This window comes from Phascolarctos cinereus, unplaced genomic scaffold, assembly GCF_003287225.1.
Source record: "Phascolarctos cinereus isolate Bilbo 61053 unplaced genomic scaffold, phaCin_HiC Scaffold_1;HRSCAF=81, whole genome shotgun sequence".
Taxonomy (NCBI): Eukaryota; Metazoa; Chordata; class Mammalia; order Diprotodontia; family Phascolarctidae; genus Phascolarctos; species Phascolarctos cinereus.
The window spans coordinates 15085799-15229977 of record NW_027555514.1 but is presented as its reverse complement, the minus strand read 5'-3'; the positions used below and the strand labels follow the sequence as shown (position 1 = coordinate 15229977).

The 144179-nt window shown below is 40.9% G+C and overlaps 2 protein-coding genes across 7 annotated transcripts in view; both read right to left on the bottom strand.

The window, feature by feature from the left end:
• Positions 1-58632: 58632 nt before the first annotated feature.
• STK31 (serine/threonine kinase 31) lies at positions 58633-131971 on the bottom strand. 6 transcript variants are annotated; one of them, XM_020993315.2, is made up of 24 exons: positions 131737-131970; positions 129390-129436; positions 129255-129307; positions 127456-127554; positions 125130-125204; positions 121688-121846; positions 116336-116682; positions 115201-115375; positions 112135-112250; positions 110787-110946; positions 105635-105757; positions 98896-99075; positions 93233-93349; positions 92429-92548; positions 91574-91705; positions 87788-87889; positions 86844-86924; positions 85309-85434; positions 83533-83658; positions 83237-83323; positions 81251-81400; positions 72882-73007; positions 67838-67906; positions 58633-59129 (listed from the first exon to the last, which is right to left on the bottom strand). In XM_020993315.2, the coding sequence occupies exons 1-24, from the start codon at positions 131784-131786 to the stop codon at positions 58908-58910; spliced, it is 3042 nt and encodes a 1013-aa protein (XP_020848974.1). In that variant the 5' UTR covers positions 131787-131970; the 3' UTR covers positions 58633-58907. The 6 variants fall into 6 exon arrangements, with proteins under 6 accessions (XP_020848974.1, XP_020848975.1, XP_020848979.1 ...); XM_020993316.2 differs by having other exon boundaries at positions 92429-92545; XM_020993321.2 differs by lacking the exon at positions 58633-59129 and adding an exon at positions 66397-66556 and having other exon boundaries at positions 131737-131971.
• Positions 131972-136778: 4807 nt separating this feature from the next.
• The window catches only part of FAM221A (family with sequence similarity 221 member A), a 21972-nt gene continuing 14571 nt past the window's right edge, over positions 136779-144179 (bottom strand). The window contains exons 6-7 of the mRNA XM_020993326.2: positions 143480-143559; positions 136779-138456 (exon numbers count right to left, since the gene is read on the bottom strand). Coding sequence (XP_020848985.1) covers positions 138397-138456; positions 143480-143559 — 140 coding nt within the window. The 3' untranslated portion in view covers positions 136779-138396. The remainder of the gene's footprint in view (positions 138457-143479; positions 143560-144179) is intronic.

Below are 144179 nucleotides of genomic sequence, written 5' to 3'. Positions count from 1 at the left end.
GTATCCTTCTCCTCCTCATTCTTTCTGCTCTTCTCCCCTTGTTCTCCCCGACCTTGGCATGGACTTCTCAGCTCTGAGCAGGGGCCCTTACAGCCCACACTGGGCATAGGAACTATAATCCCATGGGCCTTCAGCAGAGATCCCAGGTCCTTTTCCCCCACTCCTCCTCACATCTCCATTCAAGCTAAAGCTAAAGGAATGTCACATGTTTGATTAGAAGGAAAGGGACCCTGCAGACTGAGACAGATCATGCCAGGGGCTCCAGCCCCTAATGCAATCAGGCTGGCTCTGGGAGCCATGGAAAATGGCTAAGTCTCCTAAATCAGAAGATAAACCAGTAAACAGACAGCTGGCACAGAGCCAAGTTAGCACTAGAAGGTTTTCTGGGACCCTGTTGGAACCGATGGAAGACAGAGGAAGGAAGGAAGACAGGACTTCAAAGACATCAGCCCATTACAGACTTGACCAGGAAGAATCCTTTGGCAGGAACGACTAATGAGGCCCAGGTCTGGCCAGGGTCTGCCCAGGCCTCTTCCTCTCAGGGATGGTCAGCCTGTTCAACCACAGCTGTTCAGCCATACATCCCAGCCAGGGAAGAACTGCTTCCAGGATCCTGTGACCCAAATTAGCTACATCTTTTTTTTTCCTCCTCAAACTACAGATTTACAGTTCACCGGCTGTCAATTTCCCATCCCCTGCCTTTGCATTTCACAATTAAAAAGAGGCACACATTGGAATCACCTACGCATGTGCTATGCCCTCAAGACCAACCTATTGAAGTTTTAGAGTTGGAAGGGGCCCCAGGGATCAGCTAGGGCAAACCCTTGGTTACACAGACAAGGAAATTGAGGCCCAGAGACTGAAGTAACCCACCCAAGGGTGTGTTATAGATTCTAGAGAGTAGCAGGGCCAGGATTCTGACTGCAGATCCAAACACTTCCACTGCACCTGGACCACCATTCAATTCCCTGGGGCCACATCTGGGGTCAGAGAATATGGGCTTAAACCCTTATTATGACTCCTGTTACTTAGGTGAGCTTGGGTAAGTCTCAGTGTTTTGTCCATAAAATAAGGGCATTTGACTAGCTGACCCTGGAAGTCCCTTCTGGTTCAAAATCCCATATGCACTGGGTCCCAAGTAAACCATGTGGCTCATTCATGGAATGGGAGAAGCTTTCCAGACACCACCCTCCTCCTCCTTTCCCCATATATTCCAGGGCGGAGTTCCACTGCCTACTCTTTATTGAGTCCCCATTAGGCTGAACACAGAGCGTGCCAGAGACCTCATCTTCCTGCAGTATCTAGATTGAGGCGAGGAGAAACGTGAGGTATTGGGAAGCTACTTTTCACACGGTCGAGCTTCCTGGGCAGGTTTGTCACAGCACGCTTTTCATAAAAGCAGCTGCAGAAATGATTTGGTTGTTGTTTACGCCGTTTGTACTAAAGCACAAAGGTAAAAAAGCAAATTACAAACCATGAAAGACCCTCGATTTCACCTGACACGTAACTAATGGCAACACATCCTGCTGAAAGAGATGTAAATGGGGACCTAGATTTTAGTTGCCAGGGGGAACCAGAGAGGGCCAACTGATTAGGAGTCAGTCTGGTAAAATGGATAGAAACCTGGACTTAAAGTCTGGATGACCTTGGGTTCAAATCCTGATTCAGACACTTCCCAGCTTTACAAAGTTGGACAAGCATCAGTTTCAGAGCATTAGTTTTTCATCTTTAAAATTGGGGGAAATCAATTAGACAGCCTCTAAGGACCTTTCCAACTCCAAGTCTGTGATAAGGTAAGTGGTGGAGGATCAGAAATAATGAGGGGCCTGTTTGGAGGGGAGGGAATAAGGAAGGGTTGTGAGCCAATCTTCCAACTTGTGTATGCCAGGACACCTTGGAGCAGATCAAGAGCCTACCATTCACATTTGCTTTTCTTCATGGCTACTCATTAACCAACGATCCCCAAAACAATTTGATTCAATTCAACAGATATTTACTTGGCACGTACTATGTGCCAAGTGCTGGAGACACAAAGACAAGAATAAGCAGTCCCTGACCTCAAAGAACCTACATTCTCTTAAACTCGGAGAGATGTTCAGTAGACATGAGTCTAGTGACAGCTTCCCCACCAGCATGAAACCCCAACCATAGCCAAAGACTCATTCAGACAGTGCTCCAAAATGAATATGATGGAGCTGTCTGAGCCCCAGGCAACTGAAAGGAGCCAGATGAGAGTCTTATTATCAGAGAAATATATGTTTATTGAAAAGATAAAATACCTTGAAGAGAAAACTAGCTTCTGGAAATGCATTGGGAAATCCTGATTAGAACCAGGATGCGCAAAAGAGAGAAATGAGTTTTATTTAGATTCAAACAATCTTTCACATAAAAGGCTAAAGTCCCCAGTTTGACCTCAGGATGGGGCTGCTTTCCTCTCTTGCCTGCTTATGCCCTGTGTGTGCCAGTGAGAGAACCCCAAGAAGTAACACAGAGATGTAGAAACCAGATGATATCCTCAATCTGCCACTGTGACCATGGGCAAGTCCTTTCACTTGTCCAGGTCTCAGTTTACTCATTTATAAACGGAGAGGGTTAAACTAAATTACATCTGATGTCCCTAAGAGTTCTGGATCTGTGATCCTATAATCTGCTACGTTTTTCTATAGGATGTTATCCTTTACATACATGATCTCATTTGAGCCCTACAACAAGCCTGTGAGACAAAGTACTATTACAAAGTACTATAGTATTATTCCTCTACCCATTGGACAGATGAGAAAACTAAGAAACAGATGCTCATTCCAACTGATTATAACCTCCAGGAGGACAGTGATGATTTCACTTTTCTCTTTGTAACCTCAAAGTCCACCACAGGGTTTTGCATCAGTAGATGTTTTCAAAATATTTATTGAATTAAATTGCTCATGACCTGATAGACCAGATAACCAGAGGCCAGAATCAAATCCAGATTTATACTGACTCCAAATGCCTCACTCTTTCCAATGCCCCCCCCCAAACTGAAGGTACACTCACAAATATAAATAACATCAGTGGGAAGAATAGGCACAAATAGGGATCACACATAATGGGGCATATATGTAGGTGAAGCACATACTTCCAGTGATACAATCATGCTGTTTGCTCCAGGCTTGCTCTCTGCTGAACCTACTCTTGGACACTGCGTCATGCCTAGGATACTTCTTGTTACACAACAGGTCTCTGCTGCTGTCCACCTCTCTCTCCTAAGCTTCAAATGGAATCTTCAGCTAACATACTGCTTCTTCCTCATAGGAGGAGGGATAGGCTCTGCCATTTTTCTTTTAGTACAGTCACAGATCCTAAGTTTCAGTTATTTTGGAAAGGCAGGGGCCCTCCAAATACAGTCATCAGACTAAGAACAAGTAACCCCAGATACTCTTTTTTTTTCCAGAAGAGGAGGGTTTGGTTAGATCCCAGAGTTTGCCACCAAGGATATAGCTCTTTCTGGAAAACAGAATAGCTGACCCGTTAATTGGATTCCATAAGCCCACATTTAAACTTTTTAAACTCACTCCATTTTTGAGGGAGGAGAGTTAGATGGAGGCATGGGAGAAAGGTAGCAATAACAATACAGAAAAGGAAGAAAAGAAGAGAAGCATCAACAAATTATTAACAAAATAAAAAGGAGAGCAGAAGGAAGTTCAGAAGGGAACGAAGATAGGCAAGATAGTGTTGGAACTACTATCCTAAGTTTGCAATATACAACAACAAAAACTCATGCTGTACAAAATGGAAGAAAATAAACTGCACATAACAGAAGCTGACAGTTGCACATACAATCTTCTTTTTCTCATTTTGTACATATTAAAGCATATTATGTTCATGCATGTTGATGTTTATCAAGTTATCATTTAAAATATTTTTAATTTAAAAATGTATTTTAAAACCTCATTTACTCCTGCTACTAGATCAGTCTCCATCCCAAATTTCCATCTGACTTAGAGTTAAAAAGTCTCTTTAATTCTCATCAATTCTTTATTGCCAACCTGAAGCACTCTGAAATCATTTTAGGAGTTTCCTTCTAACAAACCAGAAAGGGCTGCCTGAGCTTAGACAATCACCATGTCCTTCACCCTTACTCTCACCCCCCTTCACCAGCCCTTTGGGTCTTACTATGCAAACGAATCTGGGCTAGCACAAAAGCTAAGCTTCTCCTAGCTGGCAATCTTCCCAAGTCCTAAGCCACACCCAGTAAAACCAGCCCTGCTTTGAAGCAGAAAATACAAGGTCTACCTTGAACACAGCACTTAACTTTTCCTGGTGTTATTTTCCTCATCTATAAAGTGGAGGTGGTAAGATAATAACGTTTAGAGCTGGAAGCAATCTTAGGGATCATTAGTCCTACACTGCTATTTTGTAGAGGAAGAAAACAAGGCTCAGAGTGGCTAAGTAATTTTCCCAAGGTCACACAGCTAATAAGTAGGAAAGCCAGGGTTTGAACTCAGATCCCCAAATTCCAGACCCAGGGTTCATCATATCATTTTGGTGGGTCTTAAAGTCCTTCTGAGCTCTAACATTTTGTAAGTATGCACAAAAAATAACACCGATGGAACTGGAATCCGCAAACAACTCCTCAGCCTAGAAAACCAGCGTGATACAGTATATAATGGGCAGTCATGCTGACCTCGGTTTGAGTCCCAGTTCTTATAGTCATGTGATCTCATCTCTGAGCCTCAGTTTCCTCTCCTGTGAAATGAGGAAATGACGGGGTTGGGCTAGAACACCTAGGGTCCTTTCAACTGACAAGATCTAGTATCTGGATGACATTCCAAAAATGATAAATCCTCCTGGCAAAACTAACTGGTATTCCACAGAGAAACCCAGAAACCCAAGAATTAGTGGTAGATAGCAAAGAAAATTTCCTTTTCCTTCTCCCCACATTTCAAACTCAAGGATTTACACTCCCTAGCTCTCAAATTCATTACACCTTACAAATCTCTTTGCAGCCCTTGAAATTGGAAATTCCTGAGGAATGATTTTCCTTCATGGAGTTCAACTGAAAAATTCCCAACCATTTTGCCAACCTCTAATCAGGAATCAGCATGATCTGTACTTAATATCAAAACGAGCCATCCTACACCCCTGCCCTCATCTTCATTCAGTTATGTTCTTTTATTGCATTCAGCAAGAAGGGCTATAATTTTTTTTCCAATAATCTCTTCCAAGTAATTTCATCAATCTTGTTTTAACATTAGCTCTTCCTTTAATGAACCTGAGGAGCTTTCTAAGCTCTGACATCCCATTTTTCCAAACATGTTCTCAAGGGTGTTGCCTTCTCCTGGGCTAGATTCACTCATCCAAAGCCAAGATTCTGCCAGATAGACACCCGTAAACCTCTAAGAAGGTACCCCCTCGATGGCACATCAAGATACAGAGGTGAGCATAGGTTCTCAAAGGTTATACTAGCAAAAATAAATTCTGCCAAGGTATGCCAAGCTGGGAAGGCTCCACATATGGGCCTAGAAATAGATTATGAGTCTGTCATTCAAGGGCTAGCCTAGAGGCTAGTCACCAGCTGAGTTGACCACCAAGGGAAGAAATTTTTTCAGCCAGGGCTCCTCAGGAAGCTTGACCATCAGGGCACAGGAGGAGAAAGTGTCCATGAGGATGAAATCACCCATCTCTCTCTTCTTCTGCTCACACAACCACTACCTTAATGCAGGTCTCCATTCCCCTCTCTCCTAAAGCACTGCAGTAGCCTCCTGCTCCTTGCCATCCTGGAGATGTCTTGGCCCAGAGGCTCCACTGTCCCACCACCTGCCTGGACCTCTGTTTCAGGAGTGACCCCAGTCTTGTTCCACTTCACTCACAACCCAAGTCCGTGGACTCCTCTCTCATCATCTCACTGCCTCGTATCCTATCCCCTGATTTTCAGTTCCCCTTTATGTACTGTCTCTCCCCTTCAGAATGTATGATCACTGAGGATGGAGACTGGCTTGCTCACATGTATTTGTATCTCTAGCATTTAGCACACACACCAAGCACTGAATAAATGCTCTTTCTCATCAGTTTCCTTGCTTTTGTTCTCTCACCTCTTTAGTTCATAATCCACACTGCTGCTAAATGAATATTCCCAAAGCACACGTCTAACCATATTACCCACTTGCTGAAGAAGCTAACACAGCTCTCTCTTACCACTTCTGACCAGGTCATCCCCTTCCCTGAAACTCCACTGGCTGCCTATTACTTCCAGGATCATATACAAAATCCTTTGTTGGGCATTCAAAGCCCTTCCTAAATCGCCACTACCACTCCCAATTTTCTCACACCTTACACCACAACCCCCATCAGCTCTTTGGTCCAATGACACTGGCTTCCTGGCTCTTCCTGAAACAAGACGCTCCCTCTCTCAGCTCCAAACATTTTCTCTGGCTGCTCCCCCTCCTTACCTCTGCCTACTGCTTTCTCTGGCTTCCTTTAAGTCCCAATTAAAATCCTACCTTCCACAGGAAGCCTTTCCCAGCCTGTCTTAATTCTAGTGTTTTCTCTCTAGTATTTACTTCCCGTTTATCCTGTATATAGCTTGTTTATAAATATTTCTTTGCTTGTCTCCCCCATTCAGTTGTGAGTTCCTTGGGGACAAAGACTGTCTTTTGCCTTTCTTGATCTCCCTAGTGTTTAGCATAGTGTGTGGCATGCAGTAGGCACTCAATAAATGTTTATTGACTGATTGGTTCTTACGTCTAGGATTAAAGATAAATCCCTCTGTTTGGCTTATCTGTGAGCCTATAATTCACTATGGACTCTAGCCTTCCTTTTAGTCTTACTGTACATCACTCTCCTTCACCAACCCTATATTCCAATCAAACTCACCTCCTTGCTAGTCCGCATGCATGACAATTCATCTCCCATCTTGCAAAGCCTGTCTTCCATTCCAGGAACGACCTCTATTCTCCTTCACCTCTGTCCTTTACTTGATTCAATAATCTCCATCAGGTGCTGCCCACAAGAGGCATTTCCTGATTCCTTCCAGCTGCTAAATGTCCTCATATCCTGGAAATTATATATATATACATACATATATGCATATATACACACATACATATATGTACATATACACATATACATTTGTATACATACATACATGTGTGTGTATGTATATACCTTGTATTTATTTATCTTTATCGACATTATTCTCCCCAGTAGAATGCAAGCTCATTGTGGGGAGGAACTGATTCATTTTGGTCTGTCTCCCTAGTGCCTACCACTATGCCTGACATAAATGCTTGTGGAATAAAATTGAATTGAAGGTATTTTAAGCATCAATAGTGACCTGCACAAACACAAGAGCCTGAAAAAGGTCAGCACAAGATCAATGGATGAGAGAGCCATTTAAGAAGCCTGCACCCCAGAGTTCCCAAAGGGGAAGGATGGGAAATGAGGCTCTTCAGCTCAACTTCCATTTCTGGGAAGAAACAGGAACAAATTATTTATCAATCAGCTGGCTAAACCCTAGCTGGGCCCTTCCCCGGCAGGAGGGGTGCTGAACTGAGTATCCCCCAGAACCTTATTATTAATGATCACAAGACAGAAAGAATGAACACAACGCTGACTCCATGAACTCCATTCATTTTTGCAAGATGGGAGTCAGGCTGCAGGATGCCACCATCAAAGGTTACAAGACAAAGCAGTAAGACAGGTATGGTCCTCTGGCCTCAATCTAGAATGACAGGCAAGAGGGAGGGTGAAGAACAATGCACCCTAACTATTCCCCTAGCCTTCAGTCCTGCCATCTTTACAAGTTCTGGTGGAACTGGGTCCCGATCCAGCTGTGCTGCTTGTGAGTTTTAGGGTCTTGGGTAAGTCACCTCCCTTCTCTTAGTATAAACAGAGTAGGTTGGACTCAGTGACCTCCATGATCCCTTCTAGCTCTGACATTCAGCTCCCACCCTAGCTCCAAAGCTGACCCCTGACAAACACCCCAGTGCCTATCACCTATTAAATGGGAACAATAACACCCAACATAACCGACCGATGACCCTTGGAAAATTAATATCAAATGACTCATTAAACAGAGACGTGTGCTCACCAAAGGGGTTAGCCATTCTCACGAAGGAGATGGGGGTAGAGACCATATCAAAGGGGAAGTCTCCAAAGACTGTGGGATCCCCCAGATGTTCCTGTTTGAGGGTGACATTATAACCAACCGCATCAAATCCCAGAATGCTACAGAACCACCTAAATGATTCATAGCCTCGGAGATGGAATGTGCCCCACTTCAGCCCCCTTGCTTTACATGAAGCTGAGACCCAAGGAACTTGGTTAAGTAACTTGTCCAGGGTCACACAGAAAATAAGCATCAGAGGTGAGATCTGAGCCCAAGCCCTCTTCCCACTGCAGCATGGAATCCATAATCATGGCAAAGCACCTCGCCTGACAATCCGAGTGGGAAAAAAGAAGTAGACGAAAAATGGCTATTTTCCAGACTATTTTCCAGAGTTGGATAGATGGCCTGCAGGACTCATCAATGAGTAGGTACATATATGCCTCCCCAGACTTGGCTAGGCTGGTTCTCAGACAATGGATGTACAATCACTAGGCTCATACTCAAAGTTTTTCCAACTTGGTTGAACCTGCCAGAGCTTGAGTCTGTTGAAATAGCCCAGAAGAATCCCAGGTCACGTCCAGAGCTATAACTATCCATTTTGTACCCAGAGGAAAGTAGTAAGAAGCATGCTTTTCAATCAGCTTTTTTAGGCAAGGGTAGAGGTACAGTGGAACTGGGCTGGGCAGGGGCTCATGTGATCAGGGGACAAAGCCAACCATCTGGTAGCTCCTGTTTAATTACTCTTGCTAACCAAGTGCTAAACTCAGTTGCTTCTAAGCTACTGAGGGTCAGTGGTGCTGTCAGAAACCATTAAATGTTGGTGCCCTGGGGGAAAGCCCTAGTCTTCCCACCCTAGTTAATGGCTCTGGTCCCTTCCACACCAGGATGACATCAGCAGAGGTGTCTAAGTGGCTGTTTCTTCCTAAGTGTTTGAAGTGTTTGCTCAGAAGCAAGAAGGGAAAAAAAAGGAAATAGGATGGTTTAGGGAAGAATCATTCCATGCTCTTCCCTGTTACTCTTGCTGCCTCATGGCCTCTATTTCTTCTCCCCTGCTCAGTACTCCTGGACAGGAGAGGAGACTGCTAGCAAAGAAATGAAATTGGGTAAAACTCTGTTTCTAAATGCATCAGAGCCAAAAACAAGGAGCAGGTGGAAGTCAGGCTACTTCCTAAAGGTGTCCTTAGAAATCTGGACAATCACAGAGTTCTTTCTGAACCAGGATTGCCATTTCTAAGCCACCTCCATTTGCAACTGGGCAACAGAATGGTTCATTTTAAAGAGTACTGCCTCTGGAGTCAGAATCCTGAGTTCAAATTCTGCCCCTGATGCTTCTTACCTGGGTGATCTTGGGTAAGCGTTTTGCACACTGCTGGGCACACAGTAGGCACTTAATGTTTATTGTATTGTCATATTACAAGTTCATTCATCTCTCTGGGCTTCAGTTTCCTTGACTTCAAAATGAGGGGCTTGGACTAGATGACTCTGAAGAACCCTTCCAGTTTAAATCTATGCTAGAGCTCCTCTGCTCCACACCGATTGAGTTCTGAACTCCAACCTCTATGTCCTGCCCAGTTCCTCTCCAGGACTAAGGCTGCAGCAGGGCTCTCCTCTCCTCCCGGTGTGATGATGGCGTACTTTTCTGGAAATCTATTCATTTGTCTGCATGTCAGGCAGGAACACACGCTCAGGGCATCTTCTCAGCATGTTCAGGATAATTAAATCCAAAGAAACCATCCTCAGGGGAACTTCTGTCTTTTGGTGATTGGTTAAAACACCTTAATTGTAATGAAAAGCTGCATGTGAGCCATTTGAGGACAAAAAAAAAAAGGCCATCCTCACATTTCCTATTCTGAAAGAATAGTATGTTGTCATCTCAAATAGTAATTTATTTCCAAATAATTGGCTCTGAAAAGGATTTTTTCAATGCTTTACTTCCTAAATAAGTCCAGGCCTATCATTTCTGCCACTGACCCCAAGGTATAATGAGAATTATAATTAATTGACTCATTTATGAGCAATGCATTCCAACTTTACTTTCCTAGCATTCTTCTGAAAGGAGACAATTGTCTAGCCCAGTGACTCCATTTCCAAAGATCTGATTAATTAAGAATAAATAAATAAACATAGCCTGGGTAACAAGTGACAGGCGAGTAACAGGCCAGCTCTTTGGGCCTCACCTTAATGTCAGCTCTGACTGCAGCAGCAGACTAGTTGCCAGTTGTTTTCAGCTCTGAGAGATAAGGCCATTTATATGTAGGACTCTTCAATTTCGCCTTTTTCTTTGTTTGTTTTTAATTATCAAGATAGAGACTTCCATCTAAGGTTTTCTTTGATGCTTCATGTAAGGGAAGTGACCCTGGGTTCTTGAAGCCTGTGTCCACAGACCACAAGCTCTAGAAGGCTCTGACAAGATGGAAAGTCTTTAAGTAGAGGCCCACTGGTCCAACTATGGACTGAACATCTGTTGTCCAAGGACTAGCCCAGTTAAACGGGGGGAGAGACTCACCACCAGTAGGATGGCTACCAAATCCTAAATGTTTTTGGCCAAGACATCCCAGGAATTTTCCTTATTCCTACTTATCCCTGTTCTATTATTGCAGGAAAGAAGCAGACAGTTCGAAGAAATAATCACCCAAACTATCTGGTGCATTTTTTTAATAGAAAAGATCAATGGAATCCTATAGTAAGCAAGCCTTAGAAGCAAATGTGTCTGGTTAATGTCATATAGACCCAAGAACATAAGCTACTAGAAGAGGCCCCCCTTACTCTGGTAAAATCAGAAAGCAATGGGACGAGTAGGTTTAGAGTAGCATTTTATACCACGTATCACAACAAATTCCAGACATAAAAATCTACACATTTAAAAATTATACCAAGAAATAGATAAAGAGTATAAGGTTATGTCTTCCACAACTGGGAACAAGGAAAGAATTCATAACTAGGCACATGGCGGAGGAGATTATAAATGACGAAACAGGCAATTTTGTGTATGTCAAATTCAAAAACTTTTACATGAATTCAATGCAGTTTGAATTTAAAGAAAAGGCACAGATGGATAAAAATTTCAGCATCAAACATTTCTGATAAAAGTTTGACATCCAAAATATGTAAACAACTAACACAAATCTAGATGGCAGGAAGCAAGCAAGCAAGCAAATATCCATTTAAAACATTTTTTTTAACTATTCAGAAGAGGAGGGGAAAAAAGAAGTCCAGAATGGGACATAACCAAACAAAACAATTTTGTCACTAGCCCAATAAACTTGATCTACATTCTTTATATAACAGCAGTGCATGTTTTCATATAAAATCCTCTTTCTTGTTCTTTGCACATTGAGATGTTAATGCTTAATGTCTGTTAAACTCAGATTTGATAATATATGTGAAGTGTTTTGTAAACCTTAATGTGCTATATAAATGTTATATATCATTCATAATAAAATAAGAAACTTCAAGGGAAGTGAATGATGTGTTAAAAAGCAAAGTATCAATAAACAGCTAAAAATGGAGAGGGGAAAAAATAAATCAATGTTTAAGACAACAAAATTTTAAAGGCATCTAGATACTAATTCTTATAATATTTGAAAGAAAGGAAAATTCCAAGAGAAATGAAAATATCACAGATAGAGCTTTGATCAACAGGAAAGGTCACTGAAAAGACAGCATAAAACTACTACATCATTACATGCCTGCTTTCTCATCCCTATGAAATATTTATGAGAATGGGCTATGCATGTCATGAGAACATCATCAATGAACACTTGGAAGGAAACACACAGAGCTTCACAGGTGACTTTCTACAGCAGACCATATTCTTTATAGTCACATAACTGAATGGTGGTATAGAGAATATAAGGTCTCACTGAGTTTGTCGCTCGTTGATTTCAGGAATCATTGGTCTCAGCAGGACAGAATGCAACCTCAGAAGGTCTCGTCTAACAAGGTACTCCTCATGTGTATCCCATCAAAGACCCCAAGGTCGTGTGGCAGATGAGGTTACAGAGGTAACTGTTCAGTGATCCCTGATACTGACATCAATCAAGACAATGAATAGGAAGCTGTACATTCAACAAAGAATTTGTCATCATCATGAACCCACATGAGATCCTATCAAAGGAAGGATCATCTATGGATAGTGAAGTTCTCCAAGCACACAGATGACGTGATCCTAATTGCATTTAGTCCTGGGAAATTTCAAAGACCCGTCAGAGAAAACCATAGCAATATGAAGACAGACCTAACCACTGGAAAAAACCAACATGGATGAAAATGCATATTGTCTGGGTTATGGCACGTAGCTACCGAGGCAACCTATTGAATGGGTCCGTCAACATGTGAATCTTGGACAAGTGTTGCGGAGCTATTTTTGAGTAGAATGAGTAGAATGGGCTCTATTATGTTTCAGAAATTGCTTAGTGATCTCAGTGATCGCAAACTGCTTGCTGCTACCTAAACCCTACTTTTTAATACTACTTTTCTTCCGAGGATGATCCATTACCACAGTCTCTGGAGCACCACAATATCAGAAGAATAAATAATATCTGATGTTTATATAATACATCAAGGTTGGCAAAGCACTTTATATACATTATACATGATACATTTGAGTCTCACAAAAATTCTGTGGGTTAGGAAGATCAAATCCTCCATTTGATGAGGAAACTGAATGTGGCTTACCCACAGTCAAGCTGGCCTACTAGCTGTTCCCTGTACATAACATCCCATCTCCCACCTCTGTGTCTTTGCCCAAGTGGTACTCCATGCCTTGAATGCCCTCTCTCCTTACCTTTACCTCATAGAATCCCTAGGTTCCTTGAAAGCACAGTTCAGATGTCACCTCTACACAAGATGTTTTCTGACTCTGCCCCCCCCCAAATTACTAGCATTGTTTCCCTCTTGAAAACACTTTTCATATACTTTTCTAAAAAGAGAGGAGTTAGCCAATGCTACAGCAAGTGCAATCTGCTCTTCATGGATTTTTGGTGAGTCTTCTTCTAGAAGGTCATGATGATGTAACAGAGGAACCTTACTTCAGCTCAGAGCATGTACAAGTCATCTATGACTGTTTCTTGTCTCACTATAGTATACAGAAGAGAAGCTTTTTAATTGGTTGCTGAGCCAGAACTCAGTTTAAAGCATTATCTGGACAAATAGAGTTCTTGCTCTCTCTCTCTCATACACACACACACACACACACTCACTCACTCACTCACTCACTCACTCTCTCTCTTGCATAAACTGTTGTGGGCCTCTGAGTGGAGGAAGGGTACCAGGCCCTCTCTGACCCAGTCACCAGAAAGTCGTCTCTATCTGTTGTGTTTCCTTGTTTCCTGCTCTTAGGTGAATGAGTGTGAATGAGGGGAACAGACTAGGCTATGACTTATGCAAGCTTGGAAAGGTCAGCAGATGCACCAGAGGTCTAGGAACCAGAAACGACACTGAAGTTTTCTAGTAGCTGTCGTCCAAGTCCAATGAGCCAGTGCAGCCCTCAGGGGCAGCCTATTTAAACTAGGCCAACATTGGATCAACTGTACAGCTGAAAGCAAGGAAGGGACTCTGTCCATCAACTATGCCACATTTGGAAGTGACCTTAGCAAGGCAACCACTTGAAAGTTGGGCAAACACTCTCCAGGAGCTGAGATGGTAGAAGGAAAAGTATGCCCAGATTGGAGGGCATGTTTTTGTACCTTGGTTCTTGGTATATCTTCTGAGTAAATATCACTTTGTTAAAGCTAATTTATGTTCATTTCTTCCTGATCCAGAACACTGGGGCAGTAATCACTGGCAACTGATATTTGGGCAGTACATGGGAATGGAGGCTTAAGCCTAGAGCATTAGAAAAATACCCTTATCTCCATAGGATTAACCCTAGAACCCTGAGGAGCAGATGCAGCCAAGCTTTGGAATTGAAGTTGGGAGAACAAGCCCCAGAGCCTTGATGTTCATTATACCTTGCATGTATTTTGTATCCTCTGTCCCTAGTAGAAAATAAGCATATTCATGACAGGAACTATTTCATTTTTGATTTTGTATCCCCATTGACTAGCACAGCCTGTGGCATGTGGGAGGTGCTTAATAAACGTTTGTTGCTGAATCAAAGCTCTACTGAATGGAAGGGGAAGGATGTCAAAACAAAAGGTTTGTTCTCTCTGGGCCTACTCACCTTTCCTAACTCTGCACTGTGTTCTTGGCCTACATACAGCTGGTCTCTAACACAATCACTATTACAAGAAAATAATATGGTACAACATGAGTCTTTTATCTCAGTTCCTAAGGCACCAAATTTATTTTGGTTTATTTGTGTCTTTTTAAAAATATTCCGTTAGACATTATTGGTTTCTCTTGATCAAGCTGAACATTCATGAAAAAAAAATCAATTACCAATGCTGAGATCATTATGTTCTGGGATTTGCCACAACATAGCCTCCCAGAGAGGATGATGGCCCTAAAGGAAAAGAATTCGTGAGAGAGCATTTTGCAAGACACCTAACAACCCCAATAACCACGGAAATCAAACACACCCACCACCACCCACAGAGCAGTGTCTGATGCTCACAACTACCCTCTGAAGTATGACAGTCACTTCAATATAACCGACGCAAATTAATTCCAGGGGAAAACACGCTGGGGCCTTTAGAGAATAGCAGGAGTGCCTTGGTAGCCCTTCTCCTGCCACTATCGTATCTCCCCACTGCCTGTGCCATCCTAAGGACTCTCTAGACTTATTTAGTCCTCCAGCTTTTATTCAAAAACACGATAGCTGCCCTCCTTGCACACCCAAATGCCTTCCGGACCAGACCCTCCTTGTAGGGAGATACCAGGATTCCAGAAGCTTACCAGCATGAACGTTACTTAAGGCCCGTGAGCCAACATCCCAGACTCCCTTATTTATATTTGATTACGCGATAAGCATATGAGGCATGAGCCCACAGAGTCCTCAAGTTTGGCACATACCTACAGCTCCAATCACCAAGGTTAGCAGAAGTGAAACTGTTACCAAGTATAAGCCCAACTGGCTTCCCCATGGAAGCTGTGGGACACAGTGAGGTTTTGGTAGCTTCTTCCTCAGGACCTACCAGAAGTCAAGTCAACGAGTGTCAAGTGCCTACTGCGTGTTGAGGGTTGTGACACTCTGCAACTGTAGACAAAAGACATCTTTGGAAAGTAAGGACCATCGCCAAGCATGGCTTCTGTTGTCTTCTCGTCCACACCAAACCTGAACTTGACTCCATTTTCATAGGCTTTGAACCCTGGGCACTGCTCACTGAGCTTGCTTTGTCTATTCTCCAAACCATGTTATCTAGTGGGGGACCCTGTGTTACGGCAGTCAATATAATGGACAGTTAGTTTCACATTGTTTAGAGAGAAAGGGAAAGCCCGTGATTTTGTCAAGTTATTTTTTCATTTAAAGGTTGTTCAACCTTTCTCATTGGTATTTCCTGCATTTCAAACTACACCACCCACCTGACAATCTCCTCCCCAAAAGTCCTCCTCTCCCACATCACTGGAGCCCAGAGGTGACCCCTGGACTCTGCAGGTGAAGGCTGCCCACTGGAAAGTCCTACCAAGTAACTTCAAATAAGGTCCCAGAGAAAAACTGCCTTTGCTGTCTGGGATCGAGCCTACATCAGAAGCCAACATGCTTTGGATCTCCCAGGCACTGGCAAAAGGAATGCCACCAACTGGCGTGCTAAACCACAATCCCCTGTTCCGATAGAAGGCAAGAGGTATGGAATGAAGACTAGAACATACATGGGCTACAAAGGAAGTCATTAGCTATGTTACAAACATAAAAACCCAATGTCAGTATTCAGCAAGCATATGAATTGCTAAAGGAAATAACGCCATCAAAAATTTCTCCTATATAATGAGAGCTATGCAGGCTATGTGGCAGAGTGGTTAGAGAACTGACCTCATAGTCAGGAAGTCCTGGGTTCAAGTCCCACTTCTGACACATGCTGATAAAGTAAAGCTGGGCAAGTCACATAATGTCTCTGTGCCCCAGGCACTCTAAGAACTTTGATAGAGGGGGTTTTCTCACAGGGAGTTCTCTAAGCCAATGAAATTGAAGTTCCAGGAAAAAAAAAAGCACAAAATAAAGGAGATTGACTTCACAATAATAATTGTAAAAAATAAAACATGTGTTTGTCCTTAGGAAAAAGGACTGCAGTGGGCTAACAAGAAAATAACAGCAAACTGGAAGAGATTAGTCAGAGCTCATGTTGTGATTCATTCTTCTTATCAATGAGAGCGGAAGCACAACATTTGAACCCTAACATCTCAATAACTGGCATGCTGTATGTGGCATGAAAGAGAAACAGCTCATAAAAAGATCAAGTTGGGAAGAGCAAGCAAAGCAGACAGAATTGACGCTATAAGCAACACGTCTTTGAGGTGCACGGGGATTGGTTTTGGAGATTTCTCAAAAAAGGGAAGAAACCAAAAGAACAGGAGAAAGGGGAAAGCATTTGGAAAGACATCAGCAATTTCTGGTCATCGTCATCATTACTGTCATCATAACATTCCTATAACATTCCTATAGCACTTACTATGTGCCAGGGACTGTACCAAGGGCCTGACAATTATTCTCTAGCTTGATCTGAGGATCAGATCGGGAAGGTAGGTGCTATTGTTATGCCATTTTACAAATAAGCAAGCTGAGGCAAACAGATTAAGTGACTTGCCCAGGGTCACACTGCTAGGAAGTATGTGAGGCTAGATTTGAAGTCAACTCTTCCTGACTCCAGTCCCACTGCTCTATCCACTGTACCACCCATGAAAACGTTTAAAAGATGAGTCAACACACAATTCAATGACTATCTCTCCACCACCAAAGCAGTGTGTCTAATAATTCCTTGGCTTGCATCAATACTAGCTTAATCCTTCAAATAATGAATTTCCAAAAGGGGAAAACAGAGAGTTGAAACTCAAGATAAGTTTGGAGATAATAAGAGAGAACCTGGCTGACTCCAACGAGTTCAAGTTACCAAACCTAGTCAAACAACAACCTAGTTTACTGGGGAAAAAAACTGTGAAATGTGATTGTAAAGTCAGTATGGATGATCTTTGAAAGTGAGTGAGTGAGTGAATGAATGAATGATTTAAAAAGCATTTCTATACTGGGGCAGTTAGGTGGCATAGTAGATAGAGCACTAGGCCTAGAATAAGGAAGATTCCTTTTCTTTAGTTCAAATCTGGCCTTAGACACTTGCTAGCTTTGTGACCCTGGGCAAGTCACTTAACCATATTTGCCTCAGTCTCCTCATCAGTAAAATGAGCTGGAGACTGAAATGGCAAACCACTCCAGACTGCAAATGGGGTCACAGACAATCAGACATGACCGAAACAACTGAACAACCAAACTGTTTACTATATCCCAAACACCATGATAAATGCTGAGGATATAAATAGGAAAAGTGGGACAATCCCTGTTCTCAGGGGGTACTCACTATCAATGGAAAGAGACAACACATAAAAGAAAGTTCAGCTGCAGGGCTGCTGATGGAAAGAGACAGAAGTCCTGCGATGGCACTGTGGGGCAGATGGCAAGGCGTACAAGTTCTTAAATTACACAACGTATGCCAACCTTAAAAGCTCATAGATATGTAAGCCATCCTAAGAGAATCAGAAAATGTTCAAGCTGGGAGGGATCTTGGGGATTACCTAGTCAAAACCTCCTAATTCTACCAAGGAGGAAAATGATGCCCAGAGAAGGAAGATAATTTGCCCAGGACCATGTAGCTAGTAAACAGGAGAACTGTGATTCAAAGCCAAGTCTTCCAGTCCCTAGTTCTCATACCTTTTTATATCAGGCTTTGGCTCACTCCCCTAAAACTCATGTCCCTAGTAAATGTTTCAGGGGTGGCTTGTCTACCTCAATAACCCTCCTGCTCACCTATCTGTAGTGACTCCTGGTCCCACCACTGCTGGTGATGAGAAGAGAGAGGATAAGGAGCTTCTCCTTTCTCACCACTGACCTTCCTAGACACCCCCAGCATCTCTCATTGTCAGATACACCCTGCAGGGCTTCAACCCTTCTCTGAAGCTTCATAAAATCTGATTCTCAAGATTATTTCAAATGAAGGCCTATGAGCCCATCCTGGGGGTGACTAGAGGCAGAACTCTGAACAAAGGGTAATTTTTGCATTATTATTTATTACCACAAATGTATTTAGCAGCTTAAAATGCGCTAAAATAAAGGACTTCCAAATAGCTTTTTCTGGTTTTCAGCTGCTGTGAGCACAGTAAGCCCTGTGCTTTATTCTCTTCTATTTAACCGCCTGTGAAGTTAATAGGGAGATCCAGGGCTGCAGCGACTCTGAACTTGATCTAGGGCTTCTAAGGGGAAGCACAATCCTCCTTCCCCAGCCTGCAGAAATCCAATTAAGCCTCACTTTCCCCTGCTGGTAGGCAGATTTGGTTCCTGGACAGAATATTAATGGCACCCCACAAGCAGCCTGGACAATCTCCATGCCTCTTATGCTAGAATCAGAACCGCAATTAAACAGGAAGTACCCATGTGCAAATGTATCTCCCCCTCCCCAGCCGCAGCTTTTGCTGTCAAGTACAATTCTCTGGGGAGAAGGGATGATAAACCAGAAAGAAAAATGAAATTTATTCTGTTTTCCTTTTCAAAGAGGAAAGATTCAAGGAAGGCAAGATGGAGAACTCCAGACATTTGTCCCTAAAGATCCCCTCAGTCAGCTTGCTTCTTCAGACATCTGTCTTCATCCAGATGTAAGCCCCTCTGCAAGCTTTCAGCAGGTGCTGATGGACAGCTCCCAAGGCACCCTGAGGGTATACTGCCTAAGGCAAGGCACTCTTTAGCCCTTTCCTTTCCAAGCAACCCTTTACAGATCCCCTCCATCCCCCATGTACACACTGCACCCTACATTGTAGGAGGGGATGGCAGGAGAGGTAGTTAGTGGACGGCAGCAATATTCAAGGTAAAAAGAGAAGAAAGGAGAAGAGGAGAGTACTGTGGAGTAGACATTACAAAACTTGCCCAGCGGTTGTATGGGAGGCAGGAGGAAGAAGAAGGCATCAAAGATGACTTCTAGCTCAGGGACCTGGAGGACAAGGTGCCAACAATAGAAGTCAAGAAGTTGGGGCAGGGCAGCAATAAACCAGGTTCAGGACAGGTTCAATCCGAGGCACCAGCAGAACGTCCAGAGGGAAACATTCAGCAAGAAATGGAAACTTAAAGCCTGGAATTCAGGAGGGAACATGAAGATGGAGGGAGAGGATTGAGAACCTTTTAAACGGAAATGATTGTTGAAGTGGCAGGAAGAGAATGAAATTGATAAAGGAGAGAGTATAGGTGGCAAAGAAGAAAAATCTAAGGTTAGAACCTTGGAAGACAACTACATACAGAGAGGGGGAAGAAGCAGTGAAGGAGACCAAGGAAAAATGGTCAGAGAAATAACAGGAAAGATAGGCCACAGGAACCAAGGTAGGGAGACTTTCTGGAAATAGAAAGTCCAGGAGAATGAAAACTCCAAGAGGGAAGGGAGTGATCTCTTTTTTTATTTTGTCTAACTAAACATAGCACCACGTTTGATATCTATTAGGCCCTGAATAAATGCTTATTGAATTGAATTGAATGAGTCCACAGTACCAAATGCTTTCAAGAAGTCAAAGAGGCTGGGAAGAGGGAAGAGGGAGTATAGGCACAGCAACAGGGTAGATGGAGAGAATGATGGAATGTAGAGTGAAGCATGGCTGCAGCCAACCAGAGAGTACCTGCCATGAGAGCCTCACAAATGAGGGCAGCAGAGTCACCAGAGTGGGAGGCACAGAAGGCTGAGAATCTAGCAAAAAAAAAAAAAAAACAGAGAGGAGGTACAGCCAGGAGACTAAAGAAGTTAAAAAAGACAAAAGGCATTTATCAACTAGTTACTATGTACCAGGTGGTGGGCTAAGCACCAGGTCTACAAAGAAGGACAAAGAACAGTCCCTACCCTCAAGGAATTCAGATTCTTATAGAAAGGCATGTAAAAAAATATATCAATCAGTAAGTACCTACTATGTGCCAGGCCCTATGTATACAAAGTAGATAGAAGATAAACTTGCATTCAAATCCTCCCTCTGATACTTAGCAGCTCTGTGACTTCACACAAAGTCAGTTTATTTCTCTGAGCCTTCTCTCTCTGTGGAAGAAGAGGGTAATAACACCTCTACAGCCCTCTCACCAAATTGTTACCAAGCCCAAATGAGATATCTGTAAATGCTTTGCAAAATTGAAAGCACTATGTGAATATCTATTATTATTGTTGTTGTTTTTATTGTTTGTTATCTGGGAGATGCACAGTGAGGCTCCCTCACTGAGGCCAAGAAAGCTACAGGCAGTTAAAAGTTGAACTTTTAACAAGGAAGTAAGGTTAGACTTAACACAAGTATCTCTGCGCCTAGGCTAGAGGGACTTACAAAGTAAGTGTCGCACTGATGGTTACGCCATGCAATAAGTACTCAATGCCACCCGGGAGTTTGATTTGGCCTTTGGCCTTATTTTTAAAAACAGGAAGTCATATATCAGTAGTATCTCCCACTATGAGCTAGGCTGTAGTAGTCACATGATATTTGTAAATCACTTAATACAGAGCCTGGGACATAGTAGGCACTCTTCATACCCTTCCTGTATTCCCACACGGATCACTGGCCCCATAGGCCCCCTATAACAAGGTAGGAATTGTCTATGGTCAAATAGAGCCAAGCAGTCAAGAAGAATGAGGAGAAGATGACTTGATTCATCTGTAAGAAATCCTGGGGCAGCTAGGTGGCACAGTGGAAAAAGCTCCGGCCTTGGAGTCAGGAGGACCTGAGTTCAAATCCATCCTCAGACACTTGCCGCTTACTAGCTGTGTGGCCCTGGGCAAGCCACTTAACCCTGACTGCCTCACCAAAAGAAAAAAGAAATCCGTAAGAGGAAGCCATTTCAGGAAGCTGAAAAACAACAGAGATTGGAGGGACTGAGGAGGGGACTGAGCAAGGGGAAGCAGCAAGCGTAAACTACTCTTTCCAGGGCACTGACAGTGAATCTTTAGATCAAAGATCTAGAAGTGGAAAGGAATCTGAGGATCACAGATTTCAAACTACAAGGAGTCTTCGAGGTCATCCAATCTAACCCTCTCCTTTTAGAGATGGAGACTGAGGTATAAACAGCAGCTACAACTTCTCCAGCTCTTCCAGCCCCAAACCCCATGTTCCTGCCATTGTACCAGGAGGCAAGAAATAAGAAAATGGCTAAAGAGGGCAGCACTGACCAGTGTGTTGGTGAGAAGCTCCAAAATACCATGCTTCATGGGTTCTCTTCTCAGGAAGTCAGGAAGCAATGGCATCTAAGAAAAGTGGGTCCATAAACATTTATTAGGCACTTAGTATGAGCTAGGCACCACGTTAAGCACTGGGAATACAAAGGGAAGCAAAAAACCCTCCCTGGCTCTCAAGGAGCTCACATTCTAATGGGGATGACGACTGCGAACAGCTCCATACACACTATAGACAGGATGAATCAGAGATTATCAGGAAAGAGAAGGGACTGGATTGAAAAAGGCTGTCTGCAGAAGATGGAATTTTAGGTGGGACTTAAAGGAAGTCAGGGAAGCCAGGAGAGAAAGATGAGGAAAGTATTCCAGGCACCAAGAGCAACCAGTGAAAATGTCCACAAGTGGGGCAGCTAGGTGACACAGCGGAGAGAGCACCAGCCCTGGGATTCAGGAGTAACTGAGTCCAAATCCGGCCTCAGACATATAACACTTACTAGCTGTGTGACCATGGGCAAGTCACTTAACCCCACTGCCTAACCAAAAAAAAAGAAAAAAAGAAAATGTCCATAATCAAGAGATAGAGTGTCTTGTTTAAGGAACAGCTAAGAGGGCAGTGTCACTGGCTTGAAAACTAAGTAGGGGGAGGGGTGTAAAGTGTAAGAAACTAGAAAAATTAAGTAGGATAGGTTGTAAAAAGCTTCAAATTCCAAGCATGATTTTATATTTTCTCCTAGAGATTATTGAGTAGGGGTGGGGGAGTGACATGATCAGACTTGTGCTTTAGGAAGATCACCTTAACAGCTGAGTGGACATGGACCAGAGTGAGGACAGGCTTGACACTATTTCAATAGTCCAGCAACCAAGGTAGTGTGAGAAGAAAGAAGGGGACATATAAAAAAGATGTTACAAAAGTAAAACTAATAGAACTTGGCAAGAGCTTAGGTATGTGAAGGGAGGGGTGTGTGTGTGGGGGGGTAAGGATGGTTTTAATCCTGGTGGACTGGAAGAATGGCAGTGCCCACAACAGCAACAAAGAATTTAGAAAGACAGGAGAGTTTGAAAGATGGTAGAGGGGGAGATGAATTCAGTTTTCGGCATGTTGAGTTTAGACATCTACTAGACATCCAGTAACCTTTAAGAAGTACAATAGATAGTTGGAGATGTGAGATTGGCAGTCAGGAGAGAGGTCAAGGTAGGATAAGTAGATATGAGTCTTCATCCTAGAGATTATAATTGAGAGTAAATAAGATCATCAAATGAAATCATATAGAGGGAGAAGAGAAAAAGGGCCCAGGATAAAGCCCTGTGGGACATCCATGGTTCACAAGCATGACATGGATGAATGTCCACATTTATAACAGAAGGAGTCAAAAAAGACTGAGAAGAAGTGGTCAGATAGGCAGGGGATAATCAAGAGAGAAGCGACCCAAAAAGCTAGACAGAAAAGACTATCAAGAAACTGGTGACCAACAGTGTCAAAGGCTGCTGAGAGGCCATGAAAGATAAGAATTGAGAAAAGGTCATTAGATTTGGCAATAATAGAACATTAGTAACTTTGGAGAAAGCCGTTTTAGTTGAATGATGAGTCTGGAAGCCAGATTAGAAAGAGTTAAAAAGAGAGTGAGAGGAAAGGAAGTAGGGGCACATATTGTAGATGGGAAGAGATAGAGTAACCCTTTGCTGTCCAGTTTTGTTTTGTCGTTACAAAAAGAGCTACTATAAATATTTTGTACAAATAGGATTTTTTTGCCTATTCCTACAATCACTTTTTGATATATGCTTAAGCAGTAATATAACTGGATCAAAGGGTATACAATATTTAGTAACTCTTTGTGAACAATCCTGACTTGCTTTGCAAAGTGATTGTATCCATTCATAGATCCATTGACAATGCATCTTGTGTCTGTTTTCTCACATCTCCTCCAACATTTATTATTTTCCCTTTTTGACATCTTTGCTAATTTGATGAGTCTGGAGTAGAATCTCAGAACTACTTTAACTTGCATTTATCCAATTAGTAGTGATTTCGAGTAATTTTTTAATGTGGCTATCGATAACCTGGGTTTCTTAGCTTGAGAACTGTCAATTGAGACAGAAGACATAAAAATAGTTTTATATCATGAAGATACAGTAAGAAAAAATGAAAAGCAGGGAGGATACATTAGGGGAAATGGGAAGAAAGAAGAGGGAATTTCTTTATATACATAATTATTTTGCACAAGTAAAACTATACTTAAACATGTAAAGAATGGGGGTAATAGGCATTGCTTAAACTTCACTTTCATCTAAACTGGTTAAAAGAAAAGAATACACACATACAAACAAAAATGGTGTAAGAATATACTCATATCTATGGGGATTCTGATAGGAATAGGAAGAGGAAGGGGTAGATTCAGGGCAGGATTAGTCATGAGCAGAACAAACCCTAAGCATGGACAGAAGAAAGTGAAGATTAAAAGTAAATTAAGAAAGGGTGATAATTTGAAATAAATATAGAGAAAGAAGCATAGAGAAGAAAAAGTATAAGAGAACAGAATGAAGGGAGACAAACAATTAACCATCATAACTGTGAATGTGAATGGGATGAATCCACCCATGAAATGGAAGGTTAGCAGAAAGGATTAGAAGGCAAAATCTAACAATACAATGTTTATAAGAAACGTACTTGAAATATAATGACACCCAGAGCTAAAATAAAGGGTTAGAGCAAAATCTATTATGCTGCAATGAATGCAAAAAAAGCAAGGATAGCAATTATGAGCTCAGACAAAGTCACAGGAGAGAGAGAGAGAGATAGAGAGAGAGACAGAGAGAGGTTTACTTGAAAAAGACAAAGAGGGGAACTACATTTTTCCTAAAAAGAAACATTTGTGGTTACTGTTGTTGGACACTCATGTCCAACCCTTCATGAACCCATTTGGGGTTTTCTTGGCAAAGATACTGGAGTGGTTTGCCATTTCCTTCTCCAGCTCATTTTACAGATGAGGAAACAGGCAAGTAGGGTTAAGTGACTTGCCCAGGGTCACATAGCTGGTAAGTATCTGAAGTCAGATTTTAATTCAGGAAGATAAGTCTCCCTCTCCTGGCCCAGCACTCTATCCACCGTACCACCTAGTTGCCCCTAACAGTAACACAGACAATGAATTGATTAGATAGAGATAGATAGTATAGATATATTAATATGTATAGTATATGCATATATGCAATGAATGACATGGCCTCTAAATACTTAAAGGAGAAACTAAATTAATTATAATAGACTGGTAAACTATAATAGTGGGGGACCTCAAGGTACTCTTATCAGCTTCAGATAAATCTAACCAAAAATAAGCAAGAGAGAAGTTAAGGACCTGAACAGAATTTTAGAAAAGTAGATGTGATAGACCTCTGATCATTATGGAATGGAAACAGAAAGAAAAATACATATTTCTCAGCTATGCATGGCACCTTTCCAAAAATTAATCATGTCTTAGAATATAAAAACAACACAGACAAATGCAGAAAAGTGGAAATATTATACACATCATTTATTGCCCACTTCCAATCAAAATTACATTAAAGGGTTGTTTTTAAAAGTATTAAAAATCAACTGGAGTCTAAATAACTTTAATATTAAAAAACTGGTGGGTCAAAGGACACAACATAGACATAACACATAATTTCATTAAAGATAATGATAACAATGAGACAGGCACATTACCAAAATTTTTAGGATGCAGCTAACACAATCCTGGGGATGGGGGGGAATTTGTATTTCTAAGTATTTTTATTAACAAAAAAAAAAAGAAAGAACAGATCTATGAATTGAGAATTCAACTAAAAATATTAGAAAAACCAACAAATTTTTAAACCCCAATTAAAGACAAAAATAAAGATCCTGAAAATCAAAGAAGACATGGACAAAAGTGAAAACAGACCCCTCATTTAATTAATAATAAAGGTAGGATCTGGTTTATGAAATTAATAAAATAAATAAACCATTAGCTAATTTGATTAAAAAAGAAAAAGAAAACCAAATTAGTAGGATCAAAAAATGAAAAGGGAGAATTCACAACCAATTAAGAAGAAAAAAAGGATATTATTAGGAGCTTTTTTGCCCAACTATACACCAATAAAGCTGACAGATCAAATGAAATAAATGAATATTTACCAAGATCTGAAACAGCTAAATTAAAAGAACCAGATATAAAAACACAAATAACCCACAAAGAAAGAAACTGGACAAGCCATAAACAAACTCCCAAAGGAAAAAAAAAAAGACTCCAGGATTCACTAGTGGATTATATCAAACATTCAAAGAGCAATGAATTCAAATACTATATAAACTGTTTGCAAAAATAGCATAATAAGTGATCCTATCAAAATCCTTATCTGGCCAGAGATGGTCTTAATATATAAACCAGAAAGAGTCAAAACAAAGAAAACTATAGACTAACATCTCTAATGAACATCAATGCAAAATCTTAAATATGTTATTAGCAAATTAAAACAACATGTCACAAAGGTTATATACATTATGACCAGAATGGATTTACAGCAGGAATGAAAGGTTGATTTAATGCTAGGGAAACTATAAACTTAATTAACCATTTTAACCACAAAATAAAAAACTGTTATATAAATAGAAACAGAAAAAAAAACTTTTGATAAACACAACACCTGTTACTGTTAGAAACACTGTAACATTAGGAATAAATAGAACTTTCTTTAAAATGATAAATAGTATGTAGCAGAGATAAACTAGAATACTTTCCAATAAGATCAGGGGTGAAACGAGCATGTCCATAATTACCACTTCTATTTGACATGGTATTTATCTGACTACAGCAATAAGACAAGAAAGAGAATTGAGGGGAGAAGCATAGGTGAAAAAGAAAACAATTCTCATTTTTTGCAGATGATGTAATGTACTTAAAGAACCTAGTCAACTAAAAGTTAACTGAATAATTAACAAATTCAGTAAACTTGTAGAATATAAAATAAATCCACACAAGTCATCAGCATTTCTAGCTAACAACAAAAATATCCAATAGAAAGAGATAGAGAAATTCCATTTAAAATTACTACAGAATGTATAAAATGCTTGGGAATCTCCCTACCAACACACACACACACACACACACACACACACACACACACACACACACACACAGAGACAAGAATTATATAAACACAACTGCAAACCACTGTTTACAGAAATACAGACCTAAATAATTGGGAAAATATTAATTGTTCATGAATAGGACCAGACAACACAATAAAAATGACAATACTACCTAAATTTATTTATTCAATACCACACCAAATAACCAAGGAATTTCTTTATAGAAAGAAAAGGTAATAACAAAATTCATATGGAAGCCAAAAAAAAATGTCAAGTGAAAAGAAGTTGGAATGAGGAGGGTCTAACAGTGCCAGATCTCAGATCTTATTACAAAGAAGTAATTGTAAAAACAATTTGGCACTGATTAAAACTAAAGATATCAATCAGTGAAATGGTTAATTACACATTATACAGAAGCAAATTTATCTAGTATCCTAGTATCTGATGAACACAAAGACATCAGCTAGTGGGATAAAGACTTACTATTTGACAAAAACTCCTGGAAAATCGGCCAGCAGTATAGGAGAAATTAGATTTAGGCCAGTATCTCGCCACTTTTGCCAAGATAAGATCCATATGGCTACATGACTTAAATATACAACAATCACATCGTAAATAAATTAGAGAAACATGAAAAAATTACCTCTGTAATATACAGAGAGGAGAAAAATTCTTGACGAAACAAGGGTTAGACAGGCTCATAGAAGATAAAATGGATGATTTTGGTCACAAAAAATCAAAAAGGTTTTGCACAAACAAATCCAATAAAGCAGATATGAAAAATAAAACAATTAACTGGGGGAGGGGGAATCTTTCAACAAGTTTCTCTGACGAAGGTCTCATTTCCAAGATACTTTAAAAAATAAAAGATTCAAATTTACAAGAATAAGAGCCCTGCCCCCGTTGATAAATGGTCCCTCATTAAAATGTGAGCTCCTTGAGGGCAGACTGTCCCTTTGCTTTTAGCACAGTGACTAGCACGTAGCACATGCTTAATAAATGCTTGTTACCTAGACTTGAATTGACCATTGTGTGGGGTCCGTTGAGTTCCAGTGATATTAGTTTGTAGTGGGCTTGGGCAGAGTGAATTCCTCCCAACTAATTCAGCAGTTCAGGATGAACAGGAGCAGGGATCAGGTTTTTGGTGTCTTGAGGTAAGAATGACAAAGCACTGTGCTAAGCGGAATCAGTTTGTATTCGACAGCTTCTACCAGGTTCCCCGGATGATGCCTGCAGAGTTTAATCTAGGGAATAACTGTCAGTTCCACCTTATGAAACAGACCCACCCAAATATCCACATTCTTGCATCCAGGCTGTGAATCCGCCAGCTTCTCCCTGGGCGCTCTACCTTTCCACTGACTGGAAGCTCAGAAATCTGCCAGTTGGGGCTGGTATTCAATCAATCATTAGCACAAGCAGCTGGGAGCCCTTGTCAACTCTGTGCAAAGCCAACTGCCTTTCAAGTCACGTATCCCTAGGGAATAACCTAGGCTTTTTCCACCACACCCATAGAAAGTAAATGCCCCAGTGTTTTTAGATAAGGGGGAAAAAATAAGCTAAGCCTAGTGATATCATTCTTGTGCATCTTACCCACATGTCCAAAACTGAACTCATTATCTTTCCCCCTAAACCTCTCTCTCTCTCCAAACTTCCAGATTACTATAGAGGGCACCACCATCCTCCCAGTCGGATCGCAACCTAGAAGTCATCTTGGATTTCTCAATCTCTCTCACGACCTCCCATATCCAAGCTCCTGCCAAGGCCTGTAGATTTCACCTTTGCCAACACCTCTTGAATAGGCCCCCTTCTCTCCTCTGACACTGTCCCCTTCCTGGTGAAGATATAGGTGTTATCCTTGACTTTTCACCCTCCCTTACCCTCCATATCCAAGCCATCACCAAGGCCTGTTGATTGCCAAATACACTGTACACTTGCCAAAATGTTGGGCCTTATCATGGAGGAGACTCTGCCCAGAGCCCCAGCCAAAGCAGATTCCCTACAGAGGAGGGGGTCCTCCATATGTTCTTGCTTCTACATGACCTTGTGTGGTTTGAACCAAGACCTGAAACATTTGAGAGCCTCCTAAGTAAGATCCATAATCACTTGAAACAATTGTGATCTATCCACACGAGAAGAATCAAGTGGTGGAAGAATGTCTATTGTTCCAACAAGAATTATGGCTGGCAACTTTTCCATCTAATCTATCCGTGTGTGTGTGTGTGTGTGTGTGTGTGTGTGTGTGTGTGTCTATATACAAGGGGTCCCCAAAAATCTTAGTGAGAACTTCTCATCAAGGCAGCTGGCTGGTGCAACATAGAAAGTACTAAGCCTGGGGTCAGGAAGACCGCAATTCAAATCCAGCCTCAGACACTTGCTTGTCGTGTGGCCCCGAGTAAGTCACTAAACCACTTCCTGCCTCAGTTTCCTCAACTATAAAATGGGGATAACAACAGAACTTACCTCCCAGATCAAACGAGATTATATTTGGAAAGCAGTTAGCACTGTGCCTGGCACATAGTAAATGCTAGGTAAATGCTCTTCTTACAATGCATTGATTCATATAGGTGGCAAAAATACTGGATGAGTGGGTTCTGCAAAGCTACCTTAGCTTAAAGCTACCAGTCTTTCCCTGATATACGTCTTCAAAAGCAGTCCAACTCTGCCTCCGACTCTAACCCTGACCCTGCCCATATCCAGCCACTACTAAGTGGGGGGGAGAAATCCTCCTAAGGAAAATCCCTTTCAAGCTCTGGGGTGTACCAAAGGCTTCTTCTTTGTAAGAGCTGCAGAGTATGCCAGAGCCTGCGCATCTTTCTAGGGATGAAGAGAGCATTTCCTAGCCAAGGCCTCCAGCAGAATCCAGAAGCTGCTTAATGATGTGTCCAGTGAAGCCACACCTGGCAGAAACCAGCAGTGACCACAAGACCAGTGGAACAACGCTGTGCGACACTCACAGGAGACCAGCAAGGAACAAAGTCTGGAAGAAAACGAGTGATCAGTGGAGACTCTATGGCCAGCAGACCCAGATGGGGCAGCATAGTGACCTCCCCAGAGGACCTGAGACACCTGACAGAGCGGCAGGCATGAGTTGGCCATGGCACTCAAGTATACATGCCACCCATTCCCTACATGCATGCCTCTCATCATGTGCTCCCACTGTATTATTACTCCTCCCAATGACAGTGCATGTGTGTATGGTCGAGGGTGCCACAGGCTTGAGGAGGGAGGTAGGGGGAAGGCAAGGATGTTTTATTGCTACTTTTCTTATTTATGAACTAAATGCTTTCATTTAGAACTGTGTCCTCAGCCAGCTAGTAAAGGGATATGTCAGTGGGGCTCAGGAGTTAGGCTTTTGAATGGAGGCAGCCCCACTGAGTAGATTAAATTTAAGGCGGCCTTATGAAGGTACTTACCTGCACATAAGGGACAGTATGCCCCCGTTCCTATGAGGACATAAACAAACACACTCAACACACCTCCAGCTTGGGAGGACTGGAGAGAGCATGGGTTCCACCGGCACAGCCTTCAAGCAGGCTCACCTCCATACCATGATAAGGCATCAAAATTGGGACATCAAATCACTGTGGAGTCATAAAATGACCCATTTTTCACTCCTCCCTCAGCTCTGGAGGTAATTTAAAATAAATTATTTCAATGTGGTCAAAAATGCTGGAGAATTGTTTTGTCTTCTTTTCCATTAAAGTACCAGCGAGCTGAATTTTTTTATGGAAGAAAGCTCTGCTTTTAGACAGGCTTATTAAACAAATTAATTTAAAAGTCAATTAATTTGAAGAAGAGGGGATTTTTAGTCCCCCTTCGCTGCCAAACACTTTTAAGCTCACCTAATTTTCCTTTCCACTTTAGCTGATGATCTATAATACTTAATAGCATTAGGAAATCTATTTAATGGAATTTGGGGGTCAGCCCTCTTGTCCAGTGAGGGGCCTCTTGTATTATGAAGTCACTTCCTAATTTAACTGCTTTTGAATTTGGATTTCCATATCATGAGTTTTCCTAAAATGAGGCACCCGTATTCAATATCATTCCCTTTAGCTATCTAGGAGACTGGTTCTTTCCCCTTGGTTATTTAAAGTACTTTAAGAGATAATTACACTATAAGGGATTACTCCCTTATCAACTTCTTTACATCTGACTTGGCCTTGGGATACAAGTGTATGTGTGAGTGCTGAATGAACTAAAAACCTCTGACCAGACACAGTTTCCCAGTCCAGTTCTGGATCATTCCAAATATCTTTGAGATCTACCATTAAAACTTTCTTAATTTCTTCCTTGTATCAGATGTGTCATTACCTCATTTACCACAGATTCTGACGAATTCTTCTCAAAAGTCTGTGGTCTTTTCCAAAGCACTTTCCAACGCTTTCCTGATAGTGGGCCCCAGCTCTTGCATAATCTCTATAGTTAAAGAGCCAGGTGTGGAATAGTATAAGGGGCAGCTAGGTTGCACAGTGGATAGAGCACCAGCCCTGGAGTCAGGAAGACCTGAGTTCAAATCTGACCGCAGATACTTGACACTCACTAGTTGTATGACCCTGGGCAAGTCACTTAACCCCATTGCCTAACCAAAAAAGAAAAGAAAAAAGAAAAAGAAAAGAAAGAAAAGAAAAGAGAAAAGAAAGAAAAGAAGAAAAGAAAAGAAAAGAAAAGAAAAGAAAAGAAAAGAAAAGAAAAGAAAAGAAAAGAAAAGAAAAGAAAAGAAAAAAAGAAAAGAAAAGAAAAGAAAAGAAAAGAAAAGGAATAGTGGAAAGACTGCTGGCTAAGGGTCCCACTTCTAACACTTACTAGCTGTGTGAGGCTGGGCAAAGCAGAAGACCTCTCGGAGATTCTGCTTAGACATCTGTAATAGAGAGATGTTAATCCTTTTACTACCTGGTTCACAGGACCATTATAAGGAAAAGGGTTTGTAATAATTCATAAAATTCGATACACAAATGTACATTGTGCTGATTCTTCAATCATCCACCATTCCCCTTCAGCTAAAGCAATGTGTGACCTTGAGTAACACCCCATCTCTGGCCTCAAGCTCCTCCTATATATGTACAAGGAAGAGGTGAGATTAGATGATTTAATCCAAAGGTTTCTTCTAGCTCGAGATCTGAGGTCCTGTGTCTCAGATTTCTTTTTTCTTTTTTTTTTGCGGGGGTGGGGGTATAGGGGCAAGGTTCTACTCTATTTAAACAAGGACATATTCCAATTTCTTGGCCATTTCAGAAAACCAGCTCAGTTTCTATGTTCACATCAAGGACTTCTAGGTCCCTGAACCTAATTTGTTCTGTTAACATAAAATAATAATACTAACATACTAATAGAATTACGTTCTATTAACATAAATATGTTCTATTAGGATAGGAAATAAAGTGAGATTTAGGAAAAAAGGAGGGCCAATGCTTGTGAGCATCGTGGCGGCAGGAAGAAGAATTCACAGCTTTAGCAAGCATGGAGTCTTTCATTCCTACGAGAAACCTGAAGCCCAGAGATGTCCTAAGTTATTGGGTCTTCTTGGGGACTATCAATTCTTATTATTATTAGCAAGAGGTTAATCTAGTTTCCTTTAAATCACAAGTAAGTTCCCCTAGTATAAATATAATATAAAGTTTAAATAAAAATATAAAAGAGCATTAGCACCAGGATCTAAAGGGCTTGGGTTCCAATTTTGACTCTGCTGATTTCTGCTGTCATGGCAATTCCCTTCCCCTTCTTGATCTCAATTTCTCAATTTCCCCATTTAAAAAAAAAAAAAGGAAGAAGGAAGGAAGGAAAGGTTGGACCAGACAGCTTTTTAAGCCCCTTTAGTCCTAGGTTCTATAATCCTATGAATTTCACACTCCTCTGAGGAGCTGGGCCAATTATGTAAAGTGAGGTGTGCCATATGGAAATAGCCACCCACTTCAACAGCATGCCCCTCCCCGTGGGTACATCCATGTCTCATGTGCACCCATGTATGTAGGAATCAATGTGAAATATGCGTATCCACACAGACACAATGACAGGCTCTTGCCATAAGTGGTGATGTGGCTTCTGCCTCTCACATCACATTAAGAAAGATTAAGCTGAAATACCAGGTTTCTGAAGAGATGCTTCTGCGGTTCTTTGACAACCCCCCTGGACATCTGGAGATGTCCAGAACCAAGAAACTTTGCCCACCTCTACCCCCCTCCAGCCCCGTTTACTTGCTCTGGAGGAGAAGGCCAATGTTGAGTCGGAGGCTAAAAGATTAAAACAAACACACACACACACACACACACACACACACACACACACACACACTTTGGGTCCTCAAACTTTAGTTAGTCATTTGCTGCACAGCCAGGTTCGTCTTTGACAGCCTTAATTGACAAATATCAACAGTACGGAAAGTCTTTAACTCACCACTTGGCACTTTTCATGCTTAGGACTCAGGAGCATTCTCTACTCCTTGGACCTTCCTACCTACAGCTCAGATATGGAGGAACTGAGGAAGAGCCGTTGACTCATGAGAATTTAAGGGCTGGGGTGAGAGCAGAGCAGGGCAATTTCCATAACAGGAAATGAGCACCCTTTGTCCCCAAAGACAACTTATAGGTTCCCACCATGACAGCCATATAGGAACAAACATCTGTCTGGGCTGAAAGGGAGGCAGGGAGGAGAAGGCATCTGGGGACATTGAGCCCCAACACATCAGGGTCCCTGGTACAGGTCACATATCATCCTTCTCACATTAACATCAGCCTCTATCCTGAGACCCCACTACATTCCACTCTGCTCCCTGGGGCTCTAATACCCTTAGGCAAAATAACTGGGGAAGGAGGCAGCAATTGCTTCCTCTTAGAGGGGAAAAGAAAGGGACATTGGTAGTGACTATTGTGATAGTCAACATCCTCTCTGTCTGAAAAGGAGTAAACAGACAGCTCGTGGACCAGGGGGAGCAACCACTCCACCCATCGAAAGATGAAGGGCAGAAGTCCATGCTCTTTCATGACCAGGTTTCCCATGCATCTTTCAGCTAATGCCTAAGATGGCAGGGATTGCTACATTCTACATCTGATAAAATGATCTCAGAGAACAGGGTAATCAGCATGTCAGAAAATATCTGAAGCCCTTAATGTGATCATTTCTCCCAGGAACTTGAGAGAGAAAGAGAGTAAACTAGAGTAGGAGAGAAGGCAAGCCCAGGGGTCCTGTCGCTTGGCAAGCAGGTCCCCCGGGGTGGACGTGCAGTTGTCAGCCCTCTTGGAAATCCCACCCAGCCTCCCTCCCCTTCACCCAATCTGCCTCCTACCCTCTTCCCATGGAGGCCTCTAGCTGTGCTTGGTGGATTGGTTTTTAACACTCAAGACAAAGATTTGATTAAAATAATAGAACAGCTCAAAGTAAACCAAAATTCCCGGTTAGAAAACATCACCCTAGATTCCTAGCAAGTTTAACTGGAAGAGGAAGCAGGCAGCTGTCTCTTCTTACTCTCATCCCACACAGTAAGCTCTTAATTAGTGCCTGTTGACTTACTGACAGCACTTCCCCCAAACTTACCCTGGCCTCAAGGTCACAATCAAGGCATAAAGCTTCTTCCTGGGTGCAATGATATTCTTTTTCTTTAAACAGACAACACCAAAACACAAACTCCTCAGCTCAGCACCTACAGTCTCTCTCAGACTCTCGAGAATTTTAAGGCGTCTCCACCACAATCTAGTCCTCTGAGTAACTGAACACAAGTCTCCAGTATACCAGAACCACTAAGTGCTCACCAGCCTTTGCTGGGAAAACTCCACTAAGACAGAATCCCAGACTCCCAATGGCTCCACATAGGGATGCCCCACCTTGTAGAAGTTTCTCCTTACAGTAAGCCTAAATTTCCTTCTTTGCATCAACTAGTTGCCCTTATTTCTGTCCCTGCAGTCAAACCAATTTAAGTACTTCCCAATAGCACAGCTTTTGAAATCCTTTCAATTACAAAGATTATTACCATGCCCCACCCCCACCAAAGACAACTACTTCCAAGTCTCCTTTTCCCCAGTTGAACATCCCACTTTTTTCCACAAACCTCATACAAGATAATCTCAAGATGCTTCACTATCCTATATGATCTCCTCTGGGGGTTTCTAGCTTATCAACGTCCTTCCTAATATACGATGCCCAGAAATGTAAGCAGTACACCATGAACACAACGTGGCCGGCCAGTGCTGAGAAAGGTGGTGATGAGACGTCCACCTCCCTAGAGCTAGACACCATGCTTTTCAGTGGATCAATCTAGTGTTTCTGGCTACTGCACAACACTGCTGTCTTGATTCCATGAGTATTTATCAAGCTCCTGCTATATGCCAAGTATTGTGCTAACAATGGGGATACAAAAATAAAACAGCCCCTGCCTTCAAGGAGCCTACAGTCTCTGCAAAGAGGAAACAATGTGAACATAGATAAGTAACTACATGATATGTGCAAAATAAACTCAGACATATTGAGCTTCCAGTCCCTTCAAGTCCTAGATCTTTTCAGATGAACTGTCTAGCCACAATCACTCTATCTTGTACTTGTGAAGTGAAGGACTCTATATTTGTCACTCTTAACTGAAATGTACTGGATTCAGCCCTCCTTTCTGGCCTGTCAAGAACCTTCTGGATGCTCTCCTCCAGTGTACTGGCTCTCCCACCCAGCTTTACATTATGGTAAATTTGGTCTTCTTTTCTCCAGGGAGGAGGAGAAGGAAAGATTCAGGAAGAAAGACTACAAGGGAAAGGGCACAGCTCACAGTACCAACAATAATAGCCTTTGAAACTTCAGAAGCCCTCAGAAAGTATACAAAGAAAACACTCAAACTCTGCCCGGGAAAAACTGGTCCAAAAAGGCAAGAGGCAAAGACAGATCAGGAATTCAAAGCACCAAGACCCTGCATCCAAAAAGTTCACTATCTTAGATTCCCTGAAGTCTTAAAGCCCATGTATGACGTATAAGTGCCTCCACAAAGAACAGGTCATTGGGCTCTCTCAACAGCCCTGGGACCTGGGAGTCAGACAAAGCCAGGCACATGACCTCAGGTTACACGTCTCATAGGCTCATGTTGCACCTTTTGGGGCTGCCATGTCAAAGGCGACCTGGGCACTCATCTCTCATTTTGTAGATGAGGAAATTGAGCTTCAGAGAAGTTGTGAACTGCCAATGGTCACACAGCTGCGGAGGGACAGAGCTGGGACTCTAACTCCAAAGTCAAGTGTCGGGTGTTTTCAGCCGCCTCCCCCAACCCTGCCTCATTTCACAGCACTTTGGTCCCATGATCCTTAGGCACCTCTCAAAGCAGACGCCAGCTTCCTACCAGGCCCTTCCTCTATTACACAGGAAACAAAACTTGCCATTTCCATGAGGCCTTTTTCATAACTGTTTGAGTTCTTTGCATCTACCCCAGATCTATTACAATCAAAAGGGGAAAAAAGCTGCAATCCAAATGGGGACTGCCTCACTCCTTATTTCAGAAGAAGCAACATCCTAGGGCTTGTGGATGGGGACCTTTCATAGTGAGTGATACTCACATGGAAAAGGACCTTCTTAAGGAGAAGAGCCTGGGTGAATGTAGCTGAAGCAGAGAATGCCTATGGTGGAACACAGATAAGGAAGGGAGTCATCTCACCCTTCTTCCCATCTCCTGTTATTTTTCATCCAAGCAAAACTTCAGCCCCTGGCCCATTTGGAGGAGAGACAAAATTAGCCCAGATAAAGAACTCCAAAGTGAGGACAGAGTCAGAAGACTAATTTCGGTACCTAAAGATGAATTAACTTAATATCCTTCTTTTTTTGGTGGTGTGTGAGTGGAGGGACATCTCTTGACTTGGGGGATTTCTTTCATGCAAGGAACTCCCAGCATGGAGATTCTCTCTACCAATCTTAAGTTCAGCAACTCATTTGTAGCTTACAGTCTTGGGTGGTTCCCAATTGAATGTAAGCTCCTGGAGGGTAAAGACCACATCATTCTTTATATTTATATCCTCAATACTTAGCCAAGTGACTGTCATATAGTAAGTGCTTAACAAATGTTTGCTGATTGGCTGCTAGGGCAGGGAGGAGAGGGGGGAACTAAGAAGTTAAGAGGCTTGCCCTAACTACCAAACCCAAGTGTGTTAGAGGCAGGACTTGATTATGTCTTTTAACTTCTTGATTTCTCATAAAGTCATTAGCTTCCATTTGCTCCATTCTAATTTTTAAGGAAGTATTTTCTTCAGTAAGCTTTTGGAGCTCTTTTTGCATTTGGCCTTTTCTATTCTGCTTTTGAAGTCATTCTTCTCCTCATTGGCTTTGTGGACCTCTTCTGCCATTTGCATTAGGCTATTTTTTAAGGTGTTATTTTCTTCAGGTTTTTTTGGGTCTCCTTTAGCAAGCCGTTGACTTGTTTTTCATGATTTTCTTGCATCACTCTCATTTCTCTTCCCAATTTTTCCTCTACTTCTCATACTTGCTTTTCAAAATCCTTTTTGAGCTCTTCCATGGCCTGAGACCAACTCATAATTTCTTGGAGGCTCTGGCTGTAGAAGCTTTGACTTTGTTGTCTTCTTCTGGTTGTATGTTTTGATCTTCTTTGCCACCAAAGTAAGATTCTGTAATCTGAGGTTTTTTTCCTCCATTTGCTCATGTTCCCAGCCAATTATTTGACTTTTAACTCTTTGTTAAGGTAGAGCTCTGCTTCCATTGTGGAGGGTGTACTGTCCCAAGCTTCAGAGGTTTTGTGCAGCTGTTTTTAGAGCTGCTTCTAGGGACTTGTAAATTTTCAGTTCTTCTGAGGTGGTATGACCAAAGGAGAGGTGTTTACTCCTTTCCTGGCTTGTACTATGAGCGACCACAAGCACTCTTTTCTGCCTTGGAATTGTGAGGTGGATTCCCTCTCACCATAGCCACAAGCCAGCACTAAACCTAACCCCTGGACCACCACCCAGGACTACAACCCAGATCTAAGCACGGCAAAGCAAGAGAATTCTGCCTCAGCACCAACAAATAGATCCCTGCAGTCCCCTTCCGATCAGCCACTTGATTTCCCCCCACCGCCTGCTCTGGAAGCAACCACTATTACTGTGGCCACCACCCCAGGACTACCCCAGGGCCAGGACTGGACTTCACTCCTCTCTCACCCAGGTCTAACAGACTTTTCCCACTGACTTTCTAGGTTGTCTTTGGTGTTTGTGGGTTGAGAAGTCTGGAAATCACCAAAGCTGCCTGTGATTCAGTCTCCTGAAGCCTGCTCCAAGTTTGCTCTAGCCCCATCTTTGCCTCTGTGGCCCACGCTGAACTGCACTCTTCTCCCAGCCCAGAGCAAAAAACCTTTCCCATCAACCATCCAAGTTGTCTTGGGCTGGAAATTTGTTTTACGGATTCTGATGTTCCAGAATTTGTTTAGAGCCATTTTTTACAGTTATTTGGAGGGGATTGGGGGAGAGCTCAAGCAAGTCACTGCAAATCATCTTGGCTCCCCAGAGGCAGGACTTGAACCCAGCTCTTCCTGGCTTCAAGATTGGCTCACACTTTTGCTACCTGCTGTATGGAAAAAGATTTTATCCTCAAACACACAGAAGACTCCATAAAAATGAAACTGAAGGTGGGGAGGAATTAGGTTAATAAACTGGTCAAAGAGTTAGAACACTCAAGATGTGGACAGAGAGACCTCTGCACATGGAGGTGGCCACTCCTCTATCAAACACCAATGACAAACTCATCCTGTTTCTAGTGTATGCAGGTTTTACGTTACGATGGGGACACAGAGCACCCAGGATAACAAAGGCGCATGGAAACTAGGTCTTAGCTGAAAAAATTTGCTGCCAACTCCATACCTGGGGGTCCCACAAAGAGCCTTCCCCACTAGGTAATCCAGAGTAATGGCACTCCTTAACAAAGACTCATCTGTTTCTCTCTTGCAATGATTAAAGCTCCCCAAATAGAGAGAGAATGATGGTTCTTCCCTAAGGCAGGCTCACAAGCTGCCCACAGACAGAACTGGCATGAGGCAAGTGGATAGAAAGGTAGCCTTGGAACCAGAAAGTAGGCTTTAACTCCCTCCTTGATTCTTCCTAGCAAGTTGCAGACCAAAGATCTGGAGGTTTTGGTTTTGTTTTGTTTTGTTTTGTTGATAAGGCAATCAGGGTTAAGTGACTTGCGCAGGGTCACACAGCTAGTAAGTGTTATGTGTCTGAGACTGGATTTGAACTCAGGTCCTCCTGACTCCAAGGCCAGACCTCTATGCACTGGGCCACCTAGCTGCCCCAATCTGGAGGTTTTAAGAGGACCTCACTGGCCCTCTAGTCCAATTCACCTGTGCTCCACCCCTTCATCTGCGCCATCTATTCCCAAGCACTCCTCTTTTCATCCTCTTCTTTTTCCAATACAGATTAAGCACCCTTTGGTTGGTCTTAAACGTTCTCCACCAGCTCGGGCTAGTTCTGAGCTTCAGCATTCCTAACACTGTTTGTACAAAAACATGCCAGGCTTTTGTTTTATCCATGACTCTATCTGCTGTATCTATCTTTTTAAAATCTAAGTTGACTGGAGTGATCTCTGTGCCTCCACGTTTGTATAACATCTTTGGATTCATCTTTGGATAACTTTTGACTTTCCTCCTAACTGAAATCATCTCCCTTTGTGTCTTCTATATTTCATTCTCAAGAGCTTCCTAACATGATGTCTGGGGCTGACTTTCCTGTTGAATTTTGGTCCACTTTTATGCTAGGCAGTCCAAATTGGAGGGTCATGATATGACCTCAGGGTCTCAGATTCTTAAAAGCAACAAAAAGTGTCTTGGTTTGGGAAATCAGAATAGCACCCTCTGTATGCTAGGATGAGAGGGAGAGAGATTTTTCAAAGCTCTAGCCTTTATCTCTCTCTCTCTCTCTCTCTTCTCTCTCTCCTCTCTCTCTCTCTCTCTCTTCTCTCTCTCTCTCTCTCTCTCTCTCTCTCTCTCTCTCTCTCTCTCTCTCTCTCTCCTCTCTCTCTCTCTCTCCCCTCTCTCTCTCTCTCTCTCTCCCCTCTCTCTCATTTTCATAGATGTCCCGGTTTTTACCTGCTTCCCTCTACAGGAAGGCCTCACATCATCTTCCTTTTATTGGCTATCCCTCCAAGAGATTGCTCTCATGAAATCACAAAATTAAAAACTAGGGAGATGAAGAATATGGATGTACTGGCAGGGGCCAAGGTGCCCACCTGTTATAGGAATCATAAAACTGGGCATATCTGCCTCCCAGGGACATTGTGAAATAAATATAAAGTGCTTCGTAAACATAAAGCACTATGATAATCTGGAAGGTACATGCAAAAGAAACAAAAACATTTTATATGTTGTCTTTTAGGGAAAAAAAGTAACTCCATTAAGAACAATTAGAGCTCTGGCTTCCAAGTCAGAGGAATTCTGCTACTTAACAACGTGAGACATCAAGAAAGTCCCTTTCCTTCATGGAACCTCAGTTTCCCCAACTGTAAAATGAGAAGGTTGGAGTAGACAGCTTCTAAAGTCCCTTTTTGACTATATCCCAAAGAGATCAAACAAATGGGAAAAGGACCCACATGTACAAAAATATTCATAGCAGCTCTTTTTGTGGTGGCAAAGAATTGGAAATCGAGAGGATGCCCATCAAGTGGGGAATGGCTGAGCAAGTTGTGGTATATGAATGTAATGGAATACTACTGTGCTGTAAGAAATGATGAACAGGCTGACTTCAGAAAAACCTGGAAAGACCTGTATGGTCTGATGCTGAGTGAAGTGAGCAGAACCAAGAGAACTTTGTACACAATAACAGCCACGTTATGCAATGACTAAGATTGTTAAACTGAACCCTTCTCAGCATTACGAGGATCTAAGACATCTCCAGAGGCCTCGGGATGGAAAATGCTGTCCACATCCAAAGAAATAACTATGGAAGTCGAATCGCTATCACTTATTTTTACCTTCTGTTGAGTTTTGTTTCATCTTTCTGATGGTTCCTCCTATTGGTTTTAATTTTTACTTACAACTTCACTAATGTGAAAATATGTTTAATGAGTATGTAAATGTAAAGCCTATATCAGATTGTGCGCCGTCTTGGGGAGGGTGGGGGAAGGGGGAGAAAAGTTTTCAACTCAAAAGCATATGGAAGTGATTGTTGATAAATCAAAATAAATTAATAAAATTTTAAAAAATAAAGTCCCTTTTTGATCTGGCTCTATGTGTCTATGATTCTAGAAACAATTAAACAATTATATTTTATAAGTAAAAATATGAATTTGTTAAGCCTCTTCAAATCTCTATTTTCTCCTTTTTGCACAAGCTATGATACAATTGGGCCAGATGCCAAATCAACCATTCCTATAAAAATGTCCAGGCTGTTTTTATTTAGGGCAGCATCATCCATTCAAGGAATTAGCCTTGTCTGTTTCAATCAATCAATAAACATTTATTAATAGCTTACTATGAACCAGGCATTGTACTAAGTGATGGAGACACAAAAAGAGGCAAAAGACAATCCATGCCCTCAAGGAGCTTAAAATCTAAAGGGGAAGACAAATTGCAAGCAAATGAATTAAAAGCAAACTATAAACAGAATAAACTGAAAATGATTAACAAAAGGAAAGAACTAGAAGTGAGAGGGCTTGGAGAAGTTTGTTTCCATGTTATTGAGAAATTCCCTGATGAGATCAGGGAATGAGATCATTCAGTATTACACCATAGATGTGACAGCTTTAACTGCTAAAAAGGAGAGAGGGAGGGAGAGAGAGAGAGAGGGAGAGAGGGAGAGAGGGAGAGAGGAGAGAGGGGAGAGAGAGAGAGAGAGAGAGAGAGAGAGAGAGAGAGAGAGAGAGAGAGAGAGAGAGAGAGAGAGAGAGGGAGAGAAAGGCTAGAGCTTTGAAAAATCTCTCTCCCTCATCCTAACATACAGAGGGTGCTATTCTGATTTCCCAAACCAAGACACTTTTTGTTGCTTTTTAAGAATGGTAAAAATAAAGAACCATAATCATAAAGCACCCAATTAAAAACAAAAAAGAACTAGGAGTCATGGTTCCAGTGAATAGAATGTGAAACATGTTTTCCTCTGTCTTGGCCGGTGGGGGGGGGGGGTGTCTATAGGTCTAGAACGTTGCTAACATTCTCAAAGTCTGTGTTAGTAGTTTTACCTAACCATTTTTCCTTGTTACAAACGTAGCTCAGTGAAAAGTGAGAGCCTAGGGGCAGCTAGGTGGCCCAGTGGGTAGAGCACCAGCCCTGAGGTCAGGAGGACCTGAGTTCAAATCCGACCTCAGATCTGACACTTGACACTTACTAAGCTGTGTGACCCTGGGCAAGTCACTTAACCCCAACTGCCTGAAAACAAGAAAAAAAGAAAAAGAAAAAGAGCCTACTCTGTTGAGCCAGGTTCTCAAATTCTGGCTACCTTCCCAGTTGGGATTCTGCAGATAACCCTAAGGGATTATGGAGTTTTCCCTAATTCTATTGACTTAAGCCCCTGTTCTGCTCTGCTCTTCCCACTATGAGTTATAACTTGTATCTCCCTCATATCACTGATTGACCCATCGATTAGTGCCTCAATAACATTTAACCAGTAAACATCGACTAGCTTTTACAAAAGGATAGTTACTGAGTAGGCAGGAAGAACAGAAAAAGAGACACATGCCCCCAAATCAGTAGCATACTCTCTTCCTTATACCCCCTCAGTCCCTGGGGACACTGAGCTTAAGCTGAAAGTGGCTGCTAAAAAGCATGTGCCTCAGGAGTTCACTGCCAAATGCACATAGCTGATGGATCAATTACTCCCTTGCTTGAAGGATGTGGTGTCTCATCACCACCTGCATTCACCGTTGGGCCACATCCCAAATACCACCCTTTGGGGCTATATCGGCTCAGCATTGACAAAGTCAGGAACGGACTCCCGTCAGCTTGGTGACACAGTGGAGAATGAACAGAACCTGGAGCTAAGAAGACTTAAGTTCAGTTCCAGCCTCAGACACTTACTGGCTTCCCTGAGGAAGTCACTGTACCACTGTCTGCCTCCGTTTCTTCATCTGTAAAATGGGGATAATAATAGCACCTATTTCCCAGGGTTATTGTGAGGATAAATTGAGGTACAAGGCATTTGGCAAACCTTAAAGTGCTATATAAATGCTAGCTATTATTATAAGGCTGCCTAAGTATAGTAGTGGATATAGCACAGGACCTCAAGTCAGAAAGATATGAGTTCAAATCTAGCCTCAGACACTTACTAATTGTGTGATCCTGGGCAAGTCACCAAACTCCTTTAATCCTCATTTTCCTTATCTGTAACAAGAGTATAATGATAAAATCTATCTCTCAAGATAAAATGAGATATTTGTAAAGCACTTTAGAAACCTTCAAGTGATATCTAAATGCTAGCTATGATGATGAAGATGATGACGATGATGATAACTTATCACTGGACCTCTGGTTCTCTGACCTTCGGAGTCTGACAAGATCACTTCATCTTTAATATTTCTGCAGACAAAATAGGTACAGGCCCAACTTGGGTACTATATGGCTTTGAAGCCACACTGCATCCAGGTTGTGTAGGGGCTCCCTCCCCAGAAGTTACAGCCGTTCATATTCCTTACTGACATGCAGCCAGGAAATGGCAGGGAGGACAATTTGGACAGTTTGTGCCTGTTGGCTTAGCAGCTACTGCAGCAGCAGCCCTTCTTAGCCAACAGGAGCAGCATAGAATCTGAAACTCACAAGGCAGGGGGTGGGGGGAAGAGGGAATCACACCAAGCAGAGCATTTCACTGCCCGGTCCTCTTTACACAAGAGAAGGCTCTTTGTGCATGGGGGCCTGAGGCGATGACTGTGGAGCTTTTATTTTTAAGAGTACCAATAAAATTCTTTAAAAGAAATTTAAAAGATTGAGGTGGGAGGCATTGGTATACACTCTCCTTGCTATGTAGAATGCATTTTCCTAGGGTTGTCTGGGAGGAAGGACGTGCCCAGAATTCTCAGAGAGAGGGCACTCTGCACCATGGGACAGCTAGTCCAGAATGTTCATGATATTCATATACATGTATCCTCTGTAGGGCCCAAGGCACCCTTAACTTCAACTTGGGATCCTTTTAAAGGGGGGTGAGAAATACAACATTTTAAAGGCCTCCCCTTTCCCCCTGCAGTCTTCTATTAGCACAGACTCTCGATATTTACTTCAAGCAGTTCATAAATAATTGGAGGTGATAGGCAAGTCCACAAAAGCGGGAACCGAGAGTCAAAGAACAATGGACCACACAGGATTATCCAGTGGCACAGAAAGACTTCCAAGGACTCACACTGTCCTGTAGCTGGGAAGCTGGGACCACTGGAGAGGTCCAACAGAGAAAGCTGGGCATTTCTCCATCCATCTGAAGAGCGAAAAACCACCCACAACTAGATGGCACTCAGTACTCCTAAGGTAAAGTGATGCTGAGATCTAACAGGTCTTGGAAACAAAATCAGCCATTTGAATGGATGAATGAGAGAATCACACATGACCCAGTTATCTTAGCTCAGGACAAAAAGCTTGCGTTTAAAAAAAAATACACACTTAGAATCACCATAATATGATCTTACTCCCAAACAACTCCACTCCTTTTATTAGAGGCAGAAGGGCCCTCTGAAGCCAGTCAGTCCAAAATCTTCATTTTACAGAGGAGGAAACCGAGACCCAGTGAGGCTGGCAGACTTGATCACAGTCACACTAGTAGGGAATGCCAAAGCCGAGATTTGAGCCTAGGCCTCCTAAATCCAAACCCATGTTCCTTCCATTGCACCACTGGTTGGCTTGAAAAGGGAAATGTCAGGTTTCTTGAGGCCCCAGCAGAGGAGTGTACCCATGAATCACAGGGCCAGCTTGTTTTCTGAATCTCACTCTTTAACTTCAATAGCCTTGTGAATTTGGCAAGAGGACCCTCGGTAAGTATATCTAATTCCCTTTTCGGGACGAGCTTGACACAGCGTGAGCCTGCCTGTCATTTTATCCAGTCTTGTGCTGCTCTCTAATGGAGCCACTAGTGCTTAGCATGTCTTTGCAGAGAGTAGGAACTCAACGAACACAGAGTAAGGCACAAGCCTTGGTTCTGTGCCATCTTCTTTCTGGGTCTCCATTTCTGTACCTCTAAAAGATGGAGATGGGATGTAAACAGGGATTCTGGCTTTTTTTGTATTTTGGAAATACAAAACTTGGTGAAGCCTTCCCAGAATTATGTTTTTCCAGCGTGTAAAACAGAACACGTAGGATTACAAAGAAAACCAATTGTATTGAAATAAAACTACCAAAATATTTTTAGAAAACAAGTTCATGGACTAAAGCCATGTAAGGTCACATCAGCATTCTCTCCACCATTTAGGAGAGTTCCTGCAAAATGCTCCAGGCTTGGATGGTAGCTCAGGCTACATAACAGCTGACACAGAGAGCTTGCAGGTTTGCAGAGAATGTTACACACATTATTTCATTTGAATGTCATAACAAATTAAGAACGTGGTGAGGTGTGTACTCCTGCTATATTCATCAATGCTATCAGCAACCACCACCAGTGGTATCATCTTGAATTATGAAAAACAAGAGGCTTCCGGAGAACCGGAACAGAATGCTAAGGAAAAGATCAAGGAACTGGAAGCATTTTCATTTCTTTGGAGGTAAAAGGTCAGTGTTGCCCCCTGAATTCCCTTTAGCTTTTCTCCTCTAATCCAACTCCATCCTGTCCCACCAGACCAAAATGACAATTTGCAGATCTATTCCAAAGATAAGCGTCAGGTAGAAGGAAAGGATGGCCCACAGAAGACACAGGGAGATGAAGGAAACAAGAGAAAGAAAAAGTGAGGAAAGGGAAATAACTACCCACATACAGCCCCCATATACTTTATACCACTCCACCCAACCCCCACCAGCATACCCTCCCACACACCCTTGCCCCTATTCTAATAATAATGTAATGGGACTCTTCATACACACACAGTATCTGTACAAGCTCTGGAGGGAAGGGGAAGGCCTCTATTATACCACCACCATCACTAATAATAATAATACATTAAAAGGCTTTCAAAGTTATTTACATATATTACCTCAATGGCTCCTCACTACAAGCCTCTGAGGTAAGTACTGTTATTATCTCCATTTTATGGATGAGGACACTGAATCTGAAAACAACTGAGTGACTTACCCAGGGTCACTGGCATTGGCTGAAGCAGAATTAGAATCCATGTCCTCCAGATTCCAAGTTGCGCAAGTTAACCACCATGCCATGTGGCCTCTCAAGAAAGGACAGTGTGAGCCTTCCATCACTACCACTATCTCAAAGGCTGTCCAAGCCTCAACTTGGGTTTCCTCTAGTAGCCCACCTGAAGAATCATATTTTGGTAATTCCTGGCTTAGTAAAAAAAAATCTTTCAAGGAATCGGGAGAACTGATATTTGGGGCCAGCTCAATCAGTGAATAGCAAGTATGACCACACCCCAACATATAATGGATCTCCTTAATGAAGGCACATCCTCCAGTAAGGCAAATGACCACCCATCCATGCCTATCCATTCTATGGGACTTATCCATGTCCTCTTGTCAACTTACCGCCTCACGGAGCAACACCCAACAAGCTTAAAGCCTCCACAGTCTCTTGACATCATGGAAGCACATGGGCTGCCCAATCACTATCCTTCATTCCCATGGCCAGCCCCTCTTCTTCTAAGATGACCAGTTTCTTCAAAGATATCCTTGATGCTGCTTCTCCTACATAAGCCTTACTTTGAAATGTGCTGCAGCCCCTTCACTGCTACCATGCATCTTTCCACTGCCCTGAGGGTGACCCTCAACTCCAACTTTTCAGAGGCGGACCATGGTGTTTCATGAAACTTCTCCATGGGTTAAAGCTAGGGTCGGGTTGGAAGGGTTTAGGGTGCCTGCTCTAGAGAAGGGAAATACTGGCTACCTGCCTCAAAAGGTAGTGTCATAAACAGAGTAAAAACATGTTTCAAAGCTAGAGAATAGCTGTCCTGATTTCACACCTTTTTCATAAATTTAGGTCCTATCCAATTAAAACTCAATACAGAACATACACACAATCTTGCTTTTAATTTGCTAAAAATATAACTGATAGAAGATGCTTGAGAAACTATCCCTCTACACAGAGATCAGCACATTTGAATGGGCACAGCATAATTTACCACCTGGGCAGAGAATCAATGCTTAAAAACAGCCAGAAAGCCAGCACTAGGTGACTTTGGGCTATACCAGTCAATGCCTTTGTCCCATTAACTATCACAATTAGTAGAGTAATTATTCAATATTGATCTTTCCTGTCGGTTCACATTGGGGTAGTTTTGCACAATCACCTTTAATAAGCTTATTCACGTCTCAAAACTTAGCCTGTCATCTGAGCTTACTGCCACCAGATGGCAGTGCTGCCCCTCGTCTAAAATTCAACTCTGCTCATGGTCCCCAGAGCTAACCAAGGATTGTATCTATCTTATTCATTAGAGATTTTTTTCCTTAATTTTCCTTTTTGCTTTTTTATTCATTAGAGGTTTTCTTTTGTCTTAATTCTGTATTAAAATAAAACCGGCATTTGCATATTTAAGGCTTGCAAAGTGTTCTACAAATATCTCAGTTTATCCTCACAACAACCCAGGCAGGGTACGTGCTATTGTTATCCCCATTTCACAAATGAAAAGTTGAGGTAGAGGTTAAGTGACTTACCCAGGGTCATACAGCTAGTAAGAGTCTAAGGTAGGATTTGAACTCGGGTCTTCTTCACTTCCAATACTTCACTGCATCACCTGGCTGCCTCTGAATTGTATCTGGACAACTCAGGTTGTACAGTAGTTAGAGTACCATGCCTCAAGTCAGGAAGACCTGAGTTCAAATCCAGCCTCAGACATTTACTGTGAAACCCTGGGCAAGTCACTTAACCTTTATTTGCCTCAGCTTCCTCATCTGTAAAATACAGATAATAATAACACCTATGTCCTAGGGTTGTTGGGAAGATCAAATAAGATAATAGTTGTAGAACATTGAGCACAGTGCCTGGCATATAATAAGTGCTACATAAATGTTAGCTATTACTATTATTTTTGTGTGATTATCCTATGATCTTGTCCCCTTTTGTTTAATCCTGGATCTCATATAAGAATAATGGTAGCTTCAGTACTCCTAAATAGCCATTTAGGTCCCACGGTGCACAGCCCCACAGATGAAAGGTCACTTGTAATTAGGATAAAAGATAAGAGTGGCCAGACCAATCCCCCTTGTCACTGGATTAGGCTCAGTCCTACACTGTGATCCTCAGGGCTGATACATCACTCTGAGTTCCGAGATTCTTGAAGCTCACATTATCATCACTCAAACCTGGTGGCTCCTTCCCACTTTTGCTTTATCTTCTTGCTCCTGACTCTTCTCTTGAATCTGCCGACCGAGACCTCAGCCTTCTGAGCAATTATAACTTCAAATGGTGATTGCTGAGACTTAGGTTTAATTTGCCAAATTGGGAACTGGATATCTGGTTCAGCCCTTTCCTAATCCCAGCCCCCAATCCACCTTGCCTGATCCTGTTAATTGTCTAACTGTTGTCAGCATGACATTAAATATTAACCATAACTATTAAAATTCTCCTTTATTTCATAGGTTGAAACATATAATTTCATCCAGAAATGACACCAATGCAAATGAGTTGCTACAACAAGAAGACTGAAAGAGCCCAGAAAGTGCCGTAGCCATTGACCATCTGATTTACTTGTTAAACAGAGATGGCCAAAGGCAACACCAAGTTAGAATATAGACACATCTGTACAATTTTATGGATGACGAGGATGGATAATTATGAATGGTGTTTTATCATACAGCAAAGAAAAGTGGTAAAGGGTAAAAACAACATAAAGAAAATGGGGCAAGATATCCAAGCATAGTTATCCCAGGAGCATAAAAATGGAAGGAGACCACAAAGAGCAAAAAACAGAAAAGATCTGTGAAAATCATTTCAACTAGATGTTTTCTGCATCAAGGATGGCAAAAGTGCCATGCTTAGAGTCTAACCTTCCACAGTATCTGATTTGCTTACAAAAGAGGCAGAAATGGAAGTAAAGAGAATAACGATGTGGAAAGAAACTGGTTTGGACCAATTATATAAGGAAGAGATTCATGCTAGATGTAATTGGGAGGGCATTGGTAAACCAATATATAAGATCTCTAAAGGAGAGAAAGCTATCAAAGGTGTGTTGGGGGAGGGGGGGATGTTAGGCCTTATTAATACAAAAAAATGGCTGAGAGAACTTCAACCTATGGGTCTTTTCCATCTACACAATATCTTTAGGAAAGTCATCAATACTTGAACTAAGGGCATCTTCAATAATAATCTTCAATTATTATTAAGCAATAAGCAGGCTTTCATAAGAAATCATAAAAAATGAATCCTATCTTTACCATCTCATAATTGACTGAAAGATGCAGAGAACACAAGCTCCCACTGTGTTTATAATTTGTTGACTATGAAAATGCATTTGATTTGGTAGAACAAAACATCAATGCACAGGCTTTTTTACAACAAGGTCTCTCTCAATGTGTGCATCAAGACGCTGCAGGATTCCTTGAAAGGCGCAACACAACTAACTCTGTTCAGTGACCCTCTGCTCATAAACATCAGACAGAGCATAGAGCACGTACCCTCTCCCCAGATATCCATTCCTCTGATGGACATCCAGCACAGAGTCCAGGGCAGGGAAAGATTCCCTCAGGCAAGCTCCTTCAGATACTCCTGTTTTCAAAGGTGGTGACGGCTTGAAGCTCCTGCTGGCAGGGATCTGTAATCATCCAAGGATGTGTAGCCTGCCCATCCACACAGCAAAGACCAAGTAGGTGAAGAAAGGCTATCGCTCAGGACCCCCCATGCATTCTGAAGGTCAGCCAACAGAGCTTGTCCAACGGTGTGTGCATCTGGGTCAGACACTACAGAGAGACAATTCTAAGCCCAGAATCAAACAGGACAAGGAGGAGAGGATGTGGGATTGCTTTAAGGAGATGGCAAAGCTCTTTTACTGATTTCAATCTTCCTATACAAAGGCCCATCTTTTCAACACTAACATTTTATCAGTGTTGTTTCACAGCAACGAGAAGTAGACACCGCCGGTTCTGAACATGAGCAGAGTAATGGAGAGGTTCATGGAGAAAGACAGTAGGCTACAACATACAACCATCAGGAAATTCTGAAGAACAGGAGTAACGGAAATGTATGCTGGGAAGAGAAGATGGGCTGGCCAGCGGCAGGATGGGTGAACAACCAGGCAGCTAAGTGGCATACTAGATGGGTGCTGGCCTCCAGGACCCACAGTGCTAGGCTTGGAGTCAGAAAAACCCGAGTTCAAATCCAGATTCAAACCCTGACCAAGTCACTGAGCTTCTGTCTGCTTCAATTTCCTCAACTGTAAAATTGAGATAATAATAGCACCTGCCTACTAGGGTTGTTGTGAGGATATTTATGAAGTGCTTATAGCACAGCATCTGGCATATCACAGGCACTTAATAAATGTTTCTTTTTTTCCTTAAGGGCTCTACTGGTACCCTCACAATATCAAAAAAGTAAGGAAGGCTTTCAAGTAGCTTTGAGTGGGCGCCCTGCGGTGCACTTATGGGAGGACACGCACCAGCATGGCACTGGGCGGGCAGGCAGGGATGGGCTGCACCGTGAATCACCACAAGGAAATTCTGGAATGAGATCACAGGCCTACTTGAGTATTAACAATATTTTCTAGAAACCCCCATGAAAAACCTTAAATACAATTTAATATGTTTCTGATTCCCTACTTTTCCTTTACAATCCTTGAATGTGAGCATATTATCAACCTTCCCCTCCCATCCCGAGTCTGTCCTCAACCTTCAGCATATTCATGCCAACTTATTCCTTTCTGAAAAACAATGACCTTTTGTCTCAGCCAGGAGAGATGTATTTACTCTGCCAAAGCCCTCCTTGGCCTTTTTTGCCCTTTCAGAACCTTTAGCCTTCTCCTGAACACTGCAGTACATGAAAAGGAAATGGAGAAACAACTCTCCCTTTGTTCAACAAGCATTTTGGGGGGTCTCTGTACCGGGGCCAGTCCCTAACCATAAAGGCAGAGACCAGGTTCTCAAACCTCTTTGTATTATCAACGCCTTGAAAAGTAAGCTCTCACTATGGCCCTGCCAAACGGGCCTCACCGACACCATCTCCTTTCCCAGTACCTTGGCGGGCTCCCTCCTCATTCAGCCTTTTAAAATCCCTGCTTCCCCTATCACCTTCAACCTGAGGCCCTTCCCCATTATCCCAATTGCCAGCATCTTCATTCCCTTTCCCCTCCAAAAAAAAATCAATAAAATCACCTTTTGTGTGCCTTGCATATAACTACATAGCCAAACTTTGGAATCCCTCTGGCCACATTGTCCCCCAAGCTTCCAGGAGTGTGCTAAAGGGATGGGTGACGTTGTTGTTGTTTGGTATTCTTTACAAAGAGGACCCAGAGGGTCACAGAGGGACATCGGGCCTCCCGGGTGAAGGGGATTTCAGGGAGGCAGACTGCACAGCGTTGTCAGCCTCACTCTCTTCCACAGTCATCCAAGCCCAGCGGCAGGACCAACGTCAGGAAGGCTGAGATGCAGTGGATGAACTTGACCAAGCTCTAAGCACTCCACAGCGCCTGCTTCAGCTGGCGGCAAATTGTTCTCATCTCCTCATTCCACGTGGGGAAGTCTTCACGTGCTTGGAGTAGACACCCACCTCACTCACTGACAGTCTCGAGGCCCATCCTCTGCCCTCAGCCTGGTTCAGCGTCTGCCAACATGGTTTACCAGGTTGGGGTCAGTGTGCATGTGACAGATTCTTGGTATCGGATCAAGAAATTTTGTTGTATTCTTCCCACCATGTTAACCGCTAGGGATTAGTGCCCCAGCTCCATTTAATCAATTAGCACTTATGAAGGGTTATGTGCTGTGAAAATAGAGCAAGAAAAAAGTTACAACCATTTCCCCCAACACTTCGGGGCACATTCTCCCCTACTGCTCCTGGCTCCTGGGGAGAATGGGCTCACAGTTAAAACAATGTCTACAACACATGGACCCCACCAGTTTACTTCCAAATGGAGCATGGCCAATGGATGGATGAATCTCAGCAGTAACTGCTGTGTTTGGGACACCACACTCATCAACAGGCTTCTGCAAATCCTGGCATGGATTCCACCTCCCAGACTCCTACCGACTCACTCTACTGGTGTGTTGAAGCTCACAAGCTTGTAGCCTGTTTCATATATAACAACAAACAAAGCAGAAACAAAGCAACAGAAGAGTCTTGTGCTTGTACCAGCTCCAGATGAGATGGGGCCTGAGGCCACCCCTACCTGGAAGCCCACAGCAACTCATCCTTGCACAACACCAGCTAGTCTGGAAAAGTCAGAGTCAAGAAATTCACCCTGGCTTTATGTCTTCTGGATGCAACCAATTCTGGCTACACAGACATCTACATCCACCTCCTCATCATGGGGTTCTCAATGAAATCAAGGAGTGGTACCCTTCCTTTCCAGTCCAAAAGTCTTTCTAGGGGCAAGCTCATCATCCTCTTCCATGTAGGGGATTAGAGGATTTCATCAGCCCCCTATTAACCTTATATATGGACATGTCATCTCCCCTAAAAGAATATAAGCTCTGATGGCAAAGATGACTTTGTTTTCGTCAAGCAGCAAGAAATATCATTTCACAGGATACGTGATAATCTTGCAACACATAGCTCATAATAAAGTATTTTTTAAACCATATAAAAATAACTATAGCTTATACACCTACATCTGTTGCAGAGGAAGAAAAGATAAAGAAATACTTTTACAAACTCAATGAGACCTTCCAAATTAAATCAAAATACAGTCTGAATGTCTAGAGACTTCTCTGCAAAGGTAGGTCCATGCAACATTGGAGAGAAAATATTAGAAAACATATTTCAAGAATAGGGAATCAATGAGAGGTCAAAGACTTGCAGACCACTCAGAAGCCTCATGTCTATACATCATAAATGCTCAATTTCAGAAAACAATTGGGAAGCATTGAGAACGGTGAGTACAAAATATGGAATAGGAATTAACAGGCAGGAAACAACTTTCCTCTGACATGGGAGTCATTACCAAATCATCTATGGGTATGGACATACCACCCACTTGTTAGAGCATCTGGCACCTATTTGTAGATGACATTGTGCTGATGACATCAACCTCTGTAACACTGCAAAGGCTCCTAAATGAGATCAGAGGAATTCAACATAACAAATCACATGAAAACTAAGTGAAGAAAGAATGTTTACTGTCCAAGGCTATGATAGGCAGGTAGATGGACAAGCTATACAGTAATACAGATAATAACATCAATAGTAGTAATAAATAGCTATTCTACCATTATGTAGTGCTTTAAGATTTATAAAGCAATATATATAAACTCATTTAATCCTTACAACTGCTCTGTAAAATAGGGGCTGTTATTACTACCATTTTACAGATGGAGAAACTGAGGCACAAAAAGTGACTCGACCACAGTCACACAACTAGTATCTGGGGCAGGATTTGAACTCAGGTCTTTCTGACTCCAAGTCATACACACACACACACACACACACACACACACACACACACACGCATACATCATACACGTGCATATGTATGTATATGGCTACTTAGGTCGTACAGTGGATAGGGTGCAGATGATAGACAGATAGACAGACAGATAGACAGACAGACCTTAGATAGACAGCAAAAATGGACAATGAGCTGGACCCAGAATGGAGCGGGCTGATTCTCTTTCAGAAATTATTTTTTTAATAACCATAATCATCTTCTTGAAACAAATGCCCATCTTTTTTTTAAGTATTTTTAATTCTAAACTTGAACACCAGATACAACGGATGTTTCCAGATACAGAGTAGAACAGAAAAAGACGGCACATAAAACTGGTAATTCGCTTTTCTTCTAAAATATATGATAAACATGTAGCTTCAGGGCTGTGCTGCTTGCTTCTTGCTGACCTTCCTTCCGCTCTCTTCTGTGTATTTTTAAAAATGCTTCAATGATCCTCTTTTCTTTTTAGTTTTTTGGCCACTGTATCCTTAGCTTCCTTCTCCATCCTCCACTCCCCACCACCACCACCACCACGGCAGGGAGACCATTATTTTTTTAAAAATACATATTTCAGCAATACAAATTTCCATATTGGTCACATCCAAAAAAGTATTTTCATTCTGCATTTTGAGTCCGTAATCTGCCAGGAGGTGGAAACCATGCTTCAGCAACAGTCCTCTGGAATCACAGCTGGTCACTGCGTTGATCAGAGGTCTCACATCCTCCAGAATTGTTTCTCCATGCTGCTGTTGCTTCTGTATAAACTGTCCTGCTAACTGCACTGTGTATCAGTTCATACAAGTCTTTCCGGGTTCATCTGAAACCATCCCTTTTGTCATTTCTTACAGCACAACAGTAGTCCGTTACAATCATATGCCATAACTTGTCCAGCCATTTCTCAGCTGATGGATACCTCCCTCATTTCCAGTTCTTTGCCTAAACAAATAGGAGCTGCCATCATTGTATTCTGTACAGATGAGTCCTTTTTCTTCTCATTTGATCGCTGGCATATAGGCCTAAGAAGTGGTATCTCTGGGTCAAACAGTATGACTTTAGAAAAGGTCCCTTTTTAACATCACTTGATGATGGATGACTAAGTCACAGGCCTTAACTTTTTGTGTTGTGGACCCCTTTGGCAGTCTGGTGAGGCCTATGGATCCCTTCTCAGAATAACTTTTTTGAATGTGCAAAACAAAATATATAAGACTACAAAAGGAACCAAATAAACTAAAAGTTATCAAAATATTTATTCAAAGTTCACTGACCCCAGATTAAGAATGCACACTCTAAATCATAGAAGCTTATAGTGGATGAAGAATGGAACTTTAAGATTCCCCCAAAGAGCCCTTTCTCATCTCCCTCACTTTGGCTTCCTTTAAATCCCAGATAAAATCTCACACTTTGCAAGAAGCCTTTCCCAATGCCCCTCAAGATTAGTGCCTCCCTTCTCTTGATTATCTCTAATTAACCTTGTCTGTAGATTGTCCACAAGGGGCAGCCAGGTGGCCAGTGGATAGCGCACCAGCCCTGAAGTCAGGAGGACCTGAGTTCAAATGCGGCCTCAGACACTTGACACTTACTAGCTGTGTGACCTTGGGCAAGTCACTTAACCCCAACTGCCTTAAAAAAAAAATCCAGTCTAGTATAGCTTGTCCATAGTTTTTTTGCATGTTGTCTCCACCATTAGACTATGAGCTCCTTGAGGACAGGCACTGTCATTTGGCTTTCTAGGTCTCCTCAGAACTTAGCACAGAGGCTGGCGACGGTAAGCACTTAATAAATGCTTACTGACCTGCCAGGGATTAAAGATGGACAGTGAGTTGGGTCCAGAATTTGCCTAGAAAGGCCAGGAAACAATAAAGTTCAAATTTTGCAAATTTCTATGAATCATCAGTCAGTGAATCACTAAGACAGATGCTGCCCTTGACTCAGACAAGATGATCGTAGCTAAATTATGCTTGCATCCAACACAGCTAGTGCAATTTGCAGTTACTAATTGGCAGCCATAAATAGAGCTATTAACAGATAAAAATGAATCCTAGCATTTAAGGAGAAGCAAATAAACATCAAAGGCGTAATCCACACAATACCTCTGAGCAGTTATGGAGATTCCACGTTTGCTTAGTTGGCTATCTGGTCTGAAGAAGCTTTTCACAAGTAGGAAATATTGTATGCTCCCAGAATAGATTATGCTCAGCAATTAAGCTCTTCTAGCAATAAATCCAACTTCCCTTCCAATGGAATACTGGTAATGGTGGTGGGGACAACATACCTGAAGCAAGGTATTATAGATCAGACACTATTTACACCCCACAAGGAGGAGGTGAGAGACAGAGATGGTGGGGGGAGGGAGAAGGAGAGGGAGAGGAAAAGTAGGGAAAGGAAAGGAATGTCCCTCCCATGTGACAATCCATCCTCTTCCTTTGCAAAGGCTGGCTCTCTCCCATGTTTGGAAGCCTCCCCCTTCTCACCCGAACCTTAGAATTTCTGGTTTTCCTGAAGTTCAAGTTCAAATGACACCTGCTACCTGGTCTTTCCTATTCCCCCAACTGCTAGTGCCTCCTCACCACACAAAGTGACCATGCATATATTTTGTGTGAACTTCCATGTGTGTAGAATTGCTTTCCCATTCAAATGCAAGCTCCCTGAGGGCAGCACATATTTGGCTCATTGTAGTCACTTGATAAATGCTTGTTGAATAATGGACCATCCCTTCTTTCTGAATATTCTCTTCCTTGAAATTCCATGACCCTAATCTGCAGTGGTTCTCTTTCTCCTTAACCGTCCTCAGTCTCCTTTGCAAGATCGTGCATGTCCCACCCACTTTGTATGGGTGTCCCTCAAGGCTCTATCCTGAGCTTTCTTCTTGTCCTTCTTCACACTTTCTCACTGGTAATATCAAGCCCAATGGATTCAGCCCTCATCTCTATGCAGAGGACTCCCAGATCTGTAAATCCAGCCCTCATCCCCTTCTTGACCCCCAGTCCTCCATCTCCATCTGCCTGCTGGACATCTCCACCTGGTCCCACACAGACATCTCAAATTCAATACGTCCAAAACAAAACTTAGACCTTTCTCTGTAAACTTTCTTATCTGCCAAGGACACCACTCAATCACCAAGGATTTCAATCTAGAAGTCATTTTGAATCCTTCATCCACACATATTCTATCAATTACCAGTTTTTGTCAGTTTCATCTCAACTCTCATCCTCCATCATCTTTCACTCAGACACAATCACCCTCATCCAGACCTTTACCACCTCTTCCTTAGACATCTCCAATAGACTCCTAAGTAGTGTCCTTATATCTAGTCTCTCCCCTCTATAATCCATTCTACACAAATCTTTCAAAGGACTGTCTAGAGCACAGATTTAATCATGTTATTCCCCTGCTCAAGAAGCTCCTATGGCTCCCCATTACCTTTAGGTTAAAACTCAAACTCCTCTGACATTTAAAGCCCAGACTTTTACTTTCTTATTTCATATCCAAACTGGCCCATTGACGTTCCCTGTACAAGACATTCTGTGTCCCACTTTGTTGTCTTTACAAAGGTTACTTTGCATGTCTGCTATACTATCCCTCCTCTCCTCCACCTTTGGGAACCTCTATCTTCCCTCAAAGGGGAGCTAGGTGACACCACAGTGAACAGAGCACTCACTGGGCCCGGAGTCAGGAAGACCCAAGTTCAAATTCGGTCTCAGACACTCACTAGCTGTGTGACCCTGGGCAAGTCACTTAACACTGCCTCAGTTCCTCATCTATAAAACGGCCTGGAGAAAGAAATGGCAAACCATCCTAGTATCTCTGCCAAGGAAAACCCCAGCTGGGGTCACAAAGGGTAGTACACAACTGAAATGACTGAAAAGACTGAACATTTCCATTGCACTGGAACTAGTTACCCTATTTTACATAACTTTGAATAATACAAATTTGAATGCATTTGAATATTTCCTGGGAGTCATTATTTGCACCAATTGGGATCTAGCCATATAAGCTCCTAAAGGGCAGTGACTGTCTTACTTCTGTACCTGCATCCCCAGGCCTAGCACAGAATGAGCTCGTTAAATGCCTCTAGCTTATCTTAATGAGTGTCAAGAGGGCTACCAGTGCCACCATGAAGCATGTTCGCCATTCCTGCCTCAAGAAAACTATGTGGAGGTTTGGGCAGGGGGGCACTGCCTCCTGTCATATCTGACTCATCCCTGAAGGGCTTATACTCGAATGAGTGGATGACCAGGCCCTTCCCCTTACTGGCAGCCTAGAGCCAAGAAGAGCTAGTGACTCAGTGCATGACGTGCAAATAAGCATTGTCCCTTTGGCTATTGATGAAGAGGTTTAATTACCCCTTGTAATTTTACTGACTCCTCTTCTCTTAGTGCATACATGTGAGTCTTTTAGGTTAGTATTTCTTGTTATAGGGATAAATTACCTTTATCACACTTCATTCCTACTGTACATTAAGTACCTTTGTATTTCCTGTTTTTGAGGGAGGCATTAGACGTAAGCCATAAATAAAGTCATCCCCCCCCAGACACTCTTAATGAGCAGAAGAGTATAAGAAGCTTCCTTATTGGAGACAAGGGTTCCTGGAATTAAACCACATGCCTGAACACAGGCCAGGGAAGGGGAGACAGTACCTCCCTGTCCTTTGCCTAGCCCCTGCAGTAATGCTTGAAAATTAGATGAGGAAAGCACTATATTATGCGACTTATCATTAGCCTTGACCCAAAGGAAAAGCATACTACTTGGGAGAAATTGAAAAGCAATGACAGCGTAGGTTCACCCTGGAAATTCAACTCCTTTTGGACACCCATCAATTGGGGAACTGACTGAACAAGTTATGGTACGTGATTGTAAATGGAACACTGCTGTGTCACAGGAAACGCCAAGCAGGACGATCTCAAAAAACCTGGAAAGACTTACATGAACTGATGCAGAGTGAAGTGCACAGAACCAGGAGAGCACCGTACACAGTAATACAATAATGACACAGTGTGATGACAACTGTGAACGACTTAGCAACGATCCAAGATGCTTCTGAAGAATTTATGATGAAAAATGCTGTCTACATCCAGAGAAGGAACTGATGGAGTCTGGATGCAGATCAAAGCACACTATTTTTCACTTTTTTTCTTGGTATCTTTTGGAGTGACGTCTGTGTTTTCTTTCAAACCATGACTAACGTGGAAATACGTTTTGCATGATTACATATGCATAATCTATATCAAACTGCTTGCCATCCCAGGAAGGGGAGAGGGAAGAGAGGAAGAGAATTTTGGAACTCAAAAATTATTTTTAAAAAATGTTTAAAAAAAGACATGAGGGGCAGCTAGGTGGCACAGCGGCTAGAGCATGGGCCCTAAAGTCAGGAGGACCCGAGTTCAAATGCGGCCTCAGACCAAACACTTGACACTTACTAGCTATGTGACCCCAACTGCCTAAAAATAAAAAAATAAAATGAAATGAAATAAAAGACATGAATACAAAGAAAGAAACTACTTTAAATCTAAAAAATAAAAAAAACAGTGCTTCTCTTTTGTAACAACTTCGGCAAAATTTTAAATATATTGATAATAAAAAAGAAATTCAATCCCTTTTCAATGGCTTCAAGTTCCTAATTTTATTACTCAATTCCCAAAAGTAGTAATATAATTTAAAATTTCTTTAATAATTCCAAATTCAAGAAAATTTACAAATCCTACCAAACAGTGTTCTGTTTATCCAAACATCTTTTATTTTTATATCTGAATACATGAAAAATAGGACAACTTGTTCTGAACCCTTCCAGAATTACGCAGGTGTAATTATTAACTTTTTAGTTCCTTTAATTCAGACTAAACAAATGAAAAAAAGTAAAATCTGAGAAGCAAAAGGAAAAACTGTTTTACTGGTCAAAACTATCTTCACTATTTTTGGCCTTTTCATCATACATATCCAAGTTCTCCTCCTCAAGCTCTTCCTTCTTTTCACATTCAGGACCTTTTTCTGGGTATGCAATTAATGTTATCTTGGGCAGAAAGAAACACTCAGCATTCAAGACCTCCTCGGCGGTCATTGAATTTCTACAGTAGATTAAACTGGATAGCAGAGTCTTGACATCATCATCCTAAAAACAAAACAGAATAATAAGTAAAGGAGGACCGACTCAAAGCAAAGAGCTCTGAAACCCCTGAATCAGTGACACTGAGTGATAACCTAGTTTCCCCCTAAATATTTTAATGAAACACAGAACTCAAGGTATTATTTACACTAATGCCACAGCCACATCCATCAAGTACATTCATGGTTCAAAATAAGGACAAACATTTTTAAAGGATGAAGATTCACTGCTGAATGACTTGAACAAAATGAAATTTCAGATCAGGTCCTCTTCTCATCTCCCCACCCCCATCCCTCACCCCGCCCACACACACACACACACTTTTTTTTTCCTCCTTTAAACAAACAAACAAACAACCAGTCTTTCAAGGAGCCAGGCAGTCTAGCACTCAAACATTTCCTTATCAATGTCTCTTATTTCAAGTCAGCCATTTCACCACTTTTCCTCTTCCTATTATGGGAATTTCTCAAGATAATCTTGTGTGTTTCACCAAATGTCACCCAGCCTATTCTCTTCTTCCTCTTCAATGTCAGGCCCATCTCGTTATCCATCTTAAATGTCTGTTCAGGATGGAACAGCTGGATCAACACAATGGACTAACTGTCCACCCAATTACAACAGACATTTTCTGACTCTGGCTCTTCCCAGGGTCAACGGTGATGCCAATCTCTCTTGTGTGGTCCTGTGTCTCTCTAAAGAGGCTGAGCTTGATGCTGATTGAATCAGCACATCTTCTACAAAGGAAAGCAGAACCACCTCCAATGCTATGCCTTACTCTGATACTGAAAAAGCATAACTGAATAAACCTACCTAGAGGTATTTGCATCTATCAAGGAGTCACTAAGGCTCAATTTTACAAATGGTTTTTAAAAATAATCTTAGGAGGAGAACAGTTTTAGTAATGGTAAGGTCTACTCTATGCCCAGAATGGGTGGCTGAAGTAGAACAGAGCTTGAGTAAGTGCAAAAAATGAGGTCAGGTATCACAGTCATTAACATAGATAGAGAGGCAGGCATCCATGCATTGGAAGATGGGGTAGAAAAGGGAAATCTCTGGAAAGTTTTTTTTTTTAATTTTAAATACTCAAGCAACAGAATCGTGAGTTCTTTGCATCTTTCAGTCAAGTATGGCTCAATGAAGACTGGTTCTGCAGAACAAAACTCTGCACAATCCTGACCATCCCTTTTTCTCATGTTTTCACCAAGCCTATCAATCCTCCACAATTGTAGAGACAAAGACATAAGCATATTATTCAATAGTTACTGATACTCTCTCAACTGCTTTCTACAGGCAAAAATCTATGGTGTTTCCTTCTTAATCACTGGGTGTCAAAAAGGACAGCAATCTTGAAAATTAATCCCTCAATATCTTCAAAATCATGTCTCCAAAATCATGTCTCCTCCAAGACAGCTTTCACATGTGTGTGCCTGCTCTGTTCAGCTGCTCTTTCCAAGAGTTCAAATTTCGTGGTTCTACTGCTGCAGATGATGACAAAAGTAGGTCCTAGAAATAAATGTTAACAGATTTCTTCCACTTTTCATCTTTGCTCTCTTCCAATCTCAGAATTCCCATCTCTGCAACCCAAAAGCCTGGCACAATCACTTACGCATTTGGTGAAGCAAATGAAATAAAAAAGAATTAGCTCTAACCGCAACTGGACACTAGATTTCATTTAATGTACTCTGATTATTTTAAGCAATATGTACTTAGTATTACCTGCCTTCTTCAAATATTTCCCTTCTCTATCCCATCTCCCAATGCATGGGCTGAAACTGAACCATTACTAAAAAACTTCTCCTAAGATCTCTGGCCCTGAACCCCTCCCTATTCTCCTAAATCCGTCCTTGGGGCTGGTTCCATTCACCTTACTACCAAACTGGAACTTGATGGTGTCAACCCCTGTCAACAATGTAGTCAACGTACTCTCTACAACATGTGGAAACTAAGAAAGGTCCAGACTACTGGAAATGGCCAAACAAATTACAGCATGGGAATGTAATAGTATATTACTGCATCATAAGAAATGATGAAAGGGACAGTTTCAAACAAAATTAGAAAGATCCACATGAAATGACGCTAAGTGAAATGAGCAGAACCACCACAACAATTTATACAAAAACATTATAAATAACAACAATTTAACTACTTTAAGCCCTGGTTGCTGAAATAACAAATAATGATTCCATAAGACTGAAGATGAAGCATCCTGTCTACCTCTTGACAGACATGGGATGGCCTCAAGATAGAGAATCAGACATACATTTTTTCCAGTGGCCAACGGAGGACTTTGCTTTGCCTAACTGTGCATGTTAGGAGGGGGGCTGTTTTTCCTTCAATGGGAAGGAGGGACTGGGAGGAAAAATTAAAGGAAGAGAAAATAAATACTTGTTAATTGAAAAAATAATAAAATTAAATTTGAGAAAAATTTGCCATGAAGAGAAAAAATTCCTTTAATAAAGTGCTCTTCTGCAGACTGATGATGGGAGGTGGAAAAAAAATCAACAGCCTTTTATTTGGGGATTTTAAATCAGAAATTTCTGATCAAATTAGTGACTCCCCCTCCTCACTTCTAAGTGTTCTGAGCACCTGAAGAAAATAAAGTGGCAATAATAATCTTGACAGGAACGTTACACCCAAGGTCCTTTTCCTCTCTAAAATTCTATGACTTTCTGTGTATAATCCTGATTGTGTATAACTGGGCTGATAAGCACATCTATTCTACCTAATGTTAGTAAAACGCGGCTGTTCAGTTGTGTCTGACTCTTCATGACCCCCACATGGCATTTGCCTGACAAAGAAACTAGAGTGATTTGCCATTTCCTTCTCTAGTGGATTAGGTAAACAGGGTTAAGTGACTTCCCCAGGGTCATACAGCTAGTAAATGCCTGAGGCTGAATTTGAACTCAGGACTTCCTGACTACAGGGCCAGAATTCTGTCTAACTGCCTCCTAGTAAAATGTTACCTGGAGCCTAAAAAACCCAACTATGTTCTCTCTACCACCACAGGACGCCTCAACTACTTGGCATTCTGCTGCTCATAATAATCTCTAACAGTAAGAAACTAACTGCCTCCCAATTGCTTTCTTCACTTGTACGTCAAGACTGCGGAGTGTTGCTGAAGTCAAAGAAACTCAAAGATCAAGTACACTGTAAAATTCAGGACACAATCTCCCAGGATGTTCACTGCTAATTCACAATCCTTTTGTTTTTCTCAATACCACTCCTGCCCATGCTAAAACTTCACCAGCGTTCTCATCCTCCTGCAACCCCACAGGGACCTCATCCAATCTGCCAGTCTTTCCTCCAGATTTCAACACCGAGCCTATGCCAGGGGATTCCACGAGCTGTCCATCCATCACCCTTCCTTCCAGACCTGACTGTTCCGTCTCTTCCTGATCACACAGCCCTTTAGGGCTCCACTCTTTGAAAATGTAAAGAACCCCATTAAACCCACATTATCAAACCTGCTCTGGTGGGCCCACCCCATTCTTTGACTATAAGCAGATGGCTGTGACTCCATGCCCCTGCCCTCCAGCCGTCAGATGATGGCCGCCAAACATTTGGACTTTACCCCTGGAACCACCTTAGGTTTGGAACTTGGTCTTCTCTTGTCCAAATCTCCTCTACATTCCCATTACCCTTTCAAATCATGTTCAAGGGTCAGCTCCAACCCAAGGCCTTTTCAAATCTTCCCAGTTAACACTCCCTCTTCTAAATTACTTTGCATTATCTTACATATAATTTGTATTTATCTGTACACATGTTACTTTCCCTCAAAGGAATATAAACTTCTTGGGAGCAAGGCTTGATTCTTTTTTGTCTTTATAACCCAGAGCTTAATGCAGTGACTGACACACAGTAGTTGCTTAATAAATATTTGTTGGATAGAGCTAGCTGAAAAGGAAAGGTGGCGTCAGAATGTAAGGGGACATGAATGCTAGGCAAAGAAATGTAGATCTAAATGGCTCAAGTGACCTCAGAGTCCCACATCTTCATTTCACTTATGAGAAAACAGAGTCTAAAGGAAGTTAAATAACAAAGACACAAGATCTGAACATGGGTCCTCTGACACCAGAGCCTGTTGATAGGCAATAGTCTCTGCCCACCAGAAATAGAAAGTCCAGGCAGGGACGCAACAGTGAACTATATACCCAACAGACAGAAGGAAGATGATGGCAGGAGGTGGAGAGATGATGCAGGCCTCCTGCAGAAGGCACCACTCAGTGAGGAAGGATCCCTGCAGAAGCAGGAGGAAGGACAAGACAGAAAAGAGGAAAGGGGACTTGGGATGAGGATGCTGGTGCAGTGGCTGATGACACGGATCTGTGTTGTGATGAACAATAAGAACAAAAGAGAAAGAGATGTTGCACACGCAGAATCAAGAGGCCTTGTTAAATGTGGTAGCACTCTTCCAATGTCTATCAAAATCTTTTATGTTAAGACCTATTCCAAAACTTCAAAACCTCTGTACCTCCACACATGTAGTGAATGACTCACAAGCCAGGAAGCCTGATGTAAAGCTTAAAAAAAGTTTGAATGATAAAATAAAGTTTTTAAGATATCCCTTAACTAAACATTGATTTTTCTCTACTTTTCCTTATATTAAAAAATTAAATCCAGAGAGGACCCAAACAAAAATAACTACAAAAGGCAAAAAATATCTAGCAATCAGTCTACCAGAGCATATTCAACAACTGTACAGATATAATTATAAAATGATCCATAAGGATTTAAATAACTGGAGAGATATTCAGTATTCATGGATAGGCCAGGCCAATACAGTCAAAATCAAACACACCTGCATGATTTTATAGAATTACTGCCATAGTAAACAACAAACCAAGAATATATTTTATAAAACTAGACAAAATGTTTAAAAAGCATGTTAGAACAACAAAATCTAGAATCTTAGTGGAAATAATTTTAAAAAGTAGGAATGGGGGGCAGCTAGGCAGCGCAGTAGATAGAGCACTGGCCCTGGAGTCAGGAAGACCTGAGTTCAAATCCAGCCTCAGACCAAACACTTGACACTTACTAGCTGTGTGACCCTGGGCAAGTCACTTAACCCCAACTGCCAAAAATTAAATAAATAAATAAATGAAAAGTAGAAAAATAAAAAGTAGGAATGGGGAGGAGGCAGATTAACACTTCCAATCTCAGACAGAAATCATCAGAGCAATTTGGAACTGGTTAAAAAACAGAAAAGTAGGAAAATAGATAAAGAATTGGAAGTAACTAAACTCAGCAACCTAGTGCATGATAAACACCAAAAAATTCCCTTAGAAAAAAAGTTCTTAATTGGTAGGATTTGGCAAGAAAACCAAACATCAGTTGGGCAGAAATTTGTTTTAGACAAATATCTTATACCATATGCCACAATAAACACGGATGACCTAAAATAATAGCAAGGTGACTGAAGCAAGTCTTCATAGATTGAGGACTGGCTAAACAAGCTTGGTACATGAATGTAATAGAATATTCCTATGGTATAAGAGACAATGAATATGATGAGTACAGAGAAGCACTGGAAGATTTTTAAGAACTAATACAAAGTAATCATTCCCCAATTGATAAATGGTTGTCAAAGGCTATGAACAGGCAGTTTTCAGATGAAGAAATTAAAGTCATCTATAGTCACATGAAAAAATGCTCTAAATCACTATTGATTAGAGAAATGCAAATCAAAACAACTCTGAGGTACCACATCACACCTATCACATCGGCCAACACAACAAAACAGGAAAGTGATAAATTTGGAGGAGGTGTAGGAAAATCAGAACACTAATACATTGTTAGAGGAGTTGTGAAACAATCCAACCATTTTGGAGAGCAATTTGAACTTCGTCCAAAGGGTTATAAAAATGTGCACACCCTTTGACCCAGCAACAGCACTTCTAGGGCTACACCCCAAAGAGATCATATAAATGGGAAAAGGACCCACATGTACAAAAATATCTACAGCAGCTTTTTTTGTGGTGGCAAAGAATTGGAAATTTCAAGGATGCCCATCCATTGGGGAATGGCTGAAAAAGTTGTGGTATATGAATGTAATGGAATACTATTGTGCTATAAGAAATGATGAACAGGCTGACTTCAGCAAAACCTGGAAAGACTTGTCTGGACTGATGCTGAGTGAAATGAGCAGAACCAAGAGAATGTTGTACACAATAACAGCCATGTGGCACGATGACTAATATTGATAAACTTAACTCTTCCCAGCAATACAAGGATCTAAGACATCTCCAAAGGCTTCATGATGCAAAATGCTATCCACATCCAAAGAATGAACTATGGAATTTGAATGCAGATCAAAGTATACTATTTGCTATTTTTTTTCTGTTTTGTTTTGTTTTCTCTTTCTTGTGGTTCCTCCTATTGGTTCTAATTCTTCCTTATAACATCACTAATGTAAAAATATCTTTAATAGGAATGTATATGTATAGCCTATATCAGATTGCATGCCATCTTGGAGAGTGCGGCAGGGAGGGAAGGGGAGAAAAATTTAAAACTCAAAAGCTTATGAAAGTGATTGTTGATAAATCACAATAAATTAAATTTTGTCAATACAAAGTAAAGTGAGCAGAAGCAGGAAAATTTTACAGGACTAGAAAAGTGTAAATGGAAAGAACAAAAAAACCTAAAAATAAAAGCTGTGAAATCATAATGACCAACTGAATACAAACCAAAGTACACTATTTTTTCGCTTTCTTTTTTTGGGCTCTAGTTTTCTTCTGCAAAATGACTAATATGGAAATATGTTTTACATTACTGCACATATATAACCAATATTAGATTGCTTACCATTTCAGGGAGGGGGAAAGGGAGGGAGAGAGAAAGACAATTTAAAATTCAAAAAATGTTTTAAATGTTTTTAAAATTTGTTTTTACATGTAATTGGGAAAAAAATAAAATATTTTTAAAAATAAATTTAATGACCAAGCTAGGTCCCAAAGAAAAGACATGAAAAGGTATCTCCCCCTTCCCCTTTTTTGCAAAGGTGGGAGACTAGTGAGATAGAACACTGCAAACATAAGGCTTTTTCCATGTGCCAGTTAGTTTTGCCAAACACCTTTTTCCCTCTCTTTTTTTATCCCTTTTCTGGGAGAGGAAGGAGGGAGGGAAACATTATAAGACATATGTGATGCAAAAAAAAAAACCCAACAGATAACAATACAAATTCATTGCTAAAAAATTCAGAATCAAATAAAGTATTAATAAATTTTTAAACTTCCAAATTTGCATAGCCCAAAAGACGCTAAGTTTGCATTGCCAGGATTCAGTTTTATTAAATTATATCTATTTCGATCACAAATTAAATGTTTCAACTTCAATCTTCCCTTGTTTCAAGTCAAATTAATTCCATTCCTCCCTTGCCAAGAAAACAAACAGCAGTCCTAACATACATAGCGGGCAAGTGTATCATTCCTTGAAACCTGCAAATATAAGATGACAAAGGGCATATTTAATAGCTCTGCATCATCATCACATTAAGGTAACCCCAAATCAGAGTCATCCTCTCTTAACTATTATTTTTCTCCTCCCCAATACAGAAAATGTTTCCTTATTTCTGGTTCTACTATCTAATTTCAACTCACCTATACAAGCAGAATTTAATGCTCCTGTAAACTGAACAAATCCAATGGAATCAAAAGCCAAAGACAGAAGTCAAGAGAGTTTATGCAGAGGAAGCAAGATTTTGCTCCTCTTATTAAGCAGCCAAGAAACTATCATGTCCTGTCTCTAATTCCTCAAATTCAACCTAAATCCCTTAAAGATCATCAAGTGCTTGTTCAACATTCAGCTTGGAATCACATAACTCTCAAAGGGTAAATTACCATCACCAAACTACCAGTGTCATCACTGCCAATTTGCTGGGTATGAGGTAAAACATCAGAGAGATTTTGATTAGCATTTCCCTTATTAGTGATCTGAAGCATTCTTTCTTAGGGTTGTTAATAGTTGCAATTCTTTTGAGAAGTGTCTTGTTCCTATCCCTCAATCATTTATCTACTGGGGAATGGCTTCTTGTCTTATATTTTAAGAAACATACCAAACTACCAAATTCTCGTATGTAACACAATAATTACAAACTGAACAACTATAGTGTCAGGTTGTACACTAGTGAGAAAATGAAAAGTTTACATCATCATATACACAACAATAAAGGTCACTGCTTTGCAAGGGTCTAACACAAAACCTTTCAGAAACTTTACTACCTATAATTCACCAAATGATATTTGATTACAGATTAATATACTGAAAATATAAGTTCTACCTGTGAATGAAAAAGTAAAACGCAGAACAGATGATACCCAATTTCAACTTACATATAAATTTAATTATATTTGAACATATAATATTTTCTTCAGGTATGCATAACTAATGGGAAAAACAAAATATGCAATATGTTTCTTTAAATAGTGGTAAGAGAAAACCTACAGCATTATATTTCACTTCCTCAAAGTCTTATTTATTACCTAAGATTCTTAGAAAAACTTCCCCTTTTGGATGACTAATTCAAGGCACACAGAATTAAAAAGCAGCAAAGAGTCAAAATGACCAGTCATCTCCCTTTCCAAATTTAGAGAAGCATTTAGAAATTTTAAAATGATGAGTCTATTTTTGGTCAAATGGTTAACAGATTTTAAATATGAGCACTGGTATAAAATTAAACTACGTGCTCCCAATCAGTCAAATATAGGAAGTTTACATACCAGATGAAGTCCGTCTACTTCAGGAATTCCATCCTCATTTATTTCAAATTCTTGATTCTGAACACAAAGCTGCAAAATAAATAAATAAATAAAAAGTCATCATAACTTTAGGGAGTAAAAAACCATTATGGGAGAACAAACTTTAATCACCTTCGCTTCCAGATGTCAAAAGAACAAGATCACTTTAGAGGAGTACAGTGACTCTTGGATAACAGCTGCATAACAAGTTCACAATAAAGAAGAAAAATTTTTTAATTTATTCCTTCCTCCCCCCAGTCAGATCTGTGCTCAAAATAATTACCTTATACCAAGTGATTTCACCAAATGTCATAAACATTTAGCCCCATTATTTCTAGAAAACTGTTAATGACAACTCTGGATAATCCCACCTCATTGTCTCAGCATGATTTCCTCCCACCATCTAACACACCTTCATAGACTTTTTATCCAATACATCTATGGACTACAAACATTTTATTATCCCAATAAAAATACAGAGATAAATATATTCTGTCCTCAAAAATCACTCACAATATGCTAAAGCTACAAAAAAAGGACTTTAAAATCTTTCGGTCTTCCCCGAAAAAAAAAAAATCTTTGCAGCAAGTTTCTCTGATGAAAGCCTAAATATCCAACTTAAATAAGAAACTGACAGAAATATTTATGAACAGGAGTCCATTTCCCAAATAATAAACGGTCAAAGGCTATAAAGAGACAATTCTTGATGGAAAAAATCCAAGATGTTGGATCATATAAAATCCTATAAAAAGTGCTCCAAATCATTAATAAGTCGAGAAATACACATTAAAACAACTGAGGTTCCATCTCCCATCCCTCAGATTATCAACGAGGACAATAAAGGAAGATGACGAACAATGAGGGACACAGTCCTTCTGGAAAGCTTTCTGGGCCTCTGCCTCTAAAAGTTACTCAATACCCATGCCTTGTGACCTAGTAATACCACAACTAAGTCTACACCCCAAAGAGATCAAAGAAAGAGCAGAAGCACACTCGAGTTTGCTCACTGTCTTCAGGGAAGGGAAGAGACTCTTTTAGGAACCGTAACTTGATTTAGCCTAGCTGCTGGCATGGTTTCAAGTAACGTTCCTTTTAAAGGACTGACATCTTTATTCACTTAAGAACATCAAAAGGAAAAGTGGTGAGTCTGTGATGTCACATTCCCTAACAAAGTGAATGTCCTTCAGGGGAAGTGTTTTGGTCTAATCTCTTCTTCTGGAACCACCAGTTAAATGAACTCTCCAAACACAGGGAATACCAAGTAAGAACAGCCTCTCTGGAACACCGCTATTACACTTCATCAGATCACAGAAGCCAATTTCTCCTTTGGGGGAAAGCAGAAAGAAAGCCGAGGGGCAGAATCCAAGAGAGAAAGAACTAAATTGATAAACAAGTACAGCCATCTCTCAGACTCAGACACGGATTAGAACACGGACCCAAGGGGAAAATCTGTGATGTACACATTAATCAGACCCAAGGCTCAAAGAAGGAATGCTGAATCAGCTCTCGGCATCCTGTCTCTAATAAGCACTTTTCAAATGAATGGCTGCAACCCCCAGATCAGGATGCTGAAGGATGGCCTCACTTTGGGCAACAGATGTCCTCTGAGGAGGGTACATTTATAGATGATGTGCAGACACGCAACCCAGCACCCCACTCAGTGTGACTGCAGCAAGCCTTGCACACCCTCAGACGACCCAGACCCAAAACCAGAGCATTCCTTTTTCCCCCTCTCTCAAGACAAGTTACCAACAGTGGTGTAATCTCTAGACTCCACAGACCAGATAGCAGAAGAAAAAAACAGAAGACAAAAAGGAGACCGTCATTTCACCAGTGGGCAGGTGCCTACAACCATTTGGAGAAACTGTTCTGTGTTCACATCACTACAGTCCTACAGCAGCCTCTCCTTTTATCAACCCACCATCTACTAGAAAATCAGGCTAGAAAAATCCAAAAATTTTAGGGGGTAGTGACATGGTCACATGTGTACTTTAGGAAGATTAACTTGGCAGATGAGTGGAGATGGACTGGAGCTCAGAGACTTCTGAGGCAGGCAGAGCCCCCAGTCGGGCTATTGCAGGATTCTGGGCTTGAGGTGATGAGGGTCCAGGAGAGTGTCAATGTCAGAACAAAAAAAGGAGCTGGTGCAAGAGAGGCAGCTAGGTGGTATAATGAACAGAATGTCAAGCCTAGAGTCAGGAAGACCTGAATTCAAATGCAGCCTCAGACACTTACTAGCTGTGTGACTCTAGGCAAGTCACTTCACCTGTTTGCCTCAGTTTCCTCATCTGTAAAATGGGAATAATGATAGTATCAACCTCCCAGGATTGTTGTGAGGATCAAATGAGACAATAATTTTAAAGTGCTCAGCTCTGTGCCTGACATAGTAAGTGCTATATAAATGTTAGCTATTATTATTAGTTATTAAGTATAAACAATGGGACTTGCCAACATATTGGATGAGAGATGAAAGTGAAGAGTCAAAGATAACACCTCGGTTAACTGAGAAGATGGTGGACACTCGATGGTAATATGGAAGTTGGAAAGATGAAAGGGTTGGGGGAAGGCATTAATGAGTTAAGATTTGGACATGCTGAATTTAAGATGTCTATATATGGGATAATCCAGTAAGCTCTACTATGAAGATGTTACCCATCTTAAAAAAAAAAAGGAAGGGAATAGTCAGGTGGAAGAAATATTCCAGTAGGTGCTGGCTGGCAGTGTATTAGAGAACATAACATTAATATTTTTTAAATGTCACTCTCCACCTTCTTCTGACCCCAAAGCACTTCACATCCTTCACCAAATCAGACTATTATAATAACAAATACACACATTTCTTCAGAATCAAATGATCTATTACTGAGTTGCAGAGATCTCTAAAGCTAAAAGACAGTCAAGATTTAACAAGAAACACAAATTCCATTCAAAGGAAAGCAAAAGACCAAGACAAAAACAAATAAACAAACGATAATAATTTATATTTTAAGTATACAAATAAATAAATACCAACATTGCATGCTTAAACCATACACAACCCAAGTAAACTGTAAAAGCCAGGTAAAACACAGTCACTTGAGCTGACAGCTGACCAGGATTAATAACTAGGACCAACCACATCTTCACCCTTTCAAAATAAGTTATTAGAGGGGAAGCTAGGTAGCACAGTGAATAGAGCTCTGGCCATGGAGTTGGGAGGACCCAACTTCAAATCCAGCCTCAGACACTTAACACTTACTAGCTGTGTGACCCTGGGCAAGTCACTTAACCCTGATCGCCTAAGCCAAAAAAATAAAATAAAATAATAAGTTATTAGGTATTCTAATGGACAAACAAGTGTTTGAATTTGGGGTTCTCCTTCCCCCAAAACAAAATAGAGACTGCTCTCTAGTGAGTCATTAACCTCACTGCAAGCTGTGTGACCACACTGTTCAAAACATAGACCCACTTCTGTAGCACCTCTAAGAGATGCCAGGTTAAAGTCAACATTTCACATAACACAGGCTTCTTGGCCTTTTTCCATCAACTGAGAAAACGTTAGCTGAATTTACAGAACTCTTAAGGAAGTGGCACAAATAACTAAGAAAGATTAGACTCAAAGGCCATTTCCAATTCTCAGTTTACATTATGTCACACTTCCAGGGTGAAGTATCACACTTTTATACTTCGTAATGAATTACATACAACATTCAGAACACCCATACTTAAATAATGAACATACTGGTCTTCATTTTTTATTTTTCTGGTTCCTCCCTCCTACACGTATGACACTTTCTTTCATGATTGCAATGTGGCATATAACATCATGAGTTTTCCAATGTATTGATCAGTTTTGCTGAATTTTTTCTCTTTTTCTTTCTTAAAAAAAATGTAGGTCTTAAGTGGTGGCTCTCTAGGAGGGAAGATGAGGGAATAGAAGAAAATCTAAGCAAAAAGAAATCAATAAAAGCTATTTTAACTGCAACGCTGTAATGTATGTAATTTTGATTCATTTCTGAAGATTCTACACTTAAACTCAGAATTTCAATAATTCCTTAAAAAAAACCACCAAAATGAAATTCTCTCCTTTATAAAAAAGACTTCATAAACAACAGCATAAGGAGAAATTGTGAAAAAACATCTTATCAACAACCAATTTTTCTAATACTAAATTAACTGTAAAAACAAGCAAACAAAAGCCTTTAGCCCTGTTACTGAAGGGGAGATATTCTCTCCTAGAGCGTTCCTGGTTTGGGGCAATCTTCTGACAGACCACCCTGCCGCTGATCACAGAGCTCTTCTTAGGGTCTCCTGCACAAAACTGATGCTGTCTCACTAGCGCTGCTAGAAGGGATCTCAAGTCATTCCATGACAACTCTCAGGCAACTGGAATGTTTGCCTCCTGCTGATCCAGGCAGCATCATCAGGGACATTATTCCAATAGTTATTACTGCATAAAGTAGACAGGCCACCATTAAGCCTGCTGAAGTTTCTTTTAAAGAAGCACCCAAACCAATCAGCCCCAGTTATGATTGGCTTTGAAAGATGCGAAAACTGAGAATTACTTTTACACGCCTCCTACTAAACAAGGAGACCAGACTTAAGCCAGGGCAGTTGAATCGCAAAGGCGACTCCAGAAAGCCCTGGCAGAAGGGCAACATCATCGGCTCCACGAGGGATGAGGGAATTGACCAGACTATCTTCAATTCTGATCACAGGTTGAATACAACCAGGGCAACTTATGTGTAGTGACTACTCTGTGAGAAGAAAGGTCAAGTGACACCATGTACAATGGTGAGGGAGATAACAGGAAGAGAGGAAGGGATGGGGCAGGGGACAGAGAAATAGAAAACAATAGGGCCACTTATAAAAAAAACTCATTTTCAACAGAAACCCCAGGGTTTTCTACTTATAGGAGAAGGTAGTTTACAGCAAACAAGCTTGGAAGAAAAACTGGCTTTTAAAATAAAGCACCTTCTCAGTCATTGCTAAATCTTCACATATGGAAAACTGGCATCAGTCAAGATTTCAATAAGAAATGACATACCCACAAGAAAAGACAGCCATAAGCATACAAGTCTGAAGACGGAGAAGGTGGCTGTCCTGCTTTCAATTCCGGCGACATTAGGTTCAAGCCACCAATTACCACAGAATTCACAGCGGTACGCTGGCTCTGCACAGAAGACAAGGCACATATTTTTAAAGCAGTATGAAATTTAAAGTTGCTTTTAACTCAACACTTTCCACTCATCTCACATGTATTTTACAAGCTCCTTTCAGCCTTTTTTACATTCCCTCTTCTTGTACTCGAAAATTAACAGATTTTAATTTTATGCCCTTAAAAATCTTTTGATTAATCTTTAAATTAGTCCCATAAAATTAAGAACTCGCTGATGACTCTGCTCCAAGTCTAAAAAAAAATAAGTTTCAGACATATATTCACTGTTAACAATACTTGCTGACTCGCTTACTTAAACATTTAGGTTGAAATTTTATTTTCTAACAAACTTACAAGAGGCATTATGTATTAAGGGTAGAATCGCTGGAGTCAGAAGCCAACCCCTCCCTTGTTCACATACTATATATGCTGACCTTATCAACTGACTCCACATCTCAGGGCCCTAGCCACTCCCTCCCAGGAAAGAGCCCACAGACCAGGTGCTGATCAGCATCACTAGAGGAAAGGAGGGAAGGAAGGAGTTCACATTCCAGCGTTCCTTTACCATGATGAAATGACAAGTACAAACTAAAAACAAGCAAGCCAAGGGACCCTCAGAGGTCAAGGTGGGCTTCTCTATTCTAAAAAAAAGTCACTTCTCATATGAGAAATATGAGATATTTCTCATATTGCAAAATAACATGACTTGTGTCAGGGCTACAGCTTGAAACCAGAGGGCCAAGGTTATACATTCTCCATGATACCATCACAGCTCCTGGAACACATTAGCCACTTAATAATAAATATTGATACCACCCCAAGCTCCACCTCCACTTAAAGGGATCTATTATTTTAAATCCAAATCATAAATCTAATTTTGAAATTTTTGACACTTTGAACACAAACTAGATTGAAGTTTTTTGTGCTGTGATCTAAGGAGTTGGTAAGGAAATCCAAGTAGATACTATATCATGGAAGGAATACTTGACATGATCTAGAAAAGCTATTATTTAACATATTAAGAGTAACCAAGTTTCATACAATTACCACTACTAATAATAGCCTGCATTTATACAGTGCTAAAAAATTTGCAACCATGTGATATATATCTCACTGATTAATGAATTAAGTACAAAACCTATTAGTTTACCATCGTATACTTGGGAAAGGAAGTGTCGTCTTTATAAAATAACAAATGCAACTCAGACTCCTTGTACCACTAACTCACACTGGCCTACCTCAAAGTAGTTTATTCAGTCATTGTTTCATGTGTACTATATGCGACTAGACCCAAGCCGGGGGCTCTTCTTTCAACCTCCCATGAACCGGAGCCCATTTTACTAACAACTGTTAGAAATCATTTCCAGCCTCTGGAGATAAAAGACTCATAGTCTTTAGTAAGAGGCTCGAGTTTTCTTTCAAAAATCTGAGGTTTTGAATGAGAACCAAATTGAAAGTAGAACATCTCCTCCACTCTGTCAAGTTAACTTAAAGCTAAAAAAAATTTGATCATTTAAAGAAGTTATTTCCTGAGTACTTACTGTGTACACAGCACTGAAAATAAAAGAAAAAAATTACTCCATTAGAAAGGCAGATAATGTAGTGAAAACAACTGGATTTGGGGTCAGGAGACAGGATTTAAGAAGGGCATAGCTTCCAGAAGTAGAGAAGTAATAACTCCACTGTATTCTACCCTCATCAGGACTCACTGGGAATACTATACTAAGTTCTAAGAAGCACAATTTATTAGGATATTGGCCAGCTGGAGAGTGTCCAAAGGAGGGCAACCAGCCTGGTGAAGGAAGAGCTGTGAGTTTATGACACATTAGGATCAGTTAAAGAAAATGGGCATGTTTAGCCTTAAGAAAAAAGGACTGGGGGCAGGGAAGAGAGGGGGCAGAGCCAAGATGGCAGAGTAAAAGCAGTGACTTGCTTAAGCTCTCTCCCAAACCCCTCCAAATATCTGTAAAAAATGGCTCTAAAATTCTAAAGCAGCACAACCCACAAAAAGACAGAGGGAAACAAATTTCCAGCCCAAGACAACTTGGGATGGTTGATCAGAAAGGTATATCGCACCAGGCAGAGAGAAACGCAATTCGGCATGGGCATGCAGGCAAAATAGACCTCATTGAATCTGCAGCAGCCCTCAGAGGACTGAATCATGGGCAGCTGTGGAGGTTTCCAGACTTCTCAACCCATGAATGCCAAAGACAACTTAGAAGGTCAGTAGGAGAAGTCTGTGACTGCAGACCCCACACACAGCCCTGGAGCGGTACCTGCTTCCAGAGTTTCTGGCGCACAGACAGAGGGGGGATCAAGTGGCTGATCAGAGGGAGATTGCAGGAATCTTTTTGCTGGTGCTGAGACATGAATCTCTTGCTCTGCCCGTGTGTGGATCTGGGTCACAGTTCTGGGTGGCGGTCCTAGGGTGAAAAGGAGCGCTGGCATGGTGAAGCTTGTGATGGTGGTGGAAAGAGAATCCTCCTCACAGTTCCAAGGCAGAAAACAGTGCTTATGGTCACTCACAGACCAGAGCACAGGCCAGGAAAGGAGTAAACACCTCTCCCCTTACCATACCACCTTGGAAGAACTGAAAATTTACAGGTCCCTACAAGTAGCTCTAAAAGCAGCTGCAAAAAACCTCTGAAGCTTGGGACAGTACATTCTCCACACTGGAAGCAGACCCCTCCCTTAACAAAGAGTTTATAACTCAAGTAAGTGGTGGGATCATGACCAAACTTCACAAAAAAAGTCAGACCATAGAATCTTTCTTTGGCGACAAAAAAGATCAAACCATACAACCAGAAGAAGACAACAAAGTAAAAGCTCCTACATCCAAAGCCTCCAAGAAAAATATGAATTGGTCCCAGGCCATGGAAGAGCTCAAAAGAGATTTTGAGAAGCAAGTAAAAGAAGTAGAGGGAAAACTGGGAAGAGAAATGGGAGTGATGCAAGAAAATTATGAAAAACAAGTTAACAGCTTGCTAAAGGAGATCCAAAAAAAAAACTGAAGAAAATAACACCTTAAAAATAGCCTAACTCAAATGGCAAAAGAGGTCCAAAAAGCCGCTGAGGAGAAGAATGCCTTAAAAAAAAAAATTGGCCAAATGGAAAAGGAAGTCCAAAAGCTTACTGAAGAAAATACTTCCTTAAAAATTAGAATGGAGCAATTGGAAGCTAGTGACTTTATGAAAAATCAAGACACTGTAAAACAAAACCAAAAGAACTGAAAAAATAGAAAACGATGTGAAATATCTCATTGGAAAAACAACTGACCTGGAAAATAGATCCAGGAGAGAGAATTTTTAAATTATTAGACCATATGAAAGCCATGATCAAAAAAAGAGCCTAGACATCATCTTTCAAGAAATTATCAAGGAAAACTGCCCTGATATTTTAGAACCAGAGGGTAAAAGAGAAATGGAAAGAATCCACCAATCACCAAAGAGGTCTCCAAAAGAAAACTCCTAGGAATATTGTAGCCAAATTCCAGAGTTCCCAGGTCAAGGAGAAAATATTGCAAGAAGCCAGAAAGAAACAATTCAGGTACTGTGGAAACACAATCAGGCTAACCCAAGATTTAGCAGCTTCTACATTAAGAGACCCGAGGACTTGGAAGATAATATTCCAAAGATCAAAGGAGATAGGATTACAACCAAGAATCACCTACCCAGCAAAATTGAGTATAATCCTCCAGGGCGGGAAATGGACATTCAGTGAAATAGAGGACTTTCAAGCATTCTTGATGAAAAGACCAGAGCTGAATAGAAAATTTGACTTTCAAATACAAGACTTAAGCGAAACATGAAGACGTAAACAGGAAAGAGAAATCATAAGAGACTTATTAAGGTTGAACTGTTTACATTCCTGCATGGAAAGATGATATTTGTAACTCATGAGACCTTTGTCAGCATTAGGGTAAGTCGGAAGAAAAAATTATACCTATGTGTGTGTATGTGTATGTGTGTGTGTGTGTGTGTGTGTGTGTGTGTGTGAATATATATATATATATATACATACACATACACATACACACACAGATAAACAGAGGGCACAGGGTGAGCTGAAGATGAAGGGGTGCTATCTGGAGAAAATTAAGGGGTGAGAAAAGATTATACTGGGAGGAGAAAGGGAGAGGTAGAATGGGGTAAATTATCTCATAAAACAAACAAGGAAAGGCTTTTACAGTTGAGGGGAAATGGGGGAATGTGAAAGGGGAATGACTGAATTTCATTCTCATTGGATTTGGCTTAAGGAGGGAATAACACAGACACTCAATTGGGTATGGAAATCTATCTTACCCTACAGGAAAATAGAGTGGGAAGGGGACAATAGAGCAGGGGGATAACAGAGCGGAGGGCAGACTGGGAGAGGTTGTAATCAGAAGCAAACACTTCTAAGGAGGGACAGGGTCAAAAGAGAGAATAAAGGGGGGGGAAGACAGGATAGGATTGAGGGAAATATACTTAGTTTTTTACAACATGACTACTATGGAAGTATTTTGCAAGGCTACACATGTATAACCTGTATTGAGTTGCTTGCCTTCTCAATGAGGGTGGGGAGGGAGGAAGAGAGAAAATTTGGAACCCAAAGTTTTAAAAACAAATGTTAAAAAAAAAATTTGTTTTCACATGCAACTGGGAAGTAAGATATACAGGCAATGCGGTATAGAAATCTATCCCTGCCCTGCAGGAAAATTGAAGGGGAAGGGGATAAGAGAAGGGGGTGGGGAAACAGAAGGGAGGGAAGATTAGGGGAAGGGGTATTCAGAATACATGCCATCTTGGGGTGTGGGGAGGGCGAGACAGGGAGAATATTTGGAACAAAATCTGGCGGAAGTGGATGTTGAAAATTAAAAATAAATAAATTAACAATTTTTTTAAAAAAGAAAAGGAAAAAAACAAACTCAGGAAGGAGCACTGATTCCACCCCTGGCACTCTATCCATTGTGCCACCTAGCTGCCTATTAAATATGAGATAGTGGACTGTATATTGATCCTGGTGGTAATAGTGGAGCTCATTGAACAGGCAGATGGCATGGTCAGATCTATGCTTTAGAAAAATCACTTCTGGGGCAGGCAGGTGACACAGAGGATAGACCACCGGCACTGAAGTCAGGAGGACCTGAGTTCAAATTCAGCCCCATATCAAACACTTGACACTTACTAGCTGCGTGACCCTGGGCAAGTCACTTGACCCCAAATGCTTTTTTAAAAAAAAGAAAGAAAGAAAGAAAAATCACGTCTACAGTTGCATGGGAGAGGAACTGGAGAGAAGAGAAGCTTGAGAGAGAGAGAGACCAGTTGGGAAAATGTAGTAGTTGAGGTGAGAAGTAATGAAGGCCTGCACAGGAATACCGGTTGTATGAATGGAGTGTAAGAGATAAGGTGAAGGTACAAAAGATGAGATCTGGCGATGGCTTTGGTTTGAGGGGTGAGAATGAAGAGTTGAGGATGGCATTGAGGTTATGAGCCTCTGTGACTAGCAGGATGGTGGTGGTGCTTCTGAGAGTAACAGGGACCTTTGGAAGGGGGGAGGCTTGGAGAGAAAGAGAATGAGTTGTTTTGGGCATACCAAGTTTCAGATGCCTTTGGGAAATCCAGTTCAAGATGTCTAAGACTCAGGTGGAGATGTGTGACTAGCTCAGCAGAGAGACTAAGGTTGGAAATAGATTAAGGAATGATTTGCATGGAAAAGAAAACTGAACCCCTAGGACAGGGGTGGGGAAACTGCAGCCTTGAGGTCACATGTGGCCCACTAGGTGCTCAAGCGTGGGGCCACACTTGAATTGGCTTTCCTTCAGTCCCACTGTGGAAACACAAAACCACTACAGAAAGATCTTACATCTGCTAGGACTGTTATCCAAAGTTCAGAAAGATCATAATTTATCTGACTTTAAAAAAAAATATGAGAAGATGATTTGTTAATGTTGGAAGTAGTTTAAGCCAATATATTCAGCAGGTGCTATGTGCAGTCATCAGAACTGAAGAGAAAACAAGTTGTTACTTGAGACCCTATGCAACAAACACATAAATAAGCCCGGAAACATTCACTGGGACAACATTTTAAACATTCTCTGCTTCTGCCATGGAAATATATTGGCAATAAAATGAACAAAACCAAAAAAAAAAAAAAGACTTAGGGGGAATGTTCAAGTATAAAACGGATGTGCCGTGCTGAAGAGGCATGAGACGTGTTCCGTTTGGTCCCACAGAGTGGAATGAGAATGGGAAGAAGCTTCAAAGAGGACAACTGAGGTTTGATGTCAGGAGGACTGTGCTAAAAGGCAGAGATGTTCCAAATGGAAGAGGCTGCCCAGAGAAGAGGCGAGCTGCACCTCCTTGGAGGGCTTCATGCCCACTCGTCTGGGGTGCTCTAGTGGGATTCCTTTGCACATGAGGTAGAATAACTGAAGGCTAAGGTCTTTTCCAACTCTATACCCTCTATAATTCTGTGAAATGCTGGCTCAAAATGTTCAGATGTTTGACTGCTCTGGTTTTCTCATTTAAAACGTACACAACAATACCTGTGCTGCCTACCTCATGGGACTGAAAAGAAAAATACTCTGCAAACCCTAAAGCACTCTATAAGTGAGGTATCATAAAGATAAGTGGGAAATATAGCTAACATAGATAATCACAGAAATACACAGATTACCCTTCCCAACCCAAGTCACCCACTCTGGCCATATCCTTTTTACTTTTATCCTTTTCCTGTAGGGCTATATGGCCAAACTAACTTTCACTCCCTGCCCAGTGTGCCCCCCCCTTGGGAAGATGCACTGAAATGCCAGTGAAATGTCTCTAAGCAGACAATGGGAAAAGTGCTCCAGATCATTTTCTGTTGAACCATCCCGGGGAAAGGGTCTGTAGGAAAGAGGTTTGGTGGTATTGTTGTTTTTGAATGGTGGGTCTGTCATTATACTATGCTTTTTTTTTAAACATTTAGCATTTACTGTCACTGGCTAGCTCAAACTAGGGCCCATACATTTTTATTTAAAATTCATAACTCAATTTTGGGATACTCTTGATTTTTATGCAATATTAACTTGCTAAACTGAATATCTGAGCAAATCTGTTTTATGTCATCCTTTTGCATAATCTGGCATTTGATCAGAAAACCAGATATAGATTCTTACTTGTCTGTTTATTTTGTGGAATACGGTATTAAAAAAAAAAACTCTCTGGCTTTATACAGAAAACAGGCATTACTTCATGATTTGAGGGTGATTACGTGAAAACTAGCTGCCATTAATTACAATCCATGATGCACAAGAGGGAAATTTTTTCCTTCTACTTTTGCAAAAGGAACACTTCACAGAAGGTCCACCTTCTCAGCTAACTATTGTCAGCTGGGTTTCTACAGATAGCTTGCTCTGCCAAGCAGATAGCCAAGTGAACCCATCAATTTCTCCAACTAAAAGAATCATCATCATTAGCTCAGTACCTACTATGAATGGGTGACTTCAGGACAACCATCAAGAGCTGTTAAGGAATCTATTCCCAGTCACACAATGTCAATCTTCTACTTCTGTGCATTCCTACAGGCTGTGCCCCAGGCCTGGAGGGTATCCCACCTCTGTGAGGCCTTCCTGGAGACAAGCCAAGTTGCTAATGCTCTACTGCTCTTCCTAAAAGTCAGAGTATCCTTGGCTCCATCTTGCCCTTGCCCTCTTCACTCCCTCCACTGTGTCCTACTGCATCCTCTTATATGGCTATAAGCTTCCAGAAGACAGGAATGGTCTGATCTCTCACTTGGCACTCCTGGCATCCAGCAGAGTGCTTTGCATACAAGTATCATCTGAAAAACTCTCTCTCTTTGTTCATCATGTCCTCGGCTTCCATGGTGCTAGGAAATTTTGTAAAAACTAGCACAACACTATACATGATTAATTTTTCAATGAATATTTCTTAATTATAGTGATACTCAGCTAACACATTCGACTCTACGGTCCTTGTTTCCATCTCTGTATTTGTACCCTTGGACGCACAGCAGGCCTGAACAAATGCTTGATGACTGACGTCGAGACAGCATAAGCATCATTACTGGTTATGTAGTGATCAGTCATTTAAGGCTCTGTCTACAAATACTACTTACCCCTCCAATTTGACCAACGAACAAAGCTTAACACGTACCTTAGCCCAAGGTACACGATCCTGTGTTTTAAATGTACATCTAAGGTCAGGACTACCTACTGGTAACAGAGTACTCACATTTAAAGTAATTCAAAGAACCAACCCCGACACTAGACTTTTTACCACAGATTTGGTGAAGTCAAAATCTCCCACAATTCCTCGTTCTCGGTTCAAGACAAATATGTTGTTGTGATGCAGCGATCCATGGATGATGTCAGCTTTATGCAATGTACGAAGGCCATGCGCAACACCCTTCATGACCTTTAAAGCCTCCTAAAGTTTAACAACACACAAAGAAAAATTTAAAAAAAGGTCAACTCATTCTGCTCCTAGGCCTTCTCTAATCACATCATGGCTCAATTTCCCATAAAGAAGCTCCCCTCAAAAAACCATGATGATTTCTCAGATAGTGACTAGTCAGAGTAAAAGAAAAATAACAATTAAGGCCAGATAAAGCTCTACGTTTAAAAATGTAGAGAGTTTAACATTTTCCTATTTTTTCCAAGACAGCAAACCACTCAAAGCCCCTTTATAGACACTCCACTTAGTTATTATTTTAATGATAATTACTTAAGAAAAGAAGATCAAAATTAAACTGATGTTATAAGAAAGGAGGAAGAGGAAAGACTAAACAGCAAAAAGCCTAGAGTCATACTTTATACTGTATACTAAAATCCAACTGGATCCATTGACTCAATGTTTTGAAGTCCTAAAAAAGTGGAAAGAAAGGAAGATTTGTTCTCTATGATAGAGAAAAAAAATTATAAAATGGAAGAAATTATAGGAGAAAAATGGATAGCTATGACTACCAAAAAGATTTTCTAAGATAAAAAATAATATTTAAAGAAAAAAAACAGGTTATAAAAAAATTTTGGAATAAATACCTGTGATAAATATACCTGATAAATATCTGACATCCAGAATCAAAAGAATAACAACTATTCCCCAATGAAAAAATAGTTGAAATAGACAAAGCAAGTAATTTTCAAAGGAAAATACATAAATTGTTAAGAACTAACTGAAATGCTATTCAAACTCTAAAACAGAAAAATGCAAATTAAAAATCTGAAGGCATCAGCACACAACCAGCAAATTGGCCCCCAAACCCTAAAAGAAATTCTATTCAACACATACAGGGGCTATTCCATTATTGGTAAGACTATAAGATTTAGAAGGGAGGAAGATGACAATACTGTTAGTTACCAAAACTGATAATACCTTTTGACTTGTTTGACTACTAGGACTACCAACTCAAAGACATTATTAAAAATGAATATGTGGACTTAAATGTAGAAGGGAGCAGCTAGGTGGCACAATGGATAGAGCACTGGGCTCGGAGCCAAGAAGATCCGAATTCAAATCTAGCCTCAAACATGTACTAGCTGTGTGACCCTGGGCAAGTCACTTTACCCTGTTTGCCTCAACATCCTCATCTGTAAAATGGGCTAGAGAAGAAAATGGCAAACCACTCCAACATGCTTGCCAAGAAAACCCCAAATGGGGTCATGACGTGTTAGAGATGACTGAAACAACTTAACAATAACAAATATGTAAAAGACTTCTGTTCAGAAATATTCATAATTGTTTTAGAGTGGTGGAAACTACATATGTGCTGAATAGTGAATATAGCTGAATAACTGGTAGCACATTGATGTTATCATATACTATTGCACCACAAAAAATATGAAATATGAAAAGGCATACAAAGTGATACAAAGTACAGATACTAGAATTAGAATATACAAATCACCTACAATTGTAGAAAAAGTAGGCACAACATTTCTAAGTAAATGAACAGGAAAAAAACAGGAAAAAGATACAGTGCAAATAAATCATGTTCTACTACCTGGTATTATTTTATTATATATCTGAGGCATAGTGATACACACACACACACACACACACACACACACACACACACACACATATGCAGGGGAGTAAGCAAATTGGGCACTTAAGAAATGCATATTATTGGAGGTTTTCTCCCATGTTCCTTGTAAAGCCTTTGTTGAAAAGTGGGATTTTTTGAGAAATACAGCATTTGTTGAGAGAGAAAGGTTTTGTAAGCTCCAGGGTTAAGATGCCCGAGCCCACTGTTGCATTACTTACTTCTGCAGACAAAGGTGTGCTGGCCTGGACAGCAGCCAGACTTGCCCTAGGGTAATAGGGGACCATCAGATAAGCCAAAGGGTCAGACTAAGAACAAAGAGAAGGAGAGGTGATGTGACTCAAGTGACAATGAGGCTGACACGATTTTTAAAGTAAATAATTAACTTTCTAGCATGTTAAGAGGAGTAGCTGTTTGCAGTGAAACCTGAAACAGCCCATTTATACCAAAAAACATCTTTCCTAGGCTTCAAAAACTAAAACACTCACGAATCAAACTTGAGAAAGATGCATTTTACCTTACACAGAAAGAGGAACATCAAGGGCAACAGTCCCGACTCTTCCTTGGACTCTCTCCAGGCCTTGTGGTAGCGCGCTGCTCTCTGGATCACTGTGGCCTCCGTGTCCATATCCACAGAATACCCCTGCAGACGAGAGATGAGGCTCCGGTGCCACGGCAGGGAGAGGGCCGGCCTGGGTGCCACAAGGCCACCAGCCTGCCCCTCTGCTTCCTCCTTAGCTACAAAACCTGGATAATGTCATGAGCATCACAAACGGGAGACACCCTGACACGGACTGGTATCCAAGATACAGAAACACTCAACAAAGCTATCTCACACAATCCATTCCCCAACAGATAAGTAGTCAAAGCATACCAACAAACAACTCTCAAAGCCGAAAGAATGCTCCAAATCTCTAATGATAACAGAAATGCAAATCAAAAGGACCCTGAGGCTTCACCTCACACCCTGAAAATAAGCAACGGGAACCATCAACGTTGGAAAAGTTGTGGGAAGATGAGTAAGTATTCCAAGGCAGTTGGTAGAGTGGAAAGTGGTACAACCATTCGGGAAAGCAATCTGGAATTATACAAATAAAGTAATTAAAATGTGCCTACCCTATGGCCCAAATATTCCATTACTAGGCTTATTCCCCAATAAGGCCAATGATAAAAAGTACACACACACACGCCCCAAAATATTTATAGCAGTACTTTTTATGAGAGCAAAGAACTGGAAACCAAGCAGATGCCCATTAACTGGGGATGGTTAAACACACCGTAGCTCATGAACATAATGGAATCTGACTGGGCTCTAAGAAATGATGTGTGCAGTGAAGACACAGAAACATGGAAAGATCTACACGAACAGAGGCAAAGTGAATTCAGGCTGACCCAAGAAAAACACAAACACAAATGACAACAACGCAAGTGGAAAAAAATGACTAAAAATTCAAAAGTGAATGTTGGCAAACTTACACAGAGCAAGCGCAGCTCAAAAGAGACCCGAGAGCATACTCCCACCCACCCCCGCTGCAGAGGGGAGAGGTCTACATTACACATATTTTCAGATTTTTTTGCCTCTTTTTCTTTGGTCTTTAAAAAGTACTATTTGTTACATGAGATGCGGAGGGAGGGAAAGCACATCAATAAATCTTATTTAAAAACCAAAAAAAGAATTAGAATTACCTACTTCAACTGATTGTTGTGAGACTCAAATGGGCTGACATGGCACAAAGCTTACTAAATGCTTGCTGACTGACATGAAAAACATTAAATGACCATTATCACACTAAAGATTGCCACATGAAATGCCCGACTAAAGATTACTGTGCTCCTATCTGAGCAAAGGAAGGGACATTGCAAAATACCTTCTTTTCAAATGTACAAATATTCAATTACAATTTCTTTAAAATGTTTAGTTTTATCTGATTATGAAGTTAACAGCTTCCTATATGATGGACTTCTAGGAACAGAAGGGAAAAATCCAACAGCACAATGTTTTAACTAATAATCTTAGTTAAGAATAACAGTAAGAAAAGCAGGAACTTTGATTCACAGGAATCATAAGGCACGATATACAAAAAAAAAAAAAGACTGGTTGGCTAAAGAAAAAAATTATTTCAATGTTCATCAGTAGCTGTCCCTTAAGAGAAAGTAGGGGGAAAGGATAGATACTTTAATCATAAACATATTCTTCCAAAGAGAACCTCCATTATTTTTAGGTTGCTTAAAAGGAACCCCCACTCGACTTTAATCCTGTAAGTTTCCATTAGCCACCAGAACCAAGACTGACCTTCAGAAGAACCTTCTGCCCATCCACTTCAGAACACACCAGAGGACGCTTGCTGCTAAGCTCTTTCATAGGCTCAGCATCCAAAAGGTCCCGTTCCAGACTAACAGTCAGAATTCCTCCCGAGTTCTGAGTAACACATGTGGGTTTATTACCATTAACCAAAGATACATGTACAAAGCATTACACAAAATAACGCTTTCCTGCACTTTAACATCTGAAGGGTATTTCATTATCCATACTAGTTGGTGTAAAAAGCTAATTTTACAGCACACAAGCCCTGCTTCAGGGCCTGGGAAGACCAGGTCCAGAACCCCCTGTATCAAGGAGGTCTGGCTCAGTTCTCAAGCTTGTCCCTCTACTCCCCTTTCCCCAGAGCTGCCAAAGTGCCTTTCTTAAAGCTGTACAGACTGGCCACACTCCTCTGGTACTCCAGAAATTTCAGGCACAGCCCACTGTTTCTAGGATCAACTACAACCTCCTCTGTTTGGAATTTCAGCCCTCTACAATGTGGCTCCCACTTAGGTTTCCAGGCTGCGTACAGCTCGTGCCCCTTCAGGCATTCTACAGCCCAGCCAACCTAAGCTTGCCATTCCTCCCTCCCATCTTCGTGTCTCTGCACAGGCTGCTCCCCATGCCTGGAATGCTCCGCCTCTGTACTTCCTCCCTGAAGAATGCTAATCTTCCTTCAAAGCTCAGCTCAGATACCACTTCCTACAGGAGGCCTGTCCTGAACTGCCGATGGACTATGTATCCACTTGGTTTGTACATTGTCCCAACCTCTGCAACGACGTTTTACTTTCTTCCCAATAAAATGTTAAGCTCCTTTATCAAAGGGCTGGCTTTCTCTCTCTGGTCCCTATATGTAACACAGCCCTTGTATACAGTAGGTGTTTGGTAAGTGCTTGCTGAATGAACGATTAAAATTAAACATCTATCATGACCATCCTTTTTCAAGACCCAGATACACCAAAAGGATGAGTGAGGCCAAACTGAAAAGCCCCTGGTACACTGGCACCAAATACCGATCCTGGTGCCTGTCACTCCCTCAGTCAGGGCCAAGATTCACCTGCCAACCTCTCACTCCCTCAAAGACACAAACGCTACCTACCTGGCTGGCTACATCGAAGAAGGCAGAGAAGAAACTGCTTTTCCTGGGGATTGGCTCACTGGCATCATCCTTCCTCACTCCCCAGAAGTGAGGTCTGCACTGCTTCCTTGCTCCTCCCTAGGCTAACACCTTGGCTTCCCCAGCACCGTTGGGGGGGTGGGGACATGCTGGGATGGCGGCTCCTTTCGGATGAGCCCAGCAACAGAGCCACCCAAAGAGGCCAACCCTGACAAACACCCCTCAGGTGAGCTAAACAGGGAACAAGGGCAAGGGAACTACAATCACACTGCTACTCTAAGAAGTTTGGAGACAGGGAACCCAACAACTGCTGAGTGAAAGTTCCCTCCTTGGCAGTGAAAATTTAAGATACCAAGAACCTTCATTGTTCTGAACATTCTCCTCAGATTTCCCAGTCACCAAAACTTACCATGTATTTAAGTATTCCTGCTTCTGGGTGAAGAAGAGGCAGCTCAGGGAACCACTTCTGCACCAAACTAGTTAGCTTCTCCTGAAATTAAAATAACTCGTCATTGTCTGAGAAAATACATATTTAATTTATTTAATATTTCTCTTCAGAAATATTCATTATATTGTCTGCCTTCATTTCAGAAGTCTGAAAGTTTTATTTTAATCATATATATAGCCACTAAAAATTTTCAATAACTCATTTCAGGCTTTTATTTAAAGAAATATTAGAATAGCAACTAAAAATATCCCTTTCCTATCCCAGACCCAACCTTTATAAGTGGAAAAAACCTCCTTTGCTTTCTTGGGGAAGCCTTTATGTAGATGTACAGGAAAAGCCCAGTTATTAAAAGCCCCAATCCACACCCAAAACAGAAATAAAAACTTCAACATTTATACCGGATTGATCCAAGTTTCAAAACCGCTTATTGGCACAGCTTGCTCTGTGTAACAAAAACATCACAACCTACATGTAACTATGAGAAAGGTATTAAAGCCAGTGTGTAAACTGAAGGAATTCTGCCCAAATAATTACTCTCAGGGACAAATTTTCTGAATCCTTGTCCAATTCCTGGCTGTCTGCTGGAAGGAGGGCCTACACTGTTAACTAAGTTAAAACCAGATTCCTAGGTGATACAAGTAAATCTGTATTAACAACTATACACAATGTGAAGCCACATGTTCATTTTCTTTCCTTTTGTCTTCCCAGCATCCAAGGAACATGAGAAAAGGCTTGACAACTCCCATTTTAGACAGGAAGGACATTCTAGGCAACAGTGGGAGTGGTTGAGGGCTGGGACCCAGGCCTATGGGGGCCTCTCTGTGACACTGTATCACAGTGCTCAGCAGCCTGGGAGCCAGCTATTAGAAGCCAATTTCCCAATAAAGACCTAGCCCAGAACTTACATATTCCTCCTGCTCGTGGTAAATTTTCTCAAAGACACAATGACGCAACTGAATGATTTCTTCTTTTATTTTTTCAATTTCAGATTCATCACAGTCATCAGTCTGTAATCAGAAGAAAAATCAAAATGATTTTACATGTTTCTTAGGGGAAACTGAGTTGAAATCTGGCCCAGACACACAACACTCACTAGCTGCGTGACTCTGGGCAAGTCACTTAACCCCAATCATCTCACCAAAAAAAAAAAAAAGAGTAGGTGCTCAAGACTGTGGCAATATAAAACATTATCTATTCAGTCACCAAGTTCTCTCAATGATTTGTTCGTCTTCCCCATAATCCCTTGAGAAGCAAGCATACAGCTATCCCTTCTACATCACAACTTTCCTCATCAAGGTTTCGAGATCTCAGGTCAACATAAGAAATTAAATGGGAATTTTGGGAGAGTTTTGAGGAAGCTGCAGACGACACATAAAATCCAGCAGACAACCCAGAAAAAGTTTAGAGACTCAGAAATGCATAAGATACATGTATAGTATTACATAATATCAACATATTTTATCTTTTAATACCAAAAATATACACAATTTCTTTTCTCTGGTAAAAAGGAAGGATCAAAAATTTTATGCAGATTTTCCAGATAGAGGGACACACCATGCCCTAACCCCCATGATATGGAAAGGATATTTGTAGTATAATGGCCAGATCCTGAGTCAGGCCAACCTGGGTCTGAATCTCACATGAGACAGTGATGAAGCCAGGTGACCCTGGGTAAGTCACTGAATTAAACTAGACAGTAGTTTCCTCATCTGTCAAAAGCAAGGGGCTGAGCTAGATGACTAGTTGCCCACAGCCCCCTTCCAGCTCTAAACTGATCATCATATGATCCCTCCTTTCAATTCCCAATGGCACAATTCCAAACAAACCCCTCACTTCAGACGTGGATGATCTCACTGGTCTGTATGACTCCATAACCGCTTACCTGGTTCTCTCTCATTTCCATTTCTCTCCTCTAATGGCTCCATCCTTAATCCCTACTGACAGGCTAATATTCCTTAACCACTACTTCCAAAAGTATAACTGCCCTTCTTCCAAATCTCGAATGACTTCTCTCGCCCTAGCATTCAAGGCCCTCCACAACTAATTTCCAAGCAGCCTTTCATCTTACCTCCCATTGCTCCCCACTTAGGAAGACCCCATGCTCATCCTACCTGTCTCACCACTGACTCCTTTCTGCAAGGTCTCTCCCCTTCTCTGTGACTATCCAAATTCCACCCATCTTCTCATGCTAATCTCAAGTTCCAGTTCTTCCAGGAAACATCTCTACTGTTCATATGACTCACTAGGACTTAAGCTTTCTTGCTGTGTTAGTGAGCGTTTCATAAGTATATGTTTATTTCCCCAACTAGATAGTAAGTTTCATGAAAGCTGAGACAATATCACACCCACTGCTTTGCTAAATAGTTGTTGAAGGAACAGCTCCATCCCAATCCAGGTAGGGAAATATAATTAACACACAGTAAACAATTAAACAACAATAAGTACTTAACTACAATTACTGAGTATAACAAGAATTCAGAGAATAGAAAAATTAGTACAGGTAAGGCTGCTAGGTGGCACCACAGTGCACAGAGACTCCTCTTCCTGAGTTCAAATCTAGCTTCAGTCACTAGCTGTGTGAGGTGGGTAAATCACTTGACCCTGTTTGCATCAGTTTCCTCATCTGTCAAATGAGCTGGAAAAGGCAATGGCAAACCCCTCTAGTACCTTTGCCAAGAAAACCCCAAATGGGGTCATGAGGAGTCAGACACAACTGAAACAACTGAACAGCAACAGCAATAAAAACAAAGAATCATTAACTACAAGAAAAAAATCTCAAATGAAATATAAATGTATTCACCATTTTTTTAAATGTAAAGATAAAATAATTTGCCATAAAAAGTATTTAAAAGTCTATGGTCAATGGTCAAAATCAACAGACAATTTACTGTCTCCTATCACCTATTACATACAGACCACACTACCGGAAACCTCTCCTTGTTCCACGGTAAGAACAAGGTATCATCAGTACTCTTCAAAGAACCTTGAAGTTCGCCTCTGTATTGTCAACTCATTGTTTTGCTTGCTGTTAACAAATAAGAACCATCAAACTATTTTCCCTGCAGGTCATGCAAACTCCAAACACACATTACCCCTGAATTTGTGTAAAAAACTTTTCAGCCTGAGATTTCTGGCATGATACAATTTATAACCAAGCCTTCAAAAGAATACTCTCACAGGCATGTACCCTTAAATTAACATGGAGCTATTAATAACTTAACTTTTTTTGGTTTTGTTTGTTTGTTTTTTGTTTTTTGGTGAGGCAATTGTGGTTAAGTGATTTGTCCAGAGTCATACAGCTAGGAAATATTATGTGTCTGAGGTCAAATTTGAACTCAAGTCTGTTACATACTCACAAAGCCATAGTATCTCTCCCAGAGTTCAACTGACTAAATAAACCCTTTTCCCTATAGGCAGGTTCAGCCTAGGGAAGAACTGGGAAGCCCAAACTGAATGTAGGCAGATGAGCTCTTGAACCTTCCCTAAGGTTCAAAGCAGTCAGAAAAGACAAAGTTCAAGTTCAGCCTCGACCTCTCTGCAACTTCCTAACCCCCAAGCAGTTCCAAAAACCTTCAGGATAGAGGGACAAGAGAGAAACAGATAACTTAAAAGGACAGGTCTTTACCAGGTATACCAATCGGGTTGCTTTAAGCTCTATTATTCCATAAAAATTACTTAGGAAGCAAGAATGGTCCCCCCTCTGCCATAAAAAAAAAAAAGATGGTAATACAGGTTCCATGCCTAAAGGCAGAGAGGGGGTTTCATAGTGCACAAAGCACAGGCACTAGTGTTCAGAAGACCCAAGTTCAAATCCAGCCTTGACATGTATTAGGTGACTGCCACTTAACCTCCATCTGCCTCAAGTTGCCTCAAATGAGGGAGGTTGTAAGGATCAAATGAGATCATGTTTGTAAAGCACCAGTACAGAATGGACACTAGAGAAATGCTTCTCCCCACTCCCCTGCTCACTCCATACTCCCACTCTATTCTAGCAGTCTGATGCAACTCATCTCTGGCAATACCAATTACAATAAGAAAAAATCAAGTTCTGGTTGAAGCCTTTCAGTTTCCACAAACGAGGTAAACTAACCCAAGGGTAGCACAAAAAGGAAAGGAAAAAGAAGTTGTAGAACCAAGACTTGAAAAATGAGCATCAAATGATGAATTAGCAAAGTCTCAAGTAAGGACTTTTCAACATCAAATGACAAGGGAGATACATCATTAATACACAATTACCTTTCTCTTTACTTTAGGCTTGTAGAAGAAACGTGATTTTTTCAGGACTATTTAGCCTTTTGGAAACATGATAGAATATTATTTATAATCAAACCTATTTAAAACGAATAAAAATGTCTTTTAAAGCACAAGCCTTAAGAAAATTTTTTCCAAATTTTCAAACTTATTAAGTCATTCTGGGGAAACTGTAAAAAGGGGTCTGGGATATGAAAACTCAAAAACTAAACTTTTAAGTACCCCAATTTTGACTCCACTTTTTTAAAAACCAAATAAATGAAAAACCTGAAGTAATAACCATTTTCGGTGGTGATTTTTATCTGCATTAGTAAATACTCATCCTCAGATTCCTTTAAAAAACCAAGCCACCCTAATGGAAGCTAATTTGCCTGCAACTGCCATGAAAACACTCTCTGAGTAACAGCAGATCCCAGGCATGAGAGCAAGGGTATCCATACCTCCTCCAAGTTGTTCTTTTCAACCAGTTTCCATCTCAGTTGAGCTTTTAAGCCTTTGAGAGTCTTCTTAATAGAAAGCAAATGGTCCACATTGGGGCTTTTATCTAACCATTCCACAATCTGCTTCTTAAACTATGAATAAAAAAAAACAGTTACAGCACTGTTGATTAATTCAGTATCTCAACAATACTTGAGTGTCTGCTGGTTAAAACAGTTATCAGGCATTGTGCTGCATTTAATTTTTGAAAGGTGCCTAGAAGCTACCTTTATGAAAAACAGCCACTAGATTTTACTGGAACCAAAGACTGAGTAAATAAAATTTTAAAACATTCAGCATTACACATGCGCAAAACACAGTATGCAAATGAGAAATCTCTCAAATCATGGATACCACAAAGATTTATAAATCTGTTTTTCTACAGTATCACATAACCTATTAAAGGACATACTGGTGTGGTGTTGTGTTCTTTTGTTTTTTCAAATAGACCCTAATAGGAGCAAATCTAGTTATTAAAAGGAATCTGCTTTGGTAAACTTTCTTTAAAGTTAACTTAATCCCTAGATTTATGACTTACAATGGTCTCAATTAGTCATTGTTAAATTTAAAATCAATTAAGAAAACCTAAGTGTTTGAGCTTAATGAGTTTAGTATCTTTTTAAATTAATATATGTATAATTTCAACAACAGAGGGTCATTTCTATAGAAATTCACCTCAAAACTCAGTAAAGCACAAATAATATTTGATTTAAAAAAGAGCAATAATAAAACTTTTTTAAAAAAAAAAAGAAAAGGATACTTGAACAAGCTAAACACTGCAAACTACCACCCAAATACTGAAGTATAAGCAAACTAACCTCAATACTGGCCTTGTATTTAGCTTGTACGATAGCGATAAGCCTCTCCTCTGAACGAATCTTCTGTAGGACTCGATTATATGTATTCAGGATGATCTCCTTGTCTACATCACCTTGCTCCTGAATGAAAACACACACAATGGTACACAAAACACCAAAAGTCTTCCTTGCAAACAGAAGAGGTCAGCGGCTGTAGAGCTGGAGGGAGGAGCCTCAGAGGCCAGCAAACCCAGCTCTCCTTTTTACAGACGAGGAGGCTGAGGCCCAGAGAGGGGATGCAACTTCCCAAAGATCACACAACCAGAAAGCATTCAAGACCCGACCTGAATACAGGACTGCTGACTCCATGTTCTATGCCCTATCTACTCTACACCAAACTGTCGCTAAGGAAAGGAAAGATTCTTACTTCACCCCTTCAAAAAAAAAATGTTTTAAGTAAATGCCTTTTTATTTCCAGATAAGATAGTCAGAAGACTTTTTAATTTCAACACTGAATTTGAGGTTTCTTTTAAACAGAAGAACACCACTGTTAATCTTTTAAATGGGTGAGTTTTCTATACTAATTAATGACTCAGTCCTGACAACCTTTTGGTTTGAAAGAACTCCTTATGGATGAAGTGAAAGTTTGACATGAAATGACATCTGGAAGTGAGCTGAAATGGGACTGACAATTTGTAACAAGGCACCTGAAGAAACCTTTCCATGATCAGACTTATCAGGTAAAATCATTTTTAAGATCATAAGTCACTTTGCTTCCTTTCAACTATATATGTGCCTGTACATGTTTTAAGGATAGTAACTCACAACGAGAGAGATCTCCAGCTCTTTGCAAACATCAGACTCAATCTTCTCCAGTATTTCATCAACGTTGCCAATTACTTCTTCAGAATTCAGAGATTCTTCATCATTTAGATCAAAAAACTTGGTTGAAAAAAATTGAAAGGATAATTATGCACAAAATCAAAAATTACTGAGCTGCCTTAGGTTTTAAATCTTTCTAAATTTAGCAGTTAATAGCTGAGAAAGAGTTGACAGGTAAAACCCAAGATAAGTAGGGAGTGGCTAAGAGAACATTCAAGTCACTCAGGCCAGACAAACTATCCTCTAGGGCAGAAAAAACTCTGAGATGTGATGGCTAAGCCACTTTAATCTTTGAAAGGTCATGAAGAATGAGAAAGAAGCTGAAGGACCAGAAAGGAACAAGTATGGCCCAGATTTATAATAAAGGGAAGAGAATTAAGTCGGCAAACTAAAAGCCAATAAGTCTCGCTTCAATCCCTACAAAAATTATAAAACATTATTTGTAAAAGGTTGTGAACGTGTAGAAAATAGAGAAGTAACCACAAAGACATGCTTCCCCTTCTCTTCACTGCAGAAGTGGGAACGTGATTTTGGAACACTGCAAGATTCAGCTGATGTGCTGGTTAGTTTTGCTATTTTTTTTCTCTTTGTTTTTCATTCTTTGTTAAAAGAGATGCTTCTCCAGGTGTGTGAAGGAGGAGAGATATTTGGAAATGAAGGCAAAGGCAAATTTTAAAATATCAATAAAAATACTTAAAGAAAAAAAGAATAAGTCATGAACTACATGAAAGCAGGCTCCAAATCATTAATAAGAAGATAAATACAAATTAAAAACTGAACTTTACCTCCCACAATGCAAAGGAACAAAAAATTGGAAAAGATGAGATTATCGTTCGCTCTAGAACAAGCTGACATACTGTTGTTCCTTCTGAGAAGTGGTTCAACCATTTAGAATTTCAGAACTTGGAACTGTACAAAAAAGTAATTGAAACATTCACATTCTTCAACCTAATAACCACGCTATTGGGGGTGTGCCCTAAGAAGGTCAAAAAGAAAGAAATAAAAGTGCAGTGTTTAGCAAAAATATTCCTACCAGCCCACTATGAGTGTAGCCAAGACCTGGAAACAAAGTGGCTAAAAAACCAAGGTATATGAACGTACCAGCATAACGGTCATCAACTATGACACTCTTGGGAATCTCACCAGGTCCCAAGCATTTTACCTATCATCTCTATAGAGTGATAGATGAAAGGAAGACAGAAAGGAAGAGACACACAGAGAGAGAGAGACACACAGAGAGAGAGAGACACAGAGAGACAGAGAGAGAGAGAGAGACAGAGAGACAGAGAGAGAGAGAGAGAGAGAGAGAGAGAGAGAGAGAGAGAGAGAGAGAGAGAGAGAGAGAGAGAGAGAGAGAATGAGAATATGAATTCCCAGCCCCAGACTTTCCTTTGAGCATCAGGTCCCACCCCACTTCATCAACTCAGTTAATAGACATTTATTAAGCACTTAATATGTGCCAGGCACTGGGGATACAAAGGAAGGCAAAAGACAGCCCCTACTCTCAGGGAGCTCATGGTCTAAGGGGAGAGACAAACATGCAAGCAATGACGTATAAACAAGTGACAGATAGGATAAATTGGAAATACTCAGCAGAGGGAAGCAGTAGCCTTGAGGCATTAGAATTAAGAATTGCCTATTGGACAATTCAAACATGACGTGCTGGAGATACACCACCGTTCCCCACAACCCTCTTCGAAATTTCCTATTTCTGTCCAAGGCATCACTCTCCTGCTCCAGGCTCCCAGGTTCAGAACCCTCAATACGATCCTCGACTCCTCTTTCTCCCTGACCCCACACCAAGCTGCTAAATCTTAGTATCTCTACCTCCAAGATCTCTCTCTCAAATCCAACCCGTCAGTTCACTCGCACAATGTGGTCTCCCTGCCTTCAATCTTCCCTCCAGTCCTACACTAATGCCCGTCATTTTCCTTAAACACAGATCTGACCATGTGACCCTCCCCTCCTACCCAATCAACTCCAAAGATTTCCTATTGCCTCCAGGATAAAACATACATTCCTCTGTTTATCTTTTAAATCTCTTAAAAAACTGGCCTCACTGAACATTACCAGCCCTCCTTCGTGAAGCAACCTAGCCAACCAGGCCACCTCTCTGTTCACTGCTCACAACGCTCCTTTTCCTACCTCTGCCTTTAACTGGCCACCCCTTTTATGTCCAGAATGTGCTACCTCTCCGCTTCTCTGCCTCAGAGAGTCACAGTTCAAGCAGTCTTCTGTCTGAAGCCTTTCCTAATGCTCTATGCTGAGAATTCTCAGATCTAGTCCTGACTTTTCTCCTGAACCAACAGTCAATCTCCCAGTTGCCTACTGAACATCCTGAACAACACGAACTAGAGACACCTCAAAGGTAACATGCCCAAACGCTGGCATTATTTTTCCCCATAAACATCCTCTGTTCCACTTACTATTGCCGTCTGCTGCCCACACCCCCGGTTCTGCACACTTCACCCCCGACCTGAGCCCTGCTCTGGAGGATGCCACCAATTTCCTAGGCATCCAGGCTCACAACCAAGTGTCAGCCTCACTCCTCACTCTCTCCCCACCACCCTCATATCTAATCAGTTGCCAAGCCACATGGATTTTACCTTCATAACATCTCTCAAATTAGCCCCTTTCTCTGACACAGCCACCATCCTGGTGCAAACCTTCATCACCTCACACATGGACTACTGCAACAGCCTTCTGGTTGGTCTTTCCACCTCAAGTATCTCCCAACTCTAGTCTATTCTTCACTGAGTTGTCAAACTGATCTTAAAATCCAGGTCTGATCATATCACACACACACACACACACACACACACACACACACCCGTGTATTCCTATATATTCAATAAATTCCAGTGGCTCATTACTTTGAGATCGAATACAAGATCTTCTGTTTGGGTACATTAATGCACTTGGTGGAGTTGCAAACTGGTCTAACCATTTTGGAAAGCAATCTGGGATTATGAAGTTACTAAACAGGAATACCTTTTGATTCAGCTGATACCACTGTGAGGTCTAAACCCCAAAGAGATCAAAGCAAGAGGGAAAAGACCCATATGTACAAAGATATTTACAGTAGCTCTTTTCATGGTAGCAAAGAATTAGAGACCGGAGGGATGCCCATCAATTAGGGAACGGCTGAACAAGTTATGGTATATGAATGCAATGGAATGCTATTGTGTTGTAAGAAATGAAGAGGATGGTTCCAGAAAAACCTGCTAAAACTTGTATGAATTGAAGCAAAATGAAGTGAGCAGAACCAGGAGAAAATTTTTTACAATAACAATATTATAAAATCAAACAATTCTGAAGGGCTTAGGAATTCTGATCAATACAATGATCAATCATGACTCTGGGGCTCATAATGAAGCAAACTATCCATGCCTATAGAGGAAAGTGATCGACTCAGAGTGCAGACTGAAACAACATACATATATGCTAATATGTGTTGCATACATATGTGTGTATATATGTGTGCACACATACATCTGTGCATGACTAATGTGAAGATCTTTTCCTTGACTATATGTGTGCACATGTATATGTATGTGTGTATATGTGTACATATATATTTATAGCAGGTTTTATTTTTCTCGATTTTTCAATAGATATGGGAGGGGAAGGTTCAAGGATGAGAATTTAGAAACGAGAACAAAATAAATTTGACTTCTTAAAAAATTTAAATTAAAAGAAAATAAAATGCTCTGCTGGACTTTTAAAGCCTTTTAAAATCTGGTCCCTTCCTACCTTTCCATCTTCTTACACATTACCCTTCCAAACTTGGTAATACACAGTGACAACACTGGCTCCTTGCTGTTCCTTGAACAAGAAAGTCCATCTCTCAACTCCAGAGTTTTCTCTGTCTCTAGGATTCTCTCCCTCCTCATTTCTGCTTCCTAGTCTCCCTGGCTTCCTTTAAGTCTTAGCTAAAATCCCACCTTCTGAAACAAGTCTTTCCTGATCCCCTAATGCTAGTGGCTTCCTTCTGAGATCATTTTCAATTTATCATGTACAGATTTTGTTTGCACATCATTGTTTACATGCTGCATCTCCCATCAGACTGAGAGCTCCTTGAGAGAAGGGATTATTTTGGCGTTTAATTTTCCTTTGTATCCCCAGGGCTTAGCACAATGCTTGGCATATAGTAAGTGCTTAATAAATGCTTACTGACTGATTGACTGACTCTCAGTGATGCCATTGCCTCCCGCTTCCCAGGAGGAACAACGTAATGACTACAACCACAGAAAGCAAAAGGTCACTAAAAGCAAGTCAAATGCCAATTAAAGGAAAACCCAAAAAATGATCCCAGACAACAGGCAATGAAAGCTCCTCTCTCAAAGGGGATTCTGTCTCCTCCAAGGATGGGCATAATTTATCTACACTGCCAGAGAGGCTCTCTTTCTAAATCAGATATTTGACTTAAATATTTTCCTTGATCACAGAGGAGGGTTCAATCTGGAAAGAGTGTGAATTGCCCATTATATGAAAACAAAAACCATCAAGAAAACAACTTTAAATGAAGACCAGGTAATGACAATTATTTTTTCTTTCAACTGGGTTACAAAAGACAGATAGTAGATGAGAAAAAAATCTTGTAGACTTAATTTACCTAGATTTCTGGAAGCTTTTGACAACCATAAACGAGAGATGGGAAGATGTGGGCTGAGCAACAGTACCTAGCTAAATTCAGAATTAGCTGAATGTTCATTACGCAAGAATCATCTTTAACAAACTGACGTGAGTTTGCAGCAAAGTCTCCACAAAATACGCCAGAGATCAGTCCTTGGCCCTTTACTGTTCAGCTTTTTTAAAAAAGATGTTTCTTTACATCTTTTAACATAATCTTCATCTTTGAATAAAGAAATGCCTCCCATCTCTTTCTATCCATGGGGCCTACCCTTCTCAAAGATGAAGAAAAAGAATCTGGCAAATCTAGGATAATACTTCAATTTTTCAGTATTTTCATCAATTACCTCTATGAAGGGGACAAAAATCTCATTAATTATTGAAGAAAAAGGCCTTCCAAATAATTAATGATAATGACACTATAATGCTAAATGTTACTTTAAGCAATATCTAATCATTAAAACACATTAATGAGTGCTGAAAAACCCAAGAATTAAAAGAAAAACTAAAGTCCTAAAGTATGTATACATACATTTGTACTAAATGAGGAAAATACCAAATATAAGGCACCTAATTATGCCCAAAGGGTTATTTCCAACTGTGCAGACCTTATGACCCAGCAACACTGCTACTCAGTCCAAAGAGGATCAAAGAAAAAGGAAAATGAGCCATATTACAAAAACTTGCACAGCAGCTCTTTTTGTGGTGGCAAAGAATTGGAAACTGAAGAGGCATCCATCACTTGGGGAACAACTAAGCACCGTACTGGTTCAGGGCCCAACATATGGCAGACACCATATGGATGTTTACTCCCTTCCCCTTTCCCCTCACAAGGTTGTTCCAGAACCCCTCATGAGCCAAAAAAACGATGAGCCTGCACACATGAAGTTACAGTTTTAAAAAAGTTTGAAATCAGGACAGGACAGGAAGGGCAGGAGTTTCCCACAGACCCCAGAGGGCAAGAGCTACTTTACCTTTATAGTGGAATTGAACCACTCAGTAAGAAGTCGTAGGGAAGCATCCGTCTCTGTCCTGACCCGGTTAAATTCCTGTCGCTTACCATGTTTCCACTCATAAAACTTCTGCAGGACTTCTTCAGCATTTGTCACTTCTCTGGTCTGCCCATATACGGCCTCTAAGGAAGCAGACAATTCCTAGGAAGATATTAAATACAATTTTTCAACAAGAATTTTAGTGGGTGCCCAAAATGCTATAAATCAAGAATCTTTAACCTATGGTTCATGAATTTGTTGAGGTTTTTACATATTTTGAAAACTGCATTTACTGTAATCCTATATATTTATATATATATATATATATATATATAATATACAATATATTATATATATTTTAAGATATTTTTAAATGTTAATTTAAAATTTACATTTAAACTAATAAATAATATACTATTTAATATGTTATATATTAAATTAATATTTTAAATATTATTCGGAGCCTCTCCAGAGGCTCACCAGACTGTCAAAGGGGTCCACAACACAGAAAAGGTTAAGAACCTGTGCTATAAATGGACTTTAAAAACAAAGAAAGCTTTTGTCATAATTGTATCACTTATTGTCTCTGAATAACAGAACTCAACTCCAAAATTAGAATACAAAGTCATGTTTTTTAAATTAGAAATTCCCATTCTTCTCAATCTTATCCAAAGGCATGACTTAAAGTTCCAGCAGTACATGACAATGAACATGCACATACATTCAAAGTATGCCAAAGAACATGCATTTCAGGACTTGCAGAAGCTGATTTTGGCCTCTCCCTCCCCATAAACAGCTTACTTTCACATGTGACTCAGCCCAGATTTTACTAGTTCCCTTCCTCCTTTGTATCCTCCCCCCCTCCCATTTCTGGCTGTAGACTGGACTATCAGTAGCTCCTTCCACCCACTTACAGCTAAGCCTTTGTTCTGTTCAATATCATGCTAAAGTTCTTTCATTTTACGTAAATCTTATGTGACTTCTACATATAGGAACAAAACGTCACCCCTTTCCATGAACATTAAGCTACTGTCTTTCTCTTTTGCTTCCCAAGCTTAGCTTCCTCCATGCTATCCAGGGCTTCCAATGCAATTCAAGCAATAGACCCTTTCGCCAGTGCTTGGTACAGTAACCTGTGCCTAGTGAACACCTAACCAACGTTAGAAAAAATGAATTGACCAGCCCAGCTAAGGAAAGAATGGCTTACTCCCCCAGCAGCATTAGCTAACCAACTGGTTTGTCTTGCAAAAGAAAATACAATGCAGTCCTTATTTACTGAATATGGGGAACAGAAAAAGATGGCTCACACATAGAAAGTCATAGCACCTCTAATGATTCCAAGCTGTCTTCCTAAATTCTTAGCTTTGAGTCCTACCAGCACAAGCTGTAAAAAATCAAAACTACTGATTAGATACAATCAATGTGTCTATAAGCATTCTGCTATTCTGCCACTCTGGGAACTCTGGCAAAAAAAAAAAAAAGAAAGAAAGAAAGAGAACTGACATGTTAACCCAGTATACCTGGAGCGCAACCAAAAAAAATGAATGACTTTCATGCTATCATCTGAACAAGATGGAGAGATACCAAGGCAGGGTCAGCAGATTCAAAACTGGTTCAGCAGTCAAAAACCAAGAAATCATCACTAATGGATCACTTGAAGAAAGGTGTCCAATGGTTCACCCAGTGACCGGCATTCTATCAATGACTTGGAATAAAGACCCAGACAGCATGCTCATTAAATATGCAGAAAAGAATAAGCAAGGAGAGGACAGCTGGAAACGATGACCATCCCTAATACAATCCTGACAAGCCAGAACAATGGACTGAATGTCCAAGATGACATTCAAGAGAGGTATGGCCAGATAGCAGGTCATGTCAGAAGACCTAGGGCCACTTCCCTCTCTTCTTGGTAAAGGTGGAGCCCTATGGGTGCTGAATACTGCATACTCTATCAGGCTTGTTTGACAGGCTCAATAGTTTTGCTGAACTGATCTTTATTACTACTTTCTTTTCTATCCTTTGTAAGAAGAGATGGCTCTCTCAGTGAAGGAGAAGCAGCAATATAATGGAAAAGCAAAGTCATGTAAAATAAAAGATAATAATTAAAAGGTACAAATAAAACTTTTTTCAAGAACTGCAAGTTATCCCCCATTACACAAAAGATTGCTCCACAGAAGCAAGGGAACAGTGTCCAAAACGACAACAATATTATTAACAATGAACAACTGTGAAAACACTTGGCTACTCCGATCAACACAACGGTCCGAGACAATTCCAAAGGACTCATGAAGAAAAACACTATCCACCTCCAGGGAAATAACTGATGGACTCAGAGCATACACCGAAGCATACTTTTTTCACTCTTTCTATGTTTCTTCTTTTAACTTATTTTGTGCCATTTGGTTAATATGGAAATATGTTTTGCATGACTTCACATGTATAACTGATATACTGCGTATTCTCAATGAGAAGGAGAGAATTTGGAAGTCAAAATGGTTCTTAAAAAGAATATTAAAATAAATAAATTGAAATTATAACTCCAAAAAAGAAAAGAAAGACTGCTCTCCATCAATAACAAGAGAAATTAAAATTAAAACTGAAATTTCACTTCTTACTCAGCAAACCGACAAAGATGAGAAAACATGGCAACAGTTACTATGTTCGACACACTGCAGGGAGACAGCAACCACAACAGATTCTTGATGGATCCACAGACTGAATTTTGCAAAGCAATTTGTGACTGTGGGAAAAAAGTGACTGGAGTTATTCCTCGCTTTGAACCCCATCATCTCATCACTTCGCATACACCCTGAAAAGGCCAAATAGAGAGAGAAAGGTCCTATGGATACCACTATGTTCATAAGAGCATTTTTTTTTTTTTTGGCAATTGCAGGATCACACAGCTAATAAGTGTCAAGTGCTTGGTCCAAGGCCACATTTGAACTCAGGTCCTCCTGACTTCAGGGCTGGTGCTTAAGAGCACTTTTTATAATAACAGAAGGACTGAAAACAAAATGAGTATATCCATTGATTGGGGAACAGTTGAACAAGCATGGTACATGAAATGTGACAGAATATTATAATTCCACAAGAAATGATAAATACAAAGGATTCAAATAAATATGTGAAGATTTGCATGAACCATCCAGAGTCAAACAAGCAGAAACAAGAATACAATATATGGACTACAAAGTATAAAAGAAAAGACTAGTAAAAACCCAGGCACACAAGGGATTGCAATGAACAATCTTGGCCCAAGAGAAGAGACAAGGAAATGCACCTCCCTCCCTGCTAGAGAAAAGATAATGGGTTCAGAACCCTGTATGTACACAGCTGGATACACCGCTAGTTGGTTTAACTTAATTGTTTTGTCTTGTTTTTGTTACCAAAGAAGGCTCACAAGGTAGAAGGCAAAGGAGTAAGGGAAGAGTTTAGTTTGAGAAAATGACACAAGCTATGTCACATGAAAAAGCACTCTAAATCACTCATAATCAGAGAAATATAAATTGAAACAACTTTGAGCTTCTACTTCACATTTGTGAAAGATGGCAAAAAAAGAAAAATGCCAAATGTTGGAGGGGCTGTGGAAACACAGGCACACCAGGGCACTGTTGTTGGCCCTGTAGATTGGCCCAGCCGTTCTGGAAAGCAATCTGGAACAATGCCTAAAAAACTACTAACCTGTGTACCTCCTCTAACCCAGCTATACACCACTACCAGGCCTATACTCCAAAGAAATCAAAATAGAGGGGAAAAAAGACCAAAATGTACCCAAAAAATTTTATAGCAGCTCCTTTCTTTGTTGTTGTTGTCTTAACAAAAAAAAAAAACAGCTCTTTTTGTGGTAGACAAAAACAGGGAACAAAATAGATGCTCATCAATTGCAGAATAGCTAAACAAACCTATGGTCTATGAAAGGAACAGAATATTCTGTACCATAACAAATGATGAAAAGAACAGTTTCAGAGAAAACTGATGAGACCTCTATCTATATACTGACGGAGAGTGAAAAGAATCAGAGAACAATTTATACAATAAAAACCCAATAGAGTAAAATAAAACTTTGAACAAGTTTAAACTCTGATCAGCACAACGATAAACATTCCCCCAAAAAAACTCCCAAAGAATGAAATGGAATGCCACATTCATCTTCTGACAGTGGTGACAAGCTTAAAACAGAGAGATTTTCAGACATGGCCCAAGTGAGAACTGTTTTGCTGGACTATGCCGCAGTTACACATTAGGGGCTAAATTACAGAGTGACGATGGCGGTAGGGAGGCGGGAGGGGTTCTTTTCTTTGCTCAATGAAAAGGGGGAGTTGGTAGGAGGGACAGGTTAATTTTTTATTATCAAATAAGGATGAATGTGAGAGGATTTCCCATGGCTAAATGTTATGCTATTATGAAATACAATTCTTACCAACAATGGGTTTTTTTTTTATTGGCTGTGACATAAAAATAAGCAGCATCAATAAAACTTTTTCTAATTAAGCGTTTTAGTCAACTCTAAATGCAACATGAGACCAAAGTGTAATACCATACACAACAAATCTAACACAACCTTAGTCTTCAGTAAGGATCACAGATTGTAAAACAAAGGCAGTGATCATCCTACTGTATTCTTCCCTGGTCAGCAAATATTTGGAATAGTATGCTCAATGCTGGGCACTACATATTTCAATCAGTCAAGAAAGTGCCACCTCTTGGCCAGGTATCTGGACACTCACTAGCCTGCTGGTGGGTATTCCTGCCACACGCCACTCTCCACTTTGGCCAGTCCTCCACTCAGCTGTCAAAGTGATCTTCTGAAAGCACAGGGCTGACCCTGTCCCACAGTGGCTCTCTATCACTTCCAGGATCAAATAATCTCTTCAAACCTTGCATCCTCCCCTGCTCCCAGTCTTCTTATACTTAACTCCCAAACACACTCTTCCATCCAGCAACACCAGCTTCCTGGTATTACTGGACACTCTACCTCCCAGCTCTGGGCATTTTCCCTGGCTGTGTCCCATGTCTGGAATGCTCTCCCTACTCGACTCTGCCTCCTGTAATCTCTGGCTTCCTTCAAGCCTCAGCTGAAGTCCTATCTTCAAGAGGAAGCCTTTCCTGATCCTTCTTAATTCTAATGCCTTCCTTCTGTTGATTATTTCTAATCTATCTTGTATATATCTTCTTTGTGATTTGTATGTTGTCTCCTCTATTAGACTGTAAGATCAAGGGCAGGGACTATCTTTTACATTTTTTTGTTTCCTTAGTGTTTAGCAAAGTACCTGGCACACAGTAGGTACTTAATAAATGTTTAAGGACTGCTAGGCATTGAGGTTTTTGGTTTTGTTTTTTAAAGCAAAAATGCCCTTGTGAAGCTTACATGCTACTGGAAGACACAACATGTAAATAACCAAATACATTCAAGATTATGTACAAAGTCAATAGGACATAATTTCAGGCAGGAAAGCACTGCCAGCTAGGGGTACCAGAAAAGGCTAATTATTATTACTAGTATTAGTATTATTATGGCTGACATGTTCTGCTCACTGCTTCAAAGTTTAAAAGTTGCCTTACATCAATCACCTTATTTGAGCCTTACCACAGCCCTGGGAGGCAGATGTTATCATAACCTCTCCATTTTACAGATACGGATATAGAAGCAAAGAACAAAAGGGAACTGCCCAGTATCACACAGATCACCTTAATCCTAGTCCCTATTTAACTTAAAAAGAAAGAAAAACAAAACCCTTGGAATAGAGTCAAGCAAAACAAATTCACTCATGGCCATGTCCAAAAAAGAGGTCCCACTGTGTGACCCTGGAAAAGTCACTTAATCCCGAGTGCCTCGCCAAAAATTTTTTTAAAGCTATATTAATAAACAAAAAAGAGGTCCCAATCTGCACCCAAGACTATCACTTCTCTGTAAGGGGGTAAGTAGCATCATAAACCCTCAGGAATCACAGTCAATCATTGTGTTGATCAGACTCCTTAAATCTTCAAAGATGTTTGTCTTTACAACATTATCATAGAAAATGTTTTCCTGGTTCTGCTGACCTCACTACACATCAGTTCATAAAAATCTTTCCACATTTTGCTGAAACTGTCTGGCTTGCTTAGCCAATGCCTGGCACATAGTAGGCATTTAATAAATGCTTATTGTCTTTCCCCTTCACCACTTCTTACACCAAGATAGGAATCATTTCATTACATTTCTTCTTTCTTGGATCTCTCTGGGTTACAAACCTCATAGCAGTACTGTTGGGTCAAAGGGCATATGCAGTTTAATAATTACTGGGGCTTCAATCCAAATCGTTTTCCACAATGGCTGGACCAGTTCACAACTCCACCAAGAGTGCATTAAATATACTTGTTTTCCCACAGCCCCCCAGCATTTATCATTTTTCCTTTTTAATCAACTTTACCAACCTGAGAGGTATGTAAGTTAGAACCACAGATTTGTTTTAATTTACATTTCTACAACTATTATTAGCCCGGAATGGTTTTCATATAGCAGTTATTTTTTATTTAAATGCATAAGACTGTTATTATAAATTATAAAATAAAATTGTAACAATAACAAAGAGAGTAAAAGTTCTGCTAATTCAAAAAGAAAAAATAACAATAAAATAACAACAATGAAAACAATTCGGGATTTCTATGAAATAATAATAATCTTACCCTCATTGTTCAATTTATATTTTGGTTTGAAGATAACAAATTATTAACTTCTAACCTGCAAAGTTTTCAAGCGCTTATTAAGGGATAATTCATCCACTTCCACAATGAAAACTTCAACAGCTGTATATAGCTTCTGTCGGACCTCATTCCTCTTGGCTATCAAGATATCACCTTCATTCTGTGAGAAAAAAAAGCATCACCAATGGACCATCTGAGCTCTATATATCAAGCTACATAAGAAAAAAAAATTATCCTCTTCAATATTATATATTTCGATATTATGTTTCAGATCTCAGTACTCAGATGATAAGTCTCTTTCCAAACATAAATATCTGCCTAATTATTTTTGTTAATCTAAAATTAAAAAAAACAAGAAGTATTACATCCAATAACCTGTCCCCTGGTATTTTTTTCTGGTTCTTCGTCTAACAAAATACTTTTTCATTTCTTTAAAAAACTGTACAGCAGTAGTTACATTCATTTTACTCATCAATCTGGTACTAAGAAGTTTAGCCTTTAATCCTTACTTCTTACCCACATCCAATCTAATCAATACCTATAGACACCTTCAAAAGCCAAGGCAATGAAAAAAAAAATTTAAATCCAAGACAATGACAGAATTGTTTTTAAAATTTGTTTTCTTCATCAGAAAAACATCCAGGGGAACAATCAAAAGATCAGCATGTAAGACTCAGAAGTCAAGAGATGAGGGCTGATGAGCCAGTTCTGAGGCTCTCTACTTGTATGTCCCTAGGGAAGAGCCTTAATTTTCTTATCTTCCAAATAAAGGAGCTGATCTAGGTGACCTCTAACATCCCTTCTCCAGCTCTCAAACCTATGACCCTATAAATTCACCAATAAAATGCTCACCAAATTGGTGACTGGACTTCACAAAAGAAAAAATGGATGCCCTGAGAACACCTAAGACTTTTACAGTACGTGATGGATTCCAAAGAAACTGATCTAATAAGAGCATCCTAGTCAATCTCATATTGAACAGAAACAACCAACAAACTGATCCGATACTTGTTTGTATAAAAATAAGTAAAAAGGCTTTTATTAAGCACCATTAGAACACAGGGATACCTTTTATTTTCTTTCTTTTCTTCCTTTCAAATAGTATTTTATTTTTCCAATTATATATAGAAACAATTTAACATTCTTTTTTTTTTTATAAAATTTTGAGTTCCAAATTTTCACTCCTCCCTAAGACAGTAAGCAATTTAATATAGGTTATATATGTGCAATCAAGTAAAACACATTTCCCTATTAGTATACTGTATAAGAAGAAACAGAACAAAAGGAAAAAACTATGAAAAAAACAAAGTGAAAATAGTATGCTTCAATCTGCATTTAACATAGTTCTTTCTCTAGATGTAGACAGCACTTTCCATCATAAGTCTTTTGGAACTGTCTTGGATCATCGTATTGCTGAGAAAAGCTAAATCAATCATAGTTGATCATCACACAATACTGCTGTTACTGTGTACAACGTTCTCCTGGTTCTGCTCACTTCACTTTGCATCGGTTCATGTAAGTCTTTCCAGGTTTTTCTGAAATCTTCCAGCTCATCATTTCTTATGAGCACAATAGTATTTCAGTATGTTCACATAACATTGTCCTGCCATTCCCCAAATGATGGGCATCCCCTCAATTTCCAATTCTTTACCACCACAAAAAGAGCTGCTTTAAATATTTCTGTACATGTAAGTCCTTTTTCCCTTTTTTATGATGATTTCTTTGTGAATCAGACCTAGCAATGGTATTGCTGGATCAAAGAGTATGCACAGTTTTCTAGCCCTTTGGGTATAGTTCCAAATTGCTCTCCAGAATGGTTGGACAGTTCACAACTCCACCAATAGTGCATTAGTATCCCAATTTTCCCACATCCCCTCCAACATTACCATTTTCCTTTTCTGTAACATTTCTGATAGGTGGGAGGCGGTACCTCAGAGTCATTTTGATTTGCATTTCTCTAATCAATAGTGATTGACAGAATTTTTTATGTGACTATAGATGGCTTTGATTTCTTCATCTGAAAACTACCTGTTCATATCCTTTAACCATTTATCAATTGGGGAAGGATATCTTTTATTTTCAAAGAGAATTATGATCTTACCCACCATACTTACTCCTGAGGGTCAGTGACTAGGAACAGAATTTTGTTTGAAATAGAATCTATGTTCTCTGCAGGGGCAGCCAATTCGAACAAGGGCAAATTCAGCTAAGTATTATAGCGGCTAGGCTTGGAGTGAGAAAAACCAAGTTCAGATCCTCATTAGCTGTGTGCCCCAAGGCTAGTCACAGCCTCTTGGCCTCAGTTTCATCACTGTAAAAAAGAGATGATAAGAGTGCTTCCCTCCCAGGGTTGTCATGAGGATCAAATAAGCCAACGGGCACAAAGCAGGCTGCTGTAAATCTTAAAACACTCTGTAAAGAGGACCCATTCTTTGACCATTCTCTCTGACCCACAGGATCGAAAATGAGGGTGTTGACTACATAACCTCTAAAGTTCTTCAAGGTGCTGAAGCTCTGACCCTATGACTGCCAAGCCTACACATATGCCAGGATACCAGGGCCCTTGCTGGTGCTGCACCTCTGCCAATCCAACACAGAGAAGACCCAAAACAACCATAAGCAGGTTTTGGGCTGAAACGGCCAGTAAATCTGGGTACACTGCTACTTTAAAGCCTTCCCTGAGATCTCACTCTCCTCCATCAGCTACTCCCTTCTGCTAACAATGTGGCCCTTGAAGGGGCTTCTGCTAGCAGAGAGGAAAGGTGAGAAAAGCCCCCCGAGGAAGAAAAGGAGGAAAAGGAGGAGGAGGAGGAGGGAGGAGGAGGAGGAGGAGGAGGAGGAGGAGGAGGAGGAGGAAGGGAAGGAATAAGCAGGGCTGCCAGAGAAAAGACTGGCAGGAGAGGTCCCTTAGGGTGAAACACCCTATCGTTGTTCCTCTTTCTGCCCTCTTGTTGCTTTCCATCTACTCGATGAAATGAAGTCAACATCGACATGGGCGAACTCATAAAAGTGTGGTGAAAGACTTTATGGTTAACAGCAACAAGAGAGAATTCACAACAAAAGAATTTATAGCAACAAAAACACTTTTTTGTCAAAGATGCATTCTAAGTAAGCAGGAAATGACATTATAAAACTGTCTGAAATACTATTCCCAGATTTGAAAAACCTGTTCCCTAATTTAAAAGGTTGATAAGCTAAAAATACTGAAATACACTGGGCATGTTTTACAAGGTGTTACATACAGTATCATCTACACATATATGTATGCGTGTTTGTGTGTGTGTATAAAAACAAATAAAAGCCTATCTTAAACTAGACCCCATTTAAAGTCAAACTACATATACTAAGTTCTGAATTAAAATAGGTTACCATAAATAAAATATAAAAGGTCATAAAATTTCAAAACTTCTATCCACCTGCTTTCTTTGAACATACCCATTAGATAAAGGAAAGCTTTGTTCCTTTGCCAAGTCCTGTAAAGTCCTATTCCTAAGCAAAACTGGAATTAGGTCGAGATAAATTAAGAGGTTCTCAAATTGTAAATCTTTAGCAATTTCCTTTTCATGGGGAACTAATGTGGAATCAGTGACTTAATAAGCATCTGAGGACAAGAAAACAGAAACATTCCTACCCTTAAGCTAGCCAACCAATCCAACTCCTTTTAAAGTCTTCTCACGCTCCAAGTGGAGCAGAAAATGACCAGCATCCCTACTTAATACCTCCTTCCTCAAACTGGCCTTCTGCCCAGAATGAAGTCAACAACCTCTGAAGCAGAGGGGCAAATCACCTAGATGGCTGCGAAATGCAAAAGACCCAATTCTACAATAATAAAGATTCCTATATTACACAGATCCAAGCAATTCTCCAATTTCCCTACAGGGTAGCTACTTCCTTTCAAGTCTTCCAGAAATTTCAGCTCTCACGTATCTCATTTCACAACTGAGTTTTCCAACAGGTCAAAAAAAGGCAGTTGAGTTTACTCTCTAACGTTCTCCTGAACAGTGGTAACATAACAAAACTTTTCCTTGAGCAGTCTGTGAGAATATCTCCTATTGACAGAGATAACAGCAACACACCATAGGTCCAGACTGATGGGGTATTAGGGAAGAAATGCCTTCTGCACCCCCCCAGAAGAGAAGAAAAACAGCCCCCAAAGCCTGGACTTCTCTGACTCCTCTGTGGTCTTCTATTACAAGAGACCGCTCGCTCCCAAAGTCCAGAAACAGAGGACAGAGAGACTGAGACATGAGGAAACCAACACCCTAGGGGTGGAAGGTTGGACTATGAGCTACAGACAAAATTCCCTGGAATCCAACCCTTCCCATTTTTCTTTCCATTGACAGTCAACAGATGATAATGGGGAAGAAAGAAAGAAGAGAGTCCAAGACAGAGAGCTCAAGCTTGCTTCATGCTCGACCTGCTTCTTTAGTGACCACTGCACACCTGCTCATGAGAAGTCCTCTCTAGTCATTGTCTCCCCTTCCCTTATCAGGGGTGGGGAATCTGTGGCCACCCCCACCTTGGATCCTTCACAGTAGGAGAAAAGGAGCCATGGAAAGTTTTCATGACAAAGGACTCATGTATAAGGAGGAGAAGATTGAAAGGTGGCCTCCCCAGGAGCTCAACTCAAGACACCTTCAAACCACCCACTTTTCAGTGACTGGTATTCTCAATCACTGGCTTCCCATTCTAACAAATTTAATATACAGTCCAATTCTATGCTCCTTCTTAATTAATAGGATGGAAATGCCAAACATGTTCAAACTCTCTGGCACAAAGACCTCCTTACTTAACTTGACTAGTGAAAGACTTCTGAGAGTGTTGTCCATAAGAGTACTAAGAGACTGTCAAAGGCTCTAGTGAAATCTAGTCGCATGGTCTCTTAAGGCATTTCCAAATCTCCCAAACTGAGTCTCTTTACACCCTGACAGGTTTTTAAACAATGCAGTAGCAACGGGTAAAGACATGGAGTAAGACACTGCACTTAGGACTCATGACCTTACATGCTCTTCATATGTAAAATGGCAACAATATCTACCCCTTAGGCTTGGTTGTGGTGACCAAATGAGCCATATGAACACCTGTTCTCTCCTAAGAGGTTTAACACCAATACAAAGTAGGTCCTAAGTGGACCCAGCAACTCCACCATCATATTCCCACACCTGGAAAAGAAAAACTGTCCACTTTACCACATTCTGACAAATCTGAATCTTCTCTTGAGCCAAGTTGTATTCCTCCCAGATCTTCTCCAGCTTATCTAAGGATGACGGAGTGACCAAGTGACCTTCAGCCACCACTTTGACAGCATCAGAGAGGTCATCTCCACAACGAACATTGATGTTTGCTCGCCTATTAATGGGGGATGGAGGGGGCAAAACAAGAAACCAAATTTTTAGGAAACAGAAGTCTCATAATAGAAAAGATGACTACCATTTAATATCAATGAGCTCTAAACAAGTGTTTAGCCTCTCACCAGGTCTAGAGCTTCCCCACTAACCCAACAGAAAAATTAAATTCTTCCTAATAGTATTTCTAGGAGCTAAAACATACTACATAATTCACTTATTATGTTCTCCATGTTCTTCTGACATGTCACCAGAGTTTCCTAGCCTTGGTCTCCATGGCTGGTTACTTACCTGTCTCCATTCTTAAAACAGTTATTTCTTCTTCCCAAAAATAAAAACTCAAACTCTGCTATGAAATCCAAAATCCCATCTTTACCAAATCCACTTTTCTAGGGAAGGTCTGTCCTAATGTCAACCTACTCATAAGCCCAATGTGGCCTAGCTCAGCTTCCAAAGGGCAGAGAGGATGGGAGAGAAGCAACAGCTTAGGGAGGAGTGTTGGTTTTAGATAAGACCTGTAACTTTTTAAAGAACAGAATATAAGGTTTATAAAATTAAAGCACTGATAATCTCTCAAACAAACCTATAAATCCTCTCACTTTTTAATACTGAATCAAAAAAGAAATCTGTGATTTTGTCAGCCAAGATTTCATCTTCATAGGGAATGCTCTGAAGTCTGAACCAATGCAAACCCATCTAGGACTTTGCAGCTGGATAGCTACAGAGTTGCCTAAACCATAAGGAAGTTAAGCTACTTGCCCAGATTACGCAGAGGCAGCTTTAGAACTCACATTTTTCCTGTCTGTAAACCCAATTTCTTACTATCCACAATGCAACACTCCCTCTTTGATTTTTTTTTTACAACTTTTTTTTAAAATCACTTAAAAATCCAATCAAATAAGAACCGAAGTGCCCACTTCATGCAAGGCAACGTGCTAGGGAGACAAGACAAAGACTGCCCCTCCATCCTTGAGTCAACCCTGCCAGCTGTGACCAGAAGTGCTCCTCTAGAACAAGGCCAGTGCTGATTACAACAAATTCTCTTTAAAGCTTCAGGAAAAAGAGCTCGGGTTTTCTGTAATTGTTTTTTGTTTTTAAATGAGCAAGAGAAAGCAAGAGTCACATGAATAAAACCAACCCCAAAATGTAATGAGGGTCCTTCTCTATTTTCTTTAGGAGTGACTTCACCTACCTAACCTCTTTCAATATTTCAACCTTTGCAGCAAGACTCTTCATTCTCGTCCCTACGTGCATGTGCAGAGTGTTTTCCAAATGTTTAGTCAGTTCCACAGAAGTTGTTTTTGCTCGCTGAAAACAGAAAAAATGCATGTTGGTATGGTGACAGGATAACCCAGCTCTAAAACTGAAATGATTGAGGTGTTTTCTTTTAAAAAAAAAAAAAAGGCACGTCTAGAGTTGGGTTAAATGCCACACAGGACCCCAATGGCACAGGGAAAGACAAATAACCTCGCATCCAAAAGACAGTATCATCTTCATTTCATGTTCATGGCAGCTTGAGGGAGGAGTCCGATCATTTTCCTCTTGATATAGAAACCTGCCCTGAGTGAGAACTCTTAAAATTTTGTCTTCTCTATAAGTTCTATGCTAGTTTACACAACCAGAGGAAGTGAAATATTTCCCTGATACAGAGTAGGTACAATTTCCCTGTCTATGTTATTCCAAATTATTGTTCACACTGGATTTTCTAGAATAAAGAAAGCAATGGCATTATTAATATTAAATTACCTATATTTAGCTCTGGAATGTGCTATATGATTTTTTTCCAGAAGCTTTACCTTGATATTAAAATTAAGTTTGTAGCAATATTTACCAGCTAACAGAAGGTGGCCCAGAAGCAAGCCTGAGTAGCTTATATAAGAGCTAACATTTGCCCCAGATAATCAAAAGTTTACTTGTACTACATTTTTTTACAAAGCAGTACATTTTAAAATTTCAGAGCTACCTTATAGATTTATTTCAACCTCAGTATATAGAGATGATAAAAGGCAGTTACATTAAAATATTCATTGAAATCATTTAATATTAATAAACATTTAACATTAATAAAAACTACATCTGAAATTGAAGTCAGATTTAGAAAAACAAAAGGTCAAGAATATTAAAGAAACCAATGAAAAAAATGTAAAAGAAAAAGATTCAGCAGTTCCAGATCTTAAAACTGTATTATAAGGCAATAATTATCAAAACTATCTGGTTCTGGCTAAGAAAAAGAAAAGTAAATCAGTGGAACAGAGTAGATATACAATTTACAGCAGCAAATATAGTAACTTACCTTATGACAAGTGTAAAGACAAGTGTTCAGGACGAGAATGCATTATTTGGTAAAAAAAAAATTGTTGGGAAAGCTGGAAAGCAGTCTGGCAGAAACTGGGCATAGACCAATATCTTATACCATTTACCAAGAAAAGTTCAAAATGGATATAAGACAGCTATAGAAGGAGATATTACAAGAGCAACTGAAGAACATGGAACATATTACCTATTAGATATATGGACAGATGAACAATTTATGAACAAATAAGAGACAGAGTGCACTGTGAGGTCTAAAATGGATAATTTTGATTACATTAGATTTAAAAGGTTTTGTACAAATAAAACCAATGTAGCCAAGATCAGAAGGAAAGCAGAAAACTAGGGGGAAAAGTTTATAGACAGATCCTCAAATAAAGGTCTCATATCTCCAATACATAAAGAACTTTGTCAAATCTATAAGAATATGACTCAATCCCCAATTGACAAATGGTCAAAGGCTATGAATAGGTAGTTTTCTGATGAAGAGATCAAAGCAATTTATAGTTATAGGGAAAAATGCTCTAAAACATTACTGAATAGAGAAATGCAAATTAAAATAACCTTGCGGTACCATTTTACACCTATCAGATAGGCTAAAATGATAGAGGGGAAAAGGACAAATGTTGGAGATGTGGAAAAATTGGGGTACTAATGCACTATTGCTGGAACCATGAGCTGATCCAATCATTTTGGACAGCGATCTGGAATTATGTACAAAGAGTTATTAAAATGCCTATTCCCTTTGACCTAGCAATACCACTATTAGGTCTGCCCCCCAAGATGATTAAGGAAAAGGGAAAAGAACCTATAAGTCCTAAAATATTTATAGCAGTTCTCTTTGTGGAAGCAAAGAATTGGCAATTGCAGGGCTGCCCATCAATTGGGGAATAGCTGAACAAGCTGTGGTATGTGTTCATGATGGAATATTACTACGCTATGAGAAATGATGAGCTCAATGATTTTAGAAAAGCATGGAGAGACCTCCATGAAATAAGAACAAAATGAGCAGAATCAAGAGAACACAGTAACAGAGTAACAAGAGAATACAGTAACAGCAATATCATTTTAAGAACAACTTTGAGCTGACTATTCTATTATAAACTCAAATTAATGACAGAGGATATCTGTGGCCAGAGAAAGAACTGACATGTACATACGTTTTTGTGCCTGATTGTAGCGACTCTGGAGTGGGGGGGAGAGATAAAAAAAGTTACATAATAACTTTGTTGTATATTTGAAAGAACAGCAAGTTGTACATAATAGATCTGTAGTTTCAGGTGCAATCTTTTTTCTATTTCACTTTGGTATGGAAATGCTAAGTTCAGAATAAAAAGAAAAAAAAAATAGAAACTGAAGTCAGCTCTTCCTTTGTTTCCCCAAAGTGGACTGTCCTCAACAAATCCACGGAGTTCTGTGGTTTCTCTAGATTTATTCACTATTGGAGGATTCAAGGTATGTTGCCTTTATCTGAGTTCAACCCCAGAAGCCTAGAAAATTCCCTTACAGAATTTTTACAAAACGATCAGTGTGGCAATCTTCTTTCTACCTAACTTGGCTCCTAAATCACCTGTGCCATCATGGAGTTCCAGTATATACGTTCTTGGGTAGGAATGAGGGGGTCTTTCTTTTTTTGTCCCTCAATATGACTTAACTCTAGACTTCAGTCAGCTGCCTCCTTTTGAGGTTAGAAGGAGCAGAGTGAAAATAGAAAGAAAAGAGTGGGTTGTGCACACACTCCTAAGAAAACTGAACCAACCTCGAGTCAGGCCTTTCCCAGGGTACGTACACACACGTGCGCACGCACGCGCACACACACACACACACACACACACACACACACACACCACACACACACACACACACACACACACACACACACACACACACACACACACACACACACACACACACCCCTCTCCTCTAAGAAGAGATGCCCAGGCTGTACCTGCAGCTCTACGGAAGTCTGCTCGACCTTCAGCTCCAGCTCTCTGTAACTCTCAAGCAGGGCCTCCTTCTCTGATTTAAGTTTTTCATTCTCTTCAATTAGCTTCTGGTCCTGCTTGATTTTCTCCAGGCTCACATGTGATCCCAAATTAAAGTCACCAACAGCTAACCGATCCCTGTTAAAAATGAATAAAAAACACTAAAGTAAAAAGAAATTCACCTCAGTTTTCAAACCCAGCGGCCTGAGATGAACCCAAAACGCCTTCAACATTGCCCACAATAACACTTGTGACTATATCAAAGTAAGCTGCGTGACTAACCCATCCTGAACATTAACTAGTGTATAACATACAGACATCTGGGCAGAAAGAGCTACCTTAATTCTAGGGCTAAAAAGCCTACTTAACAAAAAAAAAAAAACCAAAAGCACATACAAAGAAGCAGCAGCTGCCTCCTCTCACTCCTACCCAAGAAGTGTATACAGAAACCTCACAGTAACACGACAAAGTAGTTCTGTCCTAGACTCCTCCACCAATGGAATTGGGGACCAAAGGCCCTTGCTATCAGGCTGTCTCCATGTAAAGGTGGCAAACTCTGGCCTCAGTCTCCAGAAGAATACCCTACACTGAGACGCCAACCCAAGCCAGGCTTTCTGCTTCAAAGTGAATCACAATTTCATAAATATAAGCACTTTTCAAAACTACTTCATTTCCCCACACTGCACTATTAAATATTCAAGAACTTGTCTCTTTTTCCAAGTAAAAATGGACAAGTGAGTCTAAAATTTGCCTATATTAAAAAACTCCAACAAAACCTTCTTTTCTACCTCTGCCTTTACAATTAAAGACTTAGCGGTCTTCTTAAATAAATTAGAGATCTACAACAGCCACCAGCATGAAGGTGCATTTACTCCTGAGCCTCCCACATCGCTCCTGACTTCTCTGATAAGGCCTTAGAGACACGTCATCACCTGCTTACAGAACAGGAAATGGAAACTCAGTCTAGGGGGAGGCATTACAAGGACCAGAACCCACATGCCCTGGCTCAGGTCAGTGCCATCCCATTAAGGCACAGTGCCTCTGCTCTGGGGGAGGTTACTCTTAGGAAAAGCCACTCCCTTCCCACCGAAGACTTACTTGGGGAATGCAACAAGAGTTTTTGCCTTCAGGTCAGGAACCATCCGTCCATTGAAGCGGCCCTTTGGCCTGGTGAATGCTGATGGGTTGGGCCTATGCCCCCAGAGAGGAATAGGGCTCTTGAGGTTCCCAATGCCAAGCTGCTCAGGGTCCATTTTCTTCTCTTCAGGGGCATTATTGTTGGAAGGTAGTTTGCATTTCTCTGCATACCCTTTCTTGGCCACTTCTTCCCCAATATCCACATGACCATACTCAGCCTGAGCAACAATTGTGCCATCCTGGTATGTCACTTTATGGCGCATTTTTATTTCCTTTTCAAAAATCAAGCTCCCCAAAAATGATCTGCCCTAGGAAACACAGAAAAGAGAAAAGTCATTACATTTTATGTAAGTACATCTCCTTGGGGTCAGAGTCATAGAACCTGGAGCTAGAAGCAAACTGATGAGATCGTCTACTGCAAACTTCATTTCACACATGGCCAAACTAAAGGAAGCTAAGGTGCCTCACCCAAACCCAGACAGCAGAGGGCAGAAGCAGTATTGAACCCAGGTCCTCTTAGGCAAGCAGTTTGGGAGCCCAAGGACGAGAGCACTGGACTTGGAATTAGAAAGCCCCGAGTTCAAATTCTGCCCTACTAGCTTTGTTACTCTAAGCAAATCACTTAATCTTTCTCAGCTTTAGTGTCCATATCTGTAAAATGGGAGTAGTAATAGCATCTAACAGAGTTGTTGGGATATCAAATAATATATGTAAAACACCTTCCTAAACCTGAAAATATTACATAAAACAGTAGCTACTATTATTATTCTAAGAGTTCAGCATTCTTTCCATTATGCTATGTTGTTACTGTTCAGTTTTTTTCAGTCATGTCTAACCCTCAGTTAACAGACAGGTACCTAAACAGTTAGGCAGCTCAGTGGATAGAGCCCTTGGCCTGGAGTCAAGAAGACCTGAATTCAAATCCAGCCTCAGACAGTTACTAGCTGTGTAACCTTAGGCAAGGCACTTAACCTCTGTTTACCTAATGTACTAGAGAGGGAAATGGCAAACCACTCCAGTATCTTTGCCAAGAAAATCCCAAATGGTGTCATGAAGAGTTGGACATGACTGAATATCAACATGGCAAAGATACTGGAGCAGTTTGCATTTCCTTCTCCAGCTCATTTGACAGATGAGGAAACTGAGGCAAACAGGGTTAAGTGACTTGCCCAGGGTCACACAGCTAGTAAGGGTTTAGGGCCACTTTTGAAATCTGCTCTTCCCAACTCTAAGGCCAGCACTCTGTGTACTATTGGCACCACCTAGCTGCCCCTTCACTCTGATATGCTGCAAATCAAAGCTCATGACTTTTTTATTCTGAAGATTTTATTTTTTAAATAATCACTTCCCCTTGCTGAGACAGAGAGACAGACAGTTATCACTAAACCTATAATAATTCTTAACCAAGATGGCTTCAAGCAACAGCACACTGTCAGAAACTCTGCTGCAGGGGAACCACCGACACAGGAGGCCCAGGGGTATGCCCCAGTGAGAACCACTCAGGCCTTGTTAGTGCAGCTGAGCACCCAGCGTGAACAAGAGGGAGGTGCTCTAGCCTCACTCAGCATGGTGTACCACCTACTGAGCTAGCCCACCATCTCTTCAAGCCCAAGACTAGCCACATTACTCCCCCTTCTTAAGAAGGGTCAGTTGTTCTGCGCAAGTTTCGGCTCTCACACCAGCTCCTATGAGCTTTTCTTGCTCTCCCACATTCATACTCTCTCTAACTTTCGTATAAACATACACTTAGACTCTGTACACAAACACCCCTGCCCCCAGTAGAATGTAACCTTTTTGAGGGCAGGGTTGTTGCTGTGTCTTTGCATCTCTAACATGATGCATTTGCACCTAGTAAGTATTTAATAATTCTCATTAACTGGACTAGTGTATGTAACACTTTCCCCAATCCAAAGTGACTGAGGCCTGGAAGTTCAATCCTCTTCAGAGGAACTAAATGCCTAGAATGCCTTCAACATGCCTATACCTGAGACTGCACCATTTTCCTCCTCAGCAGCCACTCTCCTAGCCTGGAGACATCTAGAGCTCTTGCCAACCCTTTCAAAATGGGGAGAGATTCTCTTCCCCCACTCTCCCACCCTGGGACAGGACAGTTGACTTTTTTTTTTAAACAAAGAAGCTTTGATTCCAAGGAATTTTTTAATTCCTTTTAATGTTCTGGGAAGCCTAACTTCCACCCGTGATTGGAGTTTGCAGCTAATAATAGTTGGCACAGGTTATACTGCCCATCCTTAATCACCTGGCTATAGATGGACTAATTTACATCCAGGTTCTCTGACTCTCAGTCTAGTACTCCCTCTCTGCTTTGTCCCCCTACCCCACCCCACCCCACCCCAAGAAAACAAACACTTCTAATTCTCCATCAACCACCAAAAGAACTTCAATGATTCCACCATAGGATGCTACAGTGAGAACACACAAAACATATATTTAAGGACTGAGCTTTTTCTCATGTAAACAACTGTTGAATTAGCTCAATTTCTATAAAATTCAAACAAGAAAATATAATTTTATTAGACTACTCAGTTGTTAAGAGATACATTTTAAATGTCTCATTTCTGTCACGTCTAATAAAAGGTTTTTCCCTTGATTTTACCACACTTCTGGGGCAAAAGTTACATGAGGATCTAGGAAAGAAGAAAAGATGTTAATAATACTTACCAGAACATAAGAAAAAACTTCTAACAATCAGAACTGTCCAAAAATGAAATGGACTGCCTCAGGAAGCAACAGTTTCCTCCCATAGGAGAGGCATTTCAAAACCTAGATGATCACATTCCAGGGTTGTTCCAGATGACAACTGAGGCATGGGTAGTCAGATATACTGTGACTGCAAGTGTATGCTTTCCTAAAAGCCAAACCTAGTGCAGTTCAAAATGGATGCTGGGTATTCAGTCATAGACTCCTACAAAGGCAGTCAGAATGACTGATCCTAGGCAAAGACCTCCAGACATGACAGATATTATCCCCCTCTATTCTTACTTTCTCCCCACATTTTTTCTTTTTTTTTTCCTCTACAAACACTGATTTTGCCTCCATTTTATATTTCCCCACTGGTGGCTCTATTTTAGACAGTTTATTTAGGTCCTCAAAAAGTCTTAACAAGGGCAGCTGGGTGGCGCAGTGGATAGAGCGCCGGCCCTGAAGTCAGGAGGACCTGAGTTCAAACCAGGCCTCAGACCAAACACTTGACACTAGCTATGTGACCCTGGGAAGTCACTTAACCCCAACTGCCTTAAAAAAAACAAACAAAAAAAACCAGGAGAGAATTTACTTCCTTACATTAGGTCTTTAAATGGTATCACTGCTGAAGTTCATGACTCATTTGCTTCCCTGTACTCTCTAATTTAGAATGGGAGCTCTTTTAAGATAAGGGCTTCATGGATGCCTCGTTCTACATAACTGCAACAAGGCTAAGCAGAAGTCAGATATGTACAAAGATGAGTTTGAATCTGGCATTGCTCATTTAAGGGGAAAAACACAGCTAAACAACATTTTCCCATGACACTCAAGTTCAAAGATGTCTCTATCTTACATAGAAAAAAAAAGGTATTGCTTAAACCAGTTTCCTCATTAAAAAAAAAATTAAATGAGGGTAGATCACCTACGAAGTCTCTCCCATATCCAAAACTTAATGATTCTAAATATGTGGATGGTATAAACAAGTCTATACCCAGTAAAGTCAAATTTTTTTAAGTACTTTACAGCTTTGCTCTTAAACCCCTCAATGCCAAAATACTGAAGACTGTATAAGGCCATTTAAGCTTACAATCAATCCCATAAGAACAGATATTTTCATCTAGATTTGACTCAATTCAGTATAGAGATATGCTTCCTCTAATGATCACTGTTGAGAAGCTGTTTTACACAAAACACCTGCAAGATTCTCAGGAAAAAACGGGTAATTACAGGTACCAGAAGGAATTTTAATTTTGTGTGTCATAATCTCAATTAAATTACTTTTCACAAAAAAAAAATGTTTGCTAAGTAAAATGGAATCCTAGAGCAAATAAGCATGTAATTTCCTATCACTGAAAAAAGCACAACAATCATTGCAAAACAGAGAGCTGGGGGGGGAAGTTAGTATGAGAACAAAGCTCTGTAATTATTATCTCCTTCCTTGGGTTATATGTCATTACAACAAAATCCTAAAGAAATCAATAAGCCAGATTGTAGTTAAGACCCACTGCATTTGCAACTGCAGCTTGCCAATGTGAGAGTCTGCCAACCCCTAAATCTCACTAATTCAGGTTCTATTAACTTGGAATTTGAGATATTGAAGAGGAGTGGCAAGTTTGCCTTTGTTCAAAGACAGCAGAAAGGAATAATATAAACAAGGTTATGGAGAAAATGCCTGAAATACAACAGAGGATACATTTTTCATAGCTTTGCAAATCAGAAGAACTGATTTATATGTAGCTATACTAAATTGCAAAATCACTTCTATATTAAATAAGTACACTCAGGACCTTTCTACAAGAAAACAGTTACATTTATTTCAAAACCTTATGATCTATTCATGACATAGTCATGATAGTCAAGGAGACCAATCCCAAGTCTATGATTTATACTACCCACCTCCAAAGAGAGAAGAGATGAACTCCAAGTGCAGACCAAAACATCTCCTCTCCCCACCTTTACTTTGATATAGCTAACCGAGGAATGTGTCTTACTTCACTATACATGTTTCTAATGGGCTTTGTTTTTCTTACATTCTCAAATGCGAGGAGGGAGGAGAGAACGAATGGGAACCTTAAAGTAAAATTAAATTGAATTTTAAAAAATAACTTTGACTCAGCAAATAAACTTTAGGGAGTTGCCAAATGGTCTTGCTCAATGTCACAAAGCTTGAAAGAATCAAGATAAGAAATCAGAACCAAGTCTTCCAACTTCAAACCAGCACCATCAACTACACCACCCCTCATAGTCTGCCTTCCTCTACGTTTTTGTCCAACTTGAATAAGGATATTAAGTTAAGGGTGACCACCACTATGGGATAGAGTTTTGCTTCTAAAGACCTTCTAGACACTGCAAACTATTGCTACCTGATGGTCAAACTGGAACTAGAGTCTCTATACTTCGATATCACATTTCTTTTAAATTCGTTTATAATTCATAATTTTCAAACATTCAGACTAAACTTCCTCCTAGTCTAAATTAGTGAGATTTAATATACTTTTATTTCACTGAGATTTATCCAATATTCCCCATGTCCCTCTTCCAAGGAAAGGGCCTCAATACCTCAAGTTCATTCGCTGAATTACAATTTGATCTTAAAAAGTGAGAATTACTTGCCTGGTCAAACTGAGTAACTTCTTGTCCAGAAGGAATCTGTAGTCCCCAGAGTCTATATTTTTTGGCTACATCAGGAAACTGTAGATTCGAAGGAATCTCAACAATTTCAGAGCGATTTAGAATCTCTGTATTTCCATAGTCAATGTACCTTACCAGACACTGTGAGAGAAACACAAAGGAACAACAGAAACAGCAAAGCCAAAATCCAAGTAGTTTATTTAGCTCCAGTCCCAAGTAAAAAACCAACTTATTACTTAGACTCATATATATGTTTCTACTCCATCAACCTGTGAGCTTCATAATAAATCACATGTGCCATATTCTCTCAAAACTGCCAAATCATTTACTAAGCACTTACTGTAGGCCAGACACCAAATGCTTTTAGAAATGAAGCTAAGAATACTAAGAAGCCCTACTATAACTTCGAAATAAATGAAATCCAAGGCCCAAGAAATAATACTTCAAACAATATTTATTCAACTTTTAGATGCAATTTTTTAAAAATCGGTACCCTTTAAAAAGCGATAATGCAGGATTACATTTCAACAATCTACCTCCTACTTCTAATGTCAAGTTGCCGTAATAATTCTGCATTCTTTACTTCAAGGTGGGAGCAAGTGTGTCACTCTCAAGGTAGAAGGAAAGAGGAAAGGAAAGGCAACCAATATTTATTAAACACCCACCTCATGCAAAACACTGAGCTAGATGCCAGGGATATAAAGACAAAAAGAAAATAACCATCTTGCCCTCAAGCAGCAAACAGTCTACTGGGGGTACACAACAAAACATGAAGCATAGATAAAGCATAATCCCAAGAGTAATCTCAATAGTGAGAGAGCATGGAGGAGGGGAAGAGGAGGATGACATGCCTTCAAAGAAGCTCAAGATTCTAAATGACCAGAGGAGGAGGGAAGGCCACTCTCAATACAAAAGACCACTTATGCCAAAGACAAAGAAACTACATGTAGAGAACCAGAAGGCCAACTTGACTAGAACAGAGAGGAAGAATAATATGAAATATAACTGCTAAGAGGGTTGAAAGCCATATTAGAAACAGAGTAGTCTAAATTTTGTGCTAGGAGTAAAGGTAAGCCAATGAAGATTCCAGAGTAGGGGAATGACACGGTCAGAGTCATGCTTTAGGAATACTTATTGAGCAGCAATTTCTATGGTGTGTCTATAGCAGACTGGACAGAAGAAGAGAAACAAATTAGGAAGCTACTGTGATAGTCCAGACAAGAGAGAAGGGCCTGAAGTAACCATAGACATAAAGAAGAATATGCATAAAAGTTACTGGGGAGGAAGACTGACCAAACTCGTAACTGATGGACTAAAGAGGATATGGGACAGTAAAAAGTTAGGTGGAGACAACATCAAAGTCACAAATCTTTTAGGTGCCCTTGACAAAAACAGGCAACAGGAGGGGAAAAGAGGAAGAAACAAGTATTGATTTAATGTGAAGTGGTTTTTCAGTTATATCCAAATCTCCATGATCCCATTTGGGGTTTTCTTGGCAGAGATAATGGAGCAATTTGCCATTTCCTTTTCCAGCTCATTTTACAGAGGAGGAAACTGAGGCAAACAGGGTTCAGTGACTTGCCCAGGGTAAGGTTGGATTTGAACTCACAGAGATGAGTCTTCCTGACTCCAGGCTCCATGCATTGTGTCACCTGGCATTATTAAGTATCTATTAACTATTCACTCTAAGTGCTTTTACATATATTAACTCATTTGATCACCCTTCAATGTGTAAGAAACTGTGACAGAAATATAAAGAAACAATATAAACAGCAGAGAGCCAAAATCCAAGTAGTTTAGCTCCAGTCACAAGTGGAAAAAAAAGAAAAAAAAAGTAAGGATAGTTATGAGGATGTACAGGAATTCCATTTTGGAATATGCTGCAGGAAGACTTATCCAGCATATAATTATAGATGGGTGATGCAGGAATGGAGGTCTAGAGGTCTCTAGATTTTGGGAGTCATCTGCCTAAAGCTGATATATGAAACTCAAAGGAGCTAACGAGCGCAAGCAAAAGAAAGAATACAAAGAGAAAAGTGGACTCAAGATAGAACCCTGGGGACCACAAATATTCATGGCACAAGACAGAGGTGATTAATTAACAAAGGATACCAAGAAAGAATGGGCATGTGGGTAGGAAGAGAATCAAGAGCCAGCAGCGTCACAGAAGTGAAGGAATGACACAGCAGCTTGAAGGAAGGAGTCAATATTATCAAATGCTACAAAGATGTTACATAGAATAAGGAACAGTGGAGACAGAGGGAACAAAAAAAAAAAAGAGCAGTATTTCCTTGCTAGTACTAATCACGATCAGTTCCACTCTGGGCCCTACACAGGATTCATATGTAATTTTGGACAACTTTCTCCTGTCTCCAGAAACTTGGCTAAACCACTAATATTTCAAAATATAGCTACACTTTATTTAAATTCTGTAAAAGCCAATTCCACAAGTTTATTACATGAACTGATTACTTTCAACGTTTTTCTTCAACACCATCTATAAAGGAAGGTACTAAGCTTTGAGGAACTAGTAATGTGGAAACCACAGGAGAAAACTACTCAAAAAACCAGGAAGCTTTAATCAATAAGGATTTATAAGCTTTAATCAATAATCATGGTAAAGGACCATGCCTGAGGACAGTACCATTATCATTCTACCAATTAAAGCCAGGTATTTAAGGCCCACCACCAGCTGGTTTTATCCCATTTCTAGCCTTGCTTCCCAAATTACAACTCAACCAAAGTGGGCGACTAGCTGTGCCTTGAATGCAGCAAGGAAAGCGCGAGGCTTCGCAGTAGGGACGTCCCCTAAGCTCCAGATGTACCCCCCTCCCTTCTATTCCTCAGGAAGCTTCTCTTCCTTCACTGCTCAGCTTAGGCTTGGGAGTCTTCCCCCCACCTCCAGCTGCTGTTAATGTTCTTTTTGCTCCCCAAATTACCTTGCATTTACTTACCTATGTATGCTATGTCCCTAATAAAATGCAAGCTCTTGGAGGGCAAGGTCTATTTCCCCTCAGCCTTTACGTCCCCTGGAGTTCATTTCATCAATGTTTGCTAAACTGGCTAGTTAGCCAGAGGGCCTCTCTCTACTGGAGGGACAAAGGAGCTCAAAGGGATCTAGTCTTAATTCCCTCATTTTAGAGAAGATGAGAAAACTAAGGCCCAGAGAGCTTCAATGCTTGGCTCAAGGTCACATTCCTTCTGTCTCTCTTCATTAACCATCCACATCTAAGAGACACCAAGTGACCATCTATTTCTACTGGATAACTTTAAAAATTCAAACACAGAAATATTCTCAAAGTGGCAGACCCCCACTGACTGATTCTAATGTTAATAACCACTGACAACACTCAAAACCACTCCCATTTTGCATCCCAGAGTTCATATGTCATCAAAGCAAAAGAGTGAACCATTTGTGTCCTGCCTTTTCATCACTGACGACTTTCTGCACTTTACATCTGTACCAGCATTTATCTTCAGAAAACAACCCAGCATAAATCTGCAAAAGAGAAAAGTGAAGCAAGATCATCAATCTATGAGCATTAAGTGATGTTGGGAAGACAGAGCTTAAAAATGAAAAGAGCCCATTTTCAAGGAGTTCCCCTTCCATCAAGAGTCAGCATGAACACGTACACACACAGAGGCAGCCTCCGAAGTCTCAATGCTGTTTTAAGCTTAAAAGGACACTAAGACTTTTGGGACACCTTGTATAGAATACTGTTTGTCAAGCAGCTTTGGATAAAATTGACTATATCAACTGAGACATGAATGGTTATAGTTTATTTTTTTAACCGAGAAGATGCCATCAAGTCTAACTACAGAACTTGGGTAATATCCAAGAAAGATGTATATACTTCACTGATGTATCAATCTGTGCACAGTAAAAATCTTGTTAAAGGCCACTAAAGTATAGCAGGTTGTATCCTTTAGCTAGCTCTTTCATGCTCTGAACATTTTTCATTAAACACTTTTAAGCTATAAAGGGAAAAAAATCACTGTAGGATAAATTAATCCTTTGGAATATGAGGCAAAGTGATTATCTCTTTTTATTGCACTAATAAAATCAACAATGAACTGCCCAAACCTCTGGGGGACATTAGCTGTTCCCTATGTAGTTTTCTGAGGCACAGAGATATTCTCTCTACTATTGTGGGTAAAAATACCAAGGAGTGGCTCTGTGACCTGAATTTACTAGGATTACCCAAAGTAGCCAGTTATCCAACACAAAGGAGGAAATCACATCTGCAACACAAAACATGGTGAGGCAAACAAAATACTTTGGAATGAATTCAGAAACACACACTCCATGTCCAATTTCACCTTTTTCCTGACTTACCCCCACTACTGGGGATCAGGGGTCCAAAACACAGAGCACTTTGTTCTGTTACTCTATCACATACTTGTAGGGCTATTACTGCCATGTTGTCATTTGACCTCTCTCCACTACGCTTTCAAGGTCTTTATACGAGGTCCTTATCTGAAATCTGCAAGTCCCACTTTACCCTAGAAAGCTGACCTGTACACCATAGGAGTAATGTTTTATTAACTGGACCACTTGGAAGGGAGAGAGTGACAGTGTTATTAATCAAGGATCCACGAAAAAGATGACACGGTCATAAAAAATTCTTAACAGCTAGGTCACAAAAAGATTGAGTCTGCCTTCTTCTAGTGAACCTAATTTGGATGTTCTCAAACAAGAAAAAGAAATCCAATTTAACATTTATTAAGTGCCTACTATTTGTGAGGCAAAAGGGGTCCATTTTGGTTGTACCTTCATATACATGAAGAGGAGTAGGATGAAGTGAGGTATAACGCCTTAAATACCAAACCGAGGTGTTTGCATTTTATCCTGAAGGCAACAAGGAGCCCAGGAAAGGTTTCCAGCAAGAGAGTGACATGGTCAGACCTGTGCCTTAGCAAGATTTTAACTGTGGTCTGAAGACTGAGCTGGAGGCCAGGAAGAAGACCAATCAATTAGGAGGCTATTACAATACTCTGATCTTGTGGTGATGAGGACCTTAGCAGAGGAAAAGAAAAACAAGTCACTATGAGTCTTCCCAGGCTCCTTGGATCCACCTCATACCTCACTTCATCCTACTCTCCTTCATGTATGCGAACGTCCAACCAAAATGGACCACTTTTGCCTCGAAAATAGTAGGCACTTAATACATGTTTAATTGGATTTTTTTTTTCAGTTTTGAGAGCATCCAAAGTAGTTGGTTAAGGGGAACCTAACCCTGGTCGAGACACCAGACTTGGGCCTCTCCTTACATAACTTCAGAGTGGGAGAAGCCCGAGTCAATGAAACTACCCCCAGAGTTTTCTTGTTTGTTTTTGTTGGGCATGGCAATGAAGCTACAAAGTAGTCAACTCAAAACACCCTTCATTTTCACTCACTTAGACATATGGGCTGACCTCTACATTGCTAGGAAGGAGAACACGTTATCACTGAGATTACATCCAACCAAGTATATACATGGTGAGAGTTCCTAGTCAGACCACACCCTCCTTTAGGATATTCTAAATCATATCCTCAAATCATATTTGAGCATTTATAATGTGACTTTTAGAGCTGTGTAAATTTACTAGAATTGCAGTTCATATGGGTCTGAACATAGATTTTTTACCAAATATCAAAAACGTACTATAAACTCTAGAAATTCAGAAAACATGATCTCAAATTCGGACAAAAAGAGGAAAAATAAGAGTATAAAGAATGAATGGAATAATTACACCAAAGAATGGCTCACCTTATTTAGGTCCAGATTCCCAAAAACTGAATTGGACTGGGGACAAACTTCAGCCAGAGCACAACCTATCTTCACAATATCACGATTTCTATTGATACTCTAAGAAAGGATAAATGGCATGGAATCAAAGGGAAGGAGGAAAAGCAAGAGATAAATGTGTTAACTATAATCCAACAGGTTTGTGTTGACATTTTATTTTCTGCCACATTAAAGTACTGTGACAATTTGTAAACAATTTTTCTCTAGAATTCACAATTTCATTGGCATGGGCATTCCCCCACACTGCCAAAGATTGCTTCTACAACTCAGTAAACAGTATTCCTGATTTGCTGTAGTCAAAAATATTCTATCCCTCTCCCACAGGGAACTTAGTGACCAGCCCCTCCAAACTGAGTCAGTCTAGCCCTCAGATCACAGGTGGCTGGCTGCCTGACCCACATTTTTAAGACTTTGCTTTGAGATAAGACCTGCCAGGCCCTATATACCTTGCACCTGAACTCTGAGAAACCATATCATCTCCATGTCACCATGAGGCATGGCAAGGAGACCATAACCAAAAACAAAAAAAAAAAAACAACTTGTTCTTTGAACACTTGGGGGTTTAAATAACAGACCCAATTTCTTTGCAGTGATGAGCAGAAGTTTTCCCACCTCTCAACAGGACATTCCACAGGATGTGGATGAAAAGGCTATTTCTTAGAAATGCCTCAAGTCACATCAAGTCAAAACCATTAATGTCCTATTCATTAAGCTCCTCGAAGACATCAATTTTAAGATAAAATTCTGAGGATTAAGAAAGCCCCTTTCTGGCTCTTAGGGATGCCTGGAATGCAATCTCCTGGTAAAGAAACACTACCAGAATTGTGCATTCCTTGCTGCTCAGCAATTCCAAATTCCAAATCTCATCAGTTCCAAACCAACAGGGAACTCAAGGCTTCTAGTTCAGTTAACATTCTATCACTATCACTGTATCATCTCTATCCAACAAAAATCCCCTGTACAACATCTTCAACACATGGCCATCTAACCTTTGCTTGAAAATAAGGAGATGCTCACTCTATTCCATTACACTTTGAAATATCTCTAACAGAAAATATTCCCTTACTTCAGGAATAAATTGCTTTCTTTACACCATCCATGTATTATTTCTAGTTATCTTTAGAGAACTCTAAAGGTGACCCTGGGTTCTACCAAGTTATAGAAGCAATCTGTGGCAGTATGTAATAATAAACAGAACAAGTCTAATCTAATCTTTTATTCCTGACATCCCATCAGATACTTGAAGACAGCTACCATGTCCTAAGCCTTCCTCCCCCCAAGTCTTCTCTTCTCCAGACTAAACATCTCTAGTTTCTTCAACCAACTATTATATAGCATGAATGCAAGGCCTTTCAAAATAAAATCCAAAACTAAATCAGAATGTTTCTGATGCGGTCTGAATAGATACAATTCAATCAGAACACCTCCTCTGCCGTCCCACACATTGAACCAAAGAATGCATTCACTTGGCAGGCTGCCAAATCACACTGCTAACTCATATGAGTTTAAGGTCCACTAAAACCTCCAAACCTCTGTCAAACTCCTATGTAGCCATGATTCCCCCACTCCTACTCGTGACTGTAAAGCCCATTCTTTTAGCCCAAACACAAGATTTTGTGTGCGCTGTGCTATTCAAATCAGAAGCCAATATATACCATTTGTCTTTAACACTGCTCTAAGTTGGTAGTTGAAGATAATGAGTGACCTCATATTTTTGTTTACACAAAATATGCCTTCAGCATCCATATAGTATTTTTTACCTGTGCCCAAAATGTGACTGCATCTTCCACATGACTTCCAACCACATCCTCAACTAAAACCAAAACGACAGGAAAGAATTAGAAGTGATTCAATATTAACTTGCTCTTAAACACAAGAATTTGTATTATCAGTACCTTTATTATAGGTTACATCTTCATCCATGTCAACAGCCCCTGAAAAACTAAAATTATTCAATACCTTATGAGTATAGTAAGGATCATAGATTGAGACCCTGAAGAGACACCTCATTAGGAATCTAAACCAACCTTTTCATTTTACAGATGAAAAAACTGAGGCCTAGAGAAGGTACATGACTTGCGAAAGATTACACAGGTAATAAATAACAGAGCCAGAATTCAAACCCATGATCTCTAAGGTGACTGAAATTCCTCCATGTTTAACTACCCTCAGCACCGAATATTCTATTTCAACTATAGTCCCACCCACCTTGGTGTCATTTTGGAAAGCTGACAGAACTAGCAAAAAGGTAGGTCTCTGCTCCTGAAATCCAGGCCACAAGACAATAGATGACTTTTCTGCACCAACGATTTTCCCCTCTTTGATCAAAGACTTGTTTGACAAAGTAGGCAATGCAAATGTTTCCTGCTCCTTTACAAGACACAGCCTCTATTACTAAAGTCATCTTTTATTTTGCTAAAGGTTCACACTCAAGTTTACCATAGGAAAGCAGAGATACACTATATTCTGGTCAATTACACTACCAGATGGATACTTGACATCTTTTTCTGCAATAAAGAAACAGTGATGAAATGGAAAAAACCTGGACTTGCTCACCAGAAAGCCTGGATAGGCAGGTCCCCACCTCTGTTACTTATTAGCTAGATACACAGGACCCTGAGAAACCTCTGCAAGCATGAATTTCCTCACCTGGATTGGAGAATAACAATGCTTCCACTACCTAAACTCACTCAGACTGTTGTAAGGAATATTTTGAAAACTACTTCATAAATGTGCAATCTTACTGAAAAAGCAGCTAGCTGGTATCATAGGTGGTGGGGTTCACAAAGAAATCAGAATTTTGAAAGTGCCATAAGTAAAATATTTAAAATAAAGTATGGAACTGCTATGGCTTGGGCCTTTATTATTAAAGACTCTGAAATCACACAACCACTACAAAAAAGGATCAAATACCCTCAATTTTTCCTCAAATATAACTGTTTTCCTCATACTGGAAACAAGGCTAAAAACCGACTACTTCATCAGAAAAAAAAACAGAAATCAGCATTCTTATTAGTTTATCCTCATCAAATTAAAAATAGTATTGACGATTTTCGACAATTCTTAGAAACTAAAAATGAGGCAGCTTAAACTACAACTTCAGAGAAAGCATTCTCTCACCTTAAGCCTCTAAAAAGATGCCCAAAAATATCCCCACAAAGCTTCAAGCACTCAATGCTATATTCCAATAAGTAGAAAGAATTAAACTAACTAAACTTTACTTAATTTTTCTGGAACTGAGAACAAAAGGCTGAAGACTATGAAACACCATTCCATTGACAGGCAGTTTAAAATGGCTGAAAAGGCTTTGAATGCAGTACTGCATTTCAAAGCCTCTCACACACACCAATTATTACACTAGTACCTGTAGGGCCCAGGAAAAGTTTAAATCTTTAAAAACTAAACTGGGCAAACAGGTCATAGTATCTTCTCCAAGACAACCAGTTCAGAAATCAGACTACAACAAGAGTTCTTAACATCAAATCCCTGAACTTTGTTTACAAAATATTTTTATAACAGTATGTAAGTATAAAGGTATTTATATAAGTAGAAAGAGCAGTGGACTCGGAGTCAGGAATAATGCCTAAGGCACTTAATAGTGTGTGCCTCCCTTTCCTCATCTGTATAAAATCCTCTCATAAAACGGGGATCCTCCTCACGTTGGAGGATAAAAATCATATACGTCATAAAGCAAAGTGCTAGATATAAATGCTGGCTATTAACGTAACTGGTTTCCTTTGTAATATTACATATTTTGCTTTATGCTTTTAAAAAAGCCACTCTACTCTAGTCAGGAAAAGTGGAAAAGCTTCCTTCCTTCCACATGAAGCCCCCAAAACGTGATCCCGATGCGGTTGGGACTGCTCCTATCAAGGACCTTCTCATAAAACTACCAGAAGGTGAACTGAAAGCCCACGGCAGCGGAAAGAATCATAAGGCGACAGAGGGCTGGAGGACCTTACCAGTGACGCCCATTCATCCCCTCACCGCACAGATGGGGAAACGGAGGCCCAGGGAGAAGATAACTCAGCACGATGGCCTGAGGACCTTACCAGTGATACCCGTTCATCCCCCTCACTGTACAGATGGGGAAACTGAGACTCGGGGAGGGGAAGCGTGACAGAAGACTGGGGCTGGCAGGGCCCTTGGAGAGTCGCTAGCGCCCCCCCCCACGGCGCAAACAAGGAGACTGAGGCCGGCGGGAGGGAGGGCCGAAGGATCCTGCGCCGCCCGGCCACGAACCTCTGGGCCCTTAGCTGGGCTGGTCCTTGGTCAGCAGACCCAGGGTCCATCACCGACCTCTCCAGGGGGAGCGCCCCGCTCGCAGCGGCCCCGGCCAGTCCAGATGAGGAGTGGGCTCCTCACCCACTCGCGCCCTCCCTCACTCCCACAGACGTGGACACCACACCACAGGCCGCCCCCTCCCCCCGCGTCCAGCCGCCCGCTCGCTCCTAGTCGGCTCGCGCTGGAGCTCGCGCGCCGCCCCCGCTCCTCCCACCTCGCGCGCCGCCACCACAGCCGGTTTTCCAGGCGGCGCGCTCCGCGCCTGCGCACTGCGGACCAGCCGTCGGGGCGCGGGAAGAGCACGTGGCGCGGCAGCGAGGCCCTCCGCCCCGCCCTGCGCGAGGCTGCTTGGGGTGTAGCCATGGGGGCGCGGGCGGGGCGGGGCGGCACGCGGAGGAGGGTTCTTATAATAGCTTTTATAATTGCCAGAGCCCGGAGGGAGGCGAGGGCCGGAGCCGGGGGAGCGCCACGCTGGTCCTGCTGCGCTGCCTCGGTGGGTCTGCCGAGGGGAGCGTGGGATGGACGGACGCGGCCTCGAGCCCCGCCTTTGCGGCCACGCTTTCCCCGTGGCGCACCAGGGGCTTGGACAAACCGCGCTAGGAGGGGAGGAGACGAACGACCCCACCCCTGGCATCTCCCCGTCCGTGCTGGGTGGGAGGAGATTAGCACCCTCACGTCGATCATCGGCGGGTGATGGGATAGGAGGGGCCTCGCACCCCACCCCCACATCGCCACTGTGATGGAGGAGGAGGGGATTAGCACCCAGCGCACCCGGGGGGGGGGGGCGGGGAGACCAGCACCTTACCTCGTCCTCCACAGCCACTCCGAGGCACGTCGTTGGTCGCTGCTTTTCCTTCTGGCGAGCTGCACATCCCACGCTTGCTTCTTCTGACCCTCTACCTAGTAGCCTGCCATCACTAACCCCAACAGCCCACCGCAAAGCCCGGGCTTTTCCAGGGGCTGAGGGCCCTTGGCTGTAGCCCTCCACGACCTAGATGTCATCGCTGGCCCGCGGTTGCCAAGTGTACCAGATGCCCCCACCCGAGCCTGTGGATTGCTGCCGCGATCACTTTGCCCAACGCGATGCCCTTCTTGCACATTTAATCTTTTTTTTTTCCCCCTTGGTTTTTACATAGAGAGCAGACCTGGGAGGCAAGACCTGGCGATCAAGCCCAGCCTCCAGCGCTTGGAAGCCAAGTGACACCGAGCCAGCCATCCCAGTGGACCCAGGCAAGTCTAACGTTTGCCAGACAGTTGCTTTATTATCTGAAGTGGTCGGTGCCCTGGGTATTCCCAACACTAATAGAATCCTGGCCAAAACAAGCATGGTTACTACACTCTTACTCTTTATTGTCACTTCCGAAACCGCAAGAGGCTGGGGTTTGCATTAGACGCCACACCTAGGAATCTTTAGGTCTGTGCAGTCACACAGCTGATAGACCTAAACCTGCTGTAGTGGAAAGAGCACGTATTGAGGACCGAGTGCAAAGCACAGGGGATAAAAAGAGGCCAAAAGACCTCAATTCAAGTCCTGGTTCGCCCAGTTCACAAACTCTTTATGTTGAAGAATCCAAGTTAAAAATAAATAAAAATAAACAAAAACCTCACCTAACTGGGTCGCCAGATTGTGACATTTAAATGGGATGATGTATTTAAAGAGCTTTAAAACGCCCAAAACTGAGAGCTGTCTCCCATTCTCTAGTTACTGATCCACAGCTCTCGAAAAAGGTTTGGTGTTGTGTTTTGTTTTTAATAAAAAGGTAGAATTTTGTTACTGGTTTAAAAAGGAGGGGCCACACATACCCCACGGGAAAGCAATCAGTGATTTGATTAAATTGGATTCAAGCTGGCTAGTTCTTTTAGGAACCTGCAGGTGATCTGACTAATGGTGGCTCTTATAATTAAATATATTTGCTAAAAGATTTGATAAAGGTTAAATGCCTGTAGAATGAGCTCATAACTAAAATGAAGCATGTAGAATATCTGTGGATTTACATGCTTTAGGCCCATTGAAACCTCACCACGTTGAAAATGTGTTGTTCATTGGTGTCTGACTCTTCATGACCCTATTTAGGGTTTTCTTGGCAAAGGTACTGGAATGGTTGGACATTTCCTTCTCCAGCTCATTTTTACTGATGAGGAACTAAGGTTAAACTGGGTTTAATTAATTGACTTGCCCAATGTCACACAGCTAGTAAGTGTCTGAACTCAGGAAGATGAGTCGTCTTGGCTTCAGGCATAACACTTTATCCAACCTGCCACCTTGGCTGCCCCTACATTGAAGATGGTTTATTTTTAATTTAACTTCTTTAATTTAACTGGTTGGTGAGAGGAAGGAAAGAGATGAAGGGTAGGTAAATAGCACCAAAATGAAAAGAAAACCTTCACACTATGTAATTATGATCCAGTGCTGCAAGAAGCCATATATTGGCTCCTTAAACCAGTTGGTGGTCCCCCCTGTGGTTTTGGTCAGAGGTGAAATCTTGAAAAAGCCCAAAAAAATCATTATGGGCCACACAAATATTAAATTATATTTGAGCTTGAAGGGCTCGAAGAAGAAAAATACCCCCTCCTTAAAAAATACCCCCTCCTTAAAAAAAGAAAATTCTCATTTTACTTTTAGTTTCATCTAACACATTGACCTTGAACAGTTGCACTTTTTTTTTTGGAGAAAGACAAGTTCTGTTGTAATGTCAAAATTATTTTGCTATTGGACTTGTGTCTCTGTTACTTCTAACAACAGTTTATTTTTATATATGGCTTATTTTTTTCTCAACTACATGTAAAGAAGTTTAAGATTCTTTTTTTTAATTGAGTTCCGAATTCTCTCCTTCCTTCCCATCCTGCCCCACCTCCTTGAGAAGACAAGCAACTTGATAGGTTATAGATGATTTGTATTCATTTTGAAATGGAAGTTTGTGTAAGAAAAATTCATATTTAAAGTTTTAAAGCTAAAACTTCATGAAATTATGACATCAGATAATCTGCAAGATCTTATCAAATGAAAACCAGTTCTTAAAAAACACTATTAAAATAAAAACATTGGTAAAGGCATCATTTTATTAGTAGACATTTTTTCCTATCTAGGTTTACAGAGCCCTGAAATCTACTCCACCCCACTCCCCATCAGATTAGGGCACTGTTGGAGGTGATCCTCTTTTCCAAAGCAAGTAGATAGTTCTAGGTCCCACTCACACTTTTGAACCTAGTACAGATGCCATGGGCTCCATTCTACCCTTGGCAAAGGAACTGAAGCTTTGAGTGGTTTGTTTGAATAAGAAAAAGCCAGCAGAGCCCATGACAAATCCCACCAAGGACATAGTTTTTTAGGAGCATTTCCCCCCACCCCCACCAACTCCAACAATGAGCAACAAGCATTTATTAAGTATTTCCTACGTGCCAAGCCCCTGGGTGTTTAGCCACGTGTTTGGATGAACCAATGAGATAACCTTAGAGTTTAAAAAATAAACAACTGGGAAACAGTGAAGCCTAGAGCCCCACTTCATACACCCCTCCCCACCAGTGTGATGATGACCACAGGTGATAAAAGCAAATTGCCATTCCCTAGTTAGGGTCTAGCCTGGAGAGAAAGATTTGGCAGGCCTTCTATAGGGTCAACAGCAGTTAGATGAAGAGCTCTCATGGGAGAGGGCCTAGATCTTTCATTTCCTGCTTGAAAAAAAGCCTTGGAGGTGAGATCACGAGGCAACGAGAGAAAGCCTTGTGCCAGTCCTAGGCTAAAGGATTCATCCCCAGCTGAGGACTGCAGTCTGAAGCTGGAGGAGATGGAAACCCTATCTGCCCGTTAAGAATCAGGTCCAGGGAGTCCAAGGGAACAACCCGCCCAGTGATAAATCTCTTACAGACTCCAAGGGCTCTGGACTTGTGCAGTTGTGAGTTGCTTTGGCCACGTGCAGTCCTTCCATTTGAACCACTCACCCCCATGGCCATCATAGTGTATATTTGGAGTTGGGAGGAGGGAATATTCTGTTCTTGCTAGCTAAGAGATAATTGAGTCTGCTGCTGATTGTTAATGCGAATCACAATGGTAGGGGTTCCTGAACTGTAGTTTTAGAAGGAGAGTGCTAGAGGGCCTTTGCCGGCTGATGATCAGAAACTTTTTGTGGTTCCACCCCTCAAATGTTATTGTTAAGTTGGAGGAGTAGCCCAGAGAGAAATGCTACAAAAAAGTTTTTGTTTTGTTTCTTTTTAGGAAGTATGGTCTACTTTTTCCTTGTCAATGAATCCTTAGAAAACAATCTGCTGGGACCCTTCTTAAAGCTTTTCCAGCATGGTAGAACTTGCCACCGCTCTAGTCTTCTGTTACCAAAGATAAATCACCTCCAGACCACCAGGAAGCACCAGAGAACATCAGGGGAGACCGATAAGCTATGTAAAAGCAAATACTAAGTTTCTTTCCATTTATCCCATTCCAGAACTTGCCAAAGGGCTTATTTCTTGTACACTTCCTAGCTGTATGACCCTAGTCACTTAATCTGTTTGCCTCAGTTTCCTCATGTGTAAAATGGGGGTCATAAAATGCAGGGTGGTTATGAGTATCAAATGAGATACTACTTATAAACCGCTGGGCATCATACCTGGCACACAGTGACAGCACTGAATAAGTGCTGGCCATTAGCATTCTTCTTCTTAACAGTCAGGTTCTGTCCCTGTCCCTGTCTCTGTCCCTGTCTCTCTCCCTCTCTCTCTCGCTCGCTCTCGATAAGCTACATGCAGACGGATGGGTATTGAGTACTGACTTCTACTGGACGCTGGCCAGGAGCGTACAAGAAGCAAGCCCTTGCAATCCACGTGTGGCAGTCTGGAAGCAGACGTTGGGGGTAAAATGGATTAAGGAGGCTGGGCGTGCTCAGTGCTGCAGTGAATGATTCCCTTGCTTTCCTTACCGAAAAATTACCCTGTGACAGAAAGATGTTATTATTAACAGGAAAAAATACATCTGGCCCTATTAAAATCAGCAATTTAACATATTAAACAATTCTTTACTATTTAAACTAGTAACCAAATCATTTTTTATTTGAAAAAGTTTTAGTCAAAAGGTAAATACTTCCATTTTTACAGTAATAAGCATGTGATAAAAATCATTGTAGCAAAGCTCGGAATAACATCAGTGTTTAACTATAATTATGTTATACATTATTACTTCTCCCCGGCTACTTTTACTGTTCCAAAGTGCTTTCTTGCCAAGGCAGAGGAAGAAGGAAAGCTTGATTTGAGGTCAGAGTGACCAAGGTGAAGAAGCTTAGCACCTTCAAGCACCTCACTTTCTCCTTGTCTGACCTCAGAGAAATCACCGAACCTCTTGGCCCACCAGGTTGTCAGGAGAAAAGCATTCTCTGAACTTCAAAACTCTAGGTAAGTGTGAGTCATTATTATCATGTCATTTTCTCATAACTAACAGTAAGATGTACTGAAGAAGGTTCAACTCCCCACTAGCTATATAAAGGCCTAAGAGCTGAAAAAACAAAACAAAACTGACTCATCATTCCCAGTGACTGAAGGCCTCCCACATAGAGGGTCCAAAAGGCCACAATCTGACAGGACGAAATAGCACTCAATATGTTACTGGTGATGTATTTTAGAGACAACTTTTTGCTCCACTCAGCAAATCTAACTATCAAAATGTACTTTTAATCTTCTCTTTCTCCAGCTTGGAAGTTTGCTCTTCAGTTTTGCCATCTCCCTCATCTGTGAGCTGTACCTATCTGATGCCAACTTAATGCAGGAGGATTGTGCCTTACCCACCAGGGAAGAGGCAGCAGACTTCCATTGGCTTCCTTGTGATCTTGGAAACCAAGCTGTACCCCTCCAGCCCTATGGGTATCTGAAATGTGTCTGATGTTCTACTAAAAGCTGTCAGCAACCTCAGAGCCTGCCAGCACAAACAGGCCTCAAAATCAGATGGGCACATGAGGGGGACAATCAAAGGGCACATTTAGGCCGCCTCGTGATTCTGCGACCAGAAAGAACACATCTTCATTAAGGATCAGTTATTTATTTCATCTTACTGGTTGCATCTGTCTGCATCCCTCATTTCTCAGCGACAGAGAAATTTGGACTCAAGTGCCTAAAGACCATTACATGTTAGCATATACATTGGCTTTAGAGAAATGGCAAACTCCTACGTAATATAATATGATAATAAATGAATGAAGGACTCTAACTCAACTAACCTAGGAGACATTTTCCATAAGGTTTGGATTTTTTTTACCCTGAACATGAAACCTGCGAAGCTTTACATACTCGTGAAATGCCACGTTGCCACTTCAGCATCTGTTCTCCCGAGAGGGAAAAGGATTAGTCCAAAGATATGACAGAAACTTTCTGTTCTACTTTTAGACAGCCCCCTAACCCTTTCATGTAGGAGTATAACCCAAAGTGAAAAAGAAAGAGGTAGGTGGGAGGGACCAGGATAAGTACACACCACCTCATGTTCATTTTGGCAAAGGGAACCTGACTCCCACAAAGGAGCCCAAAGAAAGGCTAAGGATGTACTTTAATGCAGGCCAAGTATTCCACAGAGCAAGGAAGTGTATCTATCTGCTGTAGTTACACTTATTCATCATGGCGGTCGATCCCTTCCTTCCATCCTTAATGTTATGTTGTGGATGGCAAGGCCCCCACTCCTTTCTTCTTAGCAGCCTTTTCCATTTTAAGCTGTAAATAAAAACATCGACACAGTCATATTGAGAGAGAGAGAGAGAATTCAAAGATCAACTGACATCTAACTTTTATTAGCTTATTTTATGAAAAGTCAGAGTAATTGCTAACACTGACCTGCTAACTGTTGAGAAACTCCAAACTTCCCAAAAGTCAGAAATAACTGGGGAGAACTTCTGTGAGACAACTGCATATTAATAACTACGTGCACAGTAAGACTGAAATGTCTTCAATATCACACTTTTTAATGGATATTCATTTGCCATAGGCGTTTTAAAAATTTGTTGTCTGGCTGCTGACTCTACCACCCCATCCCTGACCTCAGGAGAGAACCTGGAATTCCCACTTTTGCCAAGAAAACTGAGACCTCCATCCATTGGCACCTCCCTCTTCACTCCAGTGTGGTCCCAAACACCATCCTCATCCCCCCTCCTCACCTCAGTGCTACATGCTAGGCCCTTTTAAGACCTCCTATGTGCATAGGATGACAAAATCCAGACCCTCTAAGTCTCTAAGAGCTGTTATAGCTTCTTGTCAAGGCCGCCCCCCTCCACTGTGTGCTTCGTCTAATCCCCTCCTGCTTGTTCCAGGACTCTGTCCCTTTGCTCATCTTCCTTCTGATTCTTCATGCCCCAGCTGCCTTCTCACCCTGGCCTGTCCCTCTGCCATGCTAGGCTCCTCTCATAGGAAGATCCTTCCGGGGGCTGCCATTTTGGGAACAGGTCCAGGCCCAAGCCAGCCAGGCTTCATTCCTGTCCTGGCTGTACTTGTGACTCTGGGTGTGGCCACCACTTTACCTGGGAATGCTGCCCTTCCCACTCCCACCAATTTTCACACATTCCAGTCTCCCAGTTAGGATGGAAACGCCTTGAAGGCAGGGACTTTCCTTTTGGTTTTGTATCCCAGAGCTTGGCACAGTAAACACTTAATAAATGCCCGCTCCCTCTCTTTAACATTCAATCTCTCTTGTCTACTGGATTGCTTCCTTTCGGATGACATTCTTCAATCTCTCCAGTCCATTCTCCACGCAGCTGCCAACTTGGTATTTTTAAAGTACAGAGCAGACTATGTTAGTCCCTGGCTCTAGAAACCTCAGTGGATAAGGTGTAGCCTCCTTGGGCACTTCAAGCTCTTCACCACATCAGAAACCAGCCTTTTAGACTGTCTTGCACCATTCCCTCTGGACCACTCGAGGCCCCGCCATGCTGGCCACGTCCCCTCGCCCCCACATTCTGCACAGGCTGGCTGTCTCCATAGCGAAATGCTTCTCAGCACCACCTCTGGGGATCCCTCTGGGCACAGCTGAAGCATCACTTCTGGACAATTCATCAAATGGGTATTAAGTGCCTACCATGTACCAAGCTTTGTGCTGTGCCCTGGGGGTACAAAGACAATAAATGAAACAGTTCCTACTCAAAAGGGGCTTTCCCTGAAGCTCCAAACTGTCAGGGGGTTCCCCTACCACCCCCTAAAATTTTAATTAACTTTTTACATATTTTTAATTGACTTATCTGTGTGTGTGTATATATATATATATATATATATATATATATATATATATGTGTGTATATATATATATATATATATATATATATATATATATATATATATGTTCCTTTCCACCACCACCATCACTCCTTTAGAATATAAGCTTTCTGAGGGCAGGAATTTGTTATTCCTGTATCCCCAGGGCCTGGCACATAGTAGGTATTAATAAACATTTGTAGAATTGAACTGAATTATGGAATCTTTTTCTTCTCCAAAGTGCATCACATGTTTGTTTCTGTGGCTAAAACAAACCTGTTTCTGCTTGTGAAGGAGGGCTTGTTCTCCCAACACTTGTCCTCCCTCCCTGACTTGCTGGTTCTCATTACCCTCTGCCGTCTTCCTCAGATCCCATCTCTCTTCGGAGCATCCAGAAGTAGACAAGCACATGAGCAAACTGAGGCCACACAGGCTGTACCTGCCAGAGCCAGGATTTGAACCCAGGTCCTCTGCCTCCAAATCCAGCACAATCTTCTCTTCCTCCTGCCCCATGACCACTCACTTTCTACCTGGGTAGGTAGTGAGGAACAACACAGATTCGTAGTATTCAAGTAAAACTAACCACCAGGAACTTGGCCCTCTGGGTCCAGCCCGATCCCTAATTATGCCATCCAAGCTTCCTTTGCCACCCATCACTCTGACTACTCTGTCTTTTGCACCAGTGGCTTTCACCAGTCCACCTCCCACAGACCTGTTCCAGGAGATTTTGTCTTCCCAGGAACCCTGGAAGGTGGGTTCTCCTAGAAAAGCTTTCCCACCTGAACTGGCCCAGAACCAGGTCTCAGCACAGGCTTCTCCCCAGCCACCTCCAACCGCTAACCCTCCAGGGTTTGTATTCCCCCATTATAAAGTACCCTCCTGAAGGGCACAGACTCTAGTTTGCCTTGTTTTCCTGTCATTTTGTACAGTGCCTGGCCCACTGTGATGTCTGTCTGTCTCCCCATAATTCACACCCTGTCATCAGGACAACCCATTCTACAGCTTACTTCTACTCCCTAGCCCACCACTCTCCAAAGTCAAATTTATTCAGTACCTCTGAGAATGACTGTGCTTCCTTCTACACCTCCATTTACTCAACAAATACCTATAAGGCATCATACCAGGATATAGAGAGCCTGAATGCAAAAGGAGAAGAAACAGTCTCTGCTCCAAAAGAGATTGTGACCAATGATTATGTTGAGATGATCTCCAAAAAAAAGATTGAAAGAGTGAGAAAGAGGAAGGGAGAGGTAGAATGGGGCAAATTTTCTCATGTAAAGATGGCGCACAAGGAAGGGCTTTTATAGTGGAAAGGAAAATGGTGAGGTGGCTGGCAATGGTTCAAAGAGGGAAGAATATATATACATACTCAGCTGGGTATAGAAATCTATCTTACCCAAAAGGGAGCTAGGAAGTGAAGAGGAATAAAAGTTGGGCGGGGGGAGAAAAATAATGGGGAAGGCAGATTGGGAGAGGCAGTGGTCAGAAGCAAGACAGACTTTTGAGGAGGTACAGGATAAAAAAGAGAGAGAGATAAATAGAGAAAAATGGGATGGAGGGAAATGCACAGTGAGTGATCATAACTGAGAATGTAAGTGGAATAAATTCACCCAAAGAATGGAAGTAGATAGCAGAATGGATTAGAAACTAGAATCCAACTATAGGTTGTGGACAAGAGACATGACTGGGACAGAAAGACATACACAAGGTGGGAGCAGAGGCTGTTAGGCTTCAGCTGAAGTGAAGAGAGCAGGGTGGCTGTCAGGATTTCAGACAAAACAAAAGCAAATCAGACCTAATTAAAAGACATAATCAGAGAAACTATATTTCAATAAAAGTTACCACAGACAATAAAGTAATATCAAAAAATTTCACAGCAAGTTTCTCTGATAAAGGCCTCATTTCTCAATATATATGTGGAACCAATTCAAGTTTATAAAAAATAAGCCATTCCCCAGTTGATAAATGATCAAAGGATATGAACAATCTTCAGAAGAAGTCAAAGCCATCTATAGTCATATTAAAATTGCTCTAAATCACTATTGATTAGATAAAGGCAAATTAAAACAACTCTAAGGTACCACCTCACACCTATCAGAAATGACAGCTGCTAGAGGGAATGAGGGAAAATAGGTACATTAATGGATTGTTGGTAGAGTAGTGAACTGGTCCAACCATGCTGGAGAACAATATGAAACTATGCCCCAAGGGTTAGAGAACTGTACATACGTACCCTTTGATTCAACAATGCTACTACTTTGTACCCAAAAAAAGATCAAGGAAAAAGTAAAGGGACCTATTTGCAGCAGCTTTTTTATGGTGGCCAAGAATTGGAAATTGAGAAGATGCCCATCAACTGGGGAATGGCTGAACAAGTTTTCGTATATGATTATGATGGAATACCATTGTGCTATAAGACACAAAAAGGGTGTGGTTTCAGAAGAAACAAGACCTATATGAAACAGATGGGAAATGAAGTGAGAAGAACCAGGAAATCATTGTGCACATTAACAGCAATGTTGTGATGATGATCAACTGTGAAAGACTCGACTTCTCCAATCAATCCAGTGATCCAAGACAATTCCAAAGGACTCATGATGAAAAAAATGCTTTCCCCTTCCAGAGAGAGAACTGATGAACTCTGAGTACAAACTGAAGTATGATTTTCTCAATTTCTTCTTTTTGATTTTTTTTGCAATCTGGCTAATATGGAAATATGTTTTGCATGATGTCACTTGTACAACTGATATACCCACGTTCTTGGTGGATAGGGAAGTGATGGGAGGGAGGGAGAAAATCAGGAACACAAAATTTTAAAAGAAAAGAATGTTAAGAAAAAAAGTGATTGTGACTCAACTGGCAAGGCAAGGCCTGAAACAGCTGCAGACTTCCAAGGCACACGAGTCTCTTCCCCTGCACTATATGCCTGGGACACTTCCCAGGCATGTCCCCACAGGCCACTGTCCTCCATCTAACAAAAAAGGTTTATGTGACCTTGATGACGCAACCCTCAGCTAATCATAGGCACCTACCTTTCCCCGGGCCAAGTCTCCCGAGACATGGATCTCTCACGAGCCAACACATTCCTGATGTGTGTGTAAAAACATCCATTCGTGATTAGCAGATTACTAAATCATGCCTATATTAACAACACAGTTCTCACTCTGTCAAAAGTTACATGACTGAAGGCTCTCTTTATCCAAATTCTGAGTGTCATCAACATGATGCTTCCTGAGCCTAACAAAATCATCCACATGTGCTTCTGTTCTGGTCTCTGCAGAGCCTCTACAAGCTACCTGTGGCCGTGCGCCTTCTGTCAATGCCGTATTAAGGCTTTGGTTCTGCGTGATGCTTAGTGCCAAATCCCGAGCAAGAAGAAACCTGGCATGTACTTTTCAACATCGCTCTGTAAAGGCAGTGCATAAACAGTCTGAGTGACTTCGTGACAAGTAAATGCTTAATAAAAGCATTGGGAGAAAAAAAGTTTCTTCTTTACCCTTTCCTGGTAACGCCTTTCAAAGTAAGCCATATCATCTTCATCAGGTCTCCTTAAGGAAGATGCTTGATTACTTGCACCTAAAAATGTTTTTTAAAAAGATTAAACATGTAAAGGTTATTTTATGCATTTTGAAAATAGTAGCGAGTATTAAAACTCTCTAGAAAGCTTCCATTTCTTTTATCTTGTTTTAGACAAAAGATTAGAATACAAAGCCTACTACCCTGATGGTATGTGCTAGGAGATAACAGTTATATAGGACAACTGGATAACAGTTTGACTTTTCTTGCCTAACTTCGATTTCTAAAACATGAAGTGTTGTGAACCCCCCATATAATCACTGGGGAATTGCGTATCACTGGGCTCCATTCCCTTTGGAAGGGCACAAAGGACTCAGGATCTCCATCTGGAGAACTTCTAATTCAGAAAACCACAGGGTATGATTTTATGCCCCTTCCAATTCAGCTGAAACAAAGGCTGACATAAAAGGGGAGATCCAGAATCAGCCACCCCAAAGATGGCCCCCTCTAGTTCTATCTTTTCAAAGCTCATGAAGCTTCTTAATTTTCTCCATGGACTGGCCAAACTAGAACGAACAAATAAAATCTACTGAAAATCAAACATCTACATACTACAAGTAGATAGGCACTTAGGAAAGTGAATCACGGCAACCTTCTCTGGATTCTGACTTGAAATAAAA

What these genes read in the sequence shown, in the direction of transcription:
- STK31 (XM_020993315.2), bottom strand. Translation starts at nt 131,786, where the DNA reads ATGGACCCTGGGTCTGCTGACCAAGGACCAGCCCAGCTAAGGGCCCAG. An exon ending in TTCAGATTTGTCAGAATGTG is followed by an intron (nt 105,758 to 110,786) that starts GTAAAGTGGACA and finishes TTTTTCTCACAG; the next exon opens with AATGAAGGTGATATCTTGAT. An exon ending in AGCGCTTGAAAACTTTGCAG is followed by an intron (nt 99,076 to 105,634) that starts GTTAGAAGTTAA and finishes ATATCTTCCTAG; the next exon opens with GAATTGTCTGCTTCCTTAGA.